Raw genomic sequence first — 144,179 nt, 5'->3', positions numbered from 1 at the left:
ACATGTGCCTTAAAGGGGAGCTGAGCTGCATCTGTGCAGCAAGCTGTTCAGCCTTGACATTGTGCCCACCCACCCATGGGACACCTCAGTAGTCTATTTAGTATTATCTATTCTTCTCCATCCAATCCTATGTCTTCATAACACAGTGGGAATGGAGGCATGGAACTTTCCAGAAGTTTACCCAGGTTGCAAGGTGAACCAGTTACCGGTTACCAGGAATGAAATTTTCAGTGTGCACAAATTGCAGCAGAATTGCCTAATTTTTTGTGTGTGCCACAAGATGCGTTTCTACACTTTCACTTTCTTTTAATATTTGTTTGTTTAAAATTTAATGTTGGCCCTTTGTAAAAATTCCTTAGAGGAGGAGGAATTCTGAAGGTGACATTAACATCCAAAATCAGAAGTAAAGTGATGGTCTTTAAATGTTTCCATCCTGAAGGAATCTCTCTACCCACTTCTTACTTCTTACTTCCTTCCCCTACATAGGCATAAAAAGATGAACTTGTATATTGCATGCCAGGGACCCGAATGTCCAATCACCTGTCTCCTTGGAGTGCACCTCTCCTTCCATTCTGATGACGTGGAAGGTGGAAATTGTCATCTAGAAATTTCAACCGATGGTCACAAAGACTCCCAAGAGAGAAAATCCAAAGTTTTCAAATCTCAGAGATGGTTGTTGTTGGCATTGTTTTTGCTATTTACCCATGTTTTCCTGAAAACCTTCAAATGAAGTGAAATTTTGGCCCTGGAAGTTCCCTGTGAAGTCAGCCTCTTTATGGCCCTGCATGCCCCACACTCTGGTTCAGGGTGGTGTAGGAACCACCATACCTTGCTCTACTCCTCAGTGTTTCCTGGTAAATCAGTCGCTGCTCCAGAATTTGTATCTAGGAGGAGCACAGGGGCCAGACCAGGTTGAAAAGACATTATCACTGTATTGAACGCAACCATAACATATTTTAAAACATTTGTGCCAGCTCCTCAGGAGGCTGAGGCAGGAGAATCACTTGAACCCGGGAGGCGGAGGTTGCAGTGAGCCAAGATTGTGCCACTGCACTCCAGCCTGGGTGACAGAGAAAGACTCCGTCTCAAAACAAAACAAAGCAAAGCAAAACAAAACAAAACAACATTTGTGAGCCTGACTGAGATAGCAGGAAAAAAAAAAGAAAACCTGTCAAAAAAAATTAAAACACTAAATGCAAACTATCTTCTTTGACTACTTACTACCTGCTATGGTTTGGATATTTGTCCCCTCCAAATCTCATGTTGACATTTGGTCCCCAGTGTTGGAGGTGGGGACTAAAGGGAGGTGTTTTGGTCGTAAGTGCAGATCCTTCTTCATGAATGGCTTAGTGTCAATCTTGATGGATTGAGGGAGCTCTCACCCTTAGGTCCCATGGGATCTGATTGTTGGAGAATCTGGCACCTCCTTTTCTCTCTTGCATCCTCTCTCAACATGTAATGTCTGCACGTGCCAGCTCCCCTTTTGCCTCAGATGCTGGTGCCATGCTTGTATAGCCTGCAGAACCATGAGTCAAATAAACCTCTTTCCTTTATGAATTACCCAGCCTCAGGTATTTCTTTATAGCAATGTAAAATGGACTAAGACACGACCCCACTGACTGGTTAAAATGGTAGCATTCTCAAGCTTCTTAAAATTCCTTTTCTGAACACAGTTTTCTGACCTTTTCTGAACACAGTGTTCTATCCTATGCATCCATTGAGGGGCACTTAATGATTAGTGAAAGGGAAGGGGATTTTTTCACCTTGAAGTTGACTATGGTAAAGCATATCTACTTAGTTACTGCCATATTTCAACTCAACTTGAACATGCTTATTTGAGCGTAAGAATGGATTTAAATCATAAAATCATTTATTTTTGAATTACCCAATGTGGGCCAAAATATTTGGATTAACTGCTGTTTGGTTCTGTGTGAAATGGAATACATAATCAGATATTTTGTTTTGAGCCTTAAAAAAACAACAGCTAAGAAAAGTCTTAAAGGAAACTAGCTAAGATCACCTCTGGTTTCTTATCCTTCACCACAGATTGATGATGAGAGCAAGAGATAGTCAAATGCAGCAGCAGTATGTTAATAAAGACCTTTCTCCAATGAATTATGGCTTTCATTAATGAATTAATACATAGCCATAATTAATAATTAGGGTTAATATGCAGCCTATATTCCACACAGATATTCAGAAAATAGGAAGTAATTCTGAAGCCCTTAAAGGTGATTTCAACTGCTTATGACTGATGTTACAACCAGAGCAAACTCAGCTGTAGATGTGTTTTTGTGACTTGTGAATTTTTTGAAAATTGGTTGCCAATGTTTAAAAAACTGGAAAATTTCATGTAAAAAACTAGGTTCCAATTTCTCTTGAGAAATTGTAAGAACTAGCCAAACCAGGCCTGCATTCCTAAGCAGTGAAAAAAAAAAAAAAAAAAAATCAACCGGAGTTGCCTTTTTAGCTGGTACCTCCCTATCCTGCCTGGCCCCTGCAGGCATGTGGGGTTTAAATGCCAGGCTTATGACGTTAGAAGACATATGAGATAAAAGGAAGAAACACAAACAAATAATAAACCTTACAGTTTTCAGGCAAGAAGAAACTCTTCCTTGCATATTTACAGTTGTGTGGACAGTGTTGTGTTTTTGCTTGGTTGTCAGAAATCTCTTCTTTGGCTCTGGTCTGAGGAGCAGGTAAGAGCATGTGGGGTCGTTGCTATGGAAACAGGAGAAAACACTAGCATCAAGCTTGTGGGCGTTACCTCACCCAGTGATCTTGACACGATTCCCTGAAGTTTCCCGCAGTTACATTTTACTGTGTATAAGCAGCTAATACTATACTCTTTAGGGGCATCTTTGTGATTTCAGTAATGAATAATTACAAAATATTTTGCAACTATGAAGATTGCCACCAGGAAATGGAACCACACAGACGGCTGTGGCCAGAAATAACAGTTCTGGCTTGCACCACGATGGCACAAGTGTTTGGAGGTCTCAGGAAAAGTTCCAGAACCATGGGCTTTTCTCCCAGAGCTCTTCCTTGCAAGGGGAACTGAGAGACCGCTGTACGCTCCTGAGAGGCTGGAGTGAAGAACAGCTTCTGCTCTTGCTCAGCAAGGCTGGTGATGTGAAATCACCTTTGAGAACATTTGCCTGCCTGGCTGTGTGCCTGGCACCTTTTAGTTAGTCTTTGATCAAGCGTGACTCCAGTGTGCATGGTAATCATGGAAATTTTCAGCTTTCCTCTCCAAGGAGAAAATGATAAAAGGAACAAAATTCTCTTGGCTTTTGCTGAGCCATGGAAACAGAACAGTTCTAAGACTCAAAAAGTCAGGGCACATGCTGCAAAGGCCTGATTCTAGTATTTGGCCTTAATTGTAAATATTGTGGCAGTGGTACATTTGGTCACAAGTTTAATTTGTCCACGTATTCATTAAGCATTTATGGAGCCTTCCCTCTACTCAGGGATTGCGAGTTTTCTCTTCTTGGTTTTTTTTTTTGAGACGGAGTCTCGCTCTGTCGCCCAGGCTGGAGTGCAGTGGCCGGATCTCAGCTCACTGCAAGCTCCGCCTCCCGGGTCCACGCCATTCTCCTGCCTCAGCCTCCCGAGTAGCTGGGACTACAGACGCCCGCCACCTCGCCCGGTTAGTTTTTTGCATTTTTTAGTAGAGACGGGGTTTCACCGTGTTAGCCAGGATGGTCTTGATCTCCTGACCTCGTGATCCGCCCGTCTCGGCCTCCCAAAGTGCTGGGATTACAGGCTTGAGCCACCGCACCCGGCTCTTCTTGGTTTTGTGTTCAGCCAAGGCCAGTTATGAAGCTGCACCCTGATGGCCATGTTTCTAGAAGTTGATGCATCACAATTTTTCTGTGCCTGAATTCGTTTCACAACTGCCGTGCTCCAGGTGGGCTCACAGCATGTGGTTTCTCCCAACAACCTGAAAAGTCTTAAGAAGACGGATAATTGCATTAACTTCTTCAGGTGACTATAAGTTTCTCAGCTTCCTACCAATTCTAATCCACTGGTGGTGTCCTGAGTTAATCTGGTCCAGCTGCCATATTTGATTTTAGCACATTCAGGGCCGTATTATCTTAATTGGTCTTTTCTCACAACTGAACACAAAACCTCTGGTATCCACGCTATCCTTGACACTATGGCAATAACAATAGCTAACATTTTCTAAGTAGTGTTCTTGCAATGCATAACGTGCCATGCTAAGTGCTTTACATGGATTTTTTACTTAATCCTCTTAACGGCCCTAGAAAGTAGTGCTATATTTTCTCCCCTTTGCAGATAAGAAAACTCAAGCTTTAAAAGTTAATTTAACCAAGGTCACGTGGCAAGAAAGAGCTGGAGCCAGGACTCAGTCCAGGCCTGGTTGAGTCCAAACCCCTATACTTTTCGTCATTTCCACAACTCTGCAAAGACCAATACGTATCTGGACAGAGTTGAGAATTTCTCTCTATAACGAGAGTGTTGATTTTGTGTCTTTCTGACTTAGTGAGTTTATCAGCAGGGATCTGGGATCTGGTGCTCTTTAGAAAGCCTAACCCTTGTGATTTCGGTCAGGAAGGAGCTCTGTGGGAGGGTGAGCTCAAGGAATTTTCCCTGTGCATAGAAAGTCATTCTTTGATTGAGATGAAGTATAGAAATGAGAGTCACTGCTTTTTTACTTTTAACATTTGAAGTTGAATATCTATGTTTTAAATCTGACTTCACTCCATCAAAACATTATGTTTAAGTCTGGTAGAATCAAAGACAACAAACATCCCTTGAACTTGGCCCTTCTCTCTGACTGTACAACTTCTGTTTATGGTGCTACAATCCACCCTGGCTTCAAGCTTCAAGGTCACGTTGGATTCCTTCTTTCCATTTCACCTCTGTATGAATCTTATTGGGTTCATTTGCTGTATTTCTCATACTTATTCCAAATTTTCCAGTCTTGGTATCACACTCTGGTTTGGGTTATTATTCTCTTACACCCAAACCGTTTTCATTATCTCCTAACTTGTCTTTCTGTGTCCAGGCTTTACTTGTTCTTATAAACCCTACACACCACTGTCAGAGTATCTATTCACCTATTAAAATCCCACCTAGACATGAGGGTACAAGTCAAATTCTACAGTCTCAAGGAAGTCAATAAGTACCTACAAAAAAAGTAATCTCTCCAGTCCCCTTCTTATGGCTCATAATTTATGGTTTTGTGTGGATATATCTGTTTTGGTTTTTTTTTTTTTTGAGATGAAGTTTCATTCTTGTTGCACAGGCTGGAGTGCAATGGCGCAATCTCGGCTCACTGCAACCTCCACTTCCCGGGTTCAAGCAATCTTGCCTCAGCCTCCCGAGTAGCTGGGATTACAGGCATGCACGACCACGCCTGGCTATTTTATTTTTGTATTTTTAGTTTTGTATTTTTAGTAGAGTCGGGGTTTCTCCATATTGGTCAGGCTGGTCTCGAACTCCTGACCTCCAGTGATCCGCCCGCCTCGGCCTCCCAAAGTGCTGGGATTATAGATGTGAGCCACTGCCCCAAGCCATGTGTGGATATATCTTATCTCACATGGCAGAGATGGCCAGATATTTATCCAATATTCATATACTTTAGCCAGAGAATCCTAATATTGTCAAGGGCAGTTATAGCCCAAGCTTTAAAATGACATTTCCCAGCATCCTTATAGATAGGGCTGGCCAATGATATACTAGCTGAAGTTGTCAAGTGGTGTCTTAATTTGGTTCTCCCAGAAGTAGATCCTGAGACAAGAATTCTAGTACAGCTTGCTTAATTTGGAGGTTGTCTCAGGAAGCATCAGTAGTACAAAGAGGCCAATAAAGCATTGCTTATTAGGAACAGAATCACTTTTGGTGACTGGAGTTTCATTCTACTGGGGAGCTCTGGGATGTAGCTCAGACATTAGAAGTTTCCTTCACTATCGTTAACACTTAACACTGAACTTATTCTAAAATTGGAGTAGAGTGCGTTGTAAGGGTAAGAGCGAGGGAATACGGTTGAGTTTTTTAAAAATATTATTTTCACTTTTACTGTGAGCGTATACGACTTCTTGAAATTTAGTGATATAACAAAATAGAAAAAAGCTAATGATTTAATGCTGTGTAGAAAGAAGTAGGATATAAAATTGTTTACCATACCTGTAAGTACAGAACACAACAACTGATGCATAGTTTTATGGAATGGAGGAACTAAACCTGAATGCTCACAATGCGTATGCAATAAGTATTTGTTACTCTTAAATAAGTATCGAGAGGCCGGGCGCGGTGGCTCATGCGTGTAATCCCAGCACTTTGGGAGGCCGGGGTGGGAGAATTACCTCAGGTCAGGAGTTCGAGACCAGCCTGGCCAACATGGTGAAACCCCATCTCTACTAAAAATACAAAAATGAGCCGGGCGTGGTGGTGGTTACCTGTAATCCCAGCTACTAGGGAAGCTGAGGTGGGAGAATTGCTTGAACCTGGGAGGGAGATCATCGTGCCCTGCATTCCTGCACTCCAGCCTGGGCGACAGTGCAAGACTCCATGGCAAAATAAAGAAAAAATCAGAGTTAAGAATGAATTCATTTATTTTCCAAATTTTCTGTAATGAGCCTCTATAACCTTCCTAATGAAAAAAAATAAAAAACTGTATACAAATAAGAATTATTTTACAACCCAAAACAATAACTCGGGTGAAGAGGCTTTCATGCTTTTGCTGGGGAGACTTCGAATGTAGCATTGACAACAGTGGGGCTCCTGGAAAGCTTCCTCCAGGGAGCACGTCCTTCCTCCTCCTTGCTGTCTGGAACATTGACAGGATATTATGGCAGCCACCTTGGACTAGGTGTTGACCCAAGAGATGAAACCATGTGTTAAGGATACTGGAGGAAATGCACAGGAGATGCCTGCACCTCTGATGACCAAAAAGCAGCAATACTAACTCTGCACTGCCTACCTACTGGCCTTCATTATGTGTAACAGTCAAACAATGTGCCAATGAAAAGAGTCAAACTCTATAAAAAAATTTGAAGAGATGTATTCTGAGCCAAATATGAGTGACCATGGCCTGTGACACAGCCCCAGGAGATCCTAAGAACATGTGCCCAGGTGGTCAGACTACAGCTTGGTTTTAAACATTTTAAGGAAACATAAGACATAAATTAATACATGTAAGATGTACATTGGTTCAGTCTGGAAAAGGTGGGACAATTCGAAGTAGGCAGATTTCCGGGTCACAGGTGGATCCAAAGATTTTCTGCTTGGCAAGTGGTTGAAAGTGTTGAGTTATTATCTAAAGATGTGGAATCAATAGAAGGGAGTGTCTGGGTTAAGATAAGGAACTGTGGAGACTAAGATTCTTATTATGTAGATGAAGCCTCCAGATAGCAGGCTTCAGAGAGACTAGATGGTAAATGTTTCTTAACAGACTTTAAAATGTGCCAGACTCTTAGTTAATTCTCTCCTAGATCAGAAAAAAGACCTGGAAAGGGAAGAGGATTCTCTGTAAAATATAGGTTTTCCCCACAAGAGACAGCTTTGCAGTGCCATTTCAAAATGTGTCAAAGAAATATATTTTGGGATAAAATATTTTTATTTCTTTCAGGTCCTGTTGTCTGTCAGGTTGTTATCTTATTGCCACACAGAGTCTGTTTGGTCAGTCTTACGGTCTCTGTTTTAATGCTAATGCTAGTCAGCTGTGCCTGAATTCCAACGAGAGCAATGTAAACTGAGGCACGTCTGATCATGCATTCCCATCATGGCCTGAACTGGTGTTTCAGGCTTATTTTAGAATGCCCTTGGCCGAGAGGAGGGGTCCATTCAGTTGGTTGTGGGGCTTAGAATTTTTTATTTGGTTTACAAATGAAACCTACTGTGTTGTTTATACTGCTGTTATTTGTGTTACCATTATTTGTAGACAAACCTCATCCTCATTGGTGTTTCTGAGATCAGGAAGCTTCTTTGGGTGCATAGTCTCTGTGTCTTTTTTAATCTCTATCATAGCATCCATGCAGTGCACATAGAACCAAGTCCTCGATAAATATTTGTGGAATGAAGAAGCTGAATTCCACCAACTTGGAGAATGGTGTGGAAAGCACTGGGCTAGATGATGTGGGTCCTGAAGATGAAAAGAACAGTATCTCATTCTCAAAGAACTGATAATAAAATTGCATGTGGGTTGTGGGTGTGTCACTATTTGCCACCAACGCACCTGGGTGGGGTCAGACAGAAGGTGCCTGTCTTCTGTGTCTCAATAAAACACAAGATGCCCATTCACTTCTGGTTTTCTCCTGGTATCATTGGCTCTTTGGTGTCTGCTGGAAAAGCTGGGCTTTTCCCAGTGTTACCATGACGTCTGAGCTTTGAGAGCTATTTCTTTTCCCCTTGGAGCCTGAGAGAGATTATTCCAGTGATATCTGAATAGCTTGAGTTTGCTGGGTATGAACACAGAGGAAGTGGTTCCCTAGCAACAAGCGCCTCTGAAAGCCTCTTAGCACTCAGTACTTCTCCGGGCTTTTTGTTTCCCCTTGTCCATGCTGCCTGTCAGCAAATGGCCAGAGTGATTGCACCTGCTCCGAATTAGGGCCGGTCAGTTCGACCCCAGCAGTTCAGTTTTACTAAGTCAAAGGCCTCTGTTCCTCTTTCGGTCAAGCTTCCTTGTGAGGCCTGGGACCTATTTTGCTCCTGGTTAGACCATAATTACCTCAGATCACACTTCCTTCTTTGTTGTCTAGATCTGACCAGAAATGGAAAATACCGAAGTGACTGAGATCATTTTAATTGAATTAGTAAAAGAATACTTTTTTTTTTTGGCACATCTTTTCAAATATGCTAAACCTCTTAAGAAAATGTTTTATATCGCCTTTTTTTTTCCGCTAAAAATGGATTCTCGCTCCATTCTTTCAGTTTTTCCGCAGACTTAACAAATTCTGCCTTCCTTAACTATGTCAGCATCCCAATACATATTTGAATATATGAGTTGGTTGGAGCAATATTAGAGGGTGTTTCCCACATTGCCTTGGGGTCTAGAGACAGCCCTTACTGAGGGCATTGGTCACTGGGACAGACCATGGCATATAACTCTGAGATGAGTCCAGAATTGTTGACTGCAATGCCTAGTTTCATTTTCAAACAGCAATCCATATTACTGTTCGAATTAGCAATCTTTTTTTTTTTTCTTTGAGATGGAGTCTAACTTTCTCACCCAGGTTGGAATGCAGTCGTGTGATCTCAGCTCCTCTGCAACCTCTGCCTCCCAGGTTCAAGTGATTCTTCCTGCCTCAGCCTCCCGAGTACCTGGGATTACAGGCACCCACCACCATGCCTGGCTAATTTTTTTGCACTTTTTTTTAGTAGAGATGGGGTTTCACTATGTTGGTCAGGCTGGTCTTGAACTCCTGACCTCAAGTGATCCACCCACCTTGGCCTCCCAAAGTGCTGGGATTTACAGGCGTGAGCCACCGCACCTGGCCTGAATTAGCAATTTTATAGGAGATGCTTATACGTCTCTTCCTACCAGTAGGCTAGTATCAATTTGTGGCACTGAAAATCTGGCCAGACTGTGGTGATGAATGACAGTAATTATAATGAGTAAATTGTAATTGAGCCTAACAGCTCCCAGAATTCTTCTCATCTGTACCTTTTAAAATATTTTCTTTCCTTCATTCATTCAACCAACAAATATTTGTAATTGTAATTGAGTGTCTGCTATGTGGAAGACATTCTGTTATGTCTTATGGGAAAAACATGAATGGCCCATCTTAGGAAGATCTCCATTTCAAAGAGGAGAAAATGGAATGTCAATCAGTACAACCTCTATGGAAAACAGTACGGAGAGCTCTCAAGGAACTAAGAGTAGATCTACCACTTGATCTACCCAGATCTACCCAGCAGTGGGACTGCTGGGTACCCACCCAAAGGAAAAGAAGTCATTATATCAACACCTTGCACTCATATGTGTATCGCAGCACGATTCACAATTGCAAAGACATGCGATCAACCTAAGTGCCCATGAAGCAAGGAGTGGATAAAGAAAATGTGGCATATATATACTATGGAATACCCCTCAGCTATAAAAAAGAATAAAATTTCTTTTGCAGCAACTTTATTGGAGCTGGAGGCCATTATCCTAAGTAAAGTAACTCAGGAATGGAAAACCAAATACTGCATGTTCTCATTCCTAAACGGAAGCTAAGTGATGGGCATACAGAGTGGCACAGTGGACATTGGAGACTCAGGAGGAGGGAGGGTGGAGGGGGGTGAGGGATAAAAAATTCCCTATTAGGTACAATGTACACTGTTCGGGTGACAGGTACACTAAAAGCCCAGACTCCACCACTATATAATTCATCCATGTCACCAAAAACCAGTTGTACCTATAAAGCTATTGAAATTAAAAAAAAAATTTAAACAGTGGGTAAGATGTGTACACATGTAACTAATGACTGTCAAGCAAGATCACAGCCTAAAGAAAGATAAGCCGTGCATTACAGACGATCTGTTGAATCCCCTCTTCCCTGAGAGGGCAGTGGTGGAGTTTCAGGGCGACCCACCTTGCAGACTGATCACTTGGAGAAGAGGGAGGAGAGCTGAGAAGGTTGTGTCTGTTCTGCAGATAAATCGAGGGCTTGTTTCCAACACTATTAGTCCGATTCTTATTGTTAACCTTTCCATTCATTAAAATAACAAAACAGTAAAATCCCCTCTGTGTCATGATATTCATTTCCACCCAATGGGTTATTTTTAATCAAGGTTAAGAGCTTGACATGTGTCAGCCAAAGTGACGTGTAACAGAAATCAGGGAGAAAATTTATCTGGGAGCTGGGAATAGTGAAAAAATAATAAACCCTATCTTAGGGGAAATTGGAATTGCCACTGTTTGTCTCATTCTCCTCCCAGGCATTATTTTCCACTTGTAAACGAGAAAGGAAGAAAAATACGTCTCAGTAGCCAAGCCCTCTGGGAGCGAGGTTCTCCCTTTAGCAGCCACATCCCCCTACAAGCTGAGAAGTCCCTCCAGGGTCCTGTGCTCAGTTACAATCACGGTCACGGTGAACCAGAAAGAATGAGTTATAAATGAATGGAGATGTGGGGGCGAGAAAGGACCATCTAAATCAGACAGCCACGGCGTGTTCTTTTTCAGGCTTGCTTAGACGAATGGGAAGCGGAAACCTAAAAGCCGTTCTTGATATATACAGGTGACAAGCCCTTGGGGATCATTTCAGACTTACTGAAATAGCCACTGCCTTCTGTGCAGCTGACACCTCTGGAAGATTTATGAAGTGGAGAGTGCAAGACAGGCAATAAAGGAGCTTTTTGTAGCCAAATAAGTGATTTGCACTGTTGGGCAGAAAGGACAGTCAGGTCCTGCCCATGAAAAGAACCACATTTCTCCAGCAGCATGTTCTGAATCACAAGGCTGGGGCCCTGTTGTAACTAAGTGGTTCCTCAGGCATAGTTCCCTCTCCCCACCACACTCAGTATTTTCCATTTTGAATCAAATCACGCACAAGAAAGATAATGGCTGATTATTATTTTTAGAATCCTGGAAACAGATTCCCCATGACACTTGGTGAGCAGGTAGGTACCAGGCTTTGACTCCTATGCCCATTCACACAAAGTAAGGAAATTAATATTTATTGAGCGCCTACTAGACCAGACATGCTTTGTATATCCATTCTTATAATTAGGAGGCAATTTGTTTCCTGCTTTGCATAGCTGGCCATGAAGATGATGGGACAGAGGAAGCATCTAGGAAAGACCTCTCCTGTCTGATGCACAAAAAGGAGGAAGGATTTTGCGTTTTGTAGTAAGCACACTCATACCAATACCTGCATTTGTATAGCACTCTTCATAATGCTTTCATGGTCATTTTGTTTAGACCCATCATTAAAATGCCTTGACATAGATGGGACAGATAGAATTTTCACTTTATGGGTAAAGAAATTGAGTCATAGAGAAATTAAGTGATATGTTAATGTCATACGGCAAATGAGAAGCAAAACCAAGATGAGATTTTCACATTTTCTGAGTTCCAATGCAGAGGAGAACATCAGACATAGCCGTATTATTTATTTCTGTTAGTGTACAAATGTACATGGTGTAATGTGTCTTAGCAGGGCAGGCAGCACATGCATGAAAGAACAACATGGGCCATGCTGGATGCAAACCCCAGCTCAACCTCTGGTTTGTTGTTTGACTTTGGGAAATGTCTTTATCTGTAAAATAGATAAAAAAATATAAATGACCTACCTCATCAGCTAGGTGTGAAGATAACACAATGTAATGTATGGAATATACAACACCGGGCATAGTAAAGGGTTAGAGAATTAAATAAGAAGAGTGCCTGGAACATAGTAAGTGTTTGATAAATGTTAGCCATCATCATTATTATTGTATCATCGTAAATTTTCAATAAATGTTGGTCTCTTCCCCCACGATTCTACTATCTTACTGCAATAACAGGATTACGTATACAGAGTGAGAGAGAATAAGAATACAAAGACAGAGAGGAAATATCCTTCATTCTTACCCTCGATCTCTCCTTCCCATTACTGGTATCACTAGGCAATTTCTAAGTAAGTAATACAATAGCAGCTATGAAAATTCTTGGACAGCTGTTTTCTTATGTCTTTGCCCAAAGTGATGTTGTTGAAATTGCCTTCTTGAGGAATTATTTCCTAAAAGCCTGCAGTTGTTGTGGAGTACTAAAATCATGTACCTGAGGGTCTGTGCATGATTAGTTTTATGTGTAACTTGAGTGGGCCTTGGGGTGCCAAGACATTTGGTCAGACATTATTCTGGGTGTGTCAGTGAGGATGTTTCTGGATGAGATTAATGTTTGAGTTAGTTTGCTGCATAAAACAGACTGACAGCTGGGCGCAGTGGCTCACGCCTGTAATCCCAGCACTTTGGGAGGCCGAGGCGGGCAGATCACTTGAGGTCAGGAGTTCAAGACCAGCCTGGCCACCATGGTAAAACCCTGTCTCTACTAAAAATATAAAAATCATCCCACTGTGGTGGCATGTGCCTGTAGTCCCATCTACTCGGGAGGCTGAGGCACAAGAATCACTTGAACCCAGGAGGCATAGATTGCAGTGAACCAAGATCACATTACTGCACTCCAGCCTGGGTGACAGAGTGAGATTCTGTCTCAAAACAACAACAACAACAACAAACAAACAAAAAACCAGACTGACCTCCCTAATACGCTGACCTCCCTAATATGGGTCTTTGACTGAAGACCTAAATAAAGCAAAAAGGCTAAGTAAGAGGGGATTCCTCCTGCCTGACTGCTTGAGCTGGGATGCTTGTCTTTTCTAGCCTTCAGACTTAGACTAACATTGGTTCTTCTTGCATTTTAAACCTGCCAGCTTTTGAACCGAAATTATGCCATCAGCTCCACTGAGTCTCTAGCTCACTAATTGTAGATCTTGGGAATTCTCATCCTCCATAATCACATGAGCCAATTCCTTTTAATAAAACTATCTACCTACCTATCTACCTACCTATCTCCAATCAGTTCTGTTCCTCTGCAGAAACCTAATACAAAGTTTGGACCCAAGAAGTGGAGTGCTGCTGTAACGAATACTTAAAAATGTGGAAATGGTTTTGGAATTGGGTAATGGGTAGAGGCTGGAAGAATTTGGGGGTGCACACTAAAAACATGAACATTAAGGGCAATTCTGGCAAGGTCTCAGACATGAGGATTGTGTTACTGGAAATTGGAGGAAAGATGATTGTTTTCATAAAGTAACAAAGAACTTGGGTGAACTGTGTTCTAGTATTTTGTGAAAGACAGAATGTGTGAGTGATATAATTGGATATTTAGCTGAGGAATTTTCTAAGCAAAGCGTTGAAGGAGTGACTTGGTTCCTCCTGATTGCTTATAGGGAAATGTGGGAAAGAAACATTAATTGAAGAAGGAATTATTAAGCCAAATAAAACAAGAACTTGCAGACTTGGAAAATACTTCATCTATCCGTATTGCAAAAAAAACACACCAAGGCCAAACTATCACTTGATAGTGTTTATAGGGTTATATGAGCAGAAACACTGCCAGTTTGAACTGAAGGGGATGGAGACATAACAAAATGAAGGAAGGCTATTAGAATTCTTGGATTTCACTAGATGAGAATGTAGAGTTACTTGGAACATGCACTATTCTCCCAGAAGAGAAAGAAATGATGCTGAAGTTGACTCAGAGCTCCTTGGGGCCAGGGCCTTGGTTTCAACCACCGGAAAGCCCCTACCTGAAGCTTTGCTAGAGGACCGGTGGAGCCTTGGGGACACAACCTTCTGACAAGACCCAGGGTCTGCAAGAACCACAGGGGCAGGACCCCTGCCTGGAGTCATTGGGGTGATGCTGCCACCCCAGTGAGCCTGGAAGATGTGACATTGAGCCAAGGAGGGTAATTCCTGAGCCTTAAGATCTAATGGGATTTACCTTGCTAGGTTTTGGACTTGCTTGGGGTCTGTCACCCCTTTTTTTCTTCTGAGTTCTCCCTTTGGAATGGGAACATTTATCTTATGCCTGTCCCAATGTTGTATTTTGGCAGTGTGTAATTTGTCTGGTTCCACAAGTTTACACCTGGAGAGGAATTTTGCTTCACAATAAATTGTACCTCAAATTCCACTCATATCTGATTTAGATGATATTTAAAAGAGACTTTGGACTTTAGACATTACAGTTGGTGCTGGAACAAGTTAAGACTCTTGGAGCTGTTGAGATGAAATGAATATATTTTGCGTACAAGAAGAATATGAATTTGGGGAGCCAGGGATATAATGCTATAAACTGAATTATGTCTCCCTCTTGCCGCATCACAAATTCATATGTTGAAGCCCTAATCCTCAATGTGATAGCATTTGGAGATAGGGCATTTGGGAGATTTAAAAGATTCCCAATTAGGTTCAGATGAGGTGATGATGTTGGGTGAAGTGATGATGTTGGGTTCTTCCTAGAAGAAGAGACATCAGTGAGCTTCCTCTCTCTCTCTTTCTCTCTTTGTCATGTGAGAACATAACAAGAAGGTGGCCATCTACAAGCCAAGAAGTGAGTCCTCACCATAACCTGACCATACTGGCACTGAGATCTTGCACTTCCAGCCTCTAGAACTCTGAGAAAATGAATTTCTGTTGTTTCAGTCACCCAGACTATGGGATTTTGTTATGGCAGCCTGAGCTAAGAGAGCCAGTCATTTGAAACTAGCCTAACTTGGTTTTGTATCTATTCTAATAGACATCTAATCCAAGTACAGAGCTCAGTGCAGCAAACCAATGTTGGCTCAAATTAATCAGAAGTCTCATGTGCCAGAGGACCCCAAAATGCATTTTATAGATAATATTTATCTGTCAAAATTGGTACTTAATATGTAGCTTGGAAATTGTAGCTGTTAGAAAGGGAAATTACCAGCTTAGTTATCATATCTACCTAGGAAGAAACTACAGAAGCTGGTAGGGCTTTGTTGATGATCAATTACATTATTTAAGCAAACACATTTGGTGAAAGCACATTTTCCCCTTCTGCTAAAGCTGCTAGTAAGAAAAGCAAAGTAATCTCTTCATTTGTGAGACAAAAGAACATTCACCTAGCATGACATTATAGAGCCACCATAAATCCTTTGAGTCCAAGCCAATTTGGAAGTGGAAACCATAGATAATTATGCTAGGTTAAGGGGGAAACAATTAACTCTAGATTAAAATTTCTTTAAAGCAAATTTTTTTCTTTAAAAAAAGGAGAAAAGGTGAGAATTGGGCAGTCCCCTTAAAGAAAAGGAATGTGCCAATATCCTTTGGGAGTGTTCTGTCTCTTCTGGATGCTAGCCCGGGAATCATTAACTAGCTGTGTGACCGTGAACAGTTTGACTATTTTGCTGATCTGAGCCTCAGTTTCCTTATCATTAAATTAAGGGGTTGAGATGCACCATCGATCATTCCAGTTGTCAAATTCTGTGATATTAACTAGGATTTATGCAAGGTGATATCCTAGGGAATCCAGCAGACAAAAAGAAAATCCATTGGCTTTATTTCACTTGCAGGAAAGCACCTGTTTATTATCCAGTATTTGCCACTCAGCTAGGTCACCTTGGGCTCATCTCAGAGCTCTATTGGTCCAGAGTTGACTAGTTCTCTGCTTTGTTTCCAAGAGAACTCAAGCAGATGGGAACCTTCCTCAAGAGATGTGGATCCAAAGAGTGTTTACTTTGGGTATGCTAAAGTGATCAATGGAGGCATAGGGAAAGAATAGCTGATCACCTTCTACCATTCTGGAGAAATCATTCATTTGTGCACCCATTCATTTCACTGGCACTCACTGAGAGGCAGCATAGCGTGTGGTTAATGGTTCAGGTTCTGTATTCAAAAGTCCTGGGTTCAAATTCTGGTTCCATCACATACGCTTTGTGGCCTTGAGCAAGATATCTAATTGCTCTGTTCCTTCATCTATAGTCCTCATCTCAAAGGCTGGTTGTGAGGGTTAAATGAATTACTAAATGCAAAATATCTATAGCAATGCCCAGCTCATAGAAATTATTCAATGATGAGTGTGGAATACCATGACCAAGCTCTGTATTATTAACAGATACAGATGGGATCTCTGAGAGATGTCGCTAGGGACAAGATCAGCATCAGCATACGATGAAGGAAGGGGTGGCAGTCAGGGTGAAGTTCATGGAGGAGGCAATTTCAGCTGAGTCTTAAAGTTAAGATAAGCCTTTGTTAGACAAAGAAAGAAGGTCACTCCAGGTAGTAGCAGCAGTGTTAGCTGAAGGAGGAAGATGCAAGTTATGCTTAGATTCAGATAACGATGCTGAATGTGGCTGGAGTATAGGAGAAAGGGAAAGCAAGGTGGGAGATGAGGCTAGAAGAGCAAGTGAGGTCATGGAGGGCTCCAAGATGGGGGCAGTCTATGCTCCATGGAAGCCATTAGAGGTGTTTTAAGCTGGACAATACCGTAACCAGAAAGCCCTCAGGTTTGGAGCAAGGCTGGAATTGGAATGATAAGGGAAGTCAAGGAACGGGATTGAACTCAAATCCAGGGTCTGGTGGATCTTGGAGGCAGTCTTGAGAAGAATGAGAAATCTTGTTAATTTTTCTTATTTCATGATTCCCAGCCCCATGTCACTTCTTTATACTAGATTTCCTGACTAGTCCCACATTTGCTGAACCAAAAATCAGGCAGTTTTTCAAATCTGAGTCACAATCTTTTAAAAGGGATTTAACACTTGCTATATGGAAAGCACTGTACCCAGAACAGATACAAAGATGTAAAGCATGGTGCTACCTAACCCTAAGGTTGCTGGTCTTATTTGAGTTCAGAGGAGAAAGAGCTGTCTTTGACTTTGTTAGTCAGAGAAAGCTGCCTGGAGGAAGCTGTCTTTGAGCTGGATGTTTAAAGGTACGTACTATTATTATTATTATTACTATTTTTGGAGACAGGGTGTTGTTCTGTCACCCAGGCTGGAGTGCAGTGGTGCCATCACTGCTCACTGCATCCTTGACCTCTCAGGCTCAAGCAATGCTTCCACTTCAGCCCCCCAAATAGCTTGGAGTGCAGGTGGGGCATGACACTACACCTGGCAAATTTTTAAATTTTTTGTAGAGATGGGGTCTCACTATGTTACTCAGACTGGTCTCGAAATCCTGGACTCAAGCAATCCTCGCACCTCAGCCTCCTAAAGTGCTGAGATTACAGGTGTGAGCCACTGTGCCTGGACAAAGTAGGTGAAATGTTGGTAGACAGAGAACACTCTAGAAGGAAGTAACCACGTGGGCAAAGTTGAGGAAATGAGAATGCAAAAGGAAGGGCACTGAAGAGAAAGTAGTGCAACATGTGAACATGAGATGGTAAGAGCCTAAACAAGGGGATATTGGCTGCAGCATGGCAAAAGGAGAAGCTGATGCGAGAAGAATTGTAAGGAAGAAGAAAGAGCTCTTGGTCACTAACTGGATAAGGGGTGAGTGAAGGTGAGCATTGGGAAATGATTAGGAAATAATCCCCCTGAAAGGCAGGCAAAAATAGGTAGCAGGGATTTTGGAAAGTAAGGTGCTTAATGTCAAGATAAGACCTCCAAAAGAAAACTATTTCTAAGAGACAGCTAAAAATGTGGATTGGCATTTTGAGAAAAAGTTAGCATTTGAGATAAAGTTGAGTCTCAAACTTAAAGGCTACATGCCAACATTGAGAGTAGGTGGATTTTCTGGAGAACAGAAAATTCATTCAAGGAGAAGAGAGCATAATGCTTCTACTTTGACTGGAAACCTTTAAGGTGTTGTACCATTTCTAGCAATATGGAGGACTTTATAATATGAAACTTATCCAGTTTACAGCAGAAAAAAAAAAAAACCTAACTAGGCTGTACACAACGTAAGATTTTTGTAAATCCACAGCTAATTGTTAAAGAAAATAATAGAAATTCCCAGGGACCAAAAACAAAGAAGAAACTGAAAACCAGAGTAATAATTTTATAAATTACTGTTATCACTGCTCTGGAGGCAGGTCTTAGCAATCTTTGGCCTTGGGTTTGGTGACCATCTGAATTGGGAGAGTATATTAGTTATCTTTGGCTATGTAACATATTACCACAAACTTAGTGACAAAAAACAACATATATTTATGATGTTCCAGTTTCTGTGGGTCAAGAGGCTAAGCATGGCACAGCTAGGTTGTCTGCTTGGGGTCTCAGATGACTGCAATCAAGGTGTCTGCTAGGCTGAGGTCTCCACTGGAGAAGAATCCACTCTTGTTGGCAGAATTCAGTTCTTCGCAGGTGTAGGTAAGATTGAAAGCTTCTGGTTTTTTTTCCTGGTTGTCAGCCAGGAGGCCACCCTTAGTGCCACATGGGCATCCTAATATACACCACCCCAACATGTCAGCTTGCTTTGTCAAAGCCAGGAAGGGAGTGAGAGGCTCCAGCAAGATGAACAAAATCATCCTGGAATCATGTGCATTCTGTCACCCTTGCCGTCTTTTTTTGTTTGTTTGTTTTGAGACAGGGTCTTGCTCTGTTGCCCAGACTGGGGTGCAGTAGCGTGATCACAGCTCGTTGCAGCCTCAGCCTCACAGGCTAAAGCCATCCTCTGACCTCAGCCTCCTAAGTAGCTGGGACTACAGGCACCACAAAAAGTTAGTCACCACACCTGGCTAATTTTTGTATTTTTTTGTAGGGATAGGTTTCGCCATATTGCCCAGGCTGGTCTCGAACTCCTGGGCTCAAGTAATCCACCTGCCTCAACCTCCTAAAGTGCTGGGATTACAGGCGTGAGTCACTGCGGCTGGTCTCATATTCTATTGGTTAGAGCCAAGTTACAGGTCCTGCCTACACTCAAGAGGAGGGTATTATTCAAGGGCATGAACACCAGGAGGTAGGGATTGTGGGGGTCACCCCAAAAATTAGACTGCCACAGGGAAAGGCCTAGGTGCTAGGAGAGGCATGGTGTTAGAAATAAGACCCTCGTGAAACCGAGATCTTGAGGGATGACACCCTTGTTAAAAGGGAGACGGCGATGAAGCTTGTCTGTCTCAGCATGCGCGCTCAGGAGGAAAAAAGTCCCCCGTAAGAATTCGTGATCACAGGTTATGCAATGCATGGGTTTGAGATTTAAGTTTATCTGTAGAGTACAATGACTTCCGAAGTTGAAAAATGAACATACAAAACATCCTAGATCAGTAAATCCTCCAGGACATCTGGCAAAAGCGAATGCACAACCTCTTTGGAAAGATATGCCCACAATCCTTTGGAAGGATACCCGCAGATAAAGCGGCATGGGCCATCCACTCAAGCAATTCCAAATTAGAAACCCTGCAAGGAGCTGAGCCATAATGAGTTGGAGTTCAAGGCTATCGCAGCAGGATTCAACCTCCAAGAACTTGACTCGGTAGAGAGTGATACGCATTATGGGCTGATTTCTCTTCATACTCACTCCCCCTAAAATTCACATGTTGAGCCCTAACCCCAGTACTTCACCATGTAACTGTGTTTAGAGATGGACCTTTAGAGAAGAGATGAAGTTAAAATCAGGCTGTTACAGTGGACCGTAATCCAGTATTACTGTGTCCTTAGAAAAAGAGAATATTTGGACATACAAGATATATAGTGTTCAATACTTTGCTTTTCTACTGAAATCTGATTCCTGGGTTCTTATTCTAAAATGTAACATCATTACCTTGAGTTACTAAATAGTTCATATACTATAACCCCCAAAAGGAGTTAGAGGTATGTAGAGAATAGGCAGAATGTTTATATTTAGTTCTATGAGCACGTAGAAGTAGACATTTCTCTCTCTCTCTCTCTTTCTCTCACTTGCTCTCTCTCTGTCACACACTCCTGAGATCGTTATTGGCTTTTTTTTTTTTCTCTTTTAACTCCTTTTAAAAAGAGACACACTATGGCAAAATTCTGAGTGCTTATCCACCCTATTCTGATTGCACATAGGATGCCACTATTGTGTACGGGGATTAACTGGTGAAGGTAGCTAGTTTTGAAGCCAAAGGAGCATTGAAGAAGTAGTTGTGCTCCAGAAATTTCAAAGTGTGTTGTATGAAACTTGGAACACATTTTCTCATAGAAGCAATAAGACAAGTTATGGTACTATTTCCAGATTGGTGTAAAGACTACCGAGTTCATCGTGCACCTGACTCCACACGAGCTATCATTTATCACAGTGTTTCAGTGGAAAACACATTCTGGCTGGGCATGGTGGCTCACGCCTATAATCCCAACACTGTGGGAGGCTGAGGTGGGCGGATCACTTGAGGTTAGGAGTTCGAGACCATCCTGGTCAACATAGTGAAACCCCGTCTCTAATAAAAATACAAAAATTAGCCAGGCATGGTGGCAGGCACCTGTAATCTAAGCTACTCAGGAGGCTGAGGCAGGAGAATTGCTTAAACTCAGGAGGTGGAGGTTTCAGTGAGCTGAGATCACGCCACTGTACTCCAGTCCGGGGACAGAATGAGACTGTGTCTCAAAAAAAAAAAAAAAAAAAAAAGAGTAAGAAAAACACATTCCAAGTTCCAACCAGGGAGGTTTGAAACCTCTCCTTAGAGCAGAACTAAGGGTGTGTGCAACTGACATTTTGAATAGAGTAGAACTTCATGGTGTGGGACTGTCTCTTACAGTGAAAAAAGGGATATCCCTGCCATGTCCTAATCACACACTGGAGGATCACTGGCAGAGGGGATTGATTTTTGTTGTTGTTGTTTTAATAAGTAATGAACAATAGCTAAAATCTCCATTTAGTTCTTTCAGCCGTAGGTGGGCTGCTTGAAGTCTAATGGTTGCAAGCAAAGTTTAGGGGTCAGCCAAGCATTTAGGTAGGGTTCCTGCAGAGAATTTAGGGCTTCCTGGTTTCTTGCTCCAGTTCTTCTTCTGCATATTTCTCCTCTTCCTTTTCCAGCTGCCCATGGCCCCTAACTGACCCCCACCCTAGTTCTTCAGGCCAAGAAGACTGAGGTTTGTTCCTTTCTTTTTCTTTCCCTCCCTCTCTCCCACCCTCCATCCCTCCCTCCTCCCTCCCTCCCTCCCTCCTTCCCTTCCTTCCTTCCTTTTTTTTTCTTTTCTTTTTTTTTTTTTTGAGACAGGTTCTCTCTCTGTTGCCCAGGCTGGATCGCAGTGGCACAATCTCAGCTCACTGCAGCCTCCGCCTCCCAGTTTCAAGTGATTCTCCCGCCTCAGCCTGCCGAGTAGCTGGGATTACAGGTGTGCACCACCATACCTGGCTAATTTTTGTATTTTAGTAGAGACGGGGTTTCACCATGTTGGCCAGGCTGGTCTCGAACTCCTGACCTCAAGTGATCTGCCTGCCTCGGCCTCCCAAAGTGCTGTATTATAGGCGTGAGCCACCGCACCCGGCCAAGACTGAGGTTTCTATCCAAGTGTTAGACACACACCCTGCCTAACTCTCCACCCCCATGCTGATGGCATCATCTGACTTTAGGTTAAAAGCTGCAAAAATGGGAAACTCAGCTAATGCCATCCTCCTCCCAAATGTAGACCCTCCCTGCTCCAGTTTCTGCCTGCTTTTGGTCACTCAGGTAGTTGGTTTGTTGGTTTGGGTTTTTTTTTGTTGTTGTTGTTGTTATTGTTGTTTTTAGCTGGCAGTTGTTTTCTGTGGGAGAGTTAATTCCATCATTACTGGAAGCAGAATTTCATCAACTTTCCCTCTATTTACTCCCATCCTCTTGAAAAGCTATTTCCGTGTGAATAAACCCAGCTTTGCCTGCCTGTTTTCCAAAATTTGGACACCAAGCATATATTTTGAAATTATTTATTTATTTATTTATTTTGAGACAGAGTCTTGCTCTGTGGTCCAGGCTGGAGTACAGTGGTGCACTCTTGGCTCACTGCAACCTCTGCCTCCTGGGTTCAAGCGATTCTCCTGCCTCAACCTTCTGAGTAGCTGGGACTGCAGGTGCTCGCCACCACGCCCGGCTAATATTTTTTGTATTTTTAGTAGACACGGGGTTTCACTGTGTTAGCCAGGATGGTGTCGATCTCCTGACCTCGTGATCCGCCCGCCTTGGCCTCCCAAGGTGCTAGGATTACAGGTGTGAGCCACTGCTCCTGGCCTGAAATCTTAAAGGCGATTTTGTATCATTTTAAAAATCAATAACAATGTCTTAAAAGCATAACTCAATTAGGGGCAAAACATCACAGTCTACTTTATAGCACTATGGAAAAGCCTGCATGAAATGTGACCGTGTCCCTTCACTTTAGAGCATGTGAGTTGAGGCTTGGTCATTACAACTTGTTTTATCTCTTCCCTAAGTCCTATTTATGCTCCACAAAGTGATGTAATGATTGACCGGAAAAAGAAACATTTGAAATTTCTTGCTATATGGGGAGCAAAAGAAATATGTGATTAATTTTGAAAACCAGGTGTCTGTTGAATCAATATCTTCTCTAGCTGCCTTATGAAAAAAAGTTGTCAGGTTGCAGATTGGAAAATTATCATTCTGAGATTTGAGGGTTAATAAGGGATTTGTTGACATTTTATTGACTGGCTCAACAAAAATGTGTTAGACCCCTACTGAATATTATTTAATTTAGTTTATCTAATGAAAGCTAATTTAGTATTCTGTGGATTACAGATTAGGTGGTATATTATGCTTTCATTCATCAATAAATTAATATATTTTATAAATGTAATTAAGTTAATGTAGAAATGAATCAATGAAATGATTTAATCCATCGTTAAATTCCTACTGGTTATTCAAAGGTACTAGAAGATCTTGGAACACCTTCCACAGTATTAGGTTGATTAAGTTTCTGCAGAATAGTTTTAACATCAATTATATCTTGTATAGTAGTATTTGAAAACCAGGAGTCTATGTGTATATGTATTTCTTCTCTTAAGGAATTATGTAGATTCTCTTTTCCATTAGTTTCACAATCAAAGACTTAGGTAAATTACACATGATCCCTCCAAGGGGGCCATCACTCAGTGAGGTGCTTTTGACCAGCTGTATGATTTTTTTTATTATTTTTATTTTTTTTGAGATGGAGTCTCTATCACCCAGGCTGGAGTGCAGTGGCACAATCTTGGCTCACTGCAACCTCTGCCTCCTGGATTCAAGCGATTCTCCTGCCTCAGCCTCCTGAGTAGCTGGGATTACAGGCATGCACCACCACGCCCAGCTAATTTTTGTATTTTTTGTAGAGACGGAGTTTCACCATGTTGGCCAGGCTGGTCTGGAACTCCTGACCTCAAGTGATCTGCCCGCCTTGGCTTCCCAAAGTGCTGGGATTACAGGTGTGAGCCACTGTGCCCGGCCTCCAGCTGTATGATTTTAAATCATTGCTCATTCCTGCAAATGAGTCTCCAGCTTCATCTCTGAACCCCTTCCCTAGTTGGCATTTCTTGCCCTGCACCCCTGTCTCTGTAGTCTGCTAGTCAGGACCCTCAATCACTTTGTGATATCTTGTGTCTCTCCCTTCCTTTCCCTACTTCAGACGCTATCTTTTCTCTCCCAGCCTTTCTTTGTACTCACTCTTTCCCTGAGAAAAACTTTCTTTTGGATTTCTTTACGGAATAATTCTTAGATGCAGATTTCTGAATTTTTTTTTTTTTTTTTTTTTTTGAGACGGAGTCTCTCTCTGTCACCCAGGCTGGAGTCTGGAGTGCAGTGACGCAATCTCAGCTCACTGAAACCTCTGCCTTCTGGGTTCAAGGGATTCTCTTGCCTCAGCCTCCCAAATAGCTGGGATTATAGGTGCACACCACCATGCCCGGCTAATTTTTGTAGTTTTAGTAGAGACAGGGTTTCACCAGTGTTGGCCAGGCTGGTTGAAGTCCTGACCTCAGGTGATCCGCCTGCCTTGGCCTCCCAAAGTGCTGGGATTACAGATGTGAGCCACCTGCGCCTAGCCAGATTTCTTAATTTTATCAGAGGATTCCAATCGTCCTAATGGCTCAGGAACCTGCACTTTTTTCATGGGCTACAACCTGTGCAGTCGTATGGCAAAACCTACCTTACAAAGGCCGTCACTTGGCTTGATGCTGTGCTGTCACCCTCTAGAAATGCCTAATCATTTGGTGACAAAGGACCACAGATTTCCATGTTGCACTGGACCTCACAACCTGGGTAGCCAGCCTGGCATTACAGAGAAATACTTACGGCAGGGGGTTAGGAGGGGTGCAATTCACTGGGGAGCAAAAGGGCAGAATCAGGGCTGATGATGAAGTCGCTGGGGTGGGGGTCCAGGAGGTTAGAGAAGGAAAAAAGAGGGGTCATTTTCAGTAGTGCTCACTATTCCCCTGGAAGCCTCCTTGAATTGCAGGGCTAGGTTTGGGATGGGGCATGGTGGTAGACTTCTTGTAAATCAATCAGGAAAATGATCAAATGGTCACAGTCAATTCTGAACTGTTCTTAAGGAATTTCTGCCAAATTCCAGAAAAGTAATCTGTCTCTAAAAATAGATGGACTAAAAGTTGTGCTGTAGAATTTACACACTGGTTCATCTTTTCCATTTAAACAGATAACCCAATATAAAAGCAGAGACAAGATTATCCCAGTAAACCAAGACCTATCTTGTCCTGACATGGTACTTTATATGGATGTTGGCTAGAAGGAGATGTTCTGGTGGCAGTTCATGAAAGAAATCCTGGAAGAGTAAACTAGGAAGGGGACTGTGATGTAGTTCTGTTGAAGGGATGATGGGATGCTGCCCAGACCCAGCCAGGGGATATGCACTGAGACTCATCTGTGAGAAAAAAAGATGTGAGATAATTACAAACTGTCCCAGGGAGAAAAGTGTCTGTTTATCCCAATAGAAAGATTTTTGTAATGATCAGTACAACAGAAAGAGAGGCAGAGTTTAGATGACAAATTCATGCCTTTCTGTTTGCTTTTCATTCATTGTTTCGCTGGCTCTCAATAAATGTAAAATAATAGAAGTCGATTAGGTAAACCATTTCAAACAGACTAGATCCCTTTATATTCATAGAATTCAGACAATAGCAGTTGAAGGTCCTTTACTGATGCTCTACTTTATTTTATTTTAAAATTTTTGTTTGTTATTATTATTATTGAGACGGGGTCTCCCTCTGTCACCCAGGCTGGAGTGCAGTGGCACGATCATGGCTCACCACAGCCTCAACCTCCTGGGCTCAAGGAATCCTCCTGCCTTAGCCTCCCAAGTAGCTGGGACTACAGGCTAATGCCATCATGCTTGGGTAATTTTGGGGGTATTTTTATTTTAGAGGCGAGGTCTCACTATGTTGCCCAGACTGGTCTTGAACTCGTGGGCTCAAGTCATCCTTCTGCCTCAGCCTCCTACAGTACTGGGCTTATAGGCATGGGCCAGCCCAATGTTATTTTTTAAAAAAACACAGAACCGACTGCTTTTAAAGAGAATTAACTTCAAAATATAGTTTTGAAAGGGAAACTGAGAAATATATAACTTATATTCCCTAAGAAATATATAACATATATGTAAAATTCAACTCTGCCTATGTGCATTTTTTTTTCTTGTTTGTTGGGATTCTTCGGGAGCAGTGGGCATTTGTAGGCAATTCTATATTTTGCTAATGATCACTTTGGTAAATATCGCAATTCAGCTATTTTTTCTGCAATTCTATTTCCATCTTTTCTTTTTTTTTTAGCATCAGGAGAGAAGCAAGGCATAGTGAATTGCATAAGCATGTCTTAACGTTGTATATGGGACATAAAGTGCTTACTTCAGGTGAAACTGCTGAAGTGAGCAAGAGAAATATACATTTTGCATGTTTTCTTTTTTCTTTTTTCTTTTTTTTTTTTTTTTGAGACAGTGTCTCGCTCTGCCACCCAGGCTGGCGTGCATTGGCCTCCGAAAGGGCTGGGACTACAGGCATGAACCACCGTGCCCGACCCCATGTTTTCTTAAAAGTATTGATTCTTGCCCTGAGATTTAGGTGCAGATAACAGGAAATTCTTCAGTGAAGGAAACTCCTACTTACACACAGCATCCTGTGGAAGGAGATAAAGCTCTATCAAAGTTGCACGTGATAAATATTGTTCATTTGTTGTGTAACATCAAAGAAGATATATGTATCTTAAGTTGAAAGTGTGTTTGCACTTTCGTCATTCACGTGGTTTTTTTAGTATTAATACTTGATTTTAAAAAGTAAATGTAAAAACCATGATTTTTTCTTAAATGTATATATTTTGCCATATATAATAATAATGTTTTAAAATTACTTTTATATCCTTGGTTAATATTTGGTTGCACTTAGAAACTTAAACTCCTTTAAACATCTTAAATTGCATTCATATTTATAAACTTTATATATTTAGTTTTCTTTCTAAATCCTTCAAGTTTTTAATACAACTTCCCAGAGACTTGTAATATAAAGCTAACATGTATATAATATATTTATAAACATTTATGTAAACTTTAATTCTCCTAAGTTTTTCCAGTACTGTTTACAAATTTGGTTTTATTGTGTCAACATAAAAGCATGAGTCTAAATCTATTAGTCATACCAAAGTATTTTATTTTGTTTTATTTTATAGAGATGGGGTCTTGCTATATTGCCCAGGCTGGTCTCAAACTCCTGGGCTCAAGCGATCCTCCCACCTCAGCCTCCCAAAGTGCTGGGATTACAGATGTAAGCCATCATATACCGTTCCCAAATTATTTTATACAATACAAACATTTAAAATATAAGGCATGCACAAAACTATTCCCTATATTAACACACAAATAATACTGTGAGTTTGATTTAGTTAATCTTCTTTAGACTTGACTTGGATCTAACCTCACCTGGGGTTAAAATGTATTTACTCACCAAAGAACCAATTACACTATCCCACATTCATTTCACTTATCGTTCTAAGAAGTTTACAAATACTTCCCCAAGGAAGTTGGGGTTTCCATTCCTAGCACATTGGGGTTACCTTCTCAGAGACTGAGTAGCACATAAACTGGAAAGACCCATCTGGGTAGGAAAGATAGAGCTATGGGCCAGGTGCGGTGGCTCACGCCGGTAATCCCAACACTTTGGGAGATCAAGGCAGGTGGATCACTTGAGGTCAGGAGTTTGAGACTAGCCTGGCCAACATGGTAAAACCCCATCTCTGCTAAAAAAGACAAAAAAATATCCAGGCATGGTCGTGGGCACCTGTAATCCCAGCTACTCGGGAAACTGACGCAGGAGAATCACTTGAACCCAGGAGGGGGAGGTTGCAGTGAGCTGAGATCGCGCCACTGCACTCCAGCCTGGGCAACAAGAGCGAAACTCCATCTCAAAAACAAAAAACAAAAAAACCTCAGCAAAACAAACAAGCAAACAAACAAACAAAAAGAAAGACAGAGCTATGGACCTCCAGCATAACTTTTCTCACAAATAGACTGCTGTATTGACTTTTTTTATAATAATTGTAGCTTATACCAACCGTGGACTCCAAGTCCATGTCTTCTGCCCTAGGCCCTTGAATTCACACTTACCCTTTGTAGTTACTCTCAATTATATCTTCTGGTTAAGGCCAATTATATCTTCTGGTTAAGGCAAATCCTGTGACCTTCCTTCCAAACCCCAATTCTGATCTCCCTCTTTGTGCCACTCCCTCACTGGATTCAACCAATCTGTTAAATCCTTCTTTCTACTCTGATTTTTCCCCCCTTTTTTATAGAGAAAGAAAAAACCTGGGGATTTCACTTTTTTCCTCCAGGTGAGGATGCAGATATGTGATCCTAGCTCACTGCACCATTGAACTCCTGGGCTCAAGCGATCCACCTGCCTCAGCCTTCCAAGGAGCTGGAACTACAGGTGTGCTGCACCATGGCTAATTTTAAACATTTCTTTGTAGAGATGGGGTGTCGTTACGTTGCCCAGGCTGGTCTCAAACTCCTGGCTTCAAGTGATCCTCCTACTTTGGCCTCCCAAAGTGTCGGCATGACAGGCGTGAGCCATTGCACTCAGCCTCACCTCTGTATTCTTTTTACATTCTATCTTCCTATCTAGCAGAGCTGCTATTTTAACAGATATTTGTATGATTTTAACGGATACTTGCATGACATCCTTTAGATTCCGCAGATCTTCTCCTGCCTGTTTATCCCTATGGTCCGTTTCTAAAGTCATTCTAATGATAATATTCTGAATATAACCTTAAACAGCTTGGGATGGAGGAAATTAGGACTGAGACGAAAGTATGTTTTGGTAGAATCAGATTGCAATACTTTAAGAATTAATAACATCCATTTAGGAAATTTTCCTTTTTAATCTTAAGGCCACAATTTAGACTGCTGTTCAAACGTTGGTAATTTACCTAAATTGCCCTGTGGTAATTGGTGCCTGGCAGGAACTAGGTCCACCAGTGTCTGTCTTGTAAATATCCTGTCTGAAGCTCACCTTCAGGTTATGGTCATATCTAATTAAGAGCGTCCGGAGAAGGAAGAGATGTTGATGAGAAGAGGGAACATAGCCATTTGGTGCAGAAGCAAATCAGGATAATAAATGAGGATTTAAATCCAGACGCCCAAAAAAATAGAAGGAGGCACAAATAGATCATGTGGGTGCAGATAAAACATTAAATCAGAGGCCATCGATGATGTGCTCCGTAGTACTTTTTATGCATGGCCAAAGAGCTTTGCTGAGATACACGGAGTCTCTTAAAGGAACCAAGCAGCACAACACAACTAATACTATAAAATGATCCATCTCAAATTCTGCAGTTTGTTTCCGTGAAAGTCAGGTCCTGTGATAACTAACAGCCCAAATGAGAAACCAAATGGCAGAAGTACTGTGAGAGAGTATGCTCTCATGCACCTAAATTCCAAGATTTCCAGCTCTTAGACAATTGCACAGTCCGACTGAAAACTGTAAAATTCCCTTCAAATATAGACCAGCATTGTTTTTATTGTTTATGTAATGAATCGTATATTGAAGACAGAGAAGAAGGGGGCGATCTCAGTGAACTCGTGCTATATGAAGAGGGGCCTCTGTAAATCCCAGGCGACCCAGGGGCTGGCAGTGACCAGCAGTGACCAGCCTTCAACAGAGTAAATAAAATCATCACCATAAGAGAAGATGGCTTTTCTCTTCTCTGCTTTGCCAGCTTCAAAACAACCACGGTCTTAAAAGAGTCCCAAGTGTACTGGGGGGGACCGTGTCCCAAGCCTCCCCTTGGCTCTAATGAGGGAGGAGGATGTGCTTTGCTTTGATGTACAAAGCTGTATGTCCTCTAACGATGTAGGCAACAGATCAGATTCCATTACGACTTCTCCTTTCAAGCCTTGATTATTCAGCAGCCCTGTTGAAATTAGTTTTTTTTTTTTTTTTTTTTCCATGAGCAGCTGCATGGAGGTCGGATGGTTTTGTGTGTTGTGTTGCACTGAATCTGTCTGGGCCAAAGCACTCTTGAATATTTACTTAATTCAATTATCCTTCTGTGCCACTTTTTTTTTCCTTCTAAGCAATAGCACTGGACTCTGAAACCATGAGAATTTCACCGTAAAAGTGACCAAGAAATTTGATCTGGATTGTAAAACGCAGCTCAGTTCTAACAAGAGATAAATCCTTCTGTCCCTTCCGCCTTTTTCTCCTGCACGCGACATTAATGCCTATTTTGGCACACCATGTCACAGCTGCCAGGCAGAGCTGGTCCCTCCTGTTTCCCTGTTCTTATGAGCTCCCTGCAGAGCTGCCAGGACAGTTGTACTCATGGCTGTCAGGCCCTGGCTGGAGCAGTTACAAAGGCTTTTTCTCAGAGCAAGGGGCAAGCTCTGCTCGCTGTTCTGGGGAGGCGTTTGGGACTAGATGAGGCGTCATCAGAGAGTCAAATAAGAAGAAAGGAAGGATGACTCTGAGACAAAACACAGATTTCATGGCAGGTTGAAAAATTCCCAGGGCTGGGAGGGATACACACACACACACATGCACACACACATACACGACATTCCTTTTTTTTTTTTTTTTTTTTTTTTTTTTTTTTTTTTTTTTTTTTGAGACAGTCTTACTCTGTTACCCATGCTGGAGTGCAGTGGTACCATCTTGGCTCACTGCAACCTCCATTTCCCCAGGTAAATGGAGGAAGCCTGGATTATTCAGCAGATTATTGAACGATTCTCCTGCCTCAGCCTCCCAAGTAGCTGGAATTACAGGTGCATGCCACCACCCCAGCTAATTTTTGTGTTTGTAGTAGAGACGGAGTTTCACCGTGTTGGCCAGGCTGGTCTCGAACTCCTGACCTCAAATGATCCACCTGCTTCAGCCTCCCAAAGTGTTGGGATTACAGGTGTGAGCCACCACGCCCGGCCACACATGGCATTCTGATCAACAAAACTGTTGTCGTCCACCTAGATCAGTGGATTACCTGAGTTTCTTACCCTTGAATATTTACTGATAGAGAGAAATGAACTTCCTTATGTAGGTACTTTCTGTTTCTCAGACCTCTGTATCATTGATTTAACAGCTCCACCCGCTCTGTTTTTCTTTTCTTACGTTTGCCAGCTGCTTCAGTTCTTTTATGACATTTGTCATGAGTGCAGCTTGTTATGCTCAAGTATGAAAACTGACTCAGGGACATTCAAATTCTTTGGGAGTTGACCCTCCAGTCTATTTTTTTTTTTTTTTTGAGACGGAGTCTTGCTCTGTCGTCCAGGCTGGCATGCACCGGCACAGTCTCTGCATATTGCAACATCCTCCCCCTGGGTTCAAGCAATTCTCCTACCTCGGCCTCCCAACTAGCTAGGATTACAGGTGCACACCACCACACCTGCAGTATTTTTGTATTTTTAGCAGAGACGGGGTTTCACCATTTTGGCCATGCCAGTTTCCAACTCCTGACCTCAAGTGATCCACCCGCCTCAGCCTCCCAAAAGTGCTGAGACTCCCCCTAGTTCTTTTGATTTCGAGATGGGGCAGGATAGACAAAGCCGTGGTCCAGTGGAAACTGGCTTGGTCATTTCTTCTCCAGCTTTTCCCACCAGCCTTGGGACAGTTTCCACACTTCTCACATCTTCTGATGGGTTTCATGGTTTTATTCATTGTCCTTATAGCCACTCCACTGTTTGTATAGGTAATAGATCTCTTTCAAAGCCTCTAGTGGTTTTTTAATGATCCTCTGTGGGTTTCGTGAATTGGGCACCAGCTTCCCTCACCTGCCTCTCCATTGTTTTATGTTTGCTAGGAACCCTTTAGGAGTCAGTACTGTGGTTGTTGATGACACGAGCAACTGATATATTGTGACGCTCCATTCTTCTGAAGAAGGCTTTGTAACAAATGTTGGCATGTTCATTGGAATAGTGGTGTCTTCACCAGTGTTCAGCATTGATGTTGAGAAAGATGAGTTTGACATTCTCATAGTGACAGAAAAATTAAGGAAAATGAGTTGTTTTATATGCCTTTAAGATACAAAGCCCAAGTGTGAGCGATTTACTTATTTATTTAAGACAGAGTCTCTGTCCTCCAGACTGGAGGGCAGTGGGGCAATCTCAGCTCACTGTGACCTCCCCCTCCTAGGTTCAAGCAATTCTCGTGCCTCAGCCTCCTGAGTAGCTGGGATTACAGACATGCACTACCATGCCCAGCTAATTTTTATATTTTTAGTAGAGATGGAGTTTCACCATGTTGGCCAGGTTGGTCTCAAACCCCTGGCCTCATGTGTTCCGCCTGCCTCAGCCTCCCAAAATGCTGGGATTACAGGCATGAGCCACCGTGCGGGCCCAACTGTGAGCTAATTGGCTTGAAGCCTGAACTCTCCCGACTCCTCCTCTGAATATGGGTTGCTTCCTTTGTGCCCATCTCAGCTCTCTGTGTTGGTCAGCCTCCTTTGAATGTCTGTGCCTTTTGGGTAGTAGATGTTTTAACAGATCTCTACTTAGCCACAGTTGGGATGAACTGTCACCTAAATTCCTGATGTAAGATGCACAGGATGCATCCTGTGGCCTGCTGGACTCCTGCAGGTGATAAGCTGTTCTCCACCTACTTCTGTGTCTACTGATTGAGCTGTTTGCTTAAGAAGAATAAGGTGTGTTCGCCTCAAACTTGTTCTGCTAGTTGTTATTTTAATACGGTTATATAATTAAACATCAAATCAACAAAACATGAACACCAAAAGAAAGAGGGTTGTGATGATCAAAATCAAGTCAAATGCTTTGAAAAGAATGAACATGAGCAGCTTAAAACAAAATGCTGTCAAGTTAGGTGTGGGTAAGAGAATTGTATCAGATGGATAAACTAGTATCAGTCAAGAAGAATGCTTTACTCAGGTTGCTTTGCAATTCTCTCCACATTCCTGCTCCCCTTTGAAGAGGCAAACTAGAAATTGTGTAGTTAATGAATGCATTAGGAGTGTGATTTCTACAGGAAAGAAATCCCTGTGATTTCTACAGGGAACTCCAATTAGAAGATTTATGGTTAAAGGAAAATGTTGAGTCTACAGGCAAATAAACTGAGACACAAATGCTCAACATATGTTTATGTTAAATTAAGTGTTTAAGGCATACATTATGTTTCTATAATTTCCTGTTCTGATTAACTGACCATGTACTTGAATGAAAATAGCCAATAAGAGGGTTTCTAGTGTACAGAAGCTTTTATGTGCTGCTTAGATGCCTTCTCCAGGAAGCTTTCTGACTTTCTCCCTCTGACCTGGTTTAAGAATCTCATGCCTGTAATCTTAGCACTTTGGGAGACTGAGGCAGGTGGATCTCAAGGTCAAGAGTTCAAGACCAGCCTGGCCAACATAGTGAAACCCTGTCTCTACTAAAAATACAAAAATTAGCTGGGCAGGGTAGTGCGCACCTACAGTCTCAGCGACTCAGGAGGCTGAGGCAGGAGAATCTCTGAACCCGGGAGGCAGAGGTTGCAGTGAGCTGAGATCATGCCACTGCACTCCAATCTGGGCAATACAGCGAGACTCCATCTCAAAAAAAAAAAAAAAGCGTCTCTCATACTGGCTCCCAGGTGCTTGTCCATCACAGCATTTATTGTATTATGTTTGTTCCAATGTCTGTCTCCTCCGCTAGGCTGTAAGTCTGCTGAGGGCAGTGACCGCATTTTTCATCTCCATATTCTTAGGTCCTGACATATTGCCTGGCCCGTTTGATGCATAAATGTTTATTGAATGAAAGCTGAAAGATGGACTTTATTAAATGTGTTGATGGAAAAGCCAAGATGAAAAGCCAGGCATGTTACTTCACGGAGAGACTGTGGAAAAGCTTTGTTGGTATAAGGGGTCATTTTGGGGGGTATTTAAGATGCGTGTGATTCGTTGGAAGGGAAAGGCCTGGAATCAGAGAGCAACTTGAATATATTTTATTGTTAGTGTTTGTTGACGTGGCAGACCCTCTCTTAACTGCAAGGTACTTTTGTACATCTTTTTTACCCTGAAGAATTTTTCCTTCCCTTTGTTTTTGCTCTCCAAGAGTCATACTCCGCTTTCAGTAGCTGACAAGCAAGCTGTGGAATGGGGCTGCTGCCACCCGACATTGGCTGGGAAGGCCTCAAAAAATCCAAATCCTGTTTCCAATCTTGTTTATGCTCCTTCCTCTGTTCCCCAACTTCAAATTAACAGATGCTTCTCGTCTGGGAACCTATGGGAGTTCTCAAGGCCATGTATCCTGTTTCTTTGAATAGAATTGCAGCCTGACTAAGGTAAGAATTAGTTTCCTTTTTGTCTTTTATATTCTTTAATTCCTTGTCTTCGCTCTTTAATCAAATGTCTTGTTTTAATTTTTCCTTGCCCTGTGGCATTGGCTTATGGGTAGCCACAAAATGTCCCATTTCATATACGTTTTAAAAAGTGGACCACAGGAGGAAATATTTTATCCAAAGGGAACATTATAGTTTGAACACTTAAGATCTAGAATCAAAGAGTCTGCAGTAGGAGTCAGTCACAGGACACAGATAACAGGGGCACAGTTTGACATAAAAATTTAGAAATGAGTCTACGTAACATAAACAGCAGTTTAATGTTGCTTTCAAAACACCGAAATGTGAAACCAAATCTCCTTCTCTTCACTGGCTGTGGATGTGCCTCTTCCCCTGGAATTCCCTGAAAAGAATGCCAAATTTAAAAAAACCGAGAACCTAAGAAATAAAATGGTCTTTATTACAAAAGACCTGATTATCTACATTAAAAATCCCAAAGAACTATTGTAAAAATGACTAAGAACTATAATATGTGAGTTTGTCAAGTTCATAAGATACAGGGTCAATCTGTGGGAATCAACTATATTTTTATATACAAGCAATAAATAGTTAGAAATTGAAATTCTAAAAATGTATAATTTACAATAACATCAAAACCGAGAAGTACTTAGGGGTGACTTTAACAAAATATATGTAAGGTTTGTATGCTAGAAATTACCAAATATTGATAAGGAAATCGAAGAAGACTGAAATAAATGGAGAGACATACTATGTTCACATATCTGAAGACTATATATTAAGATATCAGTTAAACACTGCATGTTCTTACTCATAGATGGGAGTTGAACAATGAGAACACATGGACACAGGGAGGGGAACATCACACACTGGGGCCTGTCGGGGATAGGGGGCTAGGGGAGGGATAGCATTAGGAGAAATACCTAATGTAGAGGATGGGTTGATGGATGCAGCAAACCACCATGGTACGTATATACCTATGTAACAAACCTGCACGTTCTGCACATGTATCCCAGAACTTAAAGTATAATAATAAAAAAAATACAGTAAGCGTTTTGAAAAAAATCAATGTTACTCTAAAATGTATTTTAAAGCAAAGGGCCTAGTACAACCCAAATACTTTTGGAGAACAACAAAGTTAGATAACTCACAAAACCTGATTTTTAGAGTTGCTATAAAGCAATATAAATAAGATAGGGTGGTAGTGATGAAAGGTTAGATATATAGAGACATGGAACAGGATAGAAAATCCAGAAATAGGCCAGATGCGGTGGCTCATGCCTGTAATCCCAGCACTCTGGGAGGCCGAGGTAGGCAGATCATGAGGTCAGGAAATCAAGACCATCCTGGCCAACATGGTGAAACCCTGTCTCTATTAAAAATACAAAAATTAGCTGGGCGTGGTGGCGCACGCCTGTAGTCCCAGCTACTCAGGAGGCTGAGGCAGGAGAATGGCTTGAACCTGGGAGGCGGAGGTTGCAATGAGCCAAGGTTGTGCCACTGCACTCCAGCCTGGCAACAGAGCGAGACTCCATCTCAAAAAAAAAAAAAAAGGAAAGAAAATCCAGAAATAGATAGACATTGACACAGACAATTGATTTGCAACAAAGCTACCAAGTTCATCAATGTATAAAACATAGTCCTTTCAACAAACAGAACAATGGAACATCTGTATACTAATGAAAAAAAAAAAAGAAATTTTGCCTTTACACCATTGACTAGCACCATATGAAAATATTCATTTGAAATACATCATAGACCTAAATGTAAAAGCAAAAACTATAAAACTTCTAAAAGAAAACATAAGAGAAATTAATTGAGTGTTTAGCTTGAGCAAAGTTTTTTTGTTTGTTTGTTTGTTTTTTTGCTAGGACACAAACACAAATCATAAAAGAAAACATGGATAAATAAGCCTTCAAATTTAAAGTTTTTTCTTCTTCAAAAGACATTGTTAAGGAAATAAAGAGAGAAGTCATAGATGGGGAGAAAATATTTAGAAAACACACACCTGTAAAAGAACTCTTACAACTTATTAAGAAAACACACACAACCAATAAAAACTGGATAAAAGACTGGAACAGACGCTTCACTAAGGAAGATATATGGATGGCAAATAGCACATGAAAAGGTGCTCAACATAGTACGCCATTAGAAAGATAAAAATTAAAACCACTCTTCACCTATTAGAATGGCTAAAATGAAAAACGCTGCTAGTGTCGTGTGCTGATGGATCATAGAGCAAGCAGGACTCTCATGCACTGCTGATGGGAAAGTAAATACTTACGGGCACTTTGGGGAAAAGTGCCCATTAAGTGAAATACACACGGACCATACTGCCTTACTTTCCTAGGGTTGCTGTAACAAGGTATCGCAAAGTGAGTGGCTTAAAATAACAGCAATATATGTCTCCCACTTCTGGTGGCTACAAGTATCGGATGAAGGGGTCTGCAGGTGGTGCTCTCTCTGAAGCTCCCTCTGAAGCTTATAGGAGAGTTTCCTTCCTCGCATCTTCTAACTTCTGGTGCTTGCGGACAATCCTTGGCACTGTTTATCTTATTGATGCATCACTCCAATCTCTGCCCCTGTTGTCACAAGACCATCTTCTTCCTGCGTGTCTGTTTCTGTGTCTCTTCTCCTCTTCTTATGATACCTACCAGTCAGATCAAGGGCCACCTTACTCCAATATGACCTCATCTTAATTACATCATCTTCAGTGACTTTTTTTGTTTTTTTGTTTTTTTTTTTTTTGAGACACAGTCTTACTCTGTTGCCCAGGCTGGTAGGCAGTGGCATAATCTCAGCTCACTGCAACCTCTGTCTCCCGGATTCAAGCAACTCTCCTGCCTCAACTTCCTGCATAGCTGGGATAACAGGTTCACACCACCATGCCCGGCTAATGTTTGTATTTTTAGTAGAGACAGGATTTCGCTCTGTTGGTCAGGCTGGTCTCAAACTGTTGGCCTCAAGTGATCCAGCTGCCTTGGCCTCCCAAAGTGCTGGAATTATAGGCATGAGCCACCAAGCCTGGCCCGCAATGACTTATTTCCAAATAAGGTACTGGGGATTAGGACTCAACATCTTTTTGGTGGGCGTGGAGGCAGGGGACAGAATCCAACCCAGAACACCATACAACCCGACAGTCCTACTCCTAGGTTTTCACCCAAGAGAAATGAAAACATATGTTCTCACACAGACCTGTGTGAGATGTGTATAGTGGTTTTATTCACACTCACCCCAAACTACAAACAAGCCAAATGTTTGTCAACTGTAAATGGATAAACAGAGATAAACAATACAATGGAATACCACTTGGAAATAAAAAGTACGAATTACTGATAGACCTGAGAACATAGAGAAATCTCAGAAGCATTGTGTGAAGTGAAAGCAGCCCCGAAGGAGACTGTGAACTGTATAATACCCTGCAGGTTGCATTCTGGAAAAGGGAGAACTATGGAGCAAGAATCGCAGGGACTGTGGGTGGGCAGGAGGAATTCACCACAAGGAGACATGAGTCAACTTTTTTGGGTGGTGAAATATTCCCTATGATAATTGTGGAGGTGGTAACACAACTGTATTACATGAGTCAAAATTCATAGATCTGTACACTAAAAAGAGTAAATCTTACTGTGTATAAATTTCACTTCAAGAGGCTGGGTTTGGTGCTCCACACCTGTAAACCCCACCTCCCAGTTTCAAGCAATTCTCCTGTCTCAGCCTCCCAGGTAGCTGAGATAACAGGTGTGCACCACCACAGTAATTAGGCCCCCAACTCTGGGTCATGGGCCTGTCTCAGACTCTTTTTTTTTTTTTTTTTGGCATCTACCTGAATCTGTCTCTAGTTCTTTGTTCTTTACTCCTGACCGGACAGCACCTTCCTAGATGTGGCGGTGTCCTTTCTTCCCCACCAGGACAGCTTGCTCTTGGTTTACATGTGTTCAAGCTCTGAGCACACCGTTTTACTTTTGTCTCTGCTCGAACATAGATAGCCACTTCCATGTTTCATCACTTCTAAGCAGTCATCAATTGTGAAATTAGGATATCTTAAGCTTCAGATGCCAGAATGTACAATTTTGTGTTAAATCATATTCAGTTTAGCCCATTTTTGAAAAGACAGTGTCTCCTGAGTGGCTTGACTCGTCGTGAGCAAGACCCGGGCTCTCCCTCACTTCCTGTTGCAAGTTTGAGAGACACGTATCCTCCCCAGGGATTTAAAGCAGTAAGGCCCCCCACCTTGAGGTGCAAGCCCCTTCTCTTTGCAGATGCTTTTATCTGGATATGCAACAATCGCTAGCAAGGTGCAGAGCAGGAATTACATACAGGTCTCAACAGGAAAGGCTGTTTCCTGAGTCTTTAATTCACAGTGAAAACCGGGGCGTGACCTTCGAAAAAACCTGAAAATATCCCAAGTCGGTTAATTTCCTTTTCCTTTCCAGCCTCTTTATTTCCTTTTCTTCGCTCCTGCCGCATTCTTGTCTGTGATTAGTTCTTCCTCTCGGTTCTCTTTCTTCTCTTTTCTCCTATTGCTCCTCTCCTTTTTCTTCTCTTCCTTATCCTTCTCTTATTCACCCACCTGCCTGCCTTATTTTTATTTTTACTTTCCTTACTCTCTCTCTCTCTCTTTTTTTTTTTTTTCTTTTTGAGAGAGGGTCTCCCTCTGTCACCCAGGCTGGAGTACAGTGGCACAATCATGGCTCACTGCAGCCTGACCTCCCAGGGTCAAGGCATCCTCCCACCTCAGCCTCCCAAGTAGCTGGGACCACAGATTTGTGCCATTACACCCAGCTAATTTTTGTATTTTTTGTGCAGAGACAGGGTTTCCCCATGTTGCCCAGGCTGGTCTCCAACTCCTGGGCTCAATTGATCTGCTTGCCTTGGCCTCCCACAGGGCTGGGATTACAGGCGTGAGCCACTGAGCCCAGCCTCCTTACTCTCTCGAGTGTACCTTTCATTATTGCTGTTCTTATTCAGTAAAGTTTTGTGTTCTCCAATATGCCTAGAAGAAAGTCTGCCACAAACTTGCCAATAATATACCCACTGGGTCTTTCCATTTTTTTATACCAGGCTGACCTAGGCAATGGAACAATACCTTTTATCAGCTTCTTGATGTGATTCCAGCTCATGCATATTCATTTTCAACCTCATTACTAGTCCCCTGGGCTTATTTTGTGTCATCAGAAGAGGAGTGAGAATTATGGAAATCTCAGTAAAAACAATGTCCTTTGTCTTTTCATTTCTGTAGTACTTTTGAAGCTCAAGTTTCCAGTAGCTCTGTAGAACTGCTAATCAGATTTTTTTTCCTACATATAAAGCTGAGTCTTAAGAACACTCATTCCAACAAATGTGCAACATGCCCTTGTAGTTCAGCTTTATCAAAATTTTCAATAAAGATACTCAGTTTTGCCATCCACAAGCAGGTCAATATTATTATTGTTTTTAAAAAACCACTGTCCTTAAGGCTCTTTATTTAACACAGCAGGGAAATATCAAACCTCTTTTAGAAAGTTTTAAAATAATTGTTATAAAATGTTTGAAGGAATAAACTATTAAGGGAAGTTTTTGTTATTATTTTATACAATTGGGAAGTAATATAATGATGCCTAAGTAATTCCATTATACTTATTTTTAATTTAATTTGATAAATATCTATCTAGCTCTGATTATGAAGTTCTTGTTGTGCTAAGCACTAAAAAAAGATTAAAACATTGATTCCTGCCTGCCTTCAAGGTTGACAAGGTAATTAGGGAACACATACAAAAAATTATTACAATAAGAAGTTTGTGGCCGGGCGTGGTGGCTCAAGCCTCTAATCCCAGCACTTGGGAGGCTGACGCAGGTGGATCATGAGGTCAGGAGATCAAGATCATCCTGGCTAACAGAGTGAAACCCCGTCTCTACTAAAAATACAAAAAAGTTAGCAGGGCGTGGTGGCGGGCGCCTGTAGTCCCAGCTACTCGGGAGGCTGAAGCAGGAGAATGGCGTGAACCCGGGAGGCGGAGCTTGCAGTAAGTCGAGATCACACCACTGCACTCCAGCCTGGGCAACAGAGTGAGACTCGGTCTCAGAAAAAAAAAAAAAAAAGAAAGAAAAGGAAAAAGAAGTTTGTTAGCTTCTCAAATATAGAATGGTGCTTTTTATTTAACTTATTCTGTTCCCAAATCTAGCTCACTCCTTTCCACACAGAGATACTTAATAAGTAATTTATAAATATTAAGTGCTATTAAAAAATTAAAGAAGCAGTTGGTCTAGGTTACAAAAGTTAAGGGAGGCCTCATGGCAGACCTAAGGTTTGAACAGAAGCTTAATGCATGGGCAAAACCTGGATCTGCTAACAAAGGGGAGGAAGAGCATGTCTGCTAGAGGGAGCATCATGAATGAAGATTGGGAAGTGGAAGTGTGTGTTTATGTCTCATAGGAAAAATGGCTAGAGTAGAGTTCACTTCAGCAAGGCCTAGGCTTAATGTCCAGAAGACCAAAATATATCCATTAATTCTCTCCCTACAAGATCATTCCTATCAGCTTACGGATAATTATTCGTTTCTGCCCTTTTTTTTTTTTTTTTTTTTTTTTTTTTTGAGATGGTGCCTCACTCTGTCACTCAGGCTGGAGTGCAGTGGTACAATCTCAGCTCACTGCAACCTTCGCCTCCCAAGTTCAAGCAATCCTCCTGCTTCAGCCTCCCAAGTAGCTGGGACTACAGGCACATGCCACCGTGCCCAAAAAAATACAAAAAATAATTTTTGTGTTTTTAGTAGAGATGGGTTTTCATTATATTGGCCAGGCTGGTCTTGAACTCCTGACCTCAAGTGATCCACCTGCCTTGGCCTCCCAACGTGCTAGGATTACAGGCGTGAGCCACCACGCCCAGCCGTTTCTGCCATTTTTAAAAACAAGCAAAGCAATGAAACAAAACCTTTCTTGGCCCTGGATTCCCCTCTGTCTACTGCCGTTGACAAAGCTGCCTATAATAGCTGCCTCCAATTGCTCTTTTCCCATTATGTCTTGAAGCCACTCCAGCCAGGTCTTCATCCCCACTCCTCCCCGAGTGATTCTTGAGTTGGTAAACACTCCCTGTCTCATGCAACCTGGTAGCAGTGTTTGACAAAGGTGCCCATCACATCCTCTCCTGCTTGAAACCCTGGTCTCACTTGGTCTCCAGGTTTCATTCATAGCTCCCTTGGGTCCCATTCACTTTCACTGGCCATTCCTTCTCTCTCTCGCTTTTTTTTTTTTTTTTTTTTTGAGACAGAGTCTCGCTTGCTGTGTCGCCCAGGCTGGAGTGCAATGGCACAATCTTGGCTCACTGCAACCTCTGCCTCCTGGGTTCAAGCAATTCTCCTGTCTCAGTCTCCCGAGTAGCTGGGATTACAGGCATGGGCCACCACGCCTGGCTAATTTTTGTATTTTTAGTAGAGACCGGGTTTTGCCATGTTGGTCAGGCTGATCTTGAACTCCTGACCTCAGGTGATCCACCTGCCTCAGCCTTCCACAGTGCTGGGATTACAGGTGTGAGCCACTGCACCTGGCTCCTTCTCCGTCTCTTTTGCCAGTTCCCAGCAGCTCCCCGACCACCAAATGCCAGGGCGCCCTGGGCACAGGCCTCAGTTTCTCCCTTGGTGATGAACACAGGCTCCTGGCTTTCAGTATCACGCACACTGATGGCTTCTGATCATGCTCAGAGCCTCTAAGAGCCCACAGGACCTCATGTGATCTGTGACCCTCACAGGACAATGACTGTCAGGGGGAAAAGAAAGAAGTGACTTCAAGTTTTATTGATTGATTGATTGATTGAGATGGAGTCTCACTCTGTTGCCCAGGCCGGAGTGCAGTGGCATGCTCTCGGCTCATTGCAACCTCTGCCTCCCACGTTCAAGTGATTCTTCTGTATCAGCCTCCCAAGTAGCTGGGACTACAGGTGCCCACCACTATGCCTGGCTAATTTTTGTATTTTTGGTAGAGACAGGTTTTCACCATGTTGCCCACGCTGGTCTCTAGCTCCTGACCTCAAGTGATCGGCCCACCTCGGCCTCCCAAAGTGCTGGGATTACAGGTATGAGCCACCGCCCCCAGCTGACTTTGAATTTTAGTAAAAGAAAAGCCAGTGGTCTGACTTTGAGGGGAAAGTGTTGTATAATTTGTTTTACTAGATTAGCCTAGCCGATGTGGCCTGCTTGTGCGATGACTTGAGTCATAGTGTATACCTGTGTGGGGCAGACAGAAGGAGAGCAGTATTAGTGGATATGCGCTCTGACAATTGTGTGTCTGTGGGCCAGGCAGAATTTGATAGAGATGGAGAGAAAAATGTAGATTTGAGAGAAATGATAGACAAAGCAATGTCTTGGTTTTGTCACCAAAGTAGATGTGGGGCTTAAGTGAGGAAATTAAGATTATCTTGAAGTTTGTGCAGTGAAAAAAACTGTCAGGGTTAATGAGGGGGCATGGGGTAAATAAGGAAGTTCCGAGTAAAAAGAGAAGTTCTGCTTTTCATTAGTTATATGGATAAACTGTCTTTTAAAAGATTATGAATCTCTCCAATCAAGCTAAGAATCATTCTTAAAATCAATTTCATGAGCAAATCATTCTTAAAATCAATTTCCATACCACTAGGTTCCTCCTGTTCTATGATAACATTTTAATTGCCAAGTCAATTCATTGAAAGTTTATGGGCTCGGTGCGGTTGCTCACACATGTAATCCCAGCACTTTGGGAGGCCGAGGCAGGCAGGTCACTTGAGGTCAGGAGTTTGAGACCAGCCTGGCCAACATGGCGAAACCCTGTCTCTCCTAAAAATACAAAAATTAGCCGGCCATGATGGTGCACGCTTGTAATCCTAGCTACTCGTGGGCTGAGGCAGGAGAATTGCTTGAACCTGGGAGGTGGAGGTTGCATTGAACTGAGATTGCACCACTGCACTCTAGCCTGAGTGACAGAGTGAGACTCTGTCTCAAATAAATAAATAAAATTTAAAAAAGACAGTTTACCTGTTTCATCCTGAGTCACTTGTATTTTTCTAGGAATTTTTATTTCATCTGCATTTCCAGACAAAGTTGCTCATGGTATTTCTGTATGCTTTTTTTAGTTTTGGGGTATCTACAATTATGTCTCCATTTTTATTCCCAATCTTTTTTTACTTGTTCTTTCTTTGTGTGTCTTTGTCTCTCAGCCTGTCTGTCACTTATCATTTTGGACAAAGGTCTGTTATTTTCTTTGGTCTATCAAAGACAAGGACAGTTCTGTCGTATCTTTGTATTTCTTTCTTCTGTCCTTGTAATAATTTGTGTATTAAATGATACAAATGATAGCAAATGGCTGAAGCAATTGTTGCAGAGAGAAATGAGCTGAGAAAAGCAGGTGCATGTCAAAGTACAGTTTCCTGCAATGTGTGTCAGCTGTGGACTTAGAAAAAGGAGGCCACCAGAACAAGCTAGAATCTTGGACAGGGTAAGTAAGGAAGGACAGGGCAGGTTGGTTTGAGTGCTGATGGCAACTGAGAGAGGAACAAGGAGACTTGCAAAACCTCTCCAGAAACTGCCCTCAGCTGCCCATGAAGGATTCTGTCCTTCTATCATGCATTCATTCTCTCTTTTTCCTTATGAAGTTCAAACTTTTATTAAATTAACGTTATCCAGCAAACACTAACATTAGTTAGAATTTTAGTTTAAATTTGGTGGAACAAATAGAAGAGTGTTATTACTTGAACAGCAGTTTTAAAAGTCCAGTAATCATTAGCAGTTCAAATGTGTGGGTCACACACATCTCTAAGCAGAGTTAATAAGCAAACCTTCTCTGGCACGATTTAACATTAGCTGCAGTTTGAACTTTACTTCTAAGGTCGGAGTGGATCACACAGCCCTCTCTTCCAGCCAAGCCTGGACAGCAACCCAACTAAAGCTGGAACTTTTTATAGAAATAAGGACTTATATATAAAACATGTATACATATTTATACTCATACACGTACACACACATGCATACACATACACATATATAAGGACATAAAAATGTTTTATATGTATGAGGATATAAACATAAAAATGTATGTATTTAGTGGCTGAGAGTGGTGACTCCCAGCTAATAACTAGCAAGGAAAAATATATACATATATATTTTTATATATATTTATAAATGAATGAGCTTAGAAGAGGATCTTGAGCTCCAAACGAGATGAACTATGATCCCTGCCAAGATCTTGATTTTGATTTTCGGAGGACTTCAGCAGAGAATGCAGCCATGCCATTTCAGGACTACAGAAATAGCTATGAATTCATTTACCGTTAAGACCAGAGGAGGCTGAAGCTTTGGTTAAGTTTCTTATCTAAGGTCACCAGGCAGATCTCTTTAGTCCTAGCCTAGCCTTCCTTCCATTCTTCCATAAACTGATTTTATTGCAATTAATAGAAGTTAGGTGAATATATATATATATATATATATATATATAAAACTGGCATTCAACTAGTTATTAATAATATAAGCATTCCAAGGGATACTTTCTGCTAATGGAAATGTGTGTATCTAGAGTGAATATCAGAAAGAAGAAAAAGAAGTTGGAGCAAACTGTAGAATGTTCACAGAAATTTGGCCATTTGTATTATATGTTAGTTATTTGAATCAGGAAATTTACAGAAATTATCTTCATATTGCTTAATTGCAGAGATGGCTTGTTTACTCATTAGTATCTATCATGAAGATATCTTAGTATTTTTGACAGGATGAACACTTGAGGATTTTGTTCCCCGTCTCTTTGCTATTTAGAGATCTTAGTTTTAATACACAGGAAGACTCTCAGGAAATCCTTTTTTCTGGTTTTGGATTCATGGAAAGAAAAAAAAAACGTAAAGTGCAGATCTTTGCATCGTTCAGGAGTCGTTTATGTGAGTAACAGCTGTTTCTCTTGATTCTTCGTGATGTCCAGTTACAAGTTAGAACCACCATTTCATAGAGTACCTTTGATTTTAAAATTTTGAACAACGAAAAGCAAGTGGTCTTTAAAAATGAAATTTAGTATTTTAGGCAATACATATATTAAGTGTTTGGAAAATAAAACTCTCCTGAATTTGTAAACTCTCTAGAATTGGCAAAGTACTCAGTTACATCATGAAATACAGCTCTGTTTTGGAGCTTGCAAAGTGCTTTTGTAGTGGATAACTACTGCAGGGGACAATACTTATCTTTACTGTTGGTGCTATTAGCATATTTAATGAAGTAATTCCATTCCTGTGCTCACAAATGCTCATACACAGAGGCTCTTTTAATGAAACAGCTTATCATCTGGTTTGTAGCATATTCTTTCAGATTTGGGCATATCATTTTGATTCTTCCTAAGTACTATTAATTTTAAAAGGTACGCATGTGCTATATTTGCTTGGCAAACCACACAGCTTTTCACAAAAATTTTCCACAAATGAGTTATCTAAGTCTCTTTATTGAAAAGCATTATCTTCCTGGGTTATGGAACATTACATTAATGTCATACAACAATTGTGCAAACTAGTTAAACAAAATAAAGGAAATTCTGTTATATTTACATGATTATGCTATTTAAATGATAAAATTAGGATGCCATATTCTTTTTTTTTGTGGGGGGGGGGGATGGAGTCTCGCTCTGTCTCCCAGGTTGGAGTGCAGTGGCGAGACCTCGGTTCACTGCAAGCTCTGCCTCCCCGGTTCACGCCATTCTCCTGCCTCAGCCTCCCGAGTAGCTGAACTACCAGTGCCCATCACCACGCCCGGCTAATTTTTTGTATTTTTAGTAGAGACGGGGTTTCACCATGTTAACCAGGATGGTCTCGATTTCCTGACCTCGTGATCCACCCGCCTCGGCCTCCCAAAGTGTTGGGATTACGCGCCTGGCCTAGGTGCCATATTCTTAACTTTGTTTTCCTTTCCCTATGTTTTTCAGTATTCAGGTCATCAGGGTTCAATGAAGACTTGGTAACCATTGAATCGTGTGGGAGCTCGGTTATTACTCGATAAGAATTCCTTCTTAGGCCTGGTTCCTGGTTTACTGCTGAGCTCTGCATGTGATACCTTCCACCTTCTGCCTGCTTCCACTTTATGTTTATATTAAAGAGCATGTGTTTGCCTATCCTTCCATCTATCATAGAATTCTAAGATAGCCTCCACAATTCCTGGCCTCTGGTATACACACATCTTCTCTAGTTATTCAGTCATAATCTAGGTATTGTTGTGAAGGGATTTTGCAGATGTAAGGAAGGTCTCGAGTCAGTTGCCTGTCCAGATAGGAAGATGATCTGGGTGTGCCCGACCTAATCACATGAGTACTTTAAATGTGAGTCTAGAACCCAAGATGGTTGAGTCAGAGATTGGAAGCATAGAAGGATTTGTGGAGACACTGCTCACTAGAAGATGGGGAGGGCCACATGATGAGGTTTCTGGGCAGCCTTTAGCCTTTAGCAGCTGAGAGTAGCTCTCAGCTGACAGCCAGCAAAGAAACTGGGTCCTCAGTCCTATAGCCACAAAGAACTGAATTCTGTCAGCAATCTGAATGACCTTAGAAGAGGACCTTGAGCTGCAGACAAGATGAACTATGAGCCCTGCCAAGATCTTGATTTTAGCTTTGGAAGGCCTTCAGCATAGACCTCAGTCATGGCATTTCTGGACTGAAAAAAGGATGAGTCAATATCTGGGTGTTATAAGCCACTAAGTCTATGGTAAGATGTTATGCAGAAATAGATATCTAAAACACAAACAATCCACCTTAGTTGCATTACAGTCCCAAAGCCTTTGTTCTTTTTTCTTTCCCCCATCTTTTTCTTATTTAAACCAAAAACAAATAAGCAGAAATTAACTATTTTCTTTGACCTATCAGTTGAGGCCATGAGGTCAATACAAATGTACTGAATCTGTCCTTGTGGGTTTTGTGTTGAATGGCAAAGTGTTTTTGTCTTATCATTGGAAAGATTTCCCTTGAGACTATTGTTAGCACCTGTTACTTTGCCCTCCATTCTGTAGTTCCTCATGTCTGATTTAGAGGAAGATTATCTGCAAGGATGGCCACAAGAATTCCTCCTCTCCTAGTACCACACGCAAGCCCTGTTGCAACATGACTACTGCTTCTACCATCAAGGGGAGTCTGTTTCCCCAAACCTGGGATTTGGGCTGACATTGTGACATTTTTAATGGTAGAATGTAGCAGAATTCTATCATTCTTCTAGACCTATAATGCTACAGCTCCAGGGGCCTTACCACTTCCTCTTTCTCCCTCCTGGACCGGGCTGCTGTGTGAGGAAGTCCTATGTAGCCTGCTGAGAGGCCATACAAGGGGATTTGAGATGCCAGAGCTGACAGCTGCCATCAACTTCTGGACTTTGAGGCCACTCAGGGCAAGCCAGTCCCTGGCTAACCTCCCAGTTGACTGCAAATGTATGACAGAGCCAAGCTAATGCCACATGGGGCAGAAATAAGATATCCCAGCTGAGCCTTGTCCAAACTGCCAACCCACAGTATTGTGAGCAATCATGTGCTCTTATTTTAAGCCACTAAAGTTTTGAGGTGATGTGTTATACAGTCGTAGATAATTGACACAGAATGAGAGAGCGTGGCTTAAAAATAGGATTTTAAAATTAAGATTTTATTTCTTTTTGAATGGATTACGATTCAAATGTCCACATACACAGTGCAAAATTTAAGGTACAAAAGAGTATACATGTCAAAACACATTTCCCTCCTCTAGGGCATTGTTAAGTTTTTCTCATCTCTTTGGAGCTCTTCAGCATGGTGGTTTGGGTGTAAAGTAACAATTTTAAGATTATGCATGAGGAAAATGACCCAAGTAGAAGATAAAAAAGCAACACATCTTATTCCAAATTGATTTGCTTTGTATCATTTTATGTCCCCAAATATTCATTTCTGCTTTCTTCAATTTTCCTTTGGGATGAATTTACAAGGTCCCCAGATGTCCAAGCTAAAGGATGAGGTCATAGCAGAGTATATGGTGACCCTGTAGGTTGCTGCTCTGAAATGGAAAATTATTATGTATGTTTTCCAGTAATGCAAGATCAGAGAATCTATCACCAGTGATGGGTTAAATGACTCAGAAACCATTCAGCGGAGTGTTCCCTTTGTATTGTAAGGGAAATCAGTATTTGTATTGAAAGCAAATCAGTAAACACCATCTAAGCCACCTGATAAACTGTGTCAGCCCCATAACAAAATCTTAAACACAATCCAGCAGGCTATTTAGGCCACTAGTTCCCCTTACTTTTTCCAGAGTCCTGTCTACATTCAGAATGTGAAATCTACAGTATATCAGACTTGGGCTGAGGGTCCGGTGTTACCTGGTATAACCCTGGGAAGTACCAGGCTTATGCATTCAACAACATCTATCACACACAGAGTGATATGTTGCAGATACTCTGGTGGATGGTATGGATACAAATGGAAATATCACCATAGCTCATAACCTTTAAGCTTTTATTTCCCGGGATTCACCCACAGTAGCTCCAGGGGCCCCAAACCAAATTGGATACTTGATCTTACCTGTATTAAAACCCCCCTAAGATTCCCTAGGGATGTGAGATATTCAGCCCAAAAGAGTGGTTTTAACATATTGATATTGGCCTCCTGTCTTTTATTTGAATTAATAAATTCAAAGTAAATATTTGCTTTTATTTGTTTCTGGTTTAAAAGAAATTATGGTACCTGGTACAAAAGGTAGCATGGTGACTTTGAGCCTGTAGGCATTTATACCCTGGAGTATGGAACAAGCCTTTGTTTCTATTTCTCTCATGGGGCAGGGAAAAGACCATGGTCACTTATCACATTCAGACACTCTGCCTGGCCTTGCATCACAGATGTTCATCCAGGCTACTTTGTATGGAGAAGTCAGGCTCACTGCTGGGTTGGGGTTTAGAATCTCGAATCCAATGAATCTTTGGTTAGAATCTCGAATCCAATGCACGCTTCTCCTATTCATCTGATGGGGCTGCCATAACCGAATACCCCAGACTGAGTGACTTAAACAAGACATTTCATTTTCCCACAGTTATGAAGGCTGGAAGTCCAAGATCGAGATGGCAGCAGGGCTGGTTTCTGGTGAAGTCTCTCTTTCTGGCTTGTAGTTGGCGGCCTTCTCATTGTGTCTTCATGTGGCCTCTTCTCTGTGTTTGGGCAGAGAAAGAGAGGGTGGGGAAAGGGACAGGGGGGAAGGAGGGAGGGAGAGAGGAAGAGAGAAGGAAGGAGGGATCTGGTGTCTCTTCCTCCTTATATAAGGCCACAAGACCTAAGCTTAGGATCACACCCTTATGACCCTGTTTAACCTTAATTACCTCCCTATAGGTCCTGTCTCCAAATACAGTCACATTGGGGGTTAGGGCTTCAACATATGAATTATAGGGGTAAGTGTTAGCTCATAACACTTCCTATATGCCAGATATTACATTAGGCAAGTGGATATAAAGATATGTATATATGTCAAGCACAAACTCTGGGCTCACAGAGGTACATATTTACAATACAGTGCAATAGTGGCAATACCGTGCCGGGTATGGAAGGGGCAGAAAAGATCCATCTAGCCTGAGCAGGTCAGGAAAGGTTTTCCAGAGAAGGCTGATTCTCAGGAGAGGAGCTCTTGGGGATGGGTGAAGTTCTGCTAGGCAGAGGGGAAGCCCGTGGAAGAGCATGACAAGGCCATATATTCATTATTTCATCCAGTCTTCATCACAGAGCAGGGCCACTTAGCAAATACGGCACTCTGGCTGAGTGGAGTCTTGGATGTTTGCTGGGGAGCTTGGACTTGATCATGTAGCAGGAAGCAGGTACCCACTAAAGTGTTTCAAGCAGAGGAGGACACTGAGCATCTTGCACCTGGAAAGTTCACTTGCACCCCAGAAAGTTGAGAGGAAAACCATGTGTTAGATCAGAGGCTGGGGCCAGTTAGGAAGCCCCTGCCACCATATTGTGACTGAGCCCAAAGGCAACAGTGGCAGTGCCAAAGGAGGGGGAGGGAGACGGCCAGGAATTGCACACATTGCACAGGCCTCAGAGTTGATGCCAATGTGGGGAGGGAGGGAGACAGTTTAGGCTGGATCCTAGGTTTTAGTCTGGTGACCGGTGGAGCCATTGTGAAGAACAGAAACACAACTCAAGGACGGGAGAGAAGGAAGAATCATAGGAAACACCATGTATAAAGTTCATGGAATTCAACTTCCTGAGCTGGGAAGGAGTTTCTTTAAGTTCTCTGGCAGTGATTCCAGCCCTCAGTGGGTTCCAGGGAACCACGGATGGCCAGACCCTTACACGGTTGGCGGGCTGTGGTTTAGAGCATGGTGTGTGATAAATATCTTTGGAATAAGTAATTTGTTTACCACAATCCATAACTGATGTGAGTTTTCTGTATGACTATGACCCAAACTGTCTTAGTCAGAAAAATTTCCCCATAAATAAGCCCTTAGTCATCTGTTGCCAAGACAGTGAAAAAGCTTTTGATCTAAAATCCACGAACCTGTTGTCTTTTTGCTACGCTGAAACAGATACTGTTTCAGTCCCTGATTTTGTACCTGCTGTGATTCAAGTAGATGGTAATCTCAGAGCCTTAGGGTTGGTTAGAGCAGCACTTGTAAAAGAGCTGAAGAAAAGGAGATCAGAGAGCAGATAAGAGGCAGAATAAACCCTTTCTTTCTTGCATATTTAAATTTCCAATTACCCTTTGATGAAGGGAGGGGAGGAAAATGGGTGAATCCCCAGGTCACTGGGTTTTGATTTGTACAATTACAACGAATGTCTCCTTTTCCTCCCTGATTCCGTCTGCGTTTTCTTCCAAGAGGAACTGGCAGGATTTCTATGGGGACGGCCTCTAAGCATTGCACGCTTGCCGGGGAGACAGAGCCCGGACACCCAGGAGCCAGATGCTCTTGGGTACCTGTGTGTGTGAGAGAGAATAAGAGAGAGAGACGGGGGGTGGGGACAGAGGGACAGAGAGAGAGAGAGAGAGAGAGAGAATGAAAGAATGAGACGGGGAGAGAGAAAGAATGAGAGAATGAGAATGAGAGAAAGAGAGACAATGAGACAATGGGAGAAAGAGATTAAGGGAGAGAGAGATAAAAAGAAGAGAGAAGTGACAGAGACAGAGACGCAGAGGGAGAGAGCGACGGAACCAGGGAGTGAGAAAACAGGAGAGTGTGGCTGTGACCTACGCGGCCGCCTTCCCACTTTCCCGGTCGTCCGGGGCCGCCGCGCTTCCCCTCCAGCCCTCGCTCCCACCGAGTCCCCGAGGCTGAGCGCTGGAGCCCCTGCTGGCGCCCCTCCCGGTGCGGATGCCCGGCCTGTCTGGATCTCCACCAGACGCGCGCGAGCGGTGGAAGGAAGGCGGGGGCGGGGCTGCTGGGGGCGGGGCGCGTCGGGGGTGTGGCCTTGCCCGCCCCGCCCCTCCCCGCCCCGCCTCGCCGCTTAATTCGGACGCGCGGGGCCGCGGAGAGCGACAGCCGCCCTGAGCCGGACTGGCTTGCGGGTCGGGCCGCTGCCGCCGGAGCCGCCCTCGCGCCGCCTCGGGCCGCCGCGGAGCAGTCGGGCCGCTGGGCGCCGCCGTGGGTGCCCGGAGCGAGCCGGGAGGGAGCCGCGCGTCTTTGTGCGCGCCGAGGTAGGTTCGCCTCCCGCACTTACTTTGCACACAAAGACGAGGGGCGCGGGGAGGCGGGCGGCGGCCCGGCCCGACCCCGGCTCCGGGGACCCTCTCGGCGGGCGGGCGGGCGGGCGGCCGGGCGGGTGGGGGGGTCCCCGAGCGCCGGGGGCGGGGGGCTTGCGGGGACTGCGGGTCACCCCGTGCGGCGCCCGGGAGGTGCCGAGGCTCAGGGCCGGCACGCGGCGGGGCCGGGCGAGGGGCGCCGCGGAGGCGGGGACCGCTGCGGGGAAGGGGCCCAGCGGCCGCCCGGCTCATTGTTGCCTCCTCGGCGTTGCCGCTGGGGAGCCCTACCCGGCGCGGGGTGCCTGCCCTCGGCGCCTCTCGCCCCGCGGCGCCCGGCGTGGACCGGGTCGCGCCCCGACGCCAGCCCCCGCCCCGCAGACAAAGCCGGAGCCGGGGAGGTTCGCCCCGCGCCGAAGGTGGCCGTGACACTGACTGCAGTCTGCAAGTAACTTTTCGTCTTTTGCCTCTTCTCTTTCTCCACTGTTCCAGTGAACCCAGCATATGGGGTGGTGTGACACACACAAGGAGTCCTAATACAATTTGGGTTCCATAATTTCCCCCAGGCATCTTTAGGTGCCTTGGAGGTGGCACTGATGCGTATGGCAAAGTGTTAGTGTTGTGTAGGGGGTGGTGTTCACCACTTGTGAAGTCTGCAAGAGGAATTAGGTTGAGAGGGTGAACTGCAGATTTCATTCTCTGCTGCAAGGTACCAAGCCTCCTTCCTTCCTCCCTCCCAAAGATTTCAGGCAATGACAGCGGAGCAAAGTTACTTGATAGGATGGGAGCGATTTTGAGGGGACATAAAGAAAACGGAATGAGGCCTGTTCAACTTCACATTCTTAAACTTGAGATTTGTTGCTATCAAGTACGTCGGTTTTCTCCTCCAGCCACGTTTTCCTAACATCACTTTGGAAATTCTATCCAAGTGGCTTTAAGTTGAAATAGTGCCTGGGCTACCTGTCCAGAGAAGATTTCTTAGCGCCGCTGGTTTCCGGGTTAAACTTTTCATTAGAAAATTTTATATATTAATTAAAAAATTGATTGAAAAAATATAGAAGAAAACCACTCGTGCTCACCACCCAAACACACCCTAAGGATGAAGGCGTCTTTGCTTAATTTATAACTTGGCAGCCAAAAAGTGTGTGTGTGTGTGTGTGTGTGAGTGTGATAGAGAGGGAAAGAGAGAGGGAGGGAGAGAGGGTGGGGTGGTAAATGAGAGCATTACTGACCAGCCACATCAGCCTAAAATACATTTAATCATGATAATTCTACAACATTGGTATGCCACTTACATCCAAGATTAATACGGACAAGTTGTTTTGAAATATATTTTCTTATAGGTTTGCAAATAACCACCTGTACAGAAGGGAGAAGAAAGATACGGGAAAGACAATGTAGATTTCCACTTTATTTGGAAGAATGGGCTGACAAAGTTTTATGGACTGTATTTTTGAATTCAGGAGTCATTTGGGATTGACTTTTGTCTTTAAATGAAATCTTTCAGCTTTAAAAATATTTAAAAAGTTACATTGTGTTCTGAGATTCGTGAGAAATATGTGATGGAAAGGAATTCTTGTTTGTGGAACAAGGAATAGCAGTGATTGTACAACTGAGTGCATGCTGGTTTCTTAAAGACCTTTCACTGAGAAAGTAAAATAAGAGTTTTCCTGAGAGTTGTGAGTTGTGTTGAGTGTGTATGTTCTTTTAAAATAAAATCGTTCTTTAGCCACAAATTTGGCCACTGGACGCTTTTGTTATTACGTACTTTTATTTTCCTCTTGTAACATTTTTGGACTTTTGAATTCTCTAATATGCAAAATAAAAGGTCTTTGAGACAACCATTTAGAAGTAGGTTGATCATTAGGATGATGCAATACATTTTGAAGTTAGAAGAATTTACAAGAAGGAAGTCGTGGCTATGTACACTCAGGTGCATTTTTGTTGCAGTTCCTAACACTTGGGGCGCTTTAATCTGCACGCACGCTGAGCGTTGAGGTGTAGTAGTGGCCTGTGAGTCAATGAGTCATGCATGTAGTCTGCTCTAACGATCGGCATTCCTTCAGGAGTCCTGATGCCTTTCTGTCTGCAAAAGTCAAACGAAGCTCCAATAGAAAATGTCACAATCCCCTACCCCAGGGGACTAGAGATCCCCTTCCTTGGATGGTTAAAAATGGACTTGGTTTACGAGTCTGAGAAATTGACATGTGAAATCTTGTTCCTGATGTGGGAGGATGGATGCCGTCATTCATTCATTCATTCAGTCTTTCCTTTGACTCTTAATTGTTTAAAATGTCACAAGTAAAGGTGGAAAAGAGTTTTACTGATTTTCTTTGGGAATGGTGGAGGTGTAGAAGACGTATCTCCGGATGGAAAGAGGAAACACAGTAGATGAGGAATATAGTTGAATGTTATTCCTAACTTACCTTCTGCCCCTTCCCTCCAGAATTCTGTGCGCAAGCATTTTGAGGAAATGCGTTGGGAGTTTGGGTGAGATCTAGATTTTGGGCGTTTGTAGAAGTCTCCAGCTATCTCTGGGAGTCATTGCTCTTCTTTCAGCCTAGAGAAGGTGGCTATGGGTGCCACTGTGCTTTGGGCACACTCTGGGGTGGGAAAGCTGCCGTGGAGTGGGATGCCCTCTGGGGGAGGGCATCCTTTCTAGTTCAAGAAGGGCTGGGCCTGATCCATCTGAACTTTCCCTCACCCTAAGTACTTAGGATACTTGCTGAAGTGGAATGGACAGTCTTACCCATCTCATATCACTGATTCCAGTACCCCATCAGTGAAAGAAAGAAGATTATTTGGCAAGCTGGTTTAGATTGCCATTTAGTCATGGTTCATGGACAAGGGGCTATTTTAAGGTTGATGGGGGAGGCTTTGTCATTTACTCTCCATTCACCAGACATTTAGTGCCCATCATGCGCCAGGCACTGGGTTTACTACTGTTAACAAGACTACAAGGTAGGTGAGGAAGATATGGAAAGACTGGGCTGGGTACAGTGGCTCGTGCCTGTAATCCCAGTGCTTTGGGAGGCTGAAGCCGGAAGACTGCTTAAGGCCAGGAGTTTGAGACCAGCCTGGGCAACATAGTGACCTTCATCTCTACAGAAAATTAGCTGGTCACACCTGTAATCCGAGGCGTGCGGATCACGAGGTCTGGAGATCGAGACCATCCTGGCTAACATGGTGAAACCCTGTCTCTACTAAAAATACAAAAAAATTAGCCGGGCTTGGTGGCGGGTGTCTGTAGTCCCAGCTACTCGGGAGGCTGAGGCAGGAGAATGGTGTGAATCTGGGAGGCAGAGCTTGCAGTGAGCCGAGATTGCGCCACTGCACTCTAGCCTGAGCGACAGAGACTCTGTCTCAAAAAAAAAAAAAAAAAAAAAAAAAAAAGCTGGGTGTAGCAGCGCGCTCCTGTGGTGGAAGCTACTCGGGAGACTGAGGCAGGCAGATTGCTTGTGACCAGGAGTTTGAGACCAGGCTGGGCAACATAGTGACCCCCATCTCTACAACAAATTTTTAAAAATTAGCTGGGAGTGGTGGTGCATGCCTGTAGTCCCAGCTATTCTGGAGGCTGAGGCAGGAAGATCACTTGAGCCCAGGAGTTCGAGGCTGCAGTGAGCTGTGATCATGCCAGTACACTCCAGCCTGGGCGACAGAGTGAGAGCCTGTCGCTAAAAAACACATATACATAAACAAGAATTACACAAAATTACACAAAAATTGTTTAATTACAGTTAAGAGCTGGGAAAGGAAAGCAGTGCGTGGTGAATTAAGGTAGCTCAGAAAGAATGATGTCATTGCCAGTGAAGGTGGGGGTTGGGTATCAGACAGTGGAAATGTCAGGGTGGGTGGGTACGGCGGGCCATGGAGCTACATAGGGATTTGCCCAGTGCCCATCAGTTCAGAGCCTAGCTGAACAGGGGGTGGACTGTTCACCTAGGCTGAACAGGGGTAGGGGCGTAGCTGAACAGATGAGGTGGACTGTTCAGTTCTGTCTGGAATTTGGCTGAGGGGTTCAGACGCTTTGTCTTGGAATTGAGGTGGATCTGGAAAACATATGGTTGTCCCAGTGTCCTTGCTGAAGGTAAACTTTATGGCCAGTAGCCCCGGGAAGCCAGTTGTGGTGGGATGTGGTGTCCTGAGCTGGCCTGGATTCCAGGAGTGAGGACTTGTGTCACGCAAGGCTCACCCGACTACAGCTGTGCCCACCAGAGGTTTTGTTGCTAATGAAAAGATAAGAGGGATTTGTGGGGAACGAGCGAGAAGACTTATTTAAGAACATTATTCGGACTCAGATGAGCTGTAGGAAGGAAAATGGGGAGAGAGATGCAGAAAAAGGAGGGAATCTTGCTTTGACACCAGGTGAACTCTTGACTTAGGGACTGACTTTTTTTTTAGTGAAAATAAATCTTTCAGCTTTAAAAATATTTAAAGAGTAAAATTGAGTTCTGAGATTCACGAGATGTATGTGATGAAAAGAGCTCTTTTTTTTTGTGGAACAAGGAATAGCAGTGATCCCACAGCAGGGTACATGCCGGCACTGAGAAAGTTAAAGAAGGGCTTCCCTGTGAGGAGTGAGTTGTGTTGAGTTTGTATGTTCTGTGGAAATAAGAATCATTATTCAGCTGCAGATTCTACATTCTTTTATGTTCCCTGATCAAAGATGTTTTACCAAAGATGTGAGTTAAGCATATCTTTTTTTAAAAAAATGTAGAGATGGGGTCTCACTATGTTGCCCTAGTTGATCTCAAACTCAAGTGATCCTCCTGCCTTGGTCTCCCGAAGTGCTGGGATTATAGGCATGAGCCCCCAGGCCTAGCCTACCAAAGATGTGAGTTAAGCACATGTTAGTAGTCCTGAAACAGGCCCCGTGGTCTGTAGTGGTATTGGGGGTGTGTGTAAGTCACATGGTTTGGTGACAGTAATGTTTCCTCCACACAGCAAAGTCTTGGGGTTCCTGCTGTGGCAGAGAGACTGGGGTGTAAGAAGAGCACCCCCTTAGAGGCTGTGAGAGGGCAGAGGCCCTCTGGGCTGTTCAGCAGGGCTCTTCCTGGTGGGGCTGCTGAAGTCCTGAGCAGTCAGGAGACTTAGAAGTCTTGAAGTGGGGGGACGCTGAGCCCCGGCACCCCTCAGGTTATGTATGTGCTGTCAAGTCTCCCGCAGAAACAAGATAGAAAAAATGCAGCTTGCAGACGGGTTCTTCCCGCCATGGCAGGTTTCGGTGCATTCAATTAGAGGGTTTGCCTTCCACATCCTCTGCTCTCCTTTCTGTTGTCATTGCTCACTTGAATTATGCTGGAACATCTCCAGGTGACAGCCCTGTCTGGCCACAGCCCTGAGCCAGAGGAGTGAAGTTGCTGAATGGAGCAAGGTGCTGAATGTGGTGTGGGGGAAAGGTTTGGAGCTGTGAGCCCGGCCTGCCAGGGTGAGGATCCAGGCCCCAGCTCTGTGACCTCCAGCAAGTCCCGTAACCCCTTTGAGCTCTAGTGTTCTCATCTAGTGTTTTCATCCCTGGGTTATATGCACCTCCCATGCATCGTGTGGACATGTGGTCCCTGAGATTTGGCAAATGAGGGGTGTTTATGCTGTTATGCCAGTGCCCACGGTCTTTAAAAAAATGTTCTTTGCAAAATGTTACTGTGATAAGAGCACTTAACATGAGATCTACCCTCTTATTTATTTATTCTTTTGAGATGTAATCTCGCTCTGTCGCCCAGGCTGGAGTGTAGTGGCTCAATCTTGGCTCACTGCAAGCTCCGCCTCCTGGGTTTGCGCCATTCTCCTGCCTCAGCCTCCCGAGTAGCTGGGACCACAGGCATCCGCCACCTCGCCTGGCTAATTTTTTGTATTTTTAGTAGAGACGGAGTTTCACCGTGTTAGCCAGGATGGTCTCAATCTCCTGACCTTGTGATCCGCCTGCCTCGGCATCCCAGAGTGCTGGGATTATAGGTGTGAGCCACCGCGCCCGGCCAAGATCTACCCTCTTAAGAGATTTTTCAGCGTGCGATGTTTTATTGCTGACTGCAGGTGCAGTGTTGTGGGGGAGCTCTCTAGAGCTTATTCCTCTTGCTGAACTGAAACCTTGTGCTCATTGATTGGTAACTCCCCATTTTCCCCCACTGCGGTCCCTGACAACCACCATTCCACTCTTCAAGTCTATAAATTTAGCTACTTAGATGCCTCGTCTGAGAGGAGTCACATGGTATTTGTCCTTCTGTGCCTGGCCTCTTTCAATTAGCCCTCCAGGTGCCTGCATGCTGGCGCTTGATGCTTGATGCTTTTCTAAGGCTGCCTGGTATTCCATTGTAGGTGCATTACCATGTGTCTTTACCCATTCATCTGTCCTTGATGGTTAAGTTGGTTCCACGAAACTCCTGGAAGAAAACATAGGTGAAGACGTTCAGAACACTGGTCTTAGCGGTAGTTACATGAGTGCGACACTAGAAGCACAGGCAACAAAACCAAAACTAAACGAGACTGCATCGAACTAAAAAGCTTCTACACAGCAAAGGAAACAGTCAATGGAGTAAAAAGGCAACCTGTGGAATGGGGAAAAATGTTGGCAAACTGCATATCCGATAAGGAGTTAATAACTAAAAAGTATAAGGGATTCCCACAAATCAGCAGTAAAAAAACAAAGAACCCAACTCAAAAATGGGCTAAGGACTTAAACAGACATTTCAACTCAGAGTTTTTTATTTTTATTTTTTATTTTTTATTTTTTTGAGATGGAGTCTAACTCTGTTGCCCAGGCTGGAGTGCAATGGCACCATCTCGGCTCACTGCAAACTCTGCCTCCTGGGTTCAAGCGATTCTCCTGCCTCAGCCTCCCAGGTAGCTGGGACTACAGGCATGCACCAACATGCCCAGCTAATTTTTGTATTTTTAGTAGAGATGGGGCTTCACCATGTTGGCCAGGCTGGTCTTGAACTTCTGACCTCAAATAATCCACCTGCCTCAGTCTCCCAAAGTGCTGGGATTACAGGTGTGAGCCACCGTGCCTGGCCTCAACTCAGAGTGTTAGTAACGTAGCCGGCAGTGATGTCCAGATGCGGACACAGGGACACTTGGGAGGGAGGATGGGAGCTTTGTCCCTTGTCCCCACCTGCTCCTCAGTATCTCTTCATGCCTTCAGGAGAGTTTTAAAGTTTTAAAGGGTTTTCATATTAGAAATAGCCTGTTTTATTCTATTCTTGGACATGAGTTTTGGCATTGTTCCTAAAGTGTCATAATAAAGTGTATAGGAAAGAGGGCTGTCATACTGTGGTATAAGCTTTTCTGTGCCCTTATTAATATATGAGACAGAGCATACTTCGTCAAAGTAAAAACTCACGCTTTTTCCAAGTTTTAAGGTATCTGGGCCTGGTGAGAGCTAATGAGTTTACAAAAAATTGCACAGTCTCATTATGAAATCCTGCAGTATAAATAATCACATGTGGTTTGTGAGTGTTTAATGTAGATGTATTAAAATTCCCGTGTCCTGGAGGAAGTTGAGAATGCCATTTGTGCATATGCGCATGTAGAGGGGGCTTTATGATATTCTTTCCCTTGTAACTTGATGCTATTTGAAACACGTAAAACTGGTCAGAGTTCTTTCTCATTTTTTCTTTTTTTAGTGGATGTGCAGGGCAATGTAGTATTTTGGAAAGAGAGAGGCCTAGACTTTAAACATTTTCAGAATCTGAAGCCTGAGCTTGCCGTGAATGAGTGTATGACTTTTGAGCATGTCATTTTTTCTGTTTCCCAGTGTCGTCTTCTGTAAAACAGAAATAGTCACACTCGCTTACCTCTCAGAGTTGTCTTAGGGTGAGACAGAAGCCTGCATTCTTTATGCCTGCTTGTCCTTCCAGGGAATGCTCTGGAATTGGAACAGCCTGTGGGCCACCCCCGAGGATAGGTGACTCTTAGAAGCTGAGAGGAGGCAGGGCCCAGGGTGTGCGAGAGAATCAGCTACATCATCTTTCAGGTTCCTGCCGCGGTGGGTGAATTCTGTTACTCTGTGCCCGTGAAATGGGAGGCGTCATAGAAGTCATAGACATCAGACGTAGAGTTTGACCTGAGTGAGTCAGTTGCCCTCTTGGGGCTCCCATATTCTTACCTGTGAAATGCAGTAATAATACTGGTAATGTTATTATTATCAATGAACAGTTCTTGATCACCTCATATGTGGCCAGGCATGGTGTCAAGTGCTTTATGACATTTCTTCATTCATTCAGCAACTATTTAATGAATGCTGCCGTATGCCAGGCACCATTCCATGCTCTGGGGATCGGTGGGATCACTGGCTAGGATGGTGGGGGGGACAGACTGACTCCCTGCCTGCATGGAGTTTATATGCTAGTGCATGACAGAAGATAAATAGATACGTGGATGAGGTGATTCCCGTGGTCAGTGCTGTAAAGAAAACTAAGTCAGGCCAGGGGGCTGGAGTCTGGTGGGAGAGCAGGTCGTGTTTTTATTAGGATAAGGCCCCTCCGAGGAGGAGAATTTGAGATCTGAGTGAGGCAAGGGGATGAGCCTCGCAGAAACAAGTGCAAATATCAGCTCAGTGGCTGGCAGGAACTTGCTGTGGAAGGAACGGCAAGAGGGCCCGTGTGGGAGGAGCCAGTGAGCAGGGCAGGAAGAGAGCTGTGCAGTGGGGTGCGAGGAGGCCTGGCAGGCCACGGTGAGGATGTGGCTGATGAGGAAGCCACAGGAGAGTTCTGAGCAGAGCGTACAGGAGATGGACCTTGTATTTTGTAAGTGTGTCCCTGTGGCTGTGGAGGGCCACGGGGACTGCAGAGGGCCAGGAATGGGAGCAGGGAGACCCGGGGTGCTGCTGGTGAGATGGATTGGAGTTGATACAAGAGAGAAAGGCATTGCGAGTGACACCTGCTCTTTTGGCCTCAGCCTTTGGGTGAAAGGTGGTGCCATTGATTGATATGGGGAGACTGTGGAGGATGAGCTTTATGATGTTGACATCAGCCTCTGGACTTAGTGTTGTTTTATTCCCATTTTACAGATGTGGAAACCAAGGGCGAGAGAAGTAAAAAATTTGCCCTAGGACCTGGCCAACAAGTCTCTCCTAAAATTACAAAAATTAGCCAGGCGTGGTGGCACCTGCCTGTGGTCCCAGCTACTTGGGAGGCTGACGCAGGAAAATTGCTCTAACTCAGGAGTCAGAGGTTGCAGTGAGCTGAGCTTGAACCACTGCACTCCAGTTTGGGTGACAGAGCAAGACTCCCTCTCAAAAAAAAAAAAAAAAAAAAAAAAAAAGTTTGCCCTAGGAAGAAGCTGAGCCAGGATTAGGATCCAAGTCTGAACTATGCCCAAGCCCTTGCGTTTTCAATCATTTTTACTGTACTCTGTAAATACCTTCATTTACTCTCCTTGCCAGATTGATACGAAAGTACCTGCAGAAACGCTTGGGAGATGCATCTGTTTTGTTTTTAGTATGGCTTTATTGCAGTATAATTTATATTCCGTACAATTCACCCATTATACGTGCACAGCTCTGTAGTGTTTAGTAAATTTGTAAGGGTGGGCAGCCTCCCCCTAGCCCAATTTTAGACTTTGCAGTCAGTTCCCCCTCCCGCCCCCAGCCTTAGTTAATCAGTGATCTTTTCTCTGTCTCTAGCGTTTTGCCTTTGCACAGGTAGAATCACAGGGTGGCCTCTTGTGTCTGGTTTTGTTCATGTAGCATAGTGTTTCTGGGGTCCATCCATTGTTGCCTAAGACATCTGCTTTTAAGGAAACTTCTTGGTATTTGTCATCTGTCCTAAGAGGTACTCTGTGCTGATGAGAAAAACGTCCGCTGAGATGTGCCTTAAGATGAGAATAAAAATAACAGGGGCTGGCATTTCCTGAGCATTTGTTATATGCCAGGCACCGTTATGACCATTATTTTCTCTGATTTCTAGAAATCAGTTTTAGAGGCACCAACCAATGAAGTTCCATGACAGGTGCCGTGATCAGTGATTTACAAGTGAGGAAGCCGAAGCATAGGGAAGTTAAAAACTTGCTCAGGGTTTTAAGAACTGGGATCAGACCTGGGCCTTCTCCTCATGGAGCTGCGTCTTTACTGCTCCTTCACACTCCCTTCACCATGTGTTTCAGGCTTGTGTCTTTGTAGCCTCACAAAGAGATTGGGATTCCATTTGGAGAATGCGTTTGCCACATTTGCCAGTTTTTTTTTTTTTTTGGCAGGGTCTTGCTCTGTCGTGCAGGCTGGAGTGCAGCGGCACCACCATAGCTCACTGCAGCGTTGAACTCCTGGGCTCAAGGAATCTTCCCACCTCGGCCTCCTGAGTAGCTGGGACTACAGAGTGCTTCACCACTCTAAGTTTTAAATTTTATTTTTTGTAGAGATGAAGTCTTGCTCTGTTGCCCGGTTGGTCTTGAACTCCTGGCCTCAAGCATTCCTCTTGCATTGGCCTCCCCAAGTACGGGTGTGAGCCACCGTGCCTGGCTGAAAATTGTGGTTTTAAGGAGAATATTTGTACTGAGTTTTTATTTTGGCATTACCATATGGAGATGATAGTGTCCTAAAGTGATCCATTTGTGAAGTAGTTTTCTTAGGCACAGTGTCAGGATGGCACCAAATTAAAAACACATAATTATGTCATCAGGCAGAGCCTGTGTGTTTGAGTTGTTTTAAATGTTGTGTTTACCAGAAATGCCATTTTTGTACAAAGTGCCCCAAGGCTGTTACCCTATTAATGGATGGAATTTAATTAGGCATCATGCATTTTTCAAGATGTTTATCTAATTGTATTATATATTAGTACATTTTATTCTCAAACAATTCTATATTTAAACAGTATTTTTTCCTGCCACATTTAGTCTATATTAGAAGATTTCTTAGTTTTGTTTTGCAGAGTTCTTTGTATATACCAAGAATTCTGAAATTTTGGAAAAGATTTTAAATACTTTACATACGCAGTAGCTTGGTAAGAGCTGGTTACATAATTTTAGCCACGATAAGCCGTAATTTTTTTTTTTTTTTTTTTTTGAGACAGGTTCTCACTCTTGTCGCCGGTGCTGGAGTGCAGTGGTGTGATCTCAGTTCAGTGCAATCCCCACTTTCCCGGTTCAAGCAATTCGCCTGCCTCAGCCTCCTGAGTAGCTGAGATTACAGGTGCCTACCATTGTACCTGACTAATTTTTTTTGTTTGATAATTTTTATTTTTAGTAGGCTTGGGATTTCACCATGTTGGCCAGGCTGGTCTCAAACTCTTGGCCTCAAGTGATCCACCCACCTCGGCCTCCCAAAGTGCCACTGCGCCCGGCCAGCAGTACACTTTTTGGAATAAGAATTAATGTTACACTGGGTTCTACCCCTGGTTTCTGGTAGAACAGTTTTTACTGGTGTCACATCTTCCTAAACTTCCTCAAATGGAATTATGGTGTCGTTAAACTAATTTTTCACATTTAGTACGTTTTTCACTTTTAAGGATTTGTAATTATAATTTTACTAGTTCCAAGTAGCAAACAAAGAAGCTTTTTATGTTAGACTACCTAGTTTTAAGAGTAAAAATTAAGAATTAATAATATTACATTTTAATTTAAAAAGACTTCGTTCAAATCTTTGTTAATCTCTTTATATGGTTAGGACCCCGGGGAAGTCTGCCATTTTTTAGAAGAAGGTTAACCCGTACAATGGTAGGCCTTTGAAATGAGTGAAAGAGGTCAACCATTGTTCCATATTTGTTGGGCAATTCCAGGCAGTGCAGTGGCCAGTTAGAAATCCTTACAACTTGAGCTAGAAGCCTTGGGGAAAGTAACATTTGTGGGCAGAGGTAGGTACTGGAATGGTGCAGTGAAGAAGCTGTTATCTTCCATTGCCAAGGGACTCTGTTCAGCTTTAATCTGTGTCCTGGCTGGACGGTGCATGTCAGCTGCCCAGGCTACCAGTGTGCAGGGCGCAAGAGTTGGAAGCAGGCCCCTAACCTGTTTCTTTTTCCATTCCAGAATCGCTCTGACTGGCACATGCCTTGAGGAGAGGAGATACTATCTTGCAAAACCGATCCAAGTAAAATTGAATTTGCAGAAAGTAAAAATGGGGCTGTACATGTAACGCATGCACTGTATGCAAGTTATGCCTCAATTATGTATTTTTAAAAAGATACACGAAAAGCAAAGCCAAACCACAAAACCCCGGGTAGAAATGCTGGAGTAGACACTGTTAAGGATGCAAAATCTAAGCCACCCCTTGGGTGTTGTCTCTTTTTCTCCTCTTTCACTTCAGAGGTGCCTTGTTTTGATTCACGTGATAAAATGACTCTGGGCAGACCTGTGATTTTATGCTTTTTATGTGAATGGCTTTCACATGAAGCCTCAGGGTTGCTATGAACCTGCTGGCAAAAATTTCCAGCAAAGGAACCTGTACATTTCCTCTCTAATAGCCCCAGGAACTGCCTCTTCCTTTGCTAAACCTGAATCATCTTACGTGGGGGTTTCCTGGTCCTGAGCTGGGTGTGGCCCAGCTATTTGTAGCCTAGTTTCTGTGCTGGGCCCTGGCCTTTCAACTCAGGGGTGGCTGGACATGCAGTTTGGGAAATCAGATGGCGAGAGATGGGGGAAGCCCAGGGATCTGTTGAACTTCCCACCTCCCCAGCATTGATTTCATCCTTTATTCACTTAAAAATGACTTTTCTTTAGAACCAGGATTTGAACGAAGTCTGTCCAGTGCATTTGATGGTTATGCCTTTTAAAGCTCTATACATGTAGAACAGTTCTTCTGCCCCCACCCCTTCCCCCGATGCTACTGACTTGTTGAAGGAATCAGGTCACTTGTTCAGTAGAATGTTCCACATTCTGGATTTGGGTGCTGGTTTTCTTTTAAACTTATCCCGCTAGTCCCTGTATTTCTATAAACTGGAAGTTATCATGAAAGCTTGATCAGATTCATATGCAGGGTTTTTGGCAGGATTAATCTGTTGGTGGTATCATCTGGCTTAACGCTGCATCAGCTTGGGAAAAGGTCTGTCTCATGTGTAGTGATTCTAAAACTGAGTGTTGGGGTCCTGTGGTGGGTGGCAGCTTGACCCTTTCATTTCCTCATCGATCTTTCTCCCAATGCCGTTGGCATTCATCGATGACTGTTGTTTGAATTAATTATTTCATTAGAGATTGTTGATTCTTCTCTCTTAATGAGATGGCAGTGAGCGTGAGATGAGATTTAAACTGACCAGGGTGTCAGGGAAAACTGACAACATTGATACAGCTTAGGGGCATCTAAAGAATTAACAGAAAAAAGCAAAGATTGGCTTGGTTCTTGCAGTCACTGTGAGCGCCTCCTGTTATTAAAGCTAATTACCGTTTGCACGGTCTTCTATGGATGTTACCGTGTCAGGTTAATTTTGTTATTTAAGTCTTAAGTGGCAGCAATATTAAATTCTGTGCATATGTGCTAACTCTCTTGTTCACATAACGGGTGCCTGTTCACCTAAGTTAGGAGAGAATGACCTAGGTTTAGGAGATAGAATTCCCTGTGATGGTGCAGACCATGATTGAAAGTATCTTTCTCAATTGTCATTTAAAATTTTCTGACTTGTAAGGAGACATTCATGCTTAGTCTTTTCTTATAAAAGATCAGTCATTGATGAGTTTAAAATAACTAGAAAAGAATGATATACCTGAAATAGTTTTGTGTTTTCTTCTGCAAACATACAGAAGAAATGGAGTGTTTTTTTTTTTTTTTTTTTTGAGATGGAGTTTTGCTCTTGTTGCCCAGGCTGGAATGCAATGGAACGATCTCGGCTCACTGCAACCTCTGCCTCCCGGGTTCAAGTGATTCTCCTGCCTCAGCCTCTCGAGTAATTGGGACTACAGGCGCATGCTACCACACCTGGCTAATTTTGTATTTTTTTAGTAGAGATAGGGTTTCTTCATGTTGTCAGGCTGGTCTCGAACTTCTGACCTTGGGTGATCTGCCCACCTCAGCCTCCCAAAGTGCTGGGATTACAGGCATGAACCACTGTGCCCGGCTGAGAAATGGATCTTTTAATGGCAACGCTCAACTTCATTGTTAAGAGTGTTTGGAGAGGGTAGATGCTTGCATTGTTTCTGTTAGGAAGAAATTGAGAGTTCCTTTGAAAGGAGCATGATCATAGTGAATGAATTTAATTTATGTATGGTCCATCAGCACCAGGCTGCATGGTGACATACTACACCTGCAGTTTGATTTTGGGACAACTTCCATATCGGAAGGCCACCAGAATGGAAATAGATTGATTCTAACTATCATGGGCAAGCCTGTCTTTTGCTGCAATGTGTTGTTTGAAACCAGATTGTTAAAAGGATCATTATAAAGTAGGTTCTAGGATTTGCACAGTCACAGTCTCATTTAAGGAATTGTGCTGTTGACCAAACACTTGGTTTCATATAAATCATGGCTGTGACCAATAAGTTGTAAAAGAAAGTTGTGAAAACTAGAAACCTGAAAGAATTTGAAATCATAAATGATGCTTCTGTTGTCAGGGAGGTCTTGAGCTTGGAGAAGCCATAGAAATTAAGAAGTCATCTAATCAAGACTCTTCATTTTTGGTGAATAAACCAACACTTAGATGTGTTAAATCGCTTGCCCAAGACCACACAGCTAATGATTTGCAGAGTTGGAACCAAAACTCATCCTGGAATAAGGACCATTAGTACGTAAGTGTTTCTTGTGAACATGTTAAATGCTTTTTACATGCGTCATTTTTGGATCCTCACGACAACCCTGTGATTTAGGACTGTAATTGGCTTCATTTTCTCAGGAGGATGTTGAGACATAGAGACATTGAGTATCTTGCCCCAGATCACCCAGAACTGAGACATATTCACTACAGAGAATGCACTCTTTTTTTAAAATTGTTAAAAATTTTTAAATTTTACTTTATGTTCTGGGCTACATGTGCAGAACGTGCAGGATTGTTACATAAGTATACATGTGCCACGGTGGTTTGCTGCACCCATCAACCTGTCATCTAGGTTTTAAGTCCCACGTACATTTGGTATTTGTCCTAATGCTTTCCCTTCCCTTGCCCCTCATCCCCCGAGAATGTGCTCTTACTCACTCTGTGGTACTGGCTTCTGATTCATTCGTTCATTCATTCATTTCTTCCTTTTTATTATTATTACTGTTTAAAATTCATTGTTTCGTGTTAAAGGAATGCCTTATTCCTAACAGCCTATAAACATTGCCTTTCGCGGACTTCCCATATACTCTTAAAATCAATGTTTTTGAAAACCTACCAGCCCTAATTATTGCAGATATGGTCAATGGAAATCACTGGCTATAATAACTGTTATTTTAATAATTGGTAATTGTGCCTGGCTTATTGGTATTTGAAAAAGCTTTCAGATTATGGATGGTTCAGGACTCTTAAAAGATGTATAAGTAAGTTTGAACTGATAGTTTCTTTCTTTTGATAAATGTCCTGTGCCAACCCACAGCTTTAAAAATACTTCCCTTGACAATTCTTTTTAAAAAGTCACCACTTACCCTTTTTTCTTTTTTTTCTTTTTTTTGAGACAGTCTTGGTGTGTCACCCAGGCTGGAGTGCAGTGGTGTTATCTCGGCTCACTGCAACCTCTGCCTCCCGGGCTCAAGTGATTCTCCTGTCTCAGCCTCCCAGGTAGCTGGGACCACAGGCATGCACCACCACGCCCGGCTAATTTTTGTATTTTTAGTAGGAATGGGGTTTCACCATGTTGACCAGGCTGGTCTCGAACTCCTGACCTCAAGTGATCTGCCTGCCTTGGCATCCCAAAGTGCTGGGATTACAGGTGTGAGTCACTGCACACGGTCTCACCACTTATTCTTTAAATTCTTGGAAACTTCATGGAGGAATCGACTTGGGATGGGTTTGGAGCCCTCATTCTCTTCTTCCTCCTTTCACTCCCCTTCAGTCATATCCTGGGCAGCCCTGAAGCTGAGATTTCATAAAGATCAGATGTGTTTTTGGGAGATAGCGTGTGTGGGGTGATGGGCGGGGAGGAGTGGAGGTGAGAAGTCAGCCTGTGGCATGGGAGAGGGTGTTTGGTGTTGATTTTCTGAGTGTCAGCCTCTTGTTTCTCGGGATGCTTGGTCAACGGTCTTTTTCTCTATTTGCACTGCCTACAAAGAGCTGGATGTGGATGCCTCCGGGAGCTTATGGGACCCACTTACCTGTGTGAAGCCGGCCCACAGGGAGGGATAATGGGTAGATCCTGGGAACGTCCAGGGAGACTTTCACGTGGGCGTGGTTTGTACTCTGACCCACTGGTGACTTTAAACAATTTGTCATAAAATACCACAGTTGGCTTTGCAGCTATCTGGTATTTGTGCCTGGAGTAGATTTGTTTGTTTTGTTTTAAATGCTTCTAAGTTACAATTCTTTGTGAGCTTCCTGTTTCATACTTACAGCTGAAATATGTGATGACTGAATCTACCAGGACTGCTTTTTTCCCCTTTTCTCCATTTGTGCTGGAAACAGAACAGCTTGCACGCACAGCCTGGAGCATGTTGCCTGCATGTGCTTCTTGGTGGACCATAGCACATGGCTGACTAATTTCAAAAACCCCCTATTTATATCCTCTTCAGAATAGCTGTCAGAGTTAGGCACTCTCTCTGCTAATGTCATGCCAATTAATATGGATTTTAAAATGGAGGTAAATTACTTTTTACTCATGGGTGAGTCATTAGATAGTCTTCTTTAAATACACATCCCACCATTTCTCTCATGTGTGTCACAACTAGTAATTGGCCCATGCTGGAGTTTTCAGCAATTATGATAGGATTGAATGCAGGACGAGGCTGTGGAGAACACCTAACCCTCTTATTTTATAGATGAAACGACAGCCCGGGGCTGCTGAATTACTCAGAGCTCGAAGCTCCTTGGTGCAAATCTAGGACTGGAGCTCTCTCCTCCCATAGCTTCGAATTGAGCACAGTGTCCTTTGCTGTCACCCACCTTGCCTCACGCTACCTACCCCACATGCTGGCGCTTGCCACCACAGAAGAATAAAAACAAGGACAGGAAATAAAACTTCCTAGTTACTAGGGTTGTGGTAACATTTTTATAGCAGAAAACAAGATAATGTTTAAAATATGTGATCCTAAAAAAACTGTCTTTTTTGGGGGGTGTTTGTGTAAGACAAATTCCTATACTAATGGGAAGTCTTAAAAACGTTAAACATGAAAAATGATTGTTCATACTATGAACATAAGCCTAGCATTTATTTAAATGTATGAGAACTGTCTTTGTCGACTGTATCTGTTGTCCACATTTTGACTTCTAGGGCTAAGCAACTTCCTGCGATTGGATGAATATGGGAGTTCTTTCTAAATAAATATATGAGAATATATTTCTGTGCATAAATACATGAGAATAAATACATGAGTTCCAGCACTGTGTCTTAAACTGCCATTATCCTCACGCTTTTTTCAGATGTATGTTATTTATTAGTTCCAACACTGGCGCATTTGAAGGACGATGAACTTTGTGCTAGATAGATCTAGGCGGCATGTCGTAAGAGCTTTTACATTGGTGAGTTCAAGTTTTCTCATCTCTGCGGTGTGACTGTTATCAGGCAGTCGAAGCACCTGGCACAGTTCCTGTACACAGGTGTGAACAAAGGTTAGTGTCTGCTCCCCCAAGTTGGTGTTGTGATGTGATGTCATACGTGATTGTTTACACTCTCACCTGATGGGCGAGACTATTCAATTCTCACAGGACTCAGTGAGAGAGAGTTTGTCCCAGGATTGGGGTGAATGTGTCACCTATATCATCCTGTTTCACCTATATCATCCTCTTGGGTCTTCTCCACCTGAAATGTAACCTAGTTTGATAAGCAGCGGTAGAATACAGAGATAGGTTAGGAACCTGGTGGGGGTAGAGGGTCCAAACTGGAGCTCTGGGGTCTAATTGGAGAGTGGAGGAGCAACCCTGGGCTCAAAGGTATGGATGGCTGTCTTCATCCGTTTGGGCTGCTGTAACAAATACCACAGACTGGGTGGCTTTAACAGCATTTATTTCTCACAGTTTTGGAGGTTGGGAACTCCAAGATCAAAGGTGCTGGCAGATTCGGTGTCTGGTGAGGGCTCCCTTCCTGTTTTGCAGAAGGCTACCTTTTTGCTGTATCCCTACATGGTGGAGAGGGAGAGCATCTGTCTGGTGTCTCTTTTTCTAAGGGCACTAATCCCATTCATGAGGGCTCCACTTTTATGACTTAATTACTTCCCCAAAGCCCCACTTCCAAATATCATCACATTGGGATTAGGGCTTAAATAATATGAATTTATGGCGGGGGAGGAACATTCAGTCCATAGCCATGGCCAAGGTGAGCAGAGGCTTCAAGTCGATGGGCAGGATTCTCACCTTGTATTTTTTTTCTTTTATTTTTAAGTCTACCACAGAGACATTCTTTGCTACAGGTAGGATTCTTAAAAGCAAAGAAGTGTTCTGTAGAGAAGGTAAGTTTTCAGTGGTGCTGGAGGAGGATAAGGAGGATGTGAGTTGTAAAAGTGAGAGTGAGGCTGTAGGTCAGGAGTTGAAGTAGCACATGAGGAATTCGGGTCAGGAGGTCACCAGTAACCAGGAGTTGACAGTGGTGCAGAGTCAGTGCTCTTGCCCAACTGTTTTATTGCTTGCTGGGTTCCTGTTTATGCAGGAGCTGATTGCTGGCTGGGGTCACCCCTGCACGCCCAAGCAAGAGGGATCCAGGGTCAGCAGGTAGTAGCAGGAGAACCCCCTGAGGGTGCCTTGTATGCAGGGAGAGCGCATCTCCTGTTTGGTTTGGGATGAGCCTGGTCCAGGTGTAATTACTAACAGGCTTCCTCCACACTCAGCAATGACTACTGTGGTCGACAAGTAATATGGTCACCTTACTTACGAGTACTTGGTTGCAGAGAAGTATTTGTTATGTGTATGAGTGAAGATCCTGACTAAAGATTTGACCAGCACAAGGTTCTGTAGTGAGTCCATGGTTTACCTGTCTCATGGGTGGAGCTTGGCTGCCTCTCTTTGTGTATTTGTTATTTGAACTCCAAAGAACATTCTGCGCCACACTTTTCAGAGCTCTTTTCTCCCAGTGTGTGTTTTAGACGGCCGTCTGTTTTGTCATCGATCAGCTAATTCTGTAAACCTCAGGGCAGCCGCACACGCAGCATCTGTAATTGCACCTCTGTAATTGGCTGGAATGTTCGAGAGACTGGACTTGCTTTTCCTGGGCCCACCCAGGGTATGTGTCTGGCTTCACCTAAAGGCTTGGTGGCAGGGACTGGTGAGAGAGGGAAGAGGAAGAGAGGAAGGAGAGGAAGGAGAGGATGTTTGGCCTTCTACTCATCGGCCTGATTGACAGGGGCTGGGAAAGTCTGACTCTTAGTTGACTGCGGGGAAGATCTGGCATGTGAGAGTGGAGGTGGCTGAGGTGGGGTCCAGGTGTTTCTAGTGGAGGGTGTCCAGGCTCTTGGCATTTTAAACAAAGAGTTGAACAAAACCCACAAACAAAGCAAGGAAAGAATGAAGCAACAAAAGCAGAGATTTATTGAAAACAAAAGTACGCTCCACAGGGTGGGAGCAAGCTGGGCATACGGGCTTAAGAGCCCAGTTACAGAGTTATCTGGGATGTAAATACCCTCTAGAGGTTTCCTGTTGGTTACTTGATGTACACCCTGTGTAAATGAAGTAATGGCCCACTATCGGTCTGATTGGTTGCAGGAGGGGACCAATCAGAGGCTGAAGCAAAGTTACAAAGTTACACCCTATGGCAACATCTGATTGGTTGCAGGAAGCAACCAATTAGAGGCTGAAGTGAAGTTCCAAAGTTATACGCCTATGCAAATGAAGACTTGGCCTGTGACCAGCCTGACTGTACGGGAGAGGGGACCAAGCAGAGGTCCTTTCAGTTTTTCATCTGCCATGCAGAAAAGGTGGGGGTTGCAAAGGGAGTATCCTTTGGTCCTTTTGTTACTAGGGCATGGAAAGTTGGGGTTTTCCTTTTGATTTAGTTCTAGGAAGTCAGTGTGAATCGGCCTTAGGTTCCCTGCCTCCAGCCCCTCTTCTACCTCACAGGGTCCGTATCGTGGAGTTGTTTATAATTGTAGGGAGAGCACTGCATGTGTGTTCCTGGTTTTCTTTTGGCATGGTTTCTCCATCCCTTCTGGGAGGAGTCGATGCACCTCCTTGAATTTCTGCACCAACTGTTTTATTTGGATCCCAGCATCTTATAGGCTGTTGTCTTGTTTTGCAACTTTTTCATTTATGGTGAAATGGAGTGAAAGACTCTGGGTGCCAAGGGCCATGGGGTGCGAAAGCGTAATTCTCATCGGCAGCTGGACCTGGGAAGTCCTTTTCCACCTTTGAGTTTTCCCCTGGTCACTTGGTTATACACTGCGCTTTTCCATATCTGGTTGGCAGCTCTGAGGACAGCGACCCTGGCGTCCTCATCTTTGTGTCTCCTGAGGGTCCTACAAGTAGTAAGTGCTTATTCCTGAGTCATTGCTGCTGCTCAGCTGAGACACCCAGCGAGCTACCCAGATCGGACCCGGAGTGTTGCTGCTTATTTAGGTGGGCCGGGCTGGGCATCGGGAGGGCCTGTCTTGCTTGGCCCCTCCGTCAGTCTTTGTTTCGGACCCAGTATGTCTCAGCATCTGGATCTGCTGGAGTAGCTAGGCACTCCTGCTGAAAGGCAGCGTTTATTTCAGTGTCAGTATCATTTTAGTCCCACACTTCCTGAACTCAAAACCCTCTTTCCTAAGACCTGCCATGAAACACTCCCATGACCAACGGTGACCACAAGTCCCTTTCGGGGAGAGTGTCACTTTATACTTTGTATTGTGTCCCAGCCCTGGATCCTGAGGGGTGGCCTTGGGTCTAGGAGAGTGCCCAACGGTGTTCGCGTACGGAAGATTCTTCCGGTGAGTGGATGAACTTGTGGCCTCGTGCGGTAGTTTCTTTTCCTTTTTCCCTGTAGCTTCCTTCCACTGTCAACTTTCCCCGCTCCTTCCTGGCAGCAGATGTTGGCAAGGACGTGCCCAGGTTAGTTAGGCCCAGCCTCTTCTTCCTCCAACCCCACCCACCCTATCTTTAGGACTGGGGTAGGGTGATGTGTCTGGCCACAACTTCCTTAAAAAAATTAAAAATGGAGAGCCATGCCACATGCTTGTGACTTCCACAGGTGAAAGAATACTCAGCTCTAGAAGGGCGGAGGTGAGTGGGTGGTGACTTCCCGCTAAGGTGAGCTTGGGTCCTGTTTTCAGAGTTCTGTGGTCTGTGCTGCAGCCCTGCGTTTCATGTCATCTGTCACTAAGAAGCAGCAGCAGCTACTTTCTCTGCAGTATCTTCATCTCCGACTCTACCCCACCGGTGCCCTGACTCTTAAATAAGACACAGGCTGTCCTATTAGCCAAGCAAAAGGGATATGTCCTCTTCTGTCTCCCCAGGTAACTTCTGCCAGATGAAGAATTTTTCTTTTTCTGGTTTCTTTAAATGGAGAAATAGTAATAGTATGATTCGTCAGGCTCTGGAATGAGACTACTGGGCCCACCTTCCAGGTCTGCCATTTACCAGCTTTGTGATCTTAGGCAAAGGAATCACCTACTTGAGTTTTGGCCTCCTCTCCTCTCCCCTCCCCTCCCCTCCTTTTCAGACAGAGTCTTGCTCTTTCACCCAGGCTGGAGTGCAGTGATGTGATCTCCGCTCACTGCAACCTCTGCCCCACTGGGTTCAAGCAATTCTCCTGCCTTAGCCTCCCAAGTAGCTGGGATTATAGGCATGTGCCACTACGCCTGGCTGATTTTTGTATTTTTAGTAGAGATGGGGTTTTACCATGTTGGTCAGGCTGATCTCAAACTCCCGACCTCAGGTGATTCACCTGCCTTGGCCTCTCAAAATGCTGGGATTATAGGCGTAAGCCACCATGCCTGGCGAGTTTCATCTTATCAATAAAATAATAGTGCCTTCTTCATAGAGTTGTACAGTAATAAAGTTGGTGCATGAGTAGTGTGCCTTCATGGAATAAGTACTCAGTACAGTGTTAAAATGTGGGTAGGCTGGGTGCAGTGGCTCACGCCTGTAATCCCAGCACTTTGGGAGGCCGAGGGGAGCGGATCACGAGGTCAGGAGATCAAGACCATCCTGGCTAACATGGTGAAACCCCGTCTCTACTAAAAATACAAAAAATTAGCCGGGAGTGGTGGCGGGCACCTGTAGTCCCAGCTACTCGGGAGGCTGAGGCAGGAGAATTGCTTGAACCCAGGAGGCAGAAGTTGCAGTGAACCGAGATTGCGCCACTGCACTCCAGCCTGGGCGACAGAGCGAGATTCCGTCTCAAAAAAACAAACAAACAAAAAACCCAAAACAAACCAAAAACGTGGATATGTGGTTGCAGTAACTTACACTTCCACGCTCTGGTACTGTTTTTAGAAGGACCATTATTTATCTCCTAGAGGTGTGGTCACAGTTTATTATCAAATTGGGATTAGAGTAGATTATTTGAAAACTAAATGTGCATTTACGGGGATAGCAAAGCAGGATATTTGAAATTGAAGTATCCTAGCAACCTTGGATCCCTTTGGTAACCCATGGCAAACAGGCTGCTGCTGATACTCTGTATGGTTGAAGACAGGGTTTTATTCTAATGTGCCATAACTGAGAGTGTTAACTTTTGTCGCAAAGAATGTGTCAACAATGTGCCAAAGTTGAAACTGTCAACTTGGGCAAGCATCCTATACAATTTTAAATCATACCAAATTCTGTACAGCATGTCTCCTTATGATAAATGGGCATTGATTTTATTTATATTTATTTTATTTTTTCGAGACATGGTCTTGCTCTGTCACCCAGGCTGGAGTACAGTAATGTGACCACAGCTCACTGCAGCCCCGGACTCTTGGACTCAAATGATCCTCCCACCCCAGCCTCCTGTGTAGCTGGGGCTGTGGGTGTGCACCACCATGCTCACCTGAGTTTTACTATGTTTTTGTAGAAATGGGGTCTTGCTCTGGTGCCCAGGCTGTTCTCCAACGCTTGACCTCAAACAGTTATCCTGCCTTGATCTCCCAAAGAGTCGGGAGTACAAATGTGAGCCACCACGCCTGGCTGGGCGTTAATTTTAAAACTGCTCCTGGTGTGGACACCTGCTGGTGATGGCAGCCAGAGTTAGATGTCTGCTGGGAACATCCTGATGGCTGGATGAGGCTGTGACAGGGATGGCTCCGAACGAACGTCTTTTAGGCCAGTTGATGTTTCCACTGCATTCGGTGGCCTGGAACTCTGAGACTTGAATCGACTGCTTCTTGAATCGTGGAATGCATCTGAAGCTGAGCCTGACCCGGGTTCCAGCCGCTTCCCTCCTGGCACCCTGCCGCAGCCACATTGGCTTCTTTGCTGTTTTCCCTGAGCAGCGACTCACGTGCTTGCCCAGGGCCTCCTGGTTTCTCCAGATGCCTCTCTGGAAAGCTTGCACCAGATGCGCTGCAGAGGCCTCCAGGCCACCCTTTATAAATGCGGCGTCTGACCCGCGGCGCTCTCTTCCTCAGCTCTGTTATTTTTCTTCTGAGCACTGCACCAGACCAATTACAGATCTGTGTGTGCTCATTTACAAATTGCCTGTTCTCCTCCTCCCCAGGCCCGGCAGCTAGAACCTACATTCCATAGACTTTGGGTTTTGTACTTGCTGTTTCCAGCAGCAGATTTACTTTAGTTCTTGCTCTGATTTGCTGTAACTTCAGGTGCATTCAGCCTGGTGAGACTGCTTATTGAACTTACCAAAGCAACAGAGTAAGAGTTCTGGAGGTTTTAATTTTTTAATCACTGTGCTCTCAATACGCCAACAGAAGGAAATGATCTCTGGGAAGAATGTTCTGCTGAATACATTAAGTTCCATCTTGGTATGAAGTTAGGATCCTGGGAGGCCAAGTGTGAGGATTCTGCTGGCGTTTTCTTTCAGTGAATTAAAATGATTTAAAGACTAGTGAATTAAAGGCTAGGCATAATCCTGTGCCTTTGGCCCTCGACAGGTTTTTTTTTTTTTTTTTTTTTAATAAAAAACAGCCATGTGTTCAGTGTGCTTTTATTTGGCATGAATGAATAAAGGCTTTTATCCATGCTGTAGTGCGTTGTTCCTTGTGTAACATTCCATGTGGAAAACTTCTTTTAGACGATCATGTCATGATATTTTTTTCTTTTCCTTGCGAAGATGGATACTTATTTTTTTTTCTAAGAATGTATAGTATGTACGTTTTTATTTTTGGTCCTGGCCCCCCAGGAAGCTCAAAACCACACTTAATACAGAGATCTGGAAATTTCTATTAGCCCTTGTGTTATAACACTTGCTGTTTCTTTTGTAGGGTGGCCTTGACTTTTTTTTTTTTTCAGATGGATTCTTGCTCTGTCACTCAGGCTGGAGTGCAGTGGCACACAATCTCGGCTCACTGCAAGCTCCACCTCCTGCGTTCATGCCATTCTCCTGCCTCAGCCTCTCAAGTAGCTGGGATTACAGGCGTCCACCACCATACCTGGCTAATTTTTTTTGTATTTTTATTAGAGACGGGGTTTCACCGTGTTAGCCAGGATGGTCTTGATCTCCTGACCTCGTGATCCGCCCATCTCAGCCTCCCAAAGTGCTGGGATTACAGGCGTGAGCCGCCGCACCTGGCCTGGCTTTCTAATGCTATTTTATTTACCTAGTTGGATGTATGACTTTTTTAAGACGGAGTCTTGCTGTAATGCCCATGCTGGAGTGCAGTGGCATGATCTCAGCTCACTGCAACCTCTGCTTCCTGGGTTCAAGCGATTCTCCAGCCTCAGCCTCCCAAGTAGCTGGGAGTACAGGTGCCTACCATCATGCCTGGCTAATTTTTGTATTTTTAGTAGAGACAGGGTTTCACCATATTGGCCAGGCTGGTCTCGAACTCCTGACTTCAAGTGATGTGTCCACCTCAGCCTCCCAAATGCTGGGATTACAGGCGTGAGACATGTAAGACTTTTAACACACTCCAAATCTTCTTTGGAAGGAACTAGTGAATGACAGAACAGTTTTATCCTCCTCTTATCTCCTAATATGGGGTATTGAGTAACCAACTTGGTTTTGAAATTCTGTTGCCCTTGTGTGCTTTTACTTGGGTAATGCAACAAACGGAAATTTCTGGATTTACTTAAGTAGAATTTCCATTTCTTTGTTTGATAAAGCCCAGGGTTGCAGTTTTAGGGAAGTTGCCAGCTGGGTAGAGAGGTAGGAACCGTTTTGAGATGACCTTCTCACTGGTTTCCTCTGTTGATTCTAATTGTGAGATTTTCGTTACTTTGCAATAGAGGTTTTAAATATGCACTGCTTTACAGCAACCAGGTAACTGGCTTCTGAAGATTGAAATACGGTTTCTTCAGCATTGCTGTTTCCAAGGGAGTTTAGTTTGTTTTCATTCACAGACTCAGTGCCTTCCTCTGTTCAAGGAATTCTACTTGTTGGTATGGGTGCTTCCAAATGATGCTTAGCTGGCTGACCCTTCTGTGGATAAGCTAACATTTTAAGAAATTAATTTTCACAATTGGTATGTCAAATTGGTAATTATTTCAGAAGCAAATTAAGATAACATCTTAGAAAATCAATTTATGGACTTGAGCCAAGTGCTTCTTACAACGAATGGGTTTTTTCTAGGTGTTTGTCACCGGGGATTTTCCTGAGAGGCTTGTATATATTAATAGAAAAGGAGTGTAGCTTTTTTTTTTTTTTCTTCATTATAATTTTGGTAAAGTCTTACAGTGAAATGTGAACAAGGCTGTCGTTTTTCGTCTGCGTTTGAACGAAAATGTGCTGTACTTTTTGGAGACTCTGATTGAGTAATCGGTGCTTGGGGTAGTGATAAACCACAGGTGAACTAACTTGCAGCATTCTTTAGATTAAAATTTGATTGTCATTGTTCCCAGCAATGATTTGCCAGGCATGATAAGCATACTGTTCTGCCCCATTCTTCCTTGTTCTAATCTCTTCTTAAATAGTTCTGTTTTTCTTTTGCCGAACAGGAATTCCCGAGTAAATAATTCTTTCTTGTGACTGAGGGTGCAGTTGATGAGGTCTTCTTGCCTTCTGAATGGCCGGTAGCTGCTTCCGGACTCCAGAAAATAGGTCGCAAATGAAGACTGCTATCACTCACTCTATAAACAGGACCAGAAAGTGAGCAATGTGGCCAGATCCCCTCTCTCGGCAAGTCTGATGGGTTTCTTTTTTTCCCCCAGTGAAGACTTGTCATATTTATAAGCCAATGGTGTTATTTCAGAATCTCCAAGGGAAATGGGCATTCGTGATAGGGAAGCACCTTGTTTATTCTAGACTTTTCTTCACTGTATTTCTAACGTTGAGGAAATTACTCAAAGAAGTTTGGCAGAGTGAAGACAGATGAGTGAGACTGGATTGAGTTTGTGGAATGTATTAATTCAGCTCATGTTTGTTCAGCTCCACGTGAAGGATCCAGCATCCAGGGCACAGATAAGTGCAGGATATTCGCCCTCAGGGAACTTCCTATCATTAGGGAGGCTGGAACCTGCTTGCAATGAACAGAAATGTTAGCGTAGTTGCTCATTCTGCTTGAAAGCGGAGCCATTACCATTTCATTTCATTTAATGAACTTTTCCAAATGGAAAGAAAGCTTTGTACCTGCACGGACTGGCTGTGAATGTAAAGGTTGAGAGCCTGTGAAGCTCTTATTTAAACATGAAAATGGGTGTCAGCCTTAGGACTAAGTTCCATTGGGAAGAACTGGGGGAAGGGAGCCATTTTTAGGTGGCATTAGCCATACCACCTTTAATAAAAAGCTTCATGTGATTCAATGTATTTCCTGGCTGACTACAGTTACAGAAGTATTAACTGTCCAAAAATGTTTATTTTAAAGGGAAACGACTTCAGTATTGGCAAATGCACAGAAAACTAGATTATAAGTAAATACTTTTGTTCACATTGGGGGTTAAAAACATTGGGCCTACTTCATCATGGTTATTAATGTGAACAGAGGTTTGCAGTTCTGAGTTTCAAGGCTTGGCACTTGGAAATGAGCTGAGATTAGCGTCAGAGAGCAAGGCCTCTCCTGCCATCTCGGGAGCTGAAATCCTAGGATCTCAACCTGAAAATCAGGGGCTAACACTCTGATATGGATCTGTATACCTTTGGAAATCCAGTTTTTAAAAAGAAACAGTTTTGAAAACTAGCACTTTTTTTCTTTGTACTATGCAAGTTTACATATGTAGCTATAAAAGGCAAACGTAAGCTCGCTTTTGTAAAGATTCACGTGAAGCTGTTTTCTTTCTGTGAATGGAGGAGTTTGACAGAGAAACAGCTTTGTAAGCACACATCGAGAATACGTTATTAGAACATGATTCTTTCTCCATTGGGCCCCATGAGGCCAAGCAGAAAAATCCAGCAATAAAATGCAAATGTGAGCATACTTTCTTTAAGATGTATCATAAACTGTTTTCTGTCAGGGAATGGAAGGATTTGACAGAGAAACACCTTTGTAAGTTACATGTTGAGAATATGCAATTAGAATATTTTCTCAGTTGGGCCCTGTGAGGCAAGGAGGCATATTCCAACCATAAAAGGCATTTGCATATTTTCTGTAAGATTTCATCATAAGCAGTGTTCTGTCAGTGAATGGAAGTGTTTGAATAGAGAAACTTCCTTGTAAGCATACATTGACAACATGAAGAAACAATTATTGATCAAAAAAAGTCGTGCATTATTATATTTTTTTCTGAGCTGCTGGAAATTAATGTTTCTGTTTTCTCATCGTGTTTAATAGAGGCACATTGCTGATCCCAAATACTCTGGGAAGATTTAATCTAATAAAATACCCCTTCTCTATTCAGGGATCTGATCATTTCTGTTCTTACTAGGTTTTCATGGTATTCTCAACTTTTCTAACAAAATAGTTTTTGAGCATTGCGATCTTCTTTCATTTTGTAGTAAATATCCTTGTTCCTGTTTTATAGATAGAAAAAAAAAATAGAATACAAAGATGTATTTGCACTGTTAGGATTCTGATGCCACAGAATACTACCGTAAATGTTTCTTTCCAATTGTGATAGTTTTGCCAACATCACATAGTACAGAAAGCCGTAATTTTGTGAGCGTTTCCCCATTGTTCACTGCTTTCTAACTCAGTGGCTTTTTGTGGTGGTGGTTGTTTTTGAGACGTAGTCTCGCACTGTCGCCCAGGCTGAAGTGCAATGGCATGATCTCTGCTCACCGCAACCTCCGCCTCCTGGGTTCAAACGATTCGCTTGCCTCAGCCTTCGAGTAGCTGGGTTTACAGGTGCCCACAACCACACCCAGCTAATTTTTGTATTTTTAGTAGAGATGGGGTTTCACCATGTTTGCCAGGCTGGTCTCGAAGTCTTGACCTCGTGATCTGCCCGCCTCGGCCTCCCAAAGTGCTGGGGTTACAGTTGTGAGCCACTGCGCCTGGCCAACTTTAGTGGCGTTTTAAAAAATCGTGGTGAAATATGCATAACAAGGTAAACAATTTTAACCACACTGTTGTGCAGCCATCTCCACCATCCATCTCCAGAACTTTTTCATCATCCCAAACCAAAACTGAGTACCCATAATACAATTCCTTCCCATTCCCTTCTCTTCCCGGCCCCTGGGAAGCAGCATTCTACTTTCTGTGAGTTTGACTCTTCCAGGGAGCTCATATAAATGGAATCATACCGTACTTGTCTTTTTGTGACTGGCTTATTTCACTTAGCGTGATGTCTTCAAGGTTTGTCCATGTGGTAGCATGTGTGACAATTTCCTTCCTTTTTAAGGCTGAAAAATGCCTAATATCTGTCTTGTATGGATAGACCACACTGCTTATTCATTTATCCCTTGCTGGATCTGACTCAGTGTTTTTATACTGAGGGTGACAGCCTGCATTTTAAAACATAAAGTAGATTAGGAAATGTGTGCCCATATGAGGTATTCGTGTTGTTTTGTGAGCCCGGGCACACATGTGTCTGTCTGCATTGTGATGTAAAATGTTTTTTTCTGGTTGTCAGTGGCTGTCAGAAAAGTTTGGAAGCCGTACCCTAAAGATCCTTTAGATGTTAGGTTTCCCTGGGCCCCTGTGCCTACGTGAGCTCCTTTGTGACATGTATGGTGTTCCCTTGGTGTCCAGGCCATCACACAGTGCCTTTTCTTGGCTGTGTTTGTATTGCTCTCCATTGAAAAGCTTCTTGGCCGGGTGAAGTGGCTCACACCTGTAATCTCAGCACTCTCAGAGGTTGAGGCAGGCAGATCACTTGAGGTCAGGAGTTCGAGACCAGCCTGGTCAACATGGTGAAATGCCTTCTCTACTAAAAATACAAAAATTAGCTGGTGTGGTGGCACGAGCTTGTAATCCTAGTTACTCAGGAGGCTGAGGCAGGAGAATCTTTTGAACCTGGGAGGTGGAGGCTGCAGTGAACCAAGAGTGCACCACTACACCCCAGCCCGGGCAACAGAGCGAGACTCCATCTCAAAAAAAAAAAAAAAAAAAAAAAAAAAAAAAAAAAAAACTGCTTTAGCATGTGATCCCTAGTACAGGGAAGTACAAGCTACTTAAACTAGAAATTCTAAATAATATGCCACCTGCTTTATTCAGTGCAGGAAGCTCAGTGCCTTTAGTGCTTATTATTGATTCATACAGATAACTTAGTTTTATGAGCTACTTTCCCACCGGTCAGCAAAGTCAGTGTTTTCATTAAAGGTCAGTATGAAAGACTGTTAATAAAGGAGGTCATATTTCTTTTCCTGGTGTGTTCTCCAATGGGGCACACTGTAGCCTAGAGTAATATGATTTTTGGAATAAACAGGTCTGGATTCAATCATCCTGTTATTTGCTAGCTGTGGCCAATTATACACAAATTAGGAAGAGATTTCACCATCTTCATACAGAATTTATAGGGCCATATATGACTTGTGTCAGGGGTGGTGATGTTTTGGGGAAAAGTGTGATGTAATGTTATTAAAAATCAAGTAATTTTATTTCCTACCCTTCATATTAACAGTATAATTTCATAATTCTTTTTCTAGGAGTTGACTAAAATATACTAATAATCTGTGAGAGGTCTGTGTGCTAAGCCTTTTCTCATCTCTACTCTCTTGGCCAGTTGTGTTCCATTGGATAAAAACAGTATGTCTGGTCTGCTAGTCTGATTGGCTGCCGAGAGGTGGACAGTTGTGATCAGCCACAACGGTGTTGTACTGAGACTTGGGTGACAGCGGAAACTCCTAGTTGGCAGGAACTCTGCAAGTGTAGGTGAGGGCCGTGTTTCCCAAATGTTGTTTGCCCAGGGCGCTTTTGTACCGGTCTGCACAATGTCCTACAGAAGATCCTTCTTAGCAATGTGTAGGTTAAAACAACAAAACCAGGGTTCAGCTTTGAGATATTGAATAAATTATATCCACCGTGCATACATATATGTCTCAGGGTACAGAATGTAAAGAGTAACAGTTCACTCTTACAGATTCAGTTGGGAATAACTGTTTCTGGATGCCTGAGGAAATATCACCTTGTTATCTATTTATTAAATACTAATTCAGTATTTTTTCTGAGGGTGGCATGCATATTCCATAGTGTTTGTGTATTGAACCAAATCCTGTTCTTACTGAGCTGATATTTTGCATTTTTTTATAAGCAGGGGGAAGCTGAACCCCTAAGTATCTAACGTGGTCTTGTGGCATTTCATGTTGAGAGCGCCAAAATATTTCCTGTGTCATGGGAAGGATAGATCATGAGAGAAGGAGCAGAAAGAGCAGATGAACTCCTGGGCCCTAGTTTGTTTGTTTGTTTGTTTCCTTCCTTCCTTCCTTCCTTCCTTCCTTCCTTCCTTCCTTCCTTCCTTCCTTCCTTCCTTCCTTCCCTCCCTCCCTCCCTCCCTCCCTCCCTCCCTCCCTCCCTCCCTCTCTCCCTCTCTCCCTCCTTCCCTCCCTCCCTCTCTCCCTCCTTCCCTCCCTCCCTCCCTCCCTTCCTTCCTTCCTTCATCATTTGGAAGGAATCCAAGTGAATCAAGTGTGAGTCGAACAGCATTGTTTATAGACACTGTTGTAGTGTGTTCTGTGCTGCTGTAATGGAATACCACAGACTGGGTAATTTACAAAGAAAAGGAACTTATTTACTTATTTATTTATTTTGAGATGGAGTTGCCCAGGCTGGAGCGCAGTGGTGTGATCTCGGCCTACTGCAACTTCTGCCTCTGGGGCCCACGTGATTCTCCTGCCTCTACTTCCCGAGTAGCCAGGACTACAGGCATGTTCCACCATGCCCTCCTAATTTTTTTTTTTTTTTTTGTATTTTTAGTAGAGATGGGGTTTCACCATGTTGGTTGTCTAGGCTGGTCTTGAATTCCTGACCTCAAGTGATCCTCCTGCCTTGGCCTCCCAAAGTTCTCGGATTATAGGTGTGAACCACCGCACCCAGCCAAAAATGTGTTTCTTATAGTTCTGGAGACTGGGAAGTCCAAGGTTGAGGGCCTGCATCTGGCGAGGACCTTCTTGCTGCGTCATCCCATGGTGGAAGGTGGAAGGGCAAGAGACGAAGGGGGCCGAACTCTTCCATTTTATAAGCCACTTCCACGATAACAGCATTAATCCATTCATGGGGTGGAGCCCTCATGGCCTCATCACTGTTGCATTGAAGATTACATTTCAACATATGAACTTTGGGGGACAGAGTCAAACCATAGCAGTTTTCAGAGCTTTCCACCGAGCCTGTTTCTCTCCACAGTGCACTGACTGAGCAGGGCAGCGGCACTGGGAGGTAGCTGGTGTCTGCCATGCACTGGGCTTGGTGCAGGAGTTGAAATGTACTTATGGGCCAGATGTCACCAAATGGGCATCTGTATGTGCCTTTGCAATGGTAATTTCATACTTATTGCTTTGAAATATATTTGCTATTTCCTAATAATTTAGTAATAACAATCTAGAACTGGAAGGAAACTCCTTGTTTTTGAGGGGATGATCCTTCAGCCCAGAGATCATACAGATATAGTTGGGCAGAATTGGGACTGGAACTCAAGTCCCTTCTACTTGTAATGTTTTTCCACTCTAATATATATACATATATATAAAGATACATGTATAAATATATATCTGTATTTGTATATATACATATGTGTGTATATATGCATATATATACCCACTCTAATATATATAAATATGTATAAAGATATATGTAAAAAAATATATATATATTTTTTAAAGAGACGGGGTCTCTCTGTCACCCAGGTTGGAATGCAGTGGCTATTCACAGATGTGATCGTAGTACACTACAGCCTCAAACTCCTGAGTGCAGGTGATCCTCTGGAATAGCTAGGACCACAGGTGCACACCACTGTACCTGTCTTCTGCTGTATTAAACACAGCCCTTCCTTACAGAAAATTCTCAGCACGTTTTATGAAGTGGGCTGTGATGCCATGAATCCCAGCCTCAGGAGGGCCATTCTGATTGGTCTCAGGCCTCCGTGCTGTAGGTGTTGTGTTGATGCTCTAAGAAGTGCGAGAACTTGGCCTCCTCCAGTTGGAGGTTGACTCACGCATGCTTCCTGCAGTCAGGTTGTGTGAGTGTCGGAATGGGGATGGTAGGGCGGGAGAGGTCTTGCGTGCATATTTGCTTACAAGTAGAGGAGCCGATTTTTTTACATACAAGTACATTTTACCAGTGCCACCAGCACGATCCCTTGGTCTGGAAGGTCAGTAACTGGTACCAGAGTTGGTATGGTTTGTTTTTCATTGTTTTCTCTGGCTGCTGTGCCGGATGAGGTCATTCAGTTGCACACAGTTCCTGCTTTCAGAAGTTGCTAGAGTGTTTCTCTTTGAACTTGAACTGTGGCTCTTTTGACATATCCAGAAAGAGAGCTCTTTAGGGGATGGTTAATTCTTATTTTGGGTGCTCTTCTTCACTGCTCTAAGGAACTACCGCAGTCAGAAGGTGCATTCTTACTGCAATCTTATTTGCTACCTTGGACTTGAGGAGCCTGACGGTGTCTACCGAGGTGAGGTTAGGTCAGTCTGTGTAACCGTTTGTCACTTAGGCCTTGATGGGTAACAGGGATGGGGATGACTTCCTGGGCTAACTCTTCTCTTGCTAAAGGATGATTTTTCACCACCTTAAATGCTCATGATTGAAACATAAAGAAGAAAATAGATATCTGAGGTGAGAATAAGCACTGGGACCTTTCTGGGGCTGTTGAATAATTTAGTCCTCCTCTAGAAAATGTTGTGTGAACTTAGACTTGTTAACAGAACAGCCAACCTGTATGAGACTAAATAAAAATTATATGTTGTTGTAGTGAGCGGTGTTGAATAGTGTGTCTTTGCCAGGAAGAGAGCTTTGGAGCAGGCTGTGTCTTATGCAGTTGTGAACTACTTTTTTTTTCCTAAAATTTCTTCAGATGCCAACCGTGTCTGTCAAACTCTGGATGAGTCGCCCTTTACTTAGCTTTTTAAGAAATCTTTTTGGATTCACTAACTTTTATCTGCAGGATTTTATCCATGGTCTATTAAGTGTCTAGGATCCTTATAATTATGCATTTTCTCTGAAGATATCTATTTCCAGTAAAGTTTGACTATCTAGTGAAGATTGTAGGCCTGATCAATATATTTTGAAGTACTGGTTATGGTCTGAAAGTGTGTGTCACCCCCAAAATGCATATGTTGAAATCTGAACCCCTTATGGTTTTAGGAGGAGGGGCCTTGGGGAGCTGATTAGGTCACGAGGGCAGAGCCCCTGAGAATGGGATTAGCGCTTCCAGGAGAAGACACAGGAGAGCTTTTTCCTCACTCTCTCTGCTGTCTACCATGTGAGGACACGGCCAGAAGGTGGCTGTGTGCCAGTCAGGAAGGGAGCCCTCACCAGACACCTGATCTGCCGGCACCTTGATCCTGGATTTCCCAGCCTCTAGAATTGTGAGAAATAGACAAGTGTTGTTTAAGGCCCCCAGCCTATGGCAGCTTGTTGTAGCAGCCTGAGCTGAGACGTATTTGATTTTAGCAAAATAACTCTTGATTTGAAAGCATTCTGCTCATTGCCTTTACCTCCTCCCTTGTAGTTGTGGATATATATATATATATGAACACGTGATCACAACAAAACACTAATATGTGCTGAGTTTAATTTGCTTCTTTTTTTTTTTTTTTTTGAGATGGAGTCTCACTCTGTCATCCAGGCTGGAGTGTCATCCAGGCTGGAGTGCAGTGGCACGATCTTAGGCCACTGCAGCCCCTGCCTCTGGGGTTCAAGTGATTCTCCTGCCTCAGCCTCCCAAGTAGCTGGGATTATAGGAACCCACCACCACGCCTAGCTAATTTTTGTATTTTTAGTAGAGATGAGGTTTTACCATGTTAGCCAGGCTGGTCTTGAACTCCTGACCTCAAGCGATCCACCCACCTCGGCCTCCCAAAGCGCTGGGGTTATAGGCATCAGCCACGGCACCCAGCCTTTAATTTGCTTCTTATTTCTTGGTTAGGATTAGGGAGAGAATGTCTTGGGTGACCACAGTGGAAATAGCATTTCCAGTCCCTGTCGGTACCTGTCTAAGGAGATTTAAATGCTCGCCTTCCTCTTGGGCAGTCATTCTTGCAGTGGCTATGGCTTGTCTTGCTACATACACTGTGTAACCACCCTGCCCTGCTGGGCCTTGGTGTACACAGACTGGGTAAAAATATTGGGTAAAAATCTAATGTTGACCTAGACAAACAGGTCACACACACACACACACACACACACACCCCACACATTTTTTTGGTAGGTGCATTTTCAGTGTCGTTTCATTTCAGAAAAAATATGGGCTACACTTATATTAACATAGGGCACTTATTTACCTTGTTTGCATTCACATTTATTTACATACAATTTTTTTTCTGTAGCAGTGATAAATGCTATCCAAAGTAATATCGGCTTAACATTTGGATGCTTTAATTTATAAAAGCATTCCCTTTCTATGGCTTGTGACAGTGATTTATAAATATATATTTATTGGTAGCTCTGTTTTAGAAAATGGCCTGAGTTGCTGGGTGTTTCTGCCCTAGTTTCTGGTTTCCGGGAACCTCTGGGCTCGCCCAGCCTGCCTGGTTGGTTGTTGGCTGAGGCTGGGCAAGGTTCTCGAAACTGTTGACACCTGTGAGGCTCTCTGCCCGTCTCAGTAGGCGCGAGAGTCCCATATCTTGTTTGGGGAAGCACTGCCTTGCATTGAGGAGGAAGAAGGGAAGAAAGAACTTGATTATGTCAGAGAAGAGACAGAGGACCCTTGGTTTCCCTCAAGTTCTCAAGTCTGGAGTACCTGTCACTTCTGCTGACCTGTGAGCTGACTGTGTGGGGGCTTCACACCTCCAGTCCTGGCCTATTTCCATCTTCCCCAAAACTTAAGAGGAAGGGTACACTCAACAGAAGTACCTGTGTTTCTTGAGTTCAGGGATTTTTTTTTCTGCTATATTTTTTTCTAAATGATGCTAAAGTTTTTGCTGGAACAATATAGATCACCAGATGTTATGATCTTAACGTAACACGTGTGCACGCATGCATGCACACATACACACGTGCACAATGCAAACTGCAGCTCACCACAACACAACATGTACCTTCCGCTTCCTTCCATGGGGATAGGATAACTCGAATCTTCCTTCTGATTTTATTGTCAAGAAATATTTTCTACACTCTCTATTTCTATATCGGTTATTGGCAGTTTTATCTGCAAACCCACGAGGGTTTTCTGGATTCAGATAACAAACACGCATCATTTGTGGAATATGAGGAATTTAAGGAGACTCGAGGGTGGGCAAAGGTTTGAAGAAACATCAGAACGAGGATGATGATCTGTGAAACAAACCTCTGAGAATTGAGTTCCAAGAGCAACGGACTTTTCGATGAGAACCAAAAAATTCATTCTGTAGCTCAGAAAATTCCTAACTTCATTTCTTCAGGATAAACATGTCATTATACCAAATAGCAGTCTAAGTGTGTTAAAATTCACCTATGCACTGTGTCCCACAGACATCGTCAGACGCCAGCTCCCCTGGAGTTGCCATTTATTATGTTGCTGATGATTCTGGGATTTAGGATCCCACCCTCATGCCCTGCCCCTCCTGCTCCTTCCAGGCTCCTGGGACTGCTCTTTGCCTCCCCCTTCGACCCCACCCAGCCTCCCTTCCTTCCAGCCTCTTCCACCAGGTGCTGCGCTCCTGCCTTGGGATCAGCCAGCTCCCGTGCTGCCTCCTTCCCCAGTATCTTCACCTCCTGGTCTAACCCGGGGATCAGCCAGCCTCCTCCTCCCCCAGTATCTTCACCTCCTGATCTAATGCTGAGATCAGCCAGCCTCCTCCCCCAGTATCTTCACCTCCTGGTCTAACCCTGGGATCATCAGCCAGCCTCCTCCTCCCCCAGTATCTTCATCTCCTGGTCTAACCCTGGGATCATCAGCCAGCCTCCTCCTCCCCCAGTATCTTCACCTCCTGGTCTAACTGAGAGCTGCTCTCCAAGTTCACTGCTGCCTCGGCTCCCTTGGGAATGGGAGTACACCTTCTCCCACCCGGTGTGTGCCATGGGATCTGGAGGCAGGGCTCAGATGGCCCTTATGGCCACTTTTAGGTCATGACCCTTCCCCTCGCTGCTTCTTTGAGCCTTGTCTCAGTCGTATTCTGTCCTCTACCCTCGGTTCTAGCATTTCCTGGTCATAGCTCCTCTTTCGTTCATTGAAAAGTTTTGGCCCCTGGCTCGCAGTCAGGTCAGTATTTGTTAAAGCTCGCCGGGGACACCATGGCAGCTGGAGCTGAGTGATCAGCTTGGTTTGCCTGAGACTGGAGTGGCGGCTGGAGCTTTATGGGATGGGGATGTTCAGTCTGAGGACTAAGGAGTTTCACAGGACACAGGACTTTCAGTGCTCAAACTAGGAGGAGGAGGTTACCCTAAAAAAGCCACTGTTAATACCAGAAACCGCTTCTGAGCTGAAATCCAGAGATCCCACTCACCAGAAGCTTTATCCTTCAGCTTAGCTGACAGATTACCATAAGAACATCAGATTTTTCCCATTCCAGGTCCCTTTCCAACCCCTCTGCTCCTGCTGGACTTTGCCTCTGCTTTTGAATTCCAGCGTTTCAGCGACGCGCTTGTCAACACGCTGGAATCCCTTCCTTCACTGTCCTAGAGGATTGGGCGGCCCACCCATGCCTGTCCCTGGACTTCTGAGTTCTGCCAGGGAAAGTTACACAGTTGCATCCCTGTGATCCTGATATCTGCCTCACCAGGGCCTCAACACTGCCTGGAAATCAGATTTTCCTCCTCAACCCTCTTCCTCTCCATAATGACTTTTCCAACCTCCTCCACACTTCTTAAATCTCTAGGTTCATACTCAGCCCATCCCTCCTCCTCTCATTTCACTCTCAGCAGATGATCTTTCCACAGTTCACGGGACAGTCGTGCGAAGGCCATTCTCTGACCTTTCCACTGCCCCTTTGCAAATCCACCTGCTCCTGGACCTGTACTTTTCTCATTTTTCTGTTTATAGTGAAAGAGGAATCCTATTCTCTAGAAATCCATTTCTGTACCACCATTCTCTCCAACCTCCGGTTTAAACCTCTCTCCTGGTATTTCCTTCTCATTAGCATTTACAAGTGCTCAGGTCTCTCCTATCTTAAGACAAAAACAGAACCCAAGCCCTTGTTGGAACTCTTCTCTTTCAGCGACCACTTTCTCTCCCCTTCTCTTGATTAAATGTTTTGAGAGCATGTTCTACTTTCTGCCTTGTACTATTACCTACTGCTACACAGCAAATGATTGCACACTCAGTATCATGAACAACCTGTGTTGGTTCCCTCACCAGTTCCGTGGGTCAGGAGCCCGGGCACAGCCTAGCTGGTTTCTGTGCTTCAGGATCTCACCAGGCTCCTGTCCATGTGGGCGCCAGGGCTGTGGTCTCATCAGAGGCTCATCTGAGGAAGAGTGTTTCCAGGCTCCCCAGGTCATGGGCAGAATTCATTTCCCTGCAGTTGTGGGACATGGGCAGCCTGCAGTCCCATGCCACGTGGGTCCTTACTTCCTTACAGCTGGCAAGGGTGGAAGATTGCACCATGATGGCATCACAGGAGTGACATCTCATCACCTTTGCCATCTTCTGTTGTTAGAAGCAGGTGAGAAGTGAACAGTAGGAGGAGAGGAATGTGGGATCACGTTAAAGTCACTCTGCTACCTACTTATTTTTTCATTCCCTTTTCACTCCTCAATCCACTAGATTCTGTTTTTTATCTCTGCTACTTTAGTGAAACTGATACCAGAGGGTCAGGATTGGCTGCAAAATGTTCTGGGTCCAGTGCAAAGTGAAAATACAGGGTTCTTTGTTCAAAAATTAAGAATTTCAAGATGGTAGCAGCAAAGCACTAAATGAAGCATGGGGCCCCTCGGGCATAGGGGCTGTGAAGGTCCCATGCCCACGAAGCCAGCACTGCAGAGAGGTCTTATGTCCGCCCTGCTGCGAGTTCCACAGGGCCCTTCGGTTGTGTTCCTGCTTGGCCTCTCAGCAGCCTTTGCTAGCTGGGATTTACCACTGTGGAGCGCATCCTCCTCTGTGAAACATCTCCCTGCCCTCTGAGTGCCTGAGACACCCTCCCCTGGGTTTCCTTCTCCCTCTCGATTATCCCCTTCAGCCTCCTTTGCAGCCTCCTCTTCCTCTCCCCACCCCTTTATATTTGGGTATTTTGAGGACACTTTTGCCACCCTGCTGAGGAATATCAGCAGTTTCAGCCGCTTCGTTTGTTGTAGGATTTTGGCTCTCACATCTACATATCCAGCCCTTACCTAACTTGTGAGCTCAAGCACCTGCGTCAGGGCATCCTTCATAGGCTTGCATGCTTTGCAGGTATCTAAAATGCAGTGAGTCTAACAGATCGCCTTGTTTTCTCTGATCCATTGACCTGGTTCTTCCTCGGTGTCCTCTATTTCAGCACTTGGCCTCACCCATTACCTGGCGAGTCTGGGTTTGTATCTGTGCCCTAACCCCAGGCTTGAGCCCCATCTTTCTTCTTCTTCTGGCCCATCTTGTGCTCCAAGCCCACGTGCCTATGTCTGTCGAGGGTTCTCCCTTGGACTGCATTTCATCACATGCTCTCCCTGGACTTCCATGGTCTGTTCTCATGGTGACCTCGGCTTCCTCTGTTAAAACCCAGCACACTTCATTGCTACTCCTTTGTCAAATGCCTGCTTCCCCCAGTAGAAAATAAGCTATGATAAGTAAGTCCATGAGGCAGAGAGCTTTACTGCTTTATCCTCAGTGTCCAGACATATGCCCGGCACATGCTATACACTCAGTAAATACGTGTTTTAATGAAAGAGTTTGTTTTAATTTTCAGCCCAATTTTTGAAAGAATTAAATTGATTTTTTAGAGACAGGGTCTTGCTGTGTTGCCCAGGCTGGTCTTGAACTCCTGGGCTCAAGTGATCCTCCTGCCTCAGACTTCCAAGTAGCTGGGATTACAGGCGTGAGCCACCATGCCCAGCCCAGCCCAGCCCAGCCCAGCCCAGCCCAGGTTTTCAAGTATGACCATTTTGTTGTTTTAGGATGAAAGTGTAGAAAATACTATATATGGAAGAGTAGGACAATGGTATATTAGGATTCTTGTTCTTGAAATATTAGAAATATCTGTACAGTTATAATAATTTTGGGCATTTCAGCTGGATTATTACTGATTAGAAAGTAAACCTGTAACAGGAAATAAATGGGTGTTTTCTTATTTCTCTTGAGAGCTGGGCACTAACAGGTGGAAGGAAACTGGTGCCATTTGCCCTGCAGAATTCACAGAATTAACTTGTGCAATTCGGGTGGGAGGAAGTAAAAATAGGTGATGATTAACCATGGAGATAAGTGTATTTCAGATACCGCCATCTGAATCAGTTTGCCCTTACCGCAGCAAAAATAGTTTGATAATATTTTATCTTAATTTTTTTTTTAAACAAATAAGTGGTGAGGTAGTCGGGTGAGAGATCTGCATCTCCGATTCTTGGGGGCGCTGTTTCCTCACAAGCCTGCAGTATCTGCTTGGAAAAGTATTTTCATATAGAATGGTGAAATGGATCAAGTATTTGGGGGCCTCATTATTCAGAGACTAAATGTGGCCGGAAGAGGAAGAAGTCTACCCAAGAAAGCTGCCGCTGATCTGCTCAACGTCTCGGAGCAGTCTCTTTTTAAGCAGAAGTCAGTAACAAGCAAACACAATGTCAGTGGACTTATTTATCTGTTAAACTCTTTATTCTGTTACCTACTGGGTCTCAGTCTCTTTGACCTCAGGACCCCTTTACACTGTTTTAAAAAGTATTCGAGAATCTTAAAGAACTTTTTTTTGGTTCTATCTATTGATATTTTACTATGTTAAAAATTAAAACTGAGAAATTTTAAAAGTTCACCTAAAAATAACAACCATAATAATAAACCTGTTACATACTAATAAAAAGGCCATTTATAATGAAGAATAACCTTCCTAAAACAAAAGAAGTATGAGATGAATGTTTGACATTGTTTTATTTATTTATATCTCTTTAGTGATTTTTAAAAATGAAAGCCAAAAAAAAATTTAGTGAGAAGAGTGACATTATTTTCCATTTTTGTGAATCTGTTTCATAACCAGCTTTGATAGAAAATAGCTGGGTTCTCATATCTGCTTCTGTAATCCATCTGTCGGGATAGGTTGTTTTGGGGGTTGTATATGCAGAAAATCTGGTTTCACACGGTTATATCATTGGGAAAGGTCAGAGAATTGAAATAACCTTTTCAAATAATTACGGACATTCTTCCTTGGTATCACACCAAAACCTGACAAGTGGTAGTGTCTGAAAGGTTAGTTACAGTATTCTGAAACCATAGCAATGGTCTTTCCTATTCTGTTACATTAAAATTAATTTGTCTATCTTGCATTTTGAATAGGACAATAGAGGAATAGTTAAGTCAGCTATAATACATTCATGTAATGGCAGATTTTGCAACCATATATTGAAAAAGTTATTATGGGTGACACGCTTACAAATGTAATAAACTATTTAATATCCCAATTTTGCTAAAAAATGAAAAGGTGTGTATTTGTATTAATTGAATGGAAATGTATCAAAATATAAATATTTTAAATGATGCATTCATGGGGGAAATTTTCTTCATACTTTTCTGTATTTTCCAAATTTTGTGTGATCAACACATTGCTTTTAAAATCAGAAGAAAAAAATAAGTATTTTTTTGTTATGAGAGAAATGTCTGTTTAAACTGTTTCCCTCTTCTGTAGGTTGCCTTCTATGTGTAAAACCCCAGCATTTTCAGTTTGAGTGGTAACAAAGGTCTGTTTTCCCCCTCAAGTTTTTATTTATTTAACAGACTATTGTAACCTTTCTGTGGCTTTTAAACTTCCCAGTTTTTCTGCTTTATTTCAGTAGCAATTCATCGATTGAATAGAGAAGCTTTGACTTGTTCAAGAAAAGTTGCAGAAATTAAACTTTCACATATAGCAGAGACATAATTTGCTTTTTCTCATTTCTGTTATAGCTCAGGCAAGCTCTGTTTCTTATCTAAGTGAAATGGCCAAAGGATATCTTGTCCTACAGGGATGATAGAGCTACTCTCATGGTTGAGAAATAACATGGAAATTAGCATGCAATCAACTTCTGAGTTATTGTGTCTGAACTGTTTGCCAATGGTGTGAGTCTCACAGTTTTATGGCTGGAAGTTCAAGTGGCTTCAAAAATGCAAAGGGCAGCTCACCTCTGGGGATGAGTTCCCTGCTTACTCCTGGACTTAGAAAGCATGTTTGCAGCTAATAATGTGGCTGACGTGATATTGTTGTAAAGGATTGCTACGTCCAGACTTTTGTCTTCTGTGGACAGGACTCCAGATTTGATGATCTTCTGTTTTCCTGCAAGTAGAGGATTTCATCATGTTTGTATTTCTTTCTTACATTTCTTATGATACAATTGGTTATTAAGATGTCTACAGAAGCTGCAAAGCTCCCACAAAGCAGGAAATTAGCAACTCTGCCTCTACCACTTGTAGTAAAGCTTGAAGACGTTATCACTTTGACTTTTCCAGCTGAATGTATAGTTCTGTGGCTTTAGTTAACTGTGTCAGTGACTCTCAGGGTTTAGAATCTCTCCCAAGACTGTTTAGGAAGGTGCATCACTACACTTTGAACTGTAGACTGTGATGGAAAACTACTGAATTGCATATTCTAATATTGTTTTATATTGAAAGACCATTCTGTCCTCTGCTTAAAACAATTGAGGATATTATATTTGAGGGCATCCCTACTGGTTAACATCATCATTACATTTGAAAATGTTCGAATTTACTTTCCATCAGTAAGTATGAGTTGAACTTTTTGGAGTAGAAAATACACTCTAAGGCCGGGCATGGTGGCTCACGCCTGTAATCCTACCACTTTAGGAGGCCAAGGCAGGTGGATCGCTTGAGGTCAGGAGTTTGAGACCAGCCTGACCAACATGGTGCAACCCTGTCTCTACTAAAAATACAAAAAATGAGCTGGGTGTGATGGCGCATGCCTGTAGTTCCAGCTACTCGAGAGGCTGAGGGAGGAGAATCCCTTGAACCCAGGAGGCGGAGGTTGCAGTAAGCCAAGGTCATGCTACTGCACTCCAGCCTGGGCGACAGAGCAAGACTCTGTCTCAAAAAAAAAAAAAAAAAAAAGAAAATACAATCTAAGTAAACCTAGTGGTTTATTCTTTTTTATTGTTGAAACCACTATTTAAGTTTATTTCTTTCTTTTATGTATTAGACTAGACTAGGAAAGGTTTGCAGATCTAAATAAGGAATGGGGAGTGTTATTGTTATTATTATTGTATTGCCATGACTACAAACTGCAGGGCCTCTCGCCCTTGCCCCATTGTGGTTTTGAGGGCAGGAAGCCTTACCATAACCCGGTTCCTGACCATGCCACCTCCCTGCCGCTTTCCTGGTCAGGCCTCTTCGCTCTTCCCACTTGCCCCAGGCCTCTGTGTTTGCTACTCCGTCTGCCCGAACCTCTTTCCCTTGGTAGCCTTGGGCTCCGTCCCTCACTTCCTTCAGGTGTCTGCTGTCTTCTCAGTGTGGTGTTTCATGAATATCCACAATAGTGCAGCCTCTGCCACTCCGTTGCCTTACCTGTATTTCCCCGCATGGCACTTTGCGCGGCCTGATACTGTATTTCCCTCGGTTTGTCAGTTGGCTGCCTGCACCTGAATGCAGGCTGCAAGAGGGCAGTGGCTTTGTGTCCTTTGCTGCTAGGCCTATGTTGTTGTGAACAGTGCCTTACGCTTAACAGACACGGACTAAATACTTGATGAATTAATGGGAGGATGAATTCACCAGATTCCCTCTTGTGGGTGACTCTACACAAGATGGCATTTACTCTCCAGGTGTCCTGCTCCCTTCTAAAGACAGAGAATGATGGCTGGTTTCGTTGTATAGCTTGACCCAGTGGCACACCCCGTGCCTGACACCCAGTTGACAGATGTGTAGGGAACAGAATTACAGCAGGATGGCCACACAGTTGGCTGTTTATACTCATTGCCGCCAGCTGTCTCCCAGAACAGTCATCTGCTCCGTAGGGGGAGAAACAGGGACATGAAAAGCCCAGGAAGGTTGTCAGGAAGCAATTTTGAATTTCTAATGTGTAAACATGGGGGCTTTGGCATCCTTTGAACCATTTTGATGATAGGAATGGAGGTGGTAGGAGCCACCCTAATTAAGATCTTGTGGAGAATAAACTGGTGCGCCATTTACACAGGCTGAATCAATGTTGATGGCAGCTGTGTTTTTAATCCATGTGCCTAAAACAGTGTCCCCATACCTGTCTCTTGCTGAGGCCCCTGTCGCAGGTGAGCCACACCTGACTCCCAATCTTTCCATTGACTGCTCATTCCACCTCTTCAGCCCCATTTCCTGCCCTTACCTAGTGAGTCCTCCTTGACTCAGGCTGGTTCCTCCATTGTTTCTGCCACCTGCAGGCCATCGGTGCTCCTTGAATACCCTGTGGTGTCATCACTGACTCGAGCCTCCGGGGCTTTCCCGCTCTGACAGCTCTGTGTTTCCTATTGCTTCATATAGCTTGCTTCTGAATTAGCATGGGATATTAGGTGACACTCATATGTGGTATATCTTGGTTTAGTTTTTACAGAAAGATGAAAGACTCTTAAAAGGGATCTTGGAGTTGTTCTTGTACATCTTTTATTATCTCCTAAGCCTTTGATGGGCGCTTGTTCCAATTGGGAAAGAAAGAAAAGACAAAAATAAATAAATAAATAAAAATAAGCCACCCAGAATGCAGATGGGACAAACCGTTGGTCTTAGAGCACGGTGGTCACTCAGCTGAGAGTGTGGGGTACATAAGGGCCACTGTTTGATGGTCTGGATCAGGCTATTGAGTAGAACAACGGGTTGTAGAGTGCCTGGCACGCAGGTTGCAATGAGATTGGGGAAGCAAGGGTTGTGCATTTGTTAATTCAGAGATTGTATGAAAATGGAAAGAATTAGGAGGAGGAGGTTGAGGTTTATACTAGTATGATTCTCTCCACATTTAGAGAAGGCTCTTACAGTTCCTGTAATCCAGTACTGCACAGAAAAGTCCTCTGAGAACTGAGTGAGAAGCCGCGGGCTTATAGGACTGAAGTTCCGTGCTGAAATTGCTTAGGGGATCCTTTTCAGTTGCCCCCTCCTTTTTTTTTTTTTTTTTTTTTAAGAGAACAGGGAGATTTAAATCTCCCTGGTATGGTTTCCATTAGAATGGAAGCTCTTTGGCAGGTCTGCCGGGACCGTTCATCACCGTGTCCCTGGTACTCAGACCTCAGTGCTGGCAAAGCTGCGCTCATGAAAGCTGGCTGCGCAGGTGGATGGCTGGCTCACACGCTTGGTCCTGGAGATGGGGGAGAAGAGTCGGGTCCACCAAATGGTTCTTGCAGTTCTCCCCAGCCTGCCCTCTGGACATGGTTGTGTGTGGCACAGGCCGTGTTGTACTTGTGGCTCATCTTGATCGATTCTCCTTCTCTGCTCCCTGTGCTGGAGCTAGACACCAGTTTTTGTTTTTGTTTTTGAAGTTCCACAGGTGATTTTGATGTGTGAGCCGGGGTTGAAAGCCACAGCTGGACTGCGTTGGAAGGGAAATGGAGGTCAGCTTAGGCCAGTTGGTTCACATGGAAATCAACAAAGCCAGCTTGGCTTTGAAGGACGTATAATTCTGTTACTCTTTGTTGGACCCACACAACTCAGCAGTTGAAGTTTTTTTTTTTTTTTTTTCCTTCTATGTTTTCATCTCCTAATTTGGGCTCCCCTTCACATAGAGCTTTTGGAAGCAAATAAGAATTCAATCTCATCAGGCACATTTTCACTACACCTGGCAGAATGTGTTAAGGTGTTATGTTTTAAAAATCCAGCCACAAACTATAGGTGGTCTCCAGCTCCACACACTTAGCAAGCTCCCTGCTCAACTCCCCACCCGACCCCAGTTTTCCAGTCCTTCCTGCGTTCACCAGAGGCACAGTCAGGATCACCTTACACTGAGTTCAGAAATGGAGAAGATATACAGTTTAAAAAAAAAAATCAAGATCAGGTGAGCAGTAGCCAGATGACTTCTCCACACAACTCTCTTTCTGGACGCTTCTGGAAATTGCCATCCAATTTTGGTCATTCTTTTGGCTGTGTAATAATTCAAACGGTGCTTTGTGAATAAGTTACCTTTTAAAAGTTATGCATTTTAGCATCTCTAGGAAGGTCAAGGAATTATTTTCCTTTTTAATTAGGTGACTTGTTTACCCTGTGTCTTCTGAAAGCTAGAGGGAGCAAATTGGAGCTTTTGAAAGAGTCTGTGTGTGTGGGCCGGGCGCGGTGGCTCAAGCCTGTAATCCCAGCACTTTGGGAGGCCAAGACGGGCGGATCACGAGGTCAGGAGATCAAGACCATCCTGGCTAACACGGTGAAACCCCGTCTCTACTAAAAAGTACAAAAAACTAGCCGGGCGAGGTGGCGGGCGCCTGTAGTCCCAGCTACTCAGGAGGCTGAGGCAAGAGAATGGCGGGAACCCGGGAGGCGGAGCTTGCAGTGAGCTGAGATCTGGCCACTGCACCCCAGCCTGGGCGACAGAGCGAGACTCTGTCTCAAAAAAAAAAAAAAAAAGAGTCTGTGTGTGCGCATGCACGTATGTGTATGAGTGTGTGCGTGTGCAGGTATGTGTGTGAGTGTGTGTGCATGTATGTGAGTGTGCCCCCATGTGTGTATGTGTGTGAGTGTATGCACACACACACATTGGTAGGGGAGGCAGGTGATTATGGGCTGTGTCATGAATGCCTAAGCCTAGTGGTGCATTTAATGGGATGGTCCAGGGAAGCAAGAGGAAACTGAGGAACAGAGAGGGCAAGCTTGGGGAATTAGGAGGGAATTACCTGGACTCACAGAGAGGGGCTCAAAAGACGAATTCAGTCTTTTTCTAAAAACATTTTAAAAAGTGGTTTGCCTGACTCCAAATCAGGAAGAGACAGCTTTACCTCATCTCTCCTGCCTCCTGCCCTGTGGGCTCCATTAGCAAGGGATGAACTATCGTAAGAGCTGGCACTCTGGCATCGGGTGGACCTGGCTGGGACCTGGCTGGGTCCTGGCTAGGCCCCTCCAGTGGCATCACTGTGGGCAGGCTGCTAATCCCCCTGGACCTCAGCTACTCCTCCATCAATAAGGATAATAATACCTCCTTCGTAGAACTGTTGTGAAGGTTGAGATGAAGTATGAGTGTTTAAAACAGTGCCTGGAATACAGTAAGCACTTCGAATGTTAACCAGTAGTAGCAGTCGTATTTTTGTGGATTACCTGGGAACCAAACCATCATTGTTGATATTTCTATTACCAGTTTTAAACAGTTAAATAACAGAGAATCCCATTTTAATCAAGAGATTACAGTAGAGCACAGACCCAACCTGGTTGGGTGCTTAGTAGGGAGAAATAGGGGCTAGAAATTAATAATTGTGCCCAATACCAGTGAGCGGCTGTTTTCACACCGTGACCAGTTTAGTACAAACACAAATGTTTATAGACTGCGTCTTTTCTCCACGCACAATTGATTGAGGTATTTCATCACTTTAACAGATGATAGTTGAACATTTAGTGTTCCTAGCCCTGAAGATCCAGTGAGGTACAAACCAGAAATGGCCCTGGCCCCCAGGTAGCTAAATATCTAGAGGGGAGAAGATCAAAAACACACATGGGGCTGGCAATAAATTAAACAATTACAGATGGTGAGAGCTGGGAAACAAACTTAGGACAGAGATTGACCACGGAGGGACCCGTGTTGGATTGGTGATCCGGGAAGGTGATGTTGAAATACAGACGGAGAAGGTGAGGAAGAGCCAGGGGTCGGGAGAAGTGTGGGAAGGGGGCTGGCTTGGGAGGGGCATGTGCTCCGGGTGGGGACATTGTGTGCACCAAGACATGCAGCCCAGGAAGGGTTTGGTGCGTTCCAGGAATGAAGGCAGGCCTGTGTGGCTGAGGCGCAGGGAGCAAGGTGGTGGAGAGACTGGCAGGAGGCATGAGAAACAGGCCAAGGTCAGATCAGGTTGGGGGTGAGGGCTGCTGCCAGGGCATTGGAGAAGCTATTGAGAGGCCCTGACAATCCCATGGGGAGAAAAGTCCATTCTTAGTGCGCATTTCCTGCTTTGAACCTTTTCTATTCAATAACGAAAACTTGGATACTATATTTATTTTAGCCACAAAACTATCTAGGTATCTTTGAGAAGTGGAACTTGCTGAGGTGGCCTTCTAAATCTTTGCCTGCTGTTCCATTGCAGGATGCGTTGTGAAGCCAGGTGTGGCCTGTGGCCCAGGTGGGCCAGGGAGATCTCGAGTGAGGGGCAGTAGCGCGGGGCACACAGTAGGTGTCAGTCAAGTCTAAACGTTGTGCACGGCTTTGTTTTGTCCAGAGCTGAGCTCTCGTTAGGTCGGGGCTGTCAAATGTGAATATTTTGGCCTGGGCTGCTATCTGGCATGCTGAGTGCTGACTGGTGTATTTCCTTTTTCAACCAGAGAATCCTGGTCAAGCCCTGAACAGTCCAGAAACTCTGAGATCAGCATTTCCAGATCTTCTATGCATTTGGGAGGAGTCACCATCGATGACTTTATCAATTGTAAATTTCCGATATCAAATTACTGGCCTTCCCATCAGTCAGTTCTGATGACAGGAAGGGCGAGGGCTCTGGAAAGTCGCTTTAAGCTAATCATTGTTAGTCAAATAGTGCTGTTTTTGTATATTGAGTATTGAGAAGGGAATGTGCTTGGTCGGTGTTCTCTGTGCCTAGTCACCTGCAAGTCCTGAGGGCCCCAGGCAGCAGTGCACAAACTTTAATGTGGATTCCTATGGATCAGAGGTGTCCTGGGGCTCACCTTGTTATTCGGCATTGCACTTGCAGCCAGGTAAAATCAGATTTCTCCTGTTTCCCCTTTTGGGGGTGGGGTGTGTGGATTTGAAAGGCCTGTCACATGTGGCCTGATTGCACTGCCCAGTGTGTGTGTGTGTGTGTGTGTGTGTGTGTGTGTGTGAGAAAGATGTCTGCAAGTTTGGCATTGGCCTGTCCTGATTAGTGAGGACCTCTGATGGCCTAGGCCGGGGCTCAGGTGAGGATACTTTGATGCTGAGGGGGCGACTTGCTTTCTGAAGGCACCGAGCCTCCTGGGTGGCAGAGCAAGGATTGGGCCTGGCGTTTCTGACGTTTAGATAGACCCGTGTTCTTTGATAAAGCCATGATGTTTAATTGTAGAGAAAATGGTTCAGCAGCAGATGCAGTGAGGAAACAAATAATGCGCAATTTTTCCAAGTCACTGAATCGAATCTTTTTAACTCTGAAGTGAACATTTTAAGATAAAACAAGATTTATTTCTTGCTAATGGGGTGGGAACAACTTATTTAAAAAAATAAGAGTGAGCAAAATAAAACTAGATTAAAGACAGAAGTAAAATGTTTAGAATACTTTATTTTATAATTAGGCATTAAATTACATCAGTGGAAGTATGATTCCAAGTTCATAATGTCATCACTACTTAATTAAAATAATAGATGTATTTGTAAGTCTGCTTTTGTTAGATAATATTATTTAATCCAGTAGTCAGTTTTATAATCAATGTTTTTTCCTTGAGGTAAAAAAAATCATATGTCTTCAAATTATTAAACAACTTTATGATAACAATGTCCTGTTTCCCAAACATTTATAAATTCAGCTTATATCATTTAGGCTTATAGGTGCTTTTCTCCAAGTCAAGATTATGACTTTGGTTATAAATCCCTCTGGTTTGAGAAAGTAGTGATTTCTTAATACTTGGAAGATAGTTTTTATAATAATTAGTTGTATATTTATAATGTAAAACAAAGAGCTCAACTGCTTATGACTAATCTGAGCAGACAGTGTTGTGTACTGTTGCTATGACAACTAACAATTTTGGTCTGACATTTACAGGTAACTTGTTAGACCATAGGAGCTTGCATACTCACAGTTGTTACATACTTGCTTTAAAAAATGCCTGATTCAGTCATCAGGTGATCGGCATATTTTTCATCTACTTGGTTAAATGGGCTTTTGGTTGATATACTTCGGTTAGCTTCATCGACCGCCCATCACTGCTTCTGCTGACCCACTTTTTTGGTAGAGGATTGAAGGGGATAGCATTTGTCATCTACCCTACACAGGAAAGAAAGGGACAGTGTAACCCTGTTTTGAAAAGTTCTGTTGAAACTTATTAGCTGGTTGGTACTGGTACTTCCTGTTTCCAAAACCAATGTTTATGCAATGCCACCCTCCATTGTGAGACTGTTTATTGCCTTAAGCAGAACTCCTGGCATGTTTGAGACCCTGCCCCTCTCATTTGTGCCAGATCCCCAAGTCACAACTGGTCCAATCCATTTCACACCAGCCGTACCAGCCTTCATCCCTCTTCTGCCTCCCTTCTGTTGGGTGGCAAAGACCTTGTTGGGTCAATAAGTTTAATCTAATGGCTGTCCCAGCACATTCCTCCTGCCCAGCCTGAGTCCCGGCCCTTGTGGCTCTCTGAATGTCATTGTCTTGGCTTTGAATTGCCTGCACCTTTGCCCTGCCTAAGCAATGCTAGCACCCACCTCCGTTCCTTTGGTAAACATACTCATGATAGGTGTCATGTTTCTCATGCCTGCAGTGCTGTGAACTCGGTCCTACTGCCATAAGGTGGGTTGGAAAGTATTCGTGGGGGAGGTGTGTTTGTGGGGTAAGGCAGTGGGAGGGTAGAGGAAAAGGAGCTAAAGTAAAAGCCCATTTCTAACTCTCTGAGGCCAGCTTACCTGAGATACCTGTGATAAGGTGAGTCCGTATCTACTATACATTAGTTATATATGTCATACGTGTGGCAGTGAGCCTCTTAGGGTGGGCCAGAGGCGTCAATCCGTGCAGCAAGCCTGGGAGGTGAAGACAAGGAAAAACAGGCTCAGAAAGCTACCTGAACCCCCTCAACGACTTTGAAATGAGTCAGCCCGTGTTTGAAGCCTGCCCCTCCCATTATTAATTGTTATTAATTGTATGAATTTGGGCAAGTTTCTTAGCCTCTCTGGCCCTCAGAACCTGCCTCAGAGCGTTGTAAAAATTCACTGAGATAATGGCAGTTAGGACTGCCCAGCTCAAAGCTAATATTAGTTGAGTAATTATTTTCATTGTTTTTGCTGCTGAACTAAGGCCAGCTGATACGTGGCAGAGCTGGACTGAGTTTCTCAGACTCTAAAGCTTGGGCTCCTTCTATAAGTCATGCTATTACAGTTGTATCATCTCTTTTGGTCGGGATGAAAAGTACCTCAGTTCTTAGTGTCTCCCCTACTGTTTTTGCCAAGTTTCCTGTGTGGTGAGGTTAAATGGCCCTTGACTGTTTGGTTCCTGGTACCAGGGACCAGAGAACTTCCTTCTTCCCATTGTTAATTTGAGCTAAGGGTGTGGAATTTTGTTCAGCTTCTTAGAAAATTATATAGATAGAATGATTGCTTTGGCATTAAGAAACTTGTTAACTGACTTTCACTTTTTTTTTTTTTTTAAAGGAAAATGCAGTTGAAGCTAATTTTATTTTATTTGTGGATAGAGAAACTGTTGGAACTGCTTTACAAAGTATTTTATTAAGTGCGGGGCAATTTACTGTCTTGGTCATCTTTATTCCTCAGCTTTCATCATGATATAGGGGAAAAACTTACCTAACTGAACAGATACAATTATTGATGTCATCTTTAATTTCTATTCCCTCCCTCATTCGCACACAGGTAAAAAGATTTGAGATTATTTTTTAACAATTGGAGAAGGGTAGTTTAAAGATTAGGTGGAAGAGAAGATGATGTCTTACTATCAGTAATATTAACCCAAATAAAACTGTTTAAATATTTCCCATTTGGAAGGGATCATGACAGGTGGTATAGCGCAGCTCATCCAATGTACATTTCTGTTGGACGTTTTCATGTGCTTTCACTAGTCCTAAGAGAGCTGCCAAATTATTGTGACAAGTTTAAGTAAGTGAATTAGGGCAGGATTTTCCAAGCTGCTAGGCAGTCCGTTAGTGGGTCATAAAATTAGTTTAGTGGGTCACAACAAGCATTACAACAAAGTGAAATAATGACTTTTTTTTTTCTTTTTTTTTTTAAATAGAGTCTTACTCTGTCACCCAGGCTAGAGTACAGTGGTGAGATTTTGACTCACTGCAACCCCTCCATCTCCCGGGTTCAAGCTTTTCTTGGGCCTCAGCCTCCTGAGTAGCTGGGATTATGAATGTGTGCCTGGCTAATTTTTGTATTTTTAGTAGAAATGGGGTTTCACTATGTTGCCCAGGCTGGTCTCAAGCTCCTGGCCTCAAGTGATCCACCCGCCTTGGCCTCCCAAAGTGCTGGAATTACAGGCATGAGCTACCACACCTGGCCAAAATAATGAACTTATCAGAGTATACAGCATGTTGTAAAGGCTGTGTATTTCTCCTGGAAACCTTGACTTCATTTTTTTTCATTGTTGGGTGTGTGTGGTTATTGGGTCACTGTATATAAATAAATGGGGTTACAGACAGAAAAATTTGAAAGCCTCTGATGTGAGATATTTTAGAAAGTTGATCAGAGTTCTTTAGAGCAAGTCTAATTGCGCAGAGAAGGAAAGTGCTTATAACTGAGTCTTTCTTAGCTGTATTTCCATCAGCATTGAGTGGATTCACCGTGACCCTTTTTAGGGTTTAGGACTTTGGTCATCACAGTGGCAGTGTTTTGCATCGTCCTCCTTCCTTCTGTGGTTCCACTAAGATCTTCCCAAGCATCATTTCTAGGTGGGAGAGTCACACGTAGCCAAGCCAGTTATCACAGGCAATTATACGGAGTAGATGTGACCACACAGACTGTCCTTTTCAAATTAAAAATGTTTTGTTTCTCTAAGGCTGTCATTTTTCTTTTCTCTACACTAAATGAAATAGTTTGTGATCCTTTACAATAGAACTACAGTGTATGTCACAGAAGGTAGGTCTCCGAGGGGCTAAATGTGTGGCAAAAGTAGACAGCACAGTCCAACCACTGTAGGGTTGAAATATGAAAAACTAGTGTCACAGGCCACCAAGAAGACTCTGAAGCCTTTTTGGGGGAGAATTTGATAAAGCCAGAAAGGTACAAATAGGGACTATTGAGACTGGCCTTTCAGTGGATTAAACTATAGAAGGAAAAAAGAGATTCCTTGACATTGGTGATAATATGTTGTTATCAGGTATAACAATTTATAGTAATGGTAATACAGAGATTTTTTTTTCCAGTGGAATATAAGGTTTATGTCTTCAATTCTAAAGATTCATAGATGAAATGAGGAAAATAGTGTCCTTCCTAATTAACATGTCCCATGTACCATTGTGTTTAGGTACTTTCTACTATAAACTGAATTTTAAAATCTTGGATAAAGTATACTCACAAATACTTGAAATCTTACCCAGTTTGACATTTGTAAGATTTTCGGCCAGGTGAGGTGGCACACGCCTGTAATCCCAGCACTTTGGGGGGCCAAGGCGGGCAGATCACCTGAGGTCAGGAGTTTAAGATCAGCCTGGCCAAAATGGTGAAACCGCATCTCTACTAAAAATACAAAAATTAGCTGGGCATGGTGGGCGCCTGTAGTCCCAGCTACTCAGGAGGCTGAGGCAGGAGAATCGCTTAAACTTGGGAGGCGAAGGTTGCAGTGAGCCGAACTCCATCTCAAAAAACAACAACAAACAAACAAACAAAACACTATAAACCAAAATGTAGAGAATTACTTTTAGATTTTGTTTTTTCAACTCTGAGTTGCCTCCGAAAACTTTTAAAAGAATTGTCTCATTTTTCATGGCCTTTGTGCTACATTTTAAGCACTCAATCTGTTTAAGGAGGTAACACTATTCTACTGTAATTAAACTGTTCAGATTAATTTTTTTTTTTTTTTGAGACGGAGTCTTGCTCTGTCCCCCGGGCTGGAGTGCAGTGGCGCGATCTCGGCTCACTGCAAGCTCCGCCTCCCGGGTTTACGCCATTCTCCTGCCTCAGCCTTCCGAGTAGCTGGGACTACAGGCGCCCGCCACCTCGCCCGGCTAGTTTTTTTGTGTGTGTGTGTTTTTAGTAGAGACAGGGTTTCACCGTGTTAGCCAGGATGGTCTCGATCTCCTGACCTTGTGATCCGCCCGCCTCGGCCTCCCAAAGTGCTGGGATTACAGGCTTGAGCCACCGCGCCCGGCCCAGATTAATTTTTTTTTAAGGCATAAAGGAAGTAGTTAGCTATGATGATCTGTAGTTTCTTGTTAGATGATTATTTTACCATTGTTCCTCTAGAAGTGATGAATGATTTCCTTTATAACCAGCTGTCAGTAAAAGACAAGTTTTCATTATGAGTATGTTGACGTATCCTTTGTCCTTGTCCTTTTCATTTAGTTAAAGTAACCAGTAGCTCCTATTTCTGTGAACTTAAAAAAGGTACTGTTAAAAAAGTTCTGACCTTTGTGATAAGAGCTGTGAGTGAAGTCAAAGCTGATGGGATGCTGGGTTCTTGGGTAATAAATCCTGTTACAACAAAAGAAAAAGCATGACAACTTGGGTAACTTTAGGGAAAGGAGCAGAGTTCTCCATTTCATGTGGACTTCGTATCAGGTGGAGCATTTGCTTGAGGGTTACTGTACCACTCTATTCTGTTCTTCCCCTGAGTCATTACTGCTGTTATAGGATTTAAATCCCTTGATGATGTGTTGAGACTTTGGGCAAACATTACTTGACCATGGAGTTATTAGGTAGTAACAGACTTGATTGCAATGCAATGAATTGCCAGAGTGAGTAACTTGATGGAGGATGTATTGGTTCTTGGGGCAAAAGTCCTTATACCGACAGCCAAGGACTAGAGCTGTAGACTCAGTGGTAGGTGGTGGTGGTTCTCACAGACTTGTGTAGTGGGAGAAGGAGTGACTATTAAGGCTTTGTTTTGAGAGAGACAGAGAGAGAATTGACTTGAGGCTGGAAACTACAAAGTAGACATGAGCTTACTGCAGTAGTCTTAAATGATCCTTAAAAGCATCCTGTTGGAGTCAGGGTGAATTGGATCACTTCACTTCTATAGGATCTGGATTATGACTGATGTCTCTGTTCCTCGTCACTAAAATGAAGTGGTATTTCTCCAAGGCCTCTTTTAACTCTAGAGTTACATGAATTTTTGAAATGTTGAATATTTTCTAAAACAGCCTCCTTTCCATTCCCATAAGAAAAAAGTTGTTATGCAGTGATACCCGATGTCTGGGTATTTACCAGTGAGCTCTTTGCTTTTAGGCTTTCATCGTTCTGTGTTCTTTGTTTGCCAAGTAGGATGCTCACTTGCAGGATGCAGTCGTTTTCCCATTCTACTTTTAAGTTTTCCTGTGTCTGTTACTGTCCGTACAGATAGTGAAAGGCTTCAGCTCAGTCCTGTGGGGAGATCACTTCGAGTTTCTGGATTTGGGTGTGCTGTGATGGAGTGACTGAGATCACTGTTGGTGGTGAGTGAACGGTCTCATGGAGCTGGGGTTGCCTTGCTTTTGTTTACTCATGACTCTGCAAGGCAGCCTGTGGGAAAATGGCAAGGCCTGGCTTCTTAGAACCACAGGCCTCCAGAGGGAGTTGAATTAATGTGCAGAGTTGAATCAGGAAAGTTCAGGGGCAGTGTAGTTTACTCCCTTATTCCAGTGCCCACACTCACTACAAATGTGTTTACATTAAACTTTTGCCAAATCCCCCTTAGTTTAAAAGGGAGGCTTTACATAAATGGAAAAGCTGAGGCTAAAAGGTCTAAACTTCTCTCATCTTTGTTGCTTATTGCAGCTTTCATTATAGATGCTGCGAGTACTTAGCAGTCCTAAGAAACTCCCATTACTCTTGTTTCCCTTTTAGCTTAGAGCTGGGATCCAGAGTAGTTAACTAAGCGGCCCGGCGAGCCCCTTGTCAGGAGGATGGCCTGCCGCTGAAGGCGGTTGAATTTCGTGTGTGTCTTAGTCTCTTTAGGCTGCCATAACAGATGCCATAGACTGGGTGGCTTAAACAATAGATGTTTATTTCCTCACACTTGTGGAGGCTAGAAGTCCCAGAGCAAGGTGCCAGCAGATTGGGTTCCTGGCTTGCAGACAGCCATCTTCTCATCGTGCCCTCACATGGCATTGGGGCTGGAGAGTACAGGGAGAGAGACTGAGAAAGAAAGAGCTCTGGTCTCTTTTCCTCTTCTTATAAGGACACTGATCCCGTCATGTGGACTGCAGCCTCATGATCTCATCTAAACCTAATTACCTTCCAAAGGTCTCACCTCCAAATACTGTCACTTTGGGAGTTAGGGCTTCAACATAGGAATTTAGGGGGGAACTCAGCATTCAGTTGGTAACTCTGTGTGTGTGTGTGTGCGTGCGCGTGTGTGTGCATGTGTACATGTAGAGCAGGCTTGATTGTCCACCTGACAGCCATTGCCATCCCCTCTTCCGTGCTCAATGCCAATTTGCGTTTTCCTGGCACCCTTTGTGGCTGGAGTGGTCATGTGACACTGTTCTGGCCAATGAGGGGATGGAGGAAGGCCCCCAGGGGCTTCTGGGAGCGCCTTACCTTCCAGCTGGAGAGAGCCCTCCTCAGGGGCTGTCCCTGCCTTCCCTTATTCCCATGTGTGCCTGGGGCAGCTGAGGCAGGGCTAGGAGAAGAGCCCAGGTCCCTCCTGCCACCTGCAAGTGCTGAAGCAGCCCTGGGCCAACTCCAACATTCTCGTGTGAGCTGCAGAGGAGCCCCGCGCTTCCAGCTACTTGCAGCTAGGTGTTGTTACCTGCGTCCCACCCTTCCTTATGGAACTGTCTACGAGGGCACACGTGCCTCCCCTGGAACTGGCAGGAGGTGCTCTCGGAGAGCATCTGGTCCCTCAGGCCTCCCTGTGCCTCCCCCTGGACCCCCAGGGTGTCCGTGTTCAGAGTTGTTGACCCTTGGGTGGGTCTGTTGCGTCTGCTGACTTCTCCTCCAGGCTGGGAGCTCCTGGACCACGTCTTGCTCCCCTCTCGATCCTCAGGCCCACCCTGTGCTCCCCCGTAGGAGACATAGCAACCGGTTAAGCCAACCAGGTTCAGTCAACCAGAGAGCGCTCTGGGTCCTGGGCTTGCTGACAGCTGTTGCTTTACTCCTTTCTTGCTTTTGGTGTCTTCCCTAAGAAACCTGCCTATTGGTTGTTCACAGAAAGCCCACGAGGTGGCCTGAAGAGAGGGAAGTAAGAAAACAGACTTGAATTAAAAGGACCTGGGCCATGGAAATAGCTGTTCTCTAGGGTTTGGTTAGAGACAGACAATCCTCCAAAGACCCAGACAGATGTGTCCCGGTCCTCATGCTCAGTGTTCATTGCAGAAGCAGAAATCAAATAAGAGCCAACTTAAATTCTTTCAATTATGGAACATTTTAAGCCTACAGAAAAAACACATCATTGTTACTGTTGTTTCTGGCATTAAGGTCTCTTTTTTCTTTTTAAGAGTGAAAAATGAAGTTTTCCAGACAAACACTTCACTAATTCAGTATTTCAAAAGTGAAATACAGGCTGAACATCCCAAATCTGATATCTGAAATGCTCCAAAATTCAAAAGTTTTTGAGCACCAACATGCTCAAAGGAAATGCTCACTGGAGCATTTCAGAGTGTAGATACTCAGAAATATTCCAAACACTCGCAAATGTTCTAAAATCGGAAAAGCTTTGAAATCTGAAACACTTGTGGTGTTTCGGATAAGGGATGCTCAACCTGTAGTAAGTGAGTGGTTGGAAGTTAGAACATACTCTTCCATAGAAACAAACCTATTTGACCCACAGTTTGGCCAATATATGGAGATTTGAGATGAAAAAGTTATAAAATGATAGGATGACTGGCTGTCATTTTACCAGTAAGGAAACAAACCCAGAGAGTGAAGTCAGGATTTAGGTTTGTGGACCTTTTATTTAAGGTTCTTTCTACTCTGCCATACGTTACTAGTTACTTCAGACAGTGTCTAATTTCATCAGCCAAAAACCACCGGGAACACAACGTGTAGTTATACAGAAGTTGGCTTCATTTAGTTGCTTCTGCTGGGGCCGGTGTACCCAGAAGAACCCTGGGATTATTTTGGAAAGGCAGACTTGGGTTTGTGGTTGGACTGGGTGGTTTGAAGGTGGAATTAGGGAAATAGGGCCAGATCTGGGTTGGATGTGGCCAGGAGGTAGGAACAATTCAGTGATTGGGTATCCCAACAATTTTTATCTAGGAGGTAGGAGATTAAAGTAGAGTTACAGTGGCCGTGCAGTAAAGGATTTGCAGTCATACATGTTGGTGAGAAGAGGGGGCATCTGGTTTATTTTTGGTAGCGTGGGCCCATCTGTGTCATTTTTTGAGCCTTCATTATGTTCTGATGGGATTATTGGGGTCGAGTTGTCAATTAGACTGGTCTTTACTTTGGTGGTTGGTAGGGTTGAATTTAATTTGTTCACCAACTTACTTAATTTCATTTGGAATGCTGATGCTTGAGGAATAGTAGGTTTTAATAGGAGCAAGATGCAGTGGGAAGTAGAGACTCAGAGGATGTCTAAATAACTGTGTCTGAGCAGTCACTGGTTTTTAAACATTGTAGCTGCTCGGTGGTAATACTGCAAATTTAAAAAAAGGCAGTAGTTTTCTCCTAGCTTGAGAAGCTTTAAAAATCATCATGATGACTTTGTACTTCTTAAAACTTGATCAGCTATAGAAGCAGATAAAACTGTCGAGCTGTTATTAAAGTGTACTTATAGTTGAAACATATTTTACAGTCTTCAAAGATGCCATCCAGCTACTGATCCAGAGGTAGCGTTAATGGTGGTGTTACTCACAGTGCCACAACACCCATAATTCAGTAGAAAATGTGAGCAATCCATTTAGAAAATTTGCAAAGCAGTCAGAAGTGAGAGGCAGTGTTGGGTAGTGAAGAGTGGACCGGACTCCGATCTTGGTCCTAGTCCGAGCTTTGCCACTGTGTGGTCCAGAATGTCTTTGCCACTCTCTTAACTTAGTCATTTCATCTCTGGGCCTCAGTTTCCTCATCTGTCCTAATGAGGAAGTTGAACACATGGTCTCTGTGTTCCTTCTACAGTTTCTATCATTAAGTCTGTTTGAAGATAGTCTCTTCTTTTGAAAGTATTAGTTTGTGGCCGGGCGCGGTGGCTCACACCTGTAATCCCAGCACTTTGGGAGGCCGAGATGGGCAGATCATGAGGTCAGGAGATCGAGACCATCCTGGCTAACACGGTGAAACCCCGTCTTCATTAAAAATACAAAAAAAAATTAGCCGGCCGTGGTGGCGGGCACCTGTAGTCTCAGCCACTTGGGAGGCTGAGGCGGGAGAATGGCGTAAACATGGGAGGCGGAGCTTGCAGTGAGCCGAAATCGTGCCACTGCACTCCAGCCTGGGCGACAGAGCAAGACTCCGTCTCAAAAAAAAAAGAAAGTATTAGTTTGTTTGGCCAGTTGGGCCAGGTCATAAATATTATGGAATTATTTTTCAGCTTTTGAAGACAGGAATGTTTGAGGGCTTTGAAAGCTAGCCCAGCAGGAAGCTTTTCGTGGTCTGTGTAGTTTCCTTCCTCTCATGAATGATTAGGCCGAAATCAACCATCTTCTCAGTCCATCCTGTTTGTAGTTTCCTGAGATGAATGACCAGGGTGTTTTCTCCTCAGAAAATAACATAGGGGAAAAGTTCCCAGGGAGGCCTCTTTCTTCAGGAACTTGCAGTTTAGGAATTAAGTGTGATAACTTTATTTTACCAATTTTAATGTTGTGACTGTAAAATAACATAATGTAAATAAGGATTCTGTTACATGCAAGTTTTGAAATCATGCAAACATCAAAAAAGGAAAAGAAGTCAATGAAAACTTGTATAATTTCAAAGATGGTGGCCAGATGGTTTGGAAGCTGTGCATGGGATTGCCTCATGGCTGCTCCACTCCAGCAGGCAACAAGTGCCTCGTGTGTTTAGTCAGTATCATGCTGCATGCCGTCACTGATGGCATTCAAGTTTTTGCTTATGTGTGCTGATATTTAACGTGCACTTAGATCTAAATATTTTTTTTAGCCTTCAAAGATGTCAGCCAGATATTCATCAAGAGGTATATTAATGGGGATGTTAGTGATAGTGCCCAAGACACCTCCAACCCCCAGATCAATAGCTTTGTAACAGAAGCACTAAACTGCTATGAAGATGATCAGACAACAGTGGGATGCATCCTGCCATTAATTTAGCAGAAAGAGCACAGAGCACACGTCCAAATAGGAGAGTTAATATAGAGAGGCGCTGTAGCAAAGCGCCTCAGAGCATGGACTCTGGAGCTGGCTGCGTGATGCTGCCACTTGATAAGCTTTGTAGATTTAGGCAAGTCACCTGGCCTCGCTGGGCCTTAGTTTTCCTGTCTGTACGATGGAATAAATTTAATGTCTACCGCAAAGGTTATATGACACTTAGCAAACATGATGAAAACACAGGTTGCTGGGCCCACCCCCCAGAGACCCTGATTCACTGCATCTCAGGTATTTGCATTTAACTAATTCCATGGTGGTGCCGATGCCTCGGACCCTGGGATGACACTTTGAGGATCACCGTGCTGTGCATTTGTACACACAGACACACACGTAGGCATTTATTTTCCAAAGTAAAGGGCATACTGTTGGGAACCTGATGTTTTTCTCCTATTTAGTGCCTTGTGAATATTTTCCCTTTCATTATTGATTCTAATAAGGAATTATTTTAAGCTGCATTGTATTCCATTATTAGATATTTAAATGGCTTCCATTTTTTCCACTATCATAGACCATGCCGGAATAAATATCATTCTGTGTACACTTGTCTACATCTCTGTTGATCTCTTTACTTCCACTAAAAGTGGAAGTAACCACGTTCAAGGCTGTTTCATGGTAAGGCCTTTTGCTACACATTGCCAACAAACTCTTCAGAAAGAGAGTAGCAGAAATTTATCTTCTTACAAGTGGTCTATGAGAGTAGATGCTGATTTTCTAAATGTAAAGGAATAAGAAAAACTTCATCATTAACTTTTTTCATGTATATTTGGGCTTTGGTGGGACTAGGCAAGAAGAATATCCGTGGATTTATACAGTAAGCAAAGGTATGTCAGGAAAAACTAGGGAGGAAAAATAGGGCTGAACTGTGGCTTGATTCCAGGAGAGTTTCTGGGATTCAGACTTGAATTAATTGAATGATGCTGTAACGTATAGGTGTTGGTATAGGTGATTTTACGCAAAGAAGAATAAACATCGGCTCACTTTTGTTTATCATATATGGTATGGGTGACTATTGCTGCTAGTTCAAGGGTTTTGATTTTGAAAAAATGTGTTTCTTGACTGTGGGAGCCCCAGGATACAGACTTGTGGTTAAATAACATCTGCTCCACTCTGCCTTCCCGTGTGGGCTTCTGTAATCCTGGGCCAAGCAGTTGAGTCTCTCCTCGGGGGACTTGGAGTGAGGGTGGGTGCAGCTTGGGTAATTCAACATGCGTACCTAAAAACTTACTCAAAGTAGGCTTCATGTAAAGAAGTCATTGGTTCTTGGGAACAGGGGTGAGTGAATGGAGGCCAAGGTGTGGCCCTCCACAGGTCAGTCAGGCCCTCAGGGTGGGACAAGAGCTGTAGGGCTCTTGGTTATAAGCCTGTGTGGTGGAGACCAGCAGATAAGCCAAACTCTTCTCTATTATCAGAACATTTCACTAATAAGGGATCTCAGGGGTCATCTGGCACAGCCTTCTCTTTTTGCAGATAAGGAAGCTAAATAATTTATTATTTCAGTTAAGCTTCACCATATGAGAGTTCTTTGTTTGTTTGTTTGTTTGTTTGTTTGTTTTAAGTTTTTAGGATCAGATAGTGAACCTCAGAACAGAATTGGTTGCTTTTTTTTTCCTGAAAGAGCTGAACTTTAGACAATTGTGGCTGCATGGCAGATGGGCAAAGCAGGAAGGACGCAGTGCAGCTGAGAGCGAGGGTGGCCTGTGGTGTCTCATTTGGCCTGGGGAATGGACTAATTTCAGCTCCTCCTGCACCGCTCTGAGTCACAGGTCCTACACCACCGCACCTCTCTCCTGAGCTCAGGACTGCATGCTCCTTCCTGAGTGGTCTCCAAAGCTCAGGTCTGCATGCTTCTTCCTAAGTGGTCTCCAAAGCTCAGGTCTGCATGCTCCTTCCTGAGTGGTCTCCAAAGGCTTCAGAGTGGCCTTGGATGACGAGCTGCTCTCTTCTGTGCCGGTCATGTTTTTTAGAATTTTCATACTGGTTTTCTTCTTGCAATTCAAAAAAGTGTTTTTTTAATTTTCCTTTTAGTAAAGAAACACGTATGATGGTTATTTCTTTTAAAAAGCAACAGCTCCCCTGAACACCAAACTGTGCCTTTTACCACTGGGTGACACTGTTAGACCACAGAACATGCTTCAGTGGTAAAATCAAGAGTCCTTGAATTTCAGATTTCATCAAGCTACTTTACATAGGAGAGAGAAACTCCAAATCACTTAATAGTCATCTGTCAAATGTTATGTGATAAGTGTAATTTATCAATTTTAAGGCCAATGAGTTTAAGGCAATCACTTATTAAAGAAACCATTAATTGGCAGAATTTCGATTGCTTAGAAGTTTTTGCAGATTGATGTGCTGCATGTTAATGAACTACTAATTATTTCATGGGAATATTTATGCAAGCCAAAGTACTAATACATCTATTTCCCACCAGACAAAAGTCTTACGTTCTCTTTCTTTGGCAAAAGACTCACTATTCATACACAGCAGTTAGTGTTACGGACTTTTAGTGAGGATTTTTTTTTTGAGCCATCTTATTCAAGAGGAAGCATGTCTGCTGGTTAGAGAAATGGGTATTGGTTCTCTGTACTGGTATGTGTTAAGAAGATTGTATGTCTTACTAGTTCTGAGCTCTTTTGAGATCAAATGAAGACACAGAATTTGTTTAAAGCATCGGTTGACCTTCCCTACTCTGTTTTTGGGTCCTTTTGGAAATCCGATGTCTGCCTTTCTAAATGTAAAGTGAGCATTATCTGGTCAATTTTGGCTGCCCACCATGTGACTGAAATGTATGCGAGGTTAAGAAATGAGTGCGAGTTGGGCCTTCCCTTTATGGGCTTAACGTGAGAAAGAAGACAACTTCAAATTTAATTTTAATAGAAGCAGACTTTAGTATCCTAGGAGAGGTATTAATGGAGTCCTGCAGGAAAGTGAAGGGAAAACACTGAGGGGGAGCCAGGGAAGACTTGGTGGGGTAAGTTCCTACATGTGGATACTCTAAGCTACCCATGTTATCCCGTTCACTCAATACTTTTTTTTTTGTTTTTTTGAGATGAAGTCTCGCTGCATTGCCCAGGCTGGAGTGCAGTGGCGTGATCTTGGCTCACTGCCGCCTCTGCCTCCTGGGTTCAAGCGATTCTTGTGCCTCAGCCTCCTAAGTAGCTGGAATTACAGGTATGCGCCACCGTGCCTGGCTCATTTGTGTGTGTGTGTGTGTGTGTGTGTGTGTGTGTGTGTGTATATATATATAATTTTAAAGTAGAGACGGGGTTTCCCCACGTTGGCCAGGCTGTTCTCAAACTCCTGACCTTACATGATCCGCCTGCTTCAGCCTCTCAAAGTGCTAGGATTACAGGCATAAGCCACCGTGCCCGGCCCATTCAGTAAATTTTAATAAGGTACACACAGTATGACATACAGCCCAGGGCTGGGGAAGGCAATATAGGGGGTAAGACCAGAGGTTTGCAGACCTCTGGAGGTCAGCCAGAGGCACAACAAGTTGGCAGCTCCAGCTTTCTCCTAACTCTTGTGTCTGCTAGTCACTGTGAGGCCACTGCTACTTTGTGTGGCCTATGTACAAGCCGTCGTGCCAGGGCAGAGGGGAGAGGATGGAAGTCACTCAGAGGTCTTTTCCCTTCTGCAGAGATTCACTTCTGTGTCCTTCAAGGGGAGACAATGTGGAAACACGTGGGAAATTAGCTCACTGGGTGGGGAAGTGCCTGTGGCAAGGGGCGTCCAGGGCATTTCTTCCACAGCAGTTCAGACAGGAGGAGATGTCTCCAAAGGATAGGCCCCAGGAAGACTGGGGGAGGCAGGCTGTGAGCTGGTCTTTGCAAGGTGCCTGGAGTTTGACTGGCCAGTGGGGGCGGATTTCTGCCCAGGAGGAAATAGGGAGCAGGGGTGGAGATGGGAACATGTGTGGGCTTGGTGTGTACTGGCTGCCTGGAGTTGGTGCCAGAGAGTTAAGAACCACACATTTGAAAAGGTAATTGAGGACTCCACTATCGAGAAGGGGGCCACAGAAGGCCAAGCAGTTTAGCGTCCTCTCTTGAGGTGACCACTGATGCTTAGCTCGGTGGCCCTGATCTGATGAAATGAGTTAGCTCATTGGATTTGACTGAGGATGCAGCTGGATTGGGGGAAAGGCAGCCGGGGGGCTGGAGGCCATGGAGAAACCAAGTGCATCATTCCTAGGATGAGGGATGAGCGGCTGGTGATAGGGGATGATTTTCAGATGCGTTTATGGAAGGGAACTGATGATCGATTCTGTACTTAGGGTTGAAACCTGTGAGATAGAACCTTTTGGAGAAATAAGGAAGTTAAGGGAAGACTGCGAGGGGTTGTTTCTCAGCTGAAGAATGATGTGTGTGCTGTCGTCTCTGTTGCTTTTGAGAAACAATAGCTCCAACTCAAATTTGCCTGGGATGACTTCCGCTGCAGTGTAGGCCCTCTGGGGTGGGGTCGGCTCTGTCCTTTGAGTGTCGTTCCCAGCACCTGGGCAGTGTCTGGCACCCGGGAGGCCTTCAGTAAATGGTGAGTAAGGTGGAGCTCGACTCGATGTCTGTTGATTCTGAGGTGAACATTCCAGTGCGAAGGTGGTATTTCAGAGCCAGAGTTCGGGAAGACAGGAACGATCTTCACACACACTTCAGAAACAGCTCATGGAGCAGAAGGGGTAAAGGTGTGTGGGGTCTCCAGAGGCATGACCGAGAGAAGAGGACAGGGCTGTGGTCACCTGCCTGGGCTGCTGGTGGCGTTAAAGGGAGGGAAGAGGAAGTGTGGGCAGAAAGGTGGGAGAGGACAGGGGGAGGGTGGTCCACGGGCTGCCTTTGCATCAGCAAGGAGATGGACACCGGCCCCAGACCCAGGAGATGCCCAGGAGAGTGTCACCAAAGAAGGGAGCCCTGGATGAACTGAGGAAAGTCCCCCGGGTGTGGACTGTCATGTGGATAGTAACATGCTGTTGCTGTGAATATTTGAAGAATGACACTTGTTTTCTGTTATTGACCACTGATCACAGCCCTTGGGGGCAGACCTTGAGGGCCAGAGGCACAGGCACTTCTTACCGGAAATAACACCTGACAGGCCAAGTGACACTGCCAGCGCCTGGGGAGCAGTTGGTCTGGGGAACGTTAGCCAAGGCCCTTCTCAGGGGGAAATTTCTCTAGAATAGTTCTCAGGCCCAGCCATTGTCCTGGGAATAAGCCCAAATGCACCTGTTTGGTTGATAAACATTCTGTGCTTTGGGGCCTCAGATGGGACTGACTAGGCTGGGGCACCCCGAGCTGCAGAGCAGAGCAGGCTCCGACTGTGTGTCACCTCCATACGGTGAAGATGGCAGACGTCTGGTCACCCTTCTCGTTTCTCCCATAGATGTGCTGCTGTTGGCTGAGCCCAGGGGACATTCCTCCCTCCCACCACGTACTACTCACAGGACGAGGGTAGCTCTGCAGTCTACCAGGGAATTCTGGAATCTGCACAGGAGGGGAGGAAGTGAGGCTGTGGGCTTTGTGTCTTATCTGCAGTCCTAGGACTTTCAACTGAGTGAAAAAAGTCACCAAGGATCAGCCTCTTGCCGAGACAAGGGGCTGTTATAGTTGGCTGTGGGCCCTTGAAGGATTTTATTCACCCTTTAAACCATTTTTACCTCCTCCCCTGAGCTAGGAATTGAATGACTTTTTATTTTCTATTAGTTTTCTTCTATCTAGAGACTTCTTGTTCTCACACCCTAGAGTATTTTTGTTTTTGTTTTCATTTTCTCTCTATATTTTGTCTTCAGTCTTTTCTAAGTTTGTTTGAATATCCAATTTCCTGGCAAAACTAGATTATGCAAGAGCTGCTTTATTTTTTTTAACTTTGGCTTTGATCATAATATATTTGGACAATATAGAAAATGCCTCTTTTTAGCCAAGATTGAGACTTCGGGGAGGTGTAAGGCTGAAGAAATTTAGTTGCAGGAGTAATTTGCTAGTTTCCATGGAAAGCAACCCAAACTGTCATTGGTTGACCATCAGCCTCACTTTCTTCTGACAGATAGCAGCTGGGTCTTGGGTTACCCAACTTTGGCACAAGCCTCTGTGAGATCCTGCTCCAGTCATTGCCTTTCTTCCACAACACTTTCTCCCTCCCTGTTCCCTCTCTGTCATCCCTTCCTGTCCACACTGGAAAAATGAACAGAGGCCAAGACTGGGTTCATCATTATTCTTTGTCTAAACTAGTGTACTTGCGGTATATGGTCATTCACTTTCATGTTGATGGAACTTTAACAGAGAGTTGGAGTATTGAATTAGTTTGTTAGGACTGTTTGCCCACTTCGTTGAGCTTCTGTCATGTGGGCAAGTACTATGGATGGTAGATGTTTTCCATGAGTTTTTGAGAATGCTGAGATCAACTCTGCACGTGCAAGTGTATTAGCTCTGATTTCCAGTTGAGGAAATCAAGACTCAAGTTAAATAATTTTATAAAATCACATAATTGATGAGTGACCTAACAAGGGATTCTCATTCAAGATGGGTGGTCTTCAAGCCTGATGCTTTTTTCCGTTATGCTGTATAACTTCCCATGGGTTGTGCACGGTTTAAGATGGATGAAATGACAGAACTGTCATAATGCAGCAGCTACCAAGTGATTTCTGGATAGTAATTTTAATAGCTGTTGAACATGTACTCTTACACGTGCAGAGGGGGGCATGCACCAAAAAAGTGTACTGATTGAGGGTGAATTTTCAGAGGGAACACACCTGTGTCACCAGAATCTGTATAATCCAGAAACAATCTTTTCCAGACCCTGGAAGCCCCATTTGTACTGCCGTCTGTTCACTCCCAAAATAACCGTTATCCTGACACCTAACATCAAAGGTTGGTTTTGCCTGGTTTTGAACATTATGTACGTGGACGCATGCAGTATATACTCTTCTGCATCTGGCTTTGTTTGCTCAACATTGTATTTGTGAGATTCAACTGTGCTTTGCTTGCAGAATTGTTGGTTCATTCTCATTGCTGGGTAGTATTCCACTTTATCAGCACACCGCTGTTTACTTACCCATCCTACTGTTAGTGGACATTTGAGTTGCCTCCAGTTTGGGACTATTATGAATGGCACTGCCATAAACATTCTTATAAAAAACATTTATATTAATATGTTTGAATGAAATTTGTCTTTCCTGCCTCCCGTCTAACTTTAATGTCATCCATTGCAAGATGTTTTCTGTTTGGGATCGTAAAGCTGTGATATTAGAAAGCTTCCAGCGTCCTGTTGAGAGACAGGAAATCATTCTGTTAAACTCAAACCTGGTTCCTCCATCGTCATCCCAGCCCATGGAGTGCCTAAGAGCTTGCTTTTGGAATTACACAGACTCAAGGTCAAATCTGGGTAGCCTTGGGCAGCAAGTGACAGCGTTATTGTTACTAATTTATTCTTACTCGTTGCCAGTGACAGCACTCATAGCAGGTGACATCTGTTGAAGTCTTACTGTGTTGTAGACATTGTGTTTGGTGCATTTCTTTCTTTCTTTCTTTCTTTTTTTTTTTTGAGGCAAAGTCTCGCTCTGTCTCCAGGCTGGAGTGCAGTGATGCAATCTCAGTCCACTACAACCTCCACCTCCTAGGTTCAAGTGATTCTCCTGCCTTAGCCTCCCAAGTAGCTGGTATTACAGGAACGCACCACCACACCCAACTAATTTTTGTATTTTTAGTAGAGGGTTTCACCGTGTTGGCCAGGATAGTCTCCATCTCTGGACCTCATGATCCGCCCACCTCAGCCTCCCAAAGTGCTGGGATTACAGGTGTGAGCCGCCGCGGCCCGGTGGGTGCATTTCTTATTTACTCTTCATAGCAACCCTGTGAGATCTATCAGTCCTTTTTCATTGTTGCTGTTGTTGAACCGGCGAAGGCCCTTACCCAAGATCACACTTAGAGCAAGTGAGGAAGCTGGAATGCAGATGCAGGGAGCCCCACTCTAACCCATGCTCTTGAAACTGTCAGCCTCATTTGGAGACTGGGGAGTCATGACCCCGACCTCGTGGGCTGTATGAGGACCAAGTGACGGGGGAAGCTTACATATACCCCCAGGTGACATGGACACCAGCTCCAGGATGGATTCCTTTCACCACATCTCTCAGAATGGCCAACTGCTTTTGGGGTGTGCTTTGACTACAGTGCAGGAGGGCAGAGCGGGCATGGCTGCCCCACTCTGGCTGTCCTAAGGAAAGCGGACCTGCCATTCCGGCTCTGGACACCTCATTAGTTGAGGAGCTGTCGCCATCTACTGGTCGTTCCCACCTCACTTGGGCCAGCTTCTGGTTGCTGTAGGCAGATGTCTGTCGGATATTTCTTGCCTTCCGTAGTACTCTACTCACTCCCTCCTCCTCTGCCATTTTCTAAATATAAAATATGTGCCTTATTTGTAAAAATACATTTTCGGGGGATGAAAAAACTGATGAGAAAATGAATGTGATACTTTCCCAAGAGCCTCACTGTTTGGCATTTGTACAACAGCATATCGGCAGCAAATTTGTTGAGCTCGTCATTATTTTAAATGACCGTCCTGGGAAGCCACAGGGGACTGTCCTACAGCTGTAGTGGGCCTTGACAGAGATGAAACAATAACATTTCTGCACTTACACATAAGACTCTGGTGGGACGTCGTTTCTAAGCCTTGGTGCACCAGGTTGGTGGCCACAGAAATCCCCTGGGCACTTGTCTGTTGCCTTTGATTTCCAGGTGATGCCACCGTCTCTTGGTCTAAGATGGAAACTTTTAGGTTTGCCTTAGGGCCAGGCAAGTCAGGAGTTTGTGATGAAGCCAACTGCACTTTGGTAAAAATTCTTACTGGAACTCAGACTCCTGCCTGTCTGGGAACTGTGGGTGCTGAGAGGGAGGCTTTGGATCCGAGCCGTGTCTTTCCGTTTTCAGGCTGACCTGGTCTGGAGTTTGCCGCCTCCACCTTACGTAACTTGGGTTTCTCAGGGTATTGCCAGAGGGTTGCCAGAATCTTAGAGACAGCTTAGGAAACAGATTCTCCAAAAATACCTTGGAATTACTTTCAACTTTCCAGAAGTTATGACAGTTCAAAAGTTTGTTTCGTTTTGGTTGGTAGTAGACACCTGTAAACTGTACACATTACCATGTGCCAAGAGATTGTTTCAGAAAGGATTCAAGTGTTAGTGCTTCTAGATAGAATTAGGTCTTAAATATTTAGGTAAACATGAAAGTTAGCATAATCTCTAAGTTCTGATTTTTAAATCTTATAGGATTAGGTTTTGAATTTATTGTATCTGTTTGATGTAGAAATATGCAGATATGGAGCCAGAGCAGTCTGCTGGGGCAAGCCAGCTACGGTCAGCGTTCGTTTTATCAGCCCAGTTGTGAAAGTTTTCCGAGGGAATGGTAATTCACCTCTGGAAAGCAGTCAGCAGAAGTACCCGGGATAGCCAGAGAGCTGGGCCCAGAGTGAACTTTGGAAAGGGAAAAACATGAAAAGCAAGGACTCAAAATCCATCTGTAAGCATGGGATTTCCCAATTCTCTGGGATAGTAGAGTCAAATAATGACTTCCATGTGTTGCTTAGTGGAAATTAAAGGTAGAATTCTGATCAGGCAGCATTTTTCAGTGCATAGTGTATCTTCTGAAATACAATTCTCTTTTATTATTCATTAGCTTAAAAATCTGTTGAGTCCCCTCCGTTCAGAACAGCACGAGAGGCCCTTGTCATCAGGGCTGCCTGTTTCTTGCCCTACTCTGAATGACTGGAGCCATTCAGAACTTCATGCAGCACCTTGGCAGTGTGATAGATAGACCTTTTTAGACTTTGCAGAAGCTTCTTATGTTAGTGGCATGAATGGGTTCAAGAACCATTGAATGTTATCAGTGAGAAAGTCTGCGGGTCATTCAACTGAAGTAACATTTTTGAAGAAATCGAAGCCCAGAGAAGTAGAGTTTCCTATACAGAGATTTCCAGGCCTCTAAATAAAGTATGAAATGTTGCTTGTCACATAGTTGGGCTTATAATAGCTTCTGTTGAGTTCTCATGTTTGTGCCAGGGATTAGAGAGAGCCCTTGCATACACATTTTACTCAATTTTTACAACATTCGTTTTACACATAGAACTGGGGGTCAGGGAAGTTAAACTTTGTCCAGGATCTCAAACCAGTTTTATTTTTCCTTCACTGAGCTGGTGCTGGTTTTCCTTAATTGACTTGATACATTTAAAAAAAAATGACTTTGAGTAAGTTACTTGACCAGTGAAGTGACTGTGACAAGATTATCTTTGTGTTTATTTCTAGAAACGATGTTTCATGTCAATAATATTTGCCTGCAAAGTACTTGTACCTCTAGACATTTCTACCACATCTTTACTCTCAGGCTCCTGGATTCTTGATGCCCAGTGAGGAAATGTACCTGGCCGCTCAGCCCCACTTTCTGCACTGTACCTTGTGGTGGTGGAATCCAGATGGCTCGGGGCACCCTCTGTCGTTAGCCCATGCCTTTGTTACTTCATTTAGGTAATACTTACTGAACAAGTCCAAGGGGTCAAAGGAATAGGAACATAAACCAGACATGTTCTTTGCAGTGAAGAGAGGATAAGATTTATATCCACGTTGCTGTAATACAAAGGTGGTGGTCGACGAATACTAGGAAAAGAGAACAAAGAACATCCCATGGAATTTGGGAAGGTGTCCGGGCAGATGTGGCGTTTGTTTGAATCTGCCGGATGTGTGGGTTTGGCTCTGTGGAGGTCTGGGGCTGCAGTGGGAAAAGGCTCAACATGCCTTTGGAGGGAGCAGTGCTGCTGTGAGCACGCTGGTGGAGGAAGGCGGGGTGCAAGGATGTGCAGAGCAAGAATATTGGTTTCAGCTTGATTGGGAGATAGGATTTGTGAGATGCAAGAGTTCCCTTATACCAGAGTTATACTTTCCAGCGTTGGTAGCAGTGAGCAAGACGGCTGGCAGAAGGAAGAGAGCTTTGAAGAAGGTCATTGTGATGGTTATTGCCATGTGCTAGTCACAGGTCCAGGATGGGGTGTCACTGAGAAGCAGCTGGAACCCAGATCCCACATGGTTCTCCCAGCACCACTGCCCTGAGTGCAGAGACTCAAGGAGGGGGTTGCTCCCGGCCCGTTCACCCCCTTGTTAGTAAATGACTGTTTCCCAGACCCCACTGTGGCCTGTGCATGAGGAGCTGCAGGGACCCTGCCACCTGTTCTGAGGACAGGCTTAAGGTCTCCATGCTTAACTCAGACTGAGACGCTCCTGTGCACTCCCTTTCCCAGCTCCAGTTGTGAAGAAGGACAAACCAGTGAAAAAGAAGGAAGATGTTTGCCCCTATGTTGACAGCATATACGTATACTTCAGCACACTGTCCCACAGAAAAACGTGCTCCTGGGCTGAAATCCTAAATGCACTACACACACCTCTGTGCAGCCACAAGTGTCTGAAAAGTCAACCACAGCCCTCCCCTCCTGCACCAGCTCCCAGTGACTGTGTCTCTCTAATAGGAGACAGGCTCGGGTGCCCCTCACCCCACTGGTGCTATGGAGAAGAAAGACTTCCAAGCAACTAAGTCTAAAGAGAAGTCAGAAAAAAGTCCCAAGCTAAGGCATGTTTCTTAGATTCAGAACTGAAGTCATTTCTTTCTACACACTAGAAGCTCAACCTCCCTCCTGGCAACAAGGCCCACGGCATGTTTGCACCCGAGCGCTGACCTCCAGGAAAGGCTGGAAGTGGGCATCTTGTGCTGTCTGTAGTTGAGGGAGCAGTGGGAGTGCGGGACAGAGGAGGAGGGGATGGAAAGTGGAGGGCAGGCAAAGCCTGAGGCCACGGAGGGCCAGTCAGTCAGGTAAAGGAGAGCAAGTCACCTGGGCTTGAGCGCTGACTGTACTTGCCCTCTCGCTGTCACCTCTTCCATGTCGATCAGACATCTCAGACTCGACACGTCCCGGATCCACTTGCTCTTTCAGCCTCCTGTCATGGCAACTTGAGCCTTCTGGTTGCTCGGGCCAGAAACTTCCAAGTCATCCTTGATTCCTCTGTGCTTTTCACGCCTCGTGTCCAGTCCTTCAGGAAGTCCCAGAGACTTTACCTTTAAAATACATCTTGAATCAGGCTCTCCGCCTACCTGTGCTGCTGTTGCGTGAGTCTAAAGCATCTCTCACCTGGATGACCCTTGCAGCTGCCGCCCTGACTCCCTGCCTGCCTGCCTGCCTGCAGCCTGTTCTGAACCTAGGAGCTGGAGTAATCTTTTAACTCATGAGTCAGATACTGTCATTACTCTGCTCAGAACCTGGGAATGGCTCCCCATGGCCCTCAGGGTGAGGACCAGAATGCCAGCACTGGTGTTGAAATTCCCACACTCTATATCCTCACCATCCCTCCCTCCCATGCAGCCACCCTGGCTGCTTCGCTGTTTCTCATCCCCCCCCCCAGGCACCCTCCTACCCTGTGGCCTTTGCATGTGCTCTTCCCGCTGCTGATCACTGGCCGGCTCTTCTGTCACATTCCCTCCAGCTCCTCCCCAACTGTAATAACGAGGTCAAGGTCAGAGGCGGTTGTCTGTTTGGGTTTGGCGTCATGGAGATTATCCATGGTGAAGGGCAGAGATAGCCTTTTCTGGAAGTGTGTAGCCTTCTTGTCTATGATTAACTAGAATCAAACTGCAGTTGATTTTTTCAGACACTTGTGGCTGCACAGAGGTGTATGTAGTGCATTTAGGATTTTGCCGAGGAGCACGTTTTTCCATGGGACAGTGTGTTGAAATCAGGCTGGCTGTGATGGGTTCCCTGAGTCACCCTCTGCGAGGTTTGTAATTCTCAATTCAGTTCAGGGTGCAGGCATTCTTGTTGTTAAAAGATCAATGCAGATAGTGTCTGAGGAATGGTTAGTGTAATTTATTATATATGCCTTATTGTTTGATAATTTTGAGCCTTAATCATGCGGTGATATTTAAGATATTTAAACAAACGTTGCAGCTACATGATTTTTCAGTTGACTTCGCCTTCGGATTTTCATTCTCTTTATTTTCACATTCACTTTGTAAAAATGTTGCTGTGGTTTGGTGGACGGAACATAACATGGGAGGTGCTGGGGGCCGGGTCATACTTTTCAGCAGGGCGGCTAGGAAGTCAGGCCTCTCTGAGAAGGTGACATTTGAGGAAGGGCCTGGAAGGATACGAGCAGGATGAAGCCCACAAGGTGCTTAAGGAAGGAGACAGTGACCAGTGTCACAGGCAGCGAGCACCGTGCTGAGCCCTGGAAGCCTCTTCCACTGGCGCAGGGTCCACATTGATATGTTTGTAGTGTAGATTGGTTTGCTGAGGCTGAAGGATTAGCAATAAAGGACCTGGGTCCGGTGCGTATTGACCAGCAAGTGAAACAACAAGCGCTAAAACTTAGAGAAATCGCAGTTAGATTTATTCAGAGCCAGGTTTGAGGACTTACGTAAGCCTGGGAACACAGACTCAGTGTAGATGGAGAATGGGTCCCAAAGTAAGTTATGTGAGGGGCTGTATATATACATTTCATTCCCTTTCCTTTTCTGTTTTGTTTGGTTTGAGACAGTCTCGATGTGTCACCCAGGCTGGAGTGCAATGGCGTGATCTCGGTTCACTGCAGCCTTTGCCTCCCGGGTTCAAGCGATTCTCCTGCCTCAGCCTCCCAAGTAGCTGGGACTACCCGCGTGCACCACCACGCCTGGCTAATTTTTGTATTTTTAGTAGAGACAAGGTTTCACCATATTGGCCAGGCTGGTCTCAAACCCCTGGCCTCAAGTGATCCACCCACCTTAGCCTTCCAAAGTGCTGGGGTTACAGACATGAGCCACTGTGCCCAGCCTCTTTTTTTTTTTTTTTTTTTTTTCTTTTAGAGGTATGAGGTCTTGCTCTTGCTCTGTCACGCAGGCTGGAGTGCAGTGGTGCAATCATAGCCCACTGCAGCCTCTCAACTCTTAGGTCCAAGTGATCCTCCCACCTCAGCCCCATGAGGAGCTGAGACTGCAGGCATGTACCACTATGCCCAGGGCATTTAAAACTTTTTTTAAACATATGGGATCTTGCTGTATTGCCCAGGCTGGTCTTGAGCTCCTGGCCTCAGGGATCCTCCCACATCAGCCTCCCAAAGTGCTGGGATTACAGGCATGAGCTACCTTTCCCGGCCTTGTATTTTGTAACAGGGGAATACATGTGGCGCAGAGGTGGGAGAAGCAGGCAGTGAAACAGCAGTTTCAGTCCTGTGTGACTGGCCTCAGTGATGCTGTGTATAAGATAAGGTAAATATGCAGCTGAGTGGCTAGGAGAAAGGTTAGGCATCTTAGAATCTGGTGGAGGGTGACTGATTCCATCCTGTCTTTGTTCTGTGTTTGATAAACAGGTTTATAACCAATAACCGTCAGCGAAATATTTAACAAACTCCAGTTCAACAGGCAAGAGGCCAGCTTTAGTTTGTAGGCCCTGCTTTCCTGACACATGTGTCCGACTGCAGCCCTCGTGGGCCAGTGTTCGAATTTTCATTTGAACTTTCTTTTTTCTGACATACTCAAGTGCTTGTTCTGAAGTGTATATGGAGACAGGGTGGCAGGAAGCATCCTTTGTGACTGGAACTCAAGGTGTGGCAGTGGCAGTGATAGAAGTCAGGCCACAGGGCTCCCTGGCCTTAGTCATGGGCAAGACAAGACCAGGCCACCATTCTCTTCCCTGCCCCACCCCAGTTACATTCCAAGCGCTTTAGAAGATATATCAGTGATACCTCAGAGTGGACCCAGGAGGATGGCATGTGTTAGCATACTGAGCACAGCTCTGTGGGCCTCTGCATGTGTGGGAGAAGCCTTGGCAAAAACTGCAAATGAGTATTTCTCATCTTTCTCTTTCAGACGGCCCACCTGAGGATATCGACCCTAAGGACTCATATCTCATTACAAGAAGCATCATGGCCGAGCCAGACTACATAGAAGATGACAATCCTGAACTCATTAGGCCTCAGAAACTGATCAATCCTGTCAAAACCTCCCGGAACCATCAAGATCTTCACAGAGAACTTCTTATGAATCAAAAAAGGTAAAATGGTTTCTTGAGCATAGTTGTTTTTTTTTTTTTTTAAGAGGACTTTTAAGATAATGATATTTAATTTTAATTGTATTTACAGAGGCTTCAAAGATTCTTTGATTTCTTGCCCTGTGTTAAGGCTTTCTTATTCCTTCTCACATCCTAGAACCGGGTTATCCCTCCATGAGGCAGGTCCCCTGCAGGTGGCTGTGACTGCGGTGGCCGGCAGTGCTTCCAGACTCCTGCAGTCCCGGGTTCCCTTCTGAAATGGATGCCTGTTTCCAAATTTGGATGGAAGAGGCTGGATTAGGGATAGAAGAGAATGTCCTAAGTAGAAGAGAAATACATTCTTAAATTTAAACTCTCTGAATTTTCTCCTTACACTGAGGGAGGTGTAGGAATCAGGTAATTACTGCCTACTCCAGCATTTGTCAGTAGCAGGGAGAAGTCTCTAGAACCATATTAGACTTAGTAGATAGGACACTCATGTTTTGGTTTGTTTTTGAGTAGCATTTTAAATGGTTATTATCATAGTCTTTATTGTTATTTTGGAGGACAGGAAAACATTTACCTTCTATCTACTTTGCAAGCTCCATCTGTGCCATAATCATTTTGGATGTTGGGCTGGTGTGCTCTGCTTTTTAAGTAATTTGGGCGGGATAGGAGACTAGGAGAACTGAGGATGCAAGGCCACTTTTTCAGTTTAAGAACTAGGAAGCTTCATTTAGGATTATTTTCAGATCTCGCAGGACTATAGGTGGCTCATTTGCCCACTCTTTGCTAAGCCCTGGTGAAAGGTCTCCCATTGAACTGAAAGATAACGCAAATCAAGTTTAGCATTAGGGTAATTTATTGCAGGGAGGCCTAGTTAAAAAAATGTTTTAAAGAGGATAAAGGGGGCATTTTTATGGCAATTCTCTTTCCTGACTACACTCCAGTAGAACTAATGACTCCTATCTATCCCAGGAAGTATTTGTAAATACATTTCTCCCTCTAGAGTGTGGGAATGTGGCTTACTCCTGTTTTATCCCCAGCATTATTACTAGGAAGCTGTTGGATTAATGTATATTAAATTGAATGCAAAGAAGATTTTAGCTTCCATCTGCCTTTGTCACACAATAGAAGGAAGAATATATGAATTTGGTATTATTACGGCCAAAGCAAAATGAGACTATCAAGTTCCTAAAATAGACCACAGAATTTGGAAGCCATCCTATCCTGCCTGGGAAATCATGTCTTCATTTTGGTGGAAAGATCGTCAGTTTAGTAGGCTCTGAAACAGAATAGCAGTTGTCACTCATAGATTTTCAGATTATCTTCACCTCTTTGGCCTCAGTTCCCTTATCTATAAACTGTAAGGTAGGGGACTTAGCTGTTCTCTAAGAAACATTTTAGCTCAAACTTTTTCTTCTAGAAAAACCTATGAAAGGGCTCCAACTCAGAATAAAGGTCAGAGTAAAACAAACATTTGCAGAATAAGTGTTCTCTAAATTATAGGCTATGAATTATTCTGCAGAAATGTATTTAGTAGTTTGGGTCATATTGCTATAAAAGCTACAGATTTGTGCAGTTGCGTCTATTTCCACATTTTTTAGAGACAGGGCTTCTTCCATGCTGTCTTTGGCCTGTTCTTTCTTCTCCTTGTTTGCCCAGCTCAACTGATCTGAGACAATGCTGGGTTTCCCTAAAGTACTATGGTGTAGAGAGGACGTGGGCTTTGGGGTCAGAGAGAAATGGTAGGACTTCACTTTACCTATCTTATGATCTTGGCCAAGGTATCCCCTCTTGAGATCTGTTTCTTCATCTGTAAAGTGGGAGATAATAATATCTTTCTTATAAAAATTAAAGTAGACTGGGCACCGTGGCTCACACCTGTAATCCCACCGCTTTGGGAAGCCAAGGCGGGTGGATCCCCTGAGGTCAGGAGTTCAAGACCAGCCTGGCCAACCTGGTGAAACCCTGTCTCTAGTAAAAATACAAAAATTAGCCGGGCATGGTGCCACACGCCTGCCATCCCAACTACTCGAGAGGCTGAGGCAGGAGAATTGCTTGAACATGGGAGGTGGAGGTTGCAGTGAGCCGAAATTGTGCCGCTGCATTCCAGCCTGGGTGACAGAGCAAGACTCTGTCTCCAAAAAAAAAAAAAAGAAAAAAAACACTTAAAGTAAAGAATAGCTTGTATGAAAATGCTTACATAGTAAGTGATCACTTAGTCACATCTATCTTCCACTTCCTATGTGGCAACATCTGGAATTTCCTATTGCTTTTTCTCCCATTTCTTTGACGGATTTTGGTTTGGTTGGAAATATATTAAAAAAGAAGAAGAAAAAGAAAAAGAAAAGACAGACTTCAAAATCAAATGAATGTATGTCATCTTATCTCTTAAGAGTTTTCAAGGTCATAGCAAACTTGTTAGAAATACACTGGTTTTAGACCGAGAATTTCTCATTTCTTTCCTTTTATTCATCTTTTATTTTGTATACTTTTTAGAGACTGGGGTTTTTATTTCTAAATTTTAGTGCCGAACTGTAGGATACGTCCCATCAATACGATGTATGTTTGGTTAAGGAATAACCAGTCTTGATTATTGCATGGTGTTGTAATGAAAATCTGTTTGCTTTTCTGCAGTTTATAACAAGTCTTCCTACATTTTGTCTCATCCGGTGCTCTTTCTAGTAACCCAGTGTGCATTATCTTCAGATTACCCTCACTCATGTGAGTAATCTCAGGGTAACTGGTTTAAGGAATCATCTCAAGATCACGTAATAGTTTTTTGAAATAGTGTTTGGAAATAAAAACAAGTTTATGTGGAGACTATACCTTTGCTACGCATAGCTACAAATTTAGCTCAAAGCTCTATAGCAATTCAGACAGTTTTTCCAGTTACATTTTAGAGATTATATGTTAAAGGCCAAGTCACTGCTTTAGAGAACAAGCACCCACAGGTCTTCTAACTGTGAAACCTATGCTCTTTCTAGTGTATAATCCTACTCTTCTATTTACCGTCTTTGGGACCCAGCTTAGTTTCAGGTTAAAGTCTTGAAGCCTCTAGGTCTGACTGTTAAAACCCTGCATCAAGTTCTCAGTTTCCATAGGTGTTCTCAGTGGTATAAAAAGGCAGCTTTCAAAAGGATTTTTTTTTTTTTTTTTTGGTTAAAAGATCACTATTAAAGGGATCCTTAAAAAAACAATTAAGAAGGGCCAGGCACGGTGGCTCACGCCTATAATCCCAGCACTTTGGGAGGGCGAAGTGAGCGGATCACGAGGTCAGGAGATCAAGACTATCTTGGCTAACACGGTGAAACCCCATCTCTACTAAAAAATACAAAAGATTAGCCGGACGTGGTGGTGGGCGCCTGTAGTCCCAGCTACTCGGGAGGCTGAGGCAGGAGAATGGTGTGAACCCGGGAGGCGGAGCTTGCAGTGAGCCGAGATGGTGCCACTGCGCTCCAGCCTAGGCAACAGAGCAAGACTCTGTCTTTAAAAAAAAAAAAAAAATTAAGAATATTTCTGATATTATTTAGAGAGAGAGATTCTGTACTCTACAAAAATTACTTTTTGGAATAAATAGGTCAGTTACTTAAACATATCCCTAAAATTGGTTCTTTGGCTTGTATATTTGGAAGTCAGTGGCTTCTCGTTCCTGGTTTTTAGCTGACATTCTTTTGGCATGCTTTTCTAGATGAATAGTTCCTCAATAAATACTTGCTGCTGTACAGCATGGAAAAAGACAGGGGCAGTTCTAGAGATAAAGGATACAAGTATTTGTGTTCGAATCCATGCAGGTAAAAATGACTGAACCAGAAATGTAAATGAGGCAGGCCAAACCAGAAGATTACAAGATTAAAGAACAAGGGCTGAAATTCAGGCCTGGCGCAGTGGCTCACGCCTGTAATTCCAGCACTCTGGGAGGCCCAGGTGGGCGGATCACCTGAGGTGAGGAGTTTGAGACCAGCCTGGCCAATGTGGCAAAACCCCATCTCTACTAAAAATACAAAAATATTAGCTTGGCGTGGTGGCACGCACCTGTAGTCCCAGCTACTCAGGAGGCTGAGGCAGGAGAATAGCTTGAACCCAGAAAGCAGAGGTTGCAGTGAGCCGAGGTCATGTCACTACACTCCAGCATGGGCAACAGAGCGAGAGTCTGCCCCCTCGAAAAAAAAGAACAAGGGCTGAAATTCAAGTCAGCTTTTCCCTGTACCCCAAGAAAAATAATGAGGCCAGGAGATGTTTGGCTAAGTGGGCAGGCATTGTTCTGTGATGGTCTGAGCCCCAGACCTTTCCTCTGGCTGAATGCTCTCCCAGGTAACGGAATGACTTCAGTTATTGATACATAGGTACAGAGTTCAGGTAGATGTGGAATGAATGTGGACTCGCCCTATCTGCCCTTGAATGTATTTAGTGGTTTATGTGAAATGTACCTTTCAAAGTTGTTTCATACTCTGGTGGTGGGAATATAAATCATTGCAGCCTTTTTGTAGGGCACTTTGGCAGTGCTCATCAAAATATGCAATGTGCAGGTGCTTAGCCAGCAATTCCGCTTCTATGAATCTAGCCAACAGAACTACTTGTAGAAGCTTGCAGCTATAAATGTCCACAGAGGCTCAGTGCCTCATTGTTTTTAATGGTGAACAATTGGAAACCAAATAGATGTTTGTCAATAGGGGTGTGGCAGAATTGTGGCATGTTTATATGGGTATAGAAAGTGTGGAGGAACATAGACCAAACTGTCGGTAACAGTTCTCTCTGGATGCAGGAATGGGTAGGGGCTGATGGGTACAGGGCCTCTACTTTGTATAATTTTGGGGCCACTGTTCACACAGAACATTTGCAGTGGAGTGGAGCTCCTCTGATTTGTTTAAAGGAGAGGGTTTGGATGTGCTTTTGCTTTTTTATTTAACATATGGCTATATTACCTTTCTTTTTCTGCAAAGAGCACTTACTAATTTTATAATGTTTAAAATTGGCTTTGCCCACTTTAGTAGTCGCAGGTAGCTACCTGACCAAGAAGCCAACTTGGAAATTACTGTTGCTTTTGGGTGATACTGTCATAAAGGGGTTGAAAGTACTTGTTAGCTGTATATGTCAGAATTGATTAAAGAGAACCAACTATTCTAATGCCAGGGGTGGTATTGTAGTTAACTATGAAAGTTGGAGAAACTCATTTCTGTCTGTCAACACTATCTCTGCTCCATTTAGACTTAGAGACTTATATGGGCAATGCTTGACTTTTTCCATTCAGCACAGAAAGTTAAGTAATCCACTGTGATAAAATTTTAACTAAATTTGTATGACTTCTTGACTGCTGTAAGTAGAGAATATTTATCATATAAGCACCATTTTCCTGAATTTTTTGTTACTACATATTTTATCTTACTGTCACTATTGTGTAAAATCTTTGAAAGGCAAATGAATACTGTGTAATAGTTAAACCCATTCATAGGTTGCAATAGAGTGTGAGCCAATTGTGTCATACATCAAATGTTCAGCAGCTTTTGCATAATCCAGGAGAATTTAATAATAGTTGAACTTCATTTTGCCAGTGAAATGTAGGGAAAGAAAAATGTTTGAAATTTAAATTATTCACATAGCTAAATTCTTAATCCTAAAATTTAAATCCCTTAATTCTGTCTATAGTGTTATATCAAGACTTTTTAGTAGTCATGAAACTGAGTAAATCTTTATTCAGATTACTTAAAAACAGCTTTTCCTGTGGTTAATAACACCTTTATTTTGAACAGAGTACTCTTAAGCAACTTATATTGTGCTGATTAAAGATTTAATCTGTCCATATTTTTTACCCTGTTGTTCAGTCTTGATAAGTATGAAGCAAACCATAATTAAAGCACAAAAGTCACCTGCCTCTTTTGTTTCACTGGAAATTTGGCCAGATTTTTTTTAACGGAAAGTTCTGCTAATAAAAATTGGGAAATTGGAGATATATATTATTTTGACTGTGTGTCCTCTGTCATTAAGGATGGACTATACTAGCTGGGTGTGGTTGCTTATGCCTGTAATCCCACCACTTTGGGAGGCCAAGGCGGGTAGATGACTTGAGCTCAGGAGTTCGAGACCAGCCTGGCCAACGTGGTAAAACCCCATCTCTCCCAAAAATACAAAAAATTATCTTGGCGTGGCTGTGGGCACCTGTAATCCCAGCTCCTCGGGAGGCTTAGGGAGTAGAATCGCTTGAACCTGGGAAGAGGGGGTTGCAGTGAGCCGAGATTGTGCCATTGCACTCCAGCCTGGGTGACAGGAGCAAAACTCCATCTCAAAAAGAAAAACAAAAAAACAAAAAAACAAAAAAAAAAAACTGGGCGTGATGGCATGTGCCTGTGGCCCCAGCTGCTCAGGAGGCTGAGGTGGGAGGATCGCTGGAGCTCAGGAGGCGGAGGTTTCAGTGAGCTGAGATCATGCTACTGCACTCCAGCCTGGGCAACAGAGAGACCCTGTCTCAGAAAAAAAAAAAAAAGATGGAATATACTGATTTTTACTCTAAAGAACAACTTTGAATTAAGTTTTTATTGTGATTTTTAAAAGCATCTACATAGGAGAGATGCCAGAATTTTTAGAAATTCTAGATGAACGAGGAAGTATGCAATTGAGGATTGGTTTACAGATGTGATTGTGTGGACTTGAAAGGGATCAAGGTGAGTGTGCTGTTGAGTTTCTCTGGTCAGAGCACATATATTGGAAATTGTTATTTAACAGTTGCTCAGATGAGTCCTAGTTGGTGAGTCACGGTAGTTGATAGGAGTTGTTTAAAAAACAACCTTGTCCCTGGTCTACAGATTAGCAGTCACCAGCAGCCAGACCGGGAGGTGTGTGGGAAGTGCTCAGGCCCATCCTGGAGTCCAGGACAGAGTCAGTAGTGTTCGTTGCCTACAGTTCAGAAAAGCATGAATTACTATTCTGCTACGTGCCTGTGTGCATAGCATGAGTGTGTGTGCACTGTTACCTACACCCTGTGCTGCCTGAAATTGATAGTGCTTTTCCTGTTCGGTGGTTGGTCCTATTTTGATTTTAAATTGTCTTGGTAAATTTTAACATCAAGTTGAGATTACTTAATGAGTTGGCAGAGACTGGCTAAGATAAGTGACTAAGGAAGACAGTAAGAAGAAAGGTGGGCTGGATGATCCAGCATTCTGGAAAGCCATAGGAGAAATCCTAAGGAAATAGAAAAGGCAAATCTTAAGCTGACAGACAGAGATCACACCGGAGAAAATGCTAAGACATGTCTTTCCCTTGACTTCTCTCAAATATTTCAGATGGAGGATGGCTAGTTCATGACCTGTTTGGCTTGTTTCTCCCCATTTGGAGAGGTGGCTGCCTCATTTATCTCTCAGAAATGTAGACCTTCCCTGAAGGCTGACTTGCTTTCATTGTAAAGAATCAACCGCACATCTGAAAGGGTTTCAGTGGAGGAGCACTGGACTGAGAGTTAGGGGATTAAGATTCTGCACGGCCATATCCTTCAGTAGTGATATAACCTTGGACGTGCCTTTAGATGTACAAGAACCCCCTTTCAGATCTGAAAAATGGAGAGTGGGAAGGTTTCGAGGGCCATTTTACTGTCTAAATTTCTGTGCTAGCTGGTCTTGAGGCTGCATTTAGTGCATAAGATCAGGGGCCAGAGGCCAGGCACGGTGGCTCATGCCTGTAATCCCAGCACGTTGGGAGGCCAAGGTGAATGGATCCTGAGGTCAGGAGTTCGAGACCAACCTGACCAACGTGGTGAAACCCCGTCTCTGCTAAAAATACAAAAGTTAGATGGGCGTGATGGTGCACACCTGTAATCCCAGTTACTCCAGAAGCTGAGACAGGAGAATTGCTTGAACCTAGGAGGCGGAGGTTGCATTGAGCCTAGATCGCGTGCCACTGCACTCCAGCCTGGGCGACAGAGCAAGACTCTGTCTCAGAAAAAAAAAAAAAAAAATCAGGGGCTAGGTTTTGGGAAGCCTTCTCTCTGTGCAGAGCCCCCTGATTTCCTGAGCATCTCCGTCTCCGTCATGGGCACCCATCACAGTCATCGTACGAGCACCCCCACCCTCACTGCCCTTCTTTGCGTAGCCTACCGTCTTGCACGCGGCAGGTGGCCAATACATTTTTATTGAATGAATGGATTTTATGTACTCTCTGGAGATCTCCTGTTGCCTTTCTTTCATGCTGGTGAATTTCTTAGATCACCATGTTGCCTATTGTAGCCTAGTAGGTATCATGCTAATTCTGTAGACCTCTTTTCCATGGTTGATATTGTAAGTTATATTTCTGTTCATAAAACGATGTAGCCATTAGATGAACTTTTTAAAAATTTTTATTAATACTTTTTTTGCAGGGGTCTTGCTCCTCAGAACAAACCAGAATTGCAGAAGGTGATGGAAAAAAGAAAACGAGACCAAGTAATAAAGCAGAAGGAAGAAGAAGCACAGAAGAAGAAATCTGACTTGGAAATAGAGCTATTAAAACGGCAGCAGAAGCTGGAGCAGGTAAGGGGGATTGACTGGAAGCTGTTCTTTTTTTTTTTATCTTGAGGAATGTTGGAGTGCTGGAGCAGGCAGGATTTACCAGACGTGTCAGTGTATACATTTATACTATGAAAGAAATATTGGAGACAAATGTCAGCAAATGGGGTCAGATATGTTCAAGGCGGGGACAAGAATCCTACTGAGGACCTCAAACAGATTCCAGAGGCAAAAGCAAAACAGGGACATGGCACTGAATTCACACAGGGTGCTGGGGTCATTTTATGAAATTCACCCTCACGAAGACTCCAGAGCAGCTGCGCGCTGACCTCAGGATGTGTTTTCTTAGCCCTGTCTTTTCAATTCTTGTCATCTCGTGGTCCTATTTGCAGTGACAACCAAGTAGCCTCTGTTTCTGTGCACAGTTACCCAGACTCCATCCATCCATTTTTTTAAAAGTGGGGCACCAGGAGAGACTTCCTTCCATGGGGAAGTAAAGTTGTCAGGGACTTTGCAAAGAGAGAGGAGTATTTTGAAAGGCTGCTTGGTTTGTAAATAATTTTTCCTTTTCTGAATGTCATTTAGCTTGAACTTGAGAAGCAGAAATTGCAAGAAGAGCAAGAAAATGCCCCCGAGTTCGTGAAGGTGAAAGGCAATCTCAGGAGAACAGGCCAAGAAGTCGCCCAAGCCCAGGAGTCCTAGGCCGAGGCTGCAGCAAGGCCTCGTGTGTCACCCCACAGAGCTGTCTGTGGGTGCTCCTCAATCTCAGGGCACAAGCCCCTGCAGAATGTTCCAGCCAGCAGAGAATTTTGACTTGCAGTAGGATTTGGTGTGATTTTCCTACGATCTGGGTGGATGCCTTGCCTGTGATGGTTGCAGTTCCTATTCGCCAAATGAAGGGCAGTGCCCCGCACATAAGTTGGAATGATGGACCCGTGTTCAGAGACTTAACAGAACCAACAAGCAGAAAAGTGAGAACAGGAAAAAGGAAGAGGACACTGGAATCAGTTCTTGAGAGTTGCACGACTTGGTTTTTCTTCCATTCCAAGTTTAGTGGGACCCGGAGCTTTTTTCTTTTAAAAGCTAAAAAAAAAAAAAAAATACTTTTAATTCCTTTTTGTTATGTTAGATAATTGAGATCACATAGAAATGCATTTAATCTGTTCACCCACTGTAAATTTTATTTTGAGGACCCAGAATTTTCTTGTCTAATTTATACTTTCACCCATGTTGCAGTTAACACCAGAGAAGGAACGTGAATGTTGAGCACAGCCACTACCCTTGTTGGCACTAAATTTAGAAATAGGGTGAGAAGGTTTAAAAGCCTGTAAACACCCATCTTGATTTTATTTTCATTCCTTTTGGTTCTCTGTGTATAGTGACATTCCAGTTCCAAGAAGGTACATCCTGTCCGTTTGTTAATTGCTTTGATTACTAGGAGGATTTTTGTTCAGTTTTGTTTTTAAATGTCTTGCTGATCTAGTTCTTTTAGATGGAATAACCTTCCAGTCCTTTAGAGAGTGGAACTAGTTCATATAACCCAGCTTCAGTATCACAAGTAGAAGCCCGCACATCTTTTCATTTCTCCAAGAGGAGTGTGGGGAAGGTTCCCATGACCGGCTGGGCAGTGAGGATTTCACTAGGCATTCTAATGTGAAATCAGTGTAGATTGCTCTTAAGGAGGCTTCATGAGATGTATAGCATTTGAATGTCTAATGATAATGAGTGTCATTAGAATCCAAGCTTTGAAAATTTCTGATTAATGCTCATATATTTATCTTTGTTTTTTCTTGTGAAGAAAGACTTTCACCACTGTTTGAGTGATGATGCTGTTGATAAGGATGATGTCGATGACTACTATATTGCATCTCTCAGGAAGAGCTGACGGGAAGGGAGGGGCTGCTGAGTGCCCTCATTCTAGCTAGCACCACGCTTCTCAGAGAGCGGCCGAGTTATAGACAGCAGCAGCATTCTCATGCAAAATTAGTTTTAAGCTGCTGGTGTGGGCATCGGTACCTTTTGCCTGGGTGATATGGAAGAATTTTTGAGGATTTAGTATGCTCTCCATAGAGACAGTTCAGCCAGTCATTTCTGCATTGTAGAGACTTCTCATACTTTCTTTGAAGACTCATAGAAAGCTGGATCCAGAGCTTTTGAATCCTTAATTAGCATAGTAGAAATTAGCTTTCTATGGGAATGCTTTAGTGTTAGCAGTTGACAATTAGGCCCATATTCAATCTGAATGGGAACAAAAGTAAATGCAATGATAATATACTGCTAGTTAGAGAAACATGTTAGTTGATTATACCTGAAATGGATTATCTATCTCATCAGCAAGTATTATTTGAATAAAATGAGAAATGCTTAAGAAGAATTGTTGCTCTATAGTAATTTGGTTTTGAAGAATGGAATGGTAACTATTTTTTTCCATCGCTCTTCCTTTTGAGAGAAGAAAGTGTGGTGACTGATGATCTGGAAAAGCCCATTTCTGATTGCACATTGACTGGAATTCTTTCTTTGTGTCTGTGGACTAGTGATGCTGTTTGCAAAATGAAGATTCGGGACTGGCTCCTATCTTGTTATCTAACTAGATGTCAGATCTTGAAATCTGTATTCTCGAAGCAATTCTGCCACTTGATCGTATTCACAAGGGCCCTGATAGGCTCCTTTTAGAAGGCCCAATTCTGTTCCTAGAGCTTAACTAGAATTCATTCTTCACTGGGGGAAAAAAAAAAAAAGTTAATTAAGAAAGCATTTCCTTCCTAATCTCACTCAAATCTGCAGAATTATTTGTAATGAGTAGTACAAAATCTGGCCAAAAGGAGACTTGTAAATAGCGTAAAGTGGTGTTTTATGCTAAACGGTGGAATGTATAGGCAGAGAAGCTCTTTGAAGTTGTCAGATGACCTGGGCTTACAAGCCTGATTCAAACAGGCTGTCAGTCTCCTCTCTCCCCTTAATACCGTGCAGCCCAAACCCCTAGGACTCTTGAACATCCGGGCAGTTTTGTGCTTTGAGCCACTTTTTGACAAAAATGGCTCCATTTTTCCACAGCGTGGTTTTCTTAAACTAGTTCAATGTTTTATAGTCTCATAGTAGCAGTGTTGCTTTCTAAGCTATAACAGTCGACTTTATTCTTCTACTCTGAAAAATCTTGACTTGTTTGAGTGTATATAATATATATAAAGGGAGCCTTAATGGATTGGTTTTCATAATTTAATATTTTTTGTATTTGCTCTTGTATAATTGTTTTTAACGGAAAGTATTAAAGAATTGAGGGTGGAATTCTTAGAACCAAAGTTATTCTTAATAAAAATCACCACATGCTTGGACCATGCAACCATGTTTGTCTGATCTGTTTAAAGTGGGCATCTGGAACAGAACAGGGTTGGGTTCAGTTCAAAGGTGAGAGTTGGTTCCAGGGTCTCCCTTTTGATGACTGGTCCTCATTGACAACCTTACCCCCAAATCACTTATGTCCTATTGCCTTGTGGCAGTCCAGCTGACAGTTTATCATATCAAACAGAGTCATCTCAGGTATTTATGGCACTGTAAATTACACATTGCAGTAGACCCTATGGCCTTCAGCTGCAGCCGTCAGTCCTCAGCTCAAAGTATTCTGTATTTTAGATAGCTTGGAGGACAGTGGGAGACAGGTTTTGGGAAGGGCCATTGTTTAGTGCGTTTGACCCCAGTACATATGGCATGTCTGAAGTGTGATTATGAGGTTTTTTTTTTGCTTATTCAACTATATGAATGTTATTCCTCAAAGAAGTTACTTTGGAAAGGTATACACCTGATCGCATTATACTACTGGTGAAAATACTTCGGAGGTTCAAGTCTCTTTATAAGTATGCCTTTATTTTTCAACTACAAATTACTCAGTTTGATCATCCAACTTCTAGTGTCTTTGGACTGTTTTAAAATATTGTATCTACTTAGGAGAGTAAAAATTTACTATCTCTAAGGTTGTACCATGAACTCTAAAGCCAGTACAGAAGATAGATCCAAAAATCAATTGAGGAGTAGCTGCATCCTTGGAATAACTAGGCAGTTTGCCCAGGTGACTGTGTTAAGGCTGTCAGTGCATTTGACCACTTCCCCAATCTCTCTCTTTCTCTTCTCTCTCTCTCTCTCTCTCTCTCTCTCTCTCTCCCCGCCCTCCCCCCCCTCCGCCCCCGGCGTGTGTGTGTGTGTGTGTGTGTGTGTGTGTGTGTGTGTGTGTGTGTGTTTTACAGTAGTGGTAATAGATTTGAAACAAGACAGGGCAATTTCAAAGTGTTTAGTAAGATTTAAAATACTATAGGACAGCTAAAAGAAGTTTTAAAATAATACTACCCGGCATACATTTCCTAGTATAAAAAAATGAAGTATTTTACTTCCAGGGTCTTTGGATAAATACAATCTTTATGAGCTAGGCTAACAATCACAGTTTCTACTTTGTTTTGTCTCATGAGAAAACGTAGTCTGATTATCAGTTGGGGATCCTTTGAATGTCTTCCCACTTGCTCCTAGATTTTCTGGCAAGATGATAATTACCACTCGCCGTGGCACAAAGGGCACTCACTCATTTGTTGAAAGTGTGTTCATTGCTACTGCAGTCCCGCTACTCCTAGAAACCCTCAAACTGTATATGTGCCTGTGTGTCTAAGTGTAAATATGTATGCACACATTTGCATTGATGTTTATTTTTATATCTGTATTTATAGAATATCATGAGGTCGGGCCAGGGATGGTGGCTCATGCCTATAATCCCAGCACTTTGGGAGGCCAAGGCGGGTGGATTGCTTGAGGTCAGGAGTTCAAGATCAATCTGACCAACATGGTGAAACCCCGTCTCTACTAAAAATATAAAAATTAGCCAGGCGTGGTGGTGCGTGCCTGTAGTCCCTGCTACTCAGGAGGCTGAGGCAGGAGAATCACTTGAACCTGGGAGGCAGAGATTGCGGTGAGCCGAGATCACGCCACTGTGCTCCAGCCTGGGCTGGACAGAGTAAGACTCCATCTCAAAAAAAAAAAAAAAAAAAAAAATCATGAGGTCACATTGATACCTCCAATCCCAACCTGGTGGCATGTTCTTTTCCCCCTTTCCGAATTTGTCACTCCCTCCTCCGACAGTGACAATCCTGGCTTCCACTGTCCTCCACTCATTTATTTATTCTCTCAATGTCCTGACCTTCCTCAACTGCTTTCACCTCCCAGGCACTGCCTAGTGGCTTTTTGACTGAATTAGGAAGGAAGGGAGAAAGAAAACAAACAGCAATTTTTCTTGAGCATGTAAACATGTATTGTGAGTTAAATTAATTAAATCGCCTCAAACAGCCTAAAGTGCAGCTATAGATCGAGTATACATGATTGTTTAAAACCTTGTAAACTCCTTAATATATCAACTATACTTGAACACAGTGGTTAGCACATTTTAAAAATAGCTTACATATACCCATTTTTAAAAATCAAGCTTTATGTCCATTATTACTGTTTTTGAGATAGACTCTCTGTTACCCAGGCTGGAGTGCAATGGTGCGATCATAGCTCACTGCAGCCTTGACTGCCTGGGTCAAGCTCTCCTCTCGCCTCAGCCTTCCAAGTAGCTGGAACTACAGGTGCATGCCACCATGCCTGCTAATTATTTTCTTGTAGAGACAAGGTTTCCCTATGTTGCCCAGACTGGTCTGGAACTCCTGGCCTCAAGTGATCCTCCTACCTTGGCCTCCCGAAGTGCTGGGATCACAGGCATGAGCCACCGTGCCTGGCCATTTGTCCATTAGTTTTCTACTTTTAAAAACACTTTCCTACTACTATGACCGTATTTATTTTCATATTCTCCTAGATATTCAGTTATACTTTCCTTTCTGGGCTTGCAGTAATTTTACCAAGATTAAAAGGAAAGAACTACCCCCTCAGGCTAATTGAAGGAACAAGATCTGGGTTCTTGACTGATTCTTAGGACAGAGGGCCTGGCAGCACAGTCCAAGCTGCTGCAGTCATGGACCACGGGCCCTGGACGAAGTCCTTTGTTATAATTAATTCTTCCTTGCTTTGTCTTGGAATTTTTAATATCTTGCCATTTCTTCTTTCATTTTGGAAACTTGGTGTCCTTCCCAGAAATGGATGCTTTCATGTTGCATAGTCAGCCTGACTTACTCATTGTCTTGCCTTTACGATCTATTGATCTTGTCCATTAGTGTAATTGAAAACTTACATATGCCTTATGAGTATCTCATATAACTAGGATCATTTCAAGATTTTGTCTAGTAAGAATCATCAAGTCTGTGTGGTGAACGCTTGTCCCTGGGATATTTGGCTATTTATTATCTTTGACACAACTGCTGGATCCTCTTCTGTTTGTGATCATATATGATTAAGTGGACTCTTTTATTTCTATTTATTATATGTGATCACTGATGACGATTCTATTTTTTTGAGACAGAGTCTCAGAATTCTGTCACCCAGGCTGGACTGCAGTGATGCGATCTTGGCTCACTGCAGCCTTGATCTCCCTGGCTCAAGCAATCTTTCCACCTCAGCCTCCCAAATAGCTGGGACTACAGGCATGTGCCACCATGCCTGGCTGATTTTTTTTTTTTTAGTTTTTTTGTAGAGACAGGGTCTCACTCTGTTACAGCTCAGGCTAGTCTTGAACTCCTGGCCTCAAGTGATCCTCCTTCCTCAGCCTCCCAAATGCTGGGATGACAGGTATGCACAACTGTGCCTGGCTTCTTTTGTCTTTTTGTACTATGGTTTCTAGTTTATCTTATGATTTTCTTTATTTCTGTGAGGATAGCTAGAAACAAGCACATGTCTATGGTTTATGAAAATGTGTTATTCTTCACACAACAAACAAAATGTCCATACATATATGAATAGTCCCTTAGCCATATCCTATAATCATCTTAATTTTGTATTACAACTCCTTTTTCTCTTCGAATCTCTATGAAGGTGTGTCCCTTTATAGACTCACCTTATAATTTTCATCTCCTTTTTTGAACGCTCAGAATATTACAGCTTGGCTGGTGGAAGTCCTTCACGCTTGTTCTTTTGTTTTTGTGGGGTTTTGGTTTTTTAAAAAATAAAATATTGCTTTTGACAGTTATGGCAGCATCCTTACTTTGTTACAACAATAGGATGTTTGGGGCCATCCTAATTTTTTTGTTGTTGTTTTGTCTTTTTGGTTTTTTTTGTTTTTGTTTTTGTTTTGATGCAAGACATAGGACTGTGCCTTTCAAGGAGTCCTGGTTTCTTTTTTTTTTTTTTCTTTTCTTTTCTTTTTTTTTTTTTTTTTTTGAGATGGAGTCTCGTTCTGTCACCCAGGCTGGAGTGTAGTGGCATGATATCGGCTCACTGCAAGCTCCGCCTCCCGGGTTCACGCCATTCTCCCGCGTCAGCCTCCTGAGTAGCTGGGATTACAGGCACCTGCCACCACGCCCAGCTAATTTTTTGTATTTTTAGTAGAGACAAGGTTTCACTGTGTTAGCCAGGTTGGTCTCGATCTCCTGACCTTGTGATCCACCCACCTTGGCCTCCCAAAGTGTTGGGATTACAGACATGAGCCCTGGTTTCTTTTTTGATGAAGAATAGAAACTGCTAGTGGACAAAAGTGTCCTTGCACTGGTAGTAATGACAGAGCTAAAGAATGTGAAATTATCCTTGTTTTTCCATTTCGACCCTTTATGTGGTTCTACCTTATTTTTCTTACAAGATCTTGTTAATCCAGAAATATTTTCATTACACTTGCAAAGATTAGTTGAGATATTTTCTTTACAGATAAGAGTTATGAATGGGGATTTACCAGACCAGATACCAAAACACACCTTCAAGCAATAGTAATTTAACTGGTTCAATATTGGCTCAGAGAAGACAAACTGATGAATGGAGTGGCATATAAAGTCCAGAAAATGACTGATTTGCATGTCAAAATTTACAATGATCGAGGTGGGATTTTATTTTATTTCAGATCAGTTAGGAAAGGATAAACAATTCAGTGAAAAGTTTGGGGGCAATTGGAACCAAACAAATATATATTCCTCTATGTAAGAATAATTTCCAAATTTATTAGTGTTCAGCATAAAAATAAAACTGTAGAATTATTAGAAGAAAATATAAGGGAATATTTCTATAATCCTAGGGTTGGAGGAGGCTTTCCTAAGCATAACATTTAGCCCAAAATCTATAATGAAGAAAACTGACAGATTTAACTAGAGAAAATTAAATGCTTTTGTACAAAAAAGATGTAAGAAAGGTTAAGTGTCACAGACTAAGGCATATTACATATACAGCAATACCTGGATTACATACAGAATATCTGTAAATGTCAATCCAGTTAAAAAAAAAAAAGTATATGAACAGGCAATTCACAGAAGATGGAATAAAAATAGTCCATCAACATATGAAGAGATGCTCACTACTATCAGGAAAATGCAAACTAAAACAACAGTGAGGTAACCTTTACACAAATATCCACAAGGCAAAAATTTGAAAGACTGATAATGGCTATAGTTGGTGAGGATGTAGAGAAGCAGGTATTATATATACAACATCAGGGGAAGTGCAAATTAGTAAAGCCAATTTAAAAACATATTTTCACACGCTCTAGAATGGATATAACAAAAAAGATATACAATAACAAGTGTTGACTAGGATGTGGAGAAATTGAATCCCTTGTTTCATTGCTAGTGAAAATGTAAAATGGCGTAGGTACTTTGGAAAAGTTTGACAGTTTCTTAAGGAGTTAAACATAGATTTATCATATGACCCAGCAATCCCGCTCCTAAGTACTTACCCAAGAGAAATGAAAACATACACCTACACACAGAGTCTTGCACACAAATGTTTATAGCAAGATTATTCATAATAAAGTGTGGGAGAACCTCAAAGGCCCATGAATTGATAAATGGACAAGCAAATGTGGTATGGCCACACAGTAGAATATTATTCAGCCATAAAAAGGAACAAAGTACCGATAAATGCTATGACATGGATAAATCTCTGAAACAATAAAACTTTTAAAAATGCATGTATCTTTTGACATACCAATTGCATTTCTAGAAATGTGACCTTAAGAAATATTTATGTGCCTAGAGATTATTCTTCAAAGACATTTGCAGCCAGGTGTGGTGGTGTGCACCTGTAGTCATAGCTACTCTGAAGGCCAGGGTGGGAGGATCACTTGAGCCCAGGAGTTCCAGACCAGCCTGGGCAACATAGAGCAAACATTTCT

The 144,179-nt window shown here is 43.4% G+C and overlaps 1 protein-coding gene and 1 long non-coding RNA gene across 15 annotated transcripts; one reads left to right on the top strand and one right to left on the bottom strand.

Moving 5' to 3' along the window:
* Positions 1 to 51,518: 51,518 nt before the first annotated feature.
* On the top strand, positions 51,519 to 138,302 carry FAM107B (family with sequence similarity 107 member B). 14 transcript variants are annotated; one of them, XM_077945822.1, is made up of 5 exons: positions 51,519 to 51,678; positions 121,832 to 121,971; positions 126,329 to 126,512; positions 134,836 to 134,986; positions 135,548 to 138,302. In XM_077945822.1, the coding sequence occupies exons 2-5, from the start codon at positions 121,950 to 121,952 to the stop codon at positions 135,662 to 135,664; spliced, it is 474 nt and encodes a 157-aa protein (XP_077801948.1). In that variant the 5' UTR covers positions 51,519 to 51,678; positions 121,832 to 121,949; the 3' UTR covers positions 135,665 to 138,302. The 14 variants fall into 14 exon arrangements, with proteins under 14 accessions (XP_077801948.1, XP_077801949.1, XP_028681838.1 ...); XM_077945823.1 differs by lacking the exon at positions 121,832 to 121,971 and adding an exon at positions 77,691 to 77,841; XM_077945827.1 differs by lacking the exons at positions 51,519 to 51,678; positions 121,832 to 121,971 and adding exons at positions 60,368 to 60,461; positions 62,721 to 62,839.
* Positions 120,839 to 123,956, bottom strand: LOC144331078 (uncharacterized). Its single transcript, XR_013397932.1, has 2 exons — positions 123,904 to 123,956; positions 120,839 to 123,547 (listed from the first exon to the last, which is right to left on the bottom strand). It is a non-coding gene; the product is annotated as an uncharacterized LOC144331078 (long non-coding RNA).
* Positions 138,303 to 144,179: the final 5,877 nt, after the last annotated feature.

The sequence above is a fragment of the Macaca mulatta genome, chromosome 9 (assembly GCF_049350105.2).
Source record: "Macaca mulatta isolate MMU2019108-1 chromosome 9, T2T-MMU8v2.0, whole genome shotgun sequence".
In the NCBI taxonomy this organism is placed as follows: domain Eukaryota; kingdom Metazoa; phylum Chordata; class Mammalia; order Primates; family Cercopithecidae; genus Macaca; species Macaca mulatta.
The sequence above is the reverse complement of the archived record's forward strand: the minus strand, read 5'-3'. Positions and strand labels throughout refer to the sequence as shown.

What these genes read in the sequence shown, in the direction of transcription:
- FAM107B (XM_077945819.1), top strand. Translation starts at nt 60,395, where the DNA reads ATGTGGCTGATGAGGAAGCCACAGGAGAGTTCTGAGCAGAGCGTACAG. An exon ending in GGAGATGGACCTTGTATTTT is followed by an intron (nt 60,462 to 126,328) that starts GTAAGTGTGTCC and finishes TTTCTCTTTCAG; the next exon opens with ACGGCCCACCTGAGGATATC. An exon ending in CTTCTTATGAATCAAAAAAG is followed by an intron (nt 126,513 to 134,835) that starts GTAAAATGGTTT and finishes CTTTTTTTGCAG; the next exon opens with GGGTCTTGCTCCTCAGAACA.